Source organism: Hemiscyllium ocellatum, chromosome 9, assembly GCF_020745735.1.
Source record: "Hemiscyllium ocellatum isolate sHemOce1 chromosome 9, sHemOce1.pat.X.cur, whole genome shotgun sequence".
In the NCBI taxonomy this organism is placed as follows: domain Eukaryota; kingdom Metazoa; phylum Chordata; class Chondrichthyes; order Orectolobiformes; family Hemiscylliidae; genus Hemiscyllium; species Hemiscyllium ocellatum.
Window position 1 is genome coordinate 115,298,894 of NC_083409.1, and position 123,964 is coordinate 115,422,857.

Here is a 123,964-nt window from a genome sequence, read left to right on the forward strand (position 1 = left end):
GTTTCAGGGTGGGTTAGTAAGTTTGCTGATGACACGAAGGTTGGTGGAGTTGTGATAGTGTGGAGGGCTGTTGTAGATCACAATGGGACATTGACAGGATGCAGAGCTGGGCTGAGAGGTGGCAAATTGAGTTCAATCTGGAAAAGGGTGAAGTGATTCACTTTGGAAAATCGAATTTGAATGCAGAATACAAGTTTAAAGGCAGGATTCTTGGCAGTGTGGAGGAACAGAGGGATCCATGTACATAGATTACTCCAAGTTGCCACCCAAGTTGTTAGGGTTGTTAAGAAAGCATATGGTGTGTTGGTTTTCATTAACAGAGGAATTGAGTTTAAGAGCAGTGAGGTTATGCTGCAGCTCTGTAGAGTTCTGGTTAGAATCACACTTGGAATATTGTGTTCAGTTCTGGTCGCCTCATTATAGGAAGGATGTGGAAGCTTCAGAAAGAGTGCAGAGGAGATTTCCCAGGATGCTGCCTGGACTGGAGGGTGTGTCTTATGAAGAAAGGTTGAGGGAGCTGAGGCTTTTCTCATTGGAGCGAAGGAGGATGAGAGGTGACCTGATAGAGGGGGACAAGGTGATGAGAGACATAGATAGAGTGGATAGCCAGGGACTTTTTCCCAGGGTAGAATTGGCTATCAGAAGGGGAGATAATTTTAAGGTGATTGGAGGTGGTTTAGGGGAGATGTCAGGGGTAGGCTCTTTACACAGAGTGGGGGGGTGTGTGGAATACACTGCCAGCAGACGGAGTAGAGTCAGGGACATTTGGGATATGTAAGTGACTCCTGGAATAGACACATGGAAGATAGTACAATGAAGGGTATTTAGGTTAGTCTGATTTTAGAGTAGGATAAAACATCAAGGGCCGAAGGGCCTGTTCCATGCTGTACTGCTCCATGCTAACAGTAAAGACAGCAAATCTTTAATATCCAATAAGCTAGACAGTGATCACTGTTTTGTAAGTTCAGGTGTAGCATATCACAGTCTCTGGCTTCTATTTATCAATGAAATGAGGAGGTGACGGCCTAGAGCTACTGTCATTGGACAGTTTGTGCAGACAGCTGGATAATGTTCTGGGGATCAGGGATGGAAACCCACTATTACAGAAGGTGGCATTTGAATTCAACTTCTGGCATTAAAAGTTGAATGATGATTGGGAATCGATTGTTGATTGCTGGAAACAGCCCATTGAGGTCACGAATGTCTTTTAGGGAAGGAACCTGCCATCCTTACCTGGTCTGGCCTACATGTAACTCCAGACCCACAGCAATGGGATTGACTCTTAACTGCCCTCTGGGCAATTAGGGATGTGCAATAAACGCTGGTCTAGCTAGAGCTACCCGCATCCTGTAAATGAATTTAAAAGACAGTGTTTGTGAAGGCAGTTTCTTCTCCAGGTACAAGAATAAATTGTACGTTTGGAGAATTAAGCTCTATCAATCAAATCCTTCTTCTGAAATGTTTCTAAGAATAGCAAAAGACCATGGTCCATATAAGTAGCAGCTTCTGCCAAGTTATTTCTAATGTTTATTTCATCCTGATGCAGAGCCAGCTCAAGACTCAATGTCTCTTTTTCAACCATTGAATATTTTTGTTGAAATGCAGTCAGTTTTCTTAAAAAAAACTCAAAAAAACTATTCAATCCCCCATTCCTCTCACCCCCTTCCCCCACCCCCAGCCAGTTTGCATGGTTTGTTTAATTCAGATAAAATTGGTGTTGGTGTCAATGCAGATTTGTATTTCTTAAAGGCAAGTTGACACATTTTGAGTACATTGAAATGTTCAGGCTTTTTGCAATGAGTTTGTTGAAGGTGTGATGACGGTGCGGAACTTTGGAGTCAACCTGTGAAAGAATTCACTCACACTGGCATAATGTAAAACTTTGTGTTTAGTTTTGGACATAGAAAACAATGAAATAGCTGCTTCTCTCTCTGTAATTTGGTCTTGTTTATCCCACAGCCTGGCCCAAGTAAGTCACCTTCTCCTTGGCAAGTCCACGCTGAGCCAACTTGTAACCAAATTGCATTGTTGAAGACAATCATGTGGAGGTGCTGGTGATGGACTGGGACGGGCAAAGTCAGAGGTCACACAACACCAGGTTATAGTCCAACAGGTTTATTTGAAATCGCAAGCTGTCCCTTCATCAGGTGAAGTGGAGGGAAGCACACAGGCACAGAATTTATAGGCAGAGTGATAATGGCAAGGTACTTCCAGGTAATTCAGAGTGTCAAAAGGTCATACAAATGGTGTGAGTGGAGTGTTCACAGGCTGAATAATCAGTGAGGCCAACACAATGCTGGGAACCAGATTCTGGATCAGTGGTGCTGGAAGAGCACAGCAGTTCAGGCAGCATCTGAGGAGCAGTAAAATCGACGTTTCGGGCAAAAGCCCTTCATCAGGAATTATTCCAGCACTACTAATAATAATAGGTCTCTGCAGGTGAGCAAAAGTGTCAGACTGTGAGAGTAAAGTTTCAACAGCTGAATAGTAAGTGAAGGGATGATCTATGAACTGATTAATTAAGGCAGCGAGATAATTACAGAGGGATAATTACAATTAAAAACAAGATGGTACCAGAGACAAACCAAATGGTTGAAATAATGTGCGTAGGTATCAGAGTCGCATGATGAGGGTCTAACCAAGGTAACAAGTAATCAAAAACTGTATAAACTAATTAAGGTAGAGAGATTATAATAAGTTATCCAGGTTGTTATGAAGATGTGGGTGTTCCTTTAAAAGAATTATAAGCAGCAGAACTACCGGACACAGCACCAAGTGTTCTCGATAAGGCAACGACGTAACACTGAGTCAAACCCAATTAGCTCGTTGCTGGGAGAAAAAAACAAATGCGAATTCATCCAATCAGTTTAAACTATACCCTGAAAAATATCAAACTCCAATCCTGATTGTATTGAGGATATTGACAATTTTAAAAGCAATGATACAATCCATTGCTTTGAGGGGTATATGACTGGGGAAAGTTGAACAGTTGAAAGGAAATATGTCAAGTCCAGCGTGTAAGCAGACTGTCTGAAAAAATAGCTCTCTTAAAAGTACCTTTTCAATCAACAAGCTGTGCCTCAGAAATTCCTAAAAAAAAGAAAAGAAGACACAGGAAAATCCAAACAGAAGCACTAAAGTCACCTGGAGATAAGAAGTCTTGTTTTGGAAATCTTTATTGGACTAGTATCGTACAAAGGAAGGTAACTTTAAATATGCCTTGGCCAGTTGAATTTTTACAGATTACTGCATGGAATAAATCTTTTCTGTGTTGCTGATTTGAAAATAAGCAGGAGGTTTGATGGTGTCAAAACAGGACAGCGAGGCAGAGGTCACACAGGACAGAATGTTGGGGTTACATCTAGAACATAGAACATAGAACATTACAGCGCAGTACAGGCCCTTCGGCCCTCGATGTTGTGCCAATCCAAGCCCACCTAACCTACACTAGCCCACTATCCTCCATATGCCTATCCAATGCCCGTTTAAATGCCCATAAAGAGGGAGAGCCCACCACTGCTACTGGCAGGGCATTCCATGAACTCACGACTCGCTGAGTAAAGAATCTACCCCTAACATCTGTCCTATACCTACCACGCCTTAATTTAAAGCTGTGTCCCCTCGTAATATCTGACTCCATATGTTGAAAAAGGTTCTCATGGTCAACCCTATCTAATTCCTGATGAAGGGCTCTGGCCTGAAACGTCGAATTTCCTGTTCCTTGGATGCTGCCTAACCTGCTGTGCTTTAACCAGCAACACATTTTCAGCTGTGATCTCCAGCATCTGCAGACCTTACTTTTTAACCCTATCTAAACCCCTAATCATCTTGTACCCCTCTATCAAGTCACCCCTAAACCTTCTTTTCTCCAATGAAAACAGCCCCAAGTGCCTCAGCCTTTCCTCATACGATCTTCCTACCATACCAGGCAACATTCTGGTAAACCACCTCTGCACCCGTTCCAGTGCCTCCACATCCTTCCTATAGTATGGCGACCAAAACTGCACACAATACTCCAGATACGGCCACACCAGAGTCTTATACAACTGCAACATGACCTCAGGACTCCGGAACTCAATTCCTCTACCAATAAAATGCCATATGCCTTCCTCACAGCACTATTTACCTGGGTGGCAACTTTCAGAGATCTGTGTACATGGACACCAAGATCCCTCTGCTCATCCACACTACCAAGTATCCGACCATTAGCTCAGTACCCCATCTTCTTGTTACTCTTACCAAAGTGAATCACTTCACACTTAGCTACATTGAACTCCATTTCCCACCTTTCTGCCCAGCTCTGCAGCTTATCTATATCCTGCTGTAACCTGCCACATCCTTCCTCACTGTCAACAACTCCACCGACTTTCGTATCATCCACAAACTTGCTCACCCAACCTTCCAGCCCCTCCTCCAGGTCATTTATAAAAACGACAAACAGCAATGGTCCCAAAACAGGTCCTTGCGGAACACCGCTAGTAACTGCAGTGTGCAGTGCACTGATGTTAATGTGGCATGAACCCAAGATCACGATTGAGTCCATCCTCATGGGTATGGAACTTGATATCAGTTTCTGCTCAGCGATTCGGTGTTGTGTATCTGGAAGACCACCCCAGAGAGCGTGTACCCAATGATCGCAGGCTGAATGTCCCTGACCGCTGATGTGTTCTCTGACTGGGAGGGAACACCCCTGTCTGGTGATTGTTGTGAGGCGTCCATTCATCCGTTGCCTCGGGGCATCTTTGCCTGCGGCAAGTATGAGGTAGACAATGTTGGCAAAGTCATAGGAGTACCTGCCGTGTACATGGTGGGTGGTGTCCCCACGTGTAATGGTGGTATCCATGCCAACACGCTGACACGTCTTGCAGTGGTTGCCATGACCGGGTTATGTGGTGTTGTGGTTGATGTTGTCCTGAGGACTGGGCAGTTTGCTGTGGACCAAGGTCTGTTTAAGGATGACCATTTATTTGAAAGTGAGAGGTGAAGGCATAGGGATGATCTTGGCCAGAAGCTCATCGTCATCGATGACATGGTGAAGGCTGTGAGGAACAAAGCATAATCTCGCCATTCTGGGGAAGTATTGGACAACGAAGGGTATCCTATTGGCCATGTCCTGTGTCTGTCTCCTGAAGAGGAAATTGCAGGTTTTCGCTGTTGTCTTGGATGTGTTCAGTGTCATATCCCGCTCTTCTGAGGGTAGCTTCCAGTATCTTTAGGTGTCTGTTGCCTTCCCCCTCACCTGAACCTGTGTATGTGCAGGGGTCGGCTCTTTAACGTGTTTCAGGTGGAAGCTAGAGAAGTGCAGCATCGTGAGGTTATCTGTGCGCTTGCTGTAGACTGAGCTACTGAGGTGTCCATCCTTGATGGAGAGGTGTGTGTCTAAGAATGAGACTGATATCTATATCTTTCCCCTCTCACCCTAAACCTATGCCCACTAGTTCTGGACTCCTCGACCCCAGGGAAAAGACTTTGCCTATTTACCCTATCCATGCCCCTCATAATTTTGTAAACCTCTATAAGGTCACCCCTCAGCCTCCGACGCTCCAGGGAAAACAGCCCCAGCCTGTTCAGCCTCTCCCTGTAGCTCAAACCCTCCAACCCTGGCAACATCCTTGTAAATCTTTTCTGAACCCTTTCAAGTCTCACAAACTTGTTGATATTATTGTGCAATTTGTTTCAATGGTTCCTTATCATGAGTCCAAACAAAGAAAATGTCATTGATGTACTGGGGAAGGTGGGACCTGTACAAACAGAACCGTCTTCACTTGAACCAAAGGGGTACCAACATCCTGGGTGGGAAATTTGTTGGTGCTATTCGGGTGGGTTTAAACTAGCTCAGCAGGGGGATGGGAACCAGAGGTGTAGCTGCAGTGCACAGGAGGATGAGAGTAGGGAGGACAGGGACAGGATTTCAGGGTCACAGGAATGTGCTGGCAGACAGCGAAGTGGTTTGAAGTGTGTCTACTTCAATGCCAGAAGTATCTGAAATAAGGTGGGTGAGCTTGCAGCATGGATAGGTACCTGGGACTTCGATGTTGTGGTTATTTCAGAGACATGGACAGAGCAGGGTGAGGAATGGATGTTGCAGGTTCCAGGGTTGAGATCTTTCATTAAAAACGGGTAAGGTGGTAAAAGAGGGGGAGGTGTGGCCTTGTTAGTCAAGGATAGTATAACAGTGGCTGACAGAACTTTTGATGAGGACTCGTCTACTGAGGTAGTGTGGGCTGAGATTAGAAACAGGAGAGGAGAGGTCACACTGCTGGGAGTTTTTTTATAGGCCTCCGCAAAGTTCCAGGGAGGTGGAAGAGAGGATTGGCAAAATTATTCTGGGTAGGAGTGAAAGGAACAGGGTGATCACTATGGGGGACTTTAACTTCCCCAACACTGACTGGAAATGCTATAACTCCAGTACGTCGGATGGATCGGCTTTTGTCCAATGTGTACAGGAGGGTTTCCTGACACAGTATGTCGAAGGACCGACAAGATGGGAGGCCACACTGGGTCTGGTGCTTGGTAATGAACCAGGCCAGGTGTTTGATTTAGTTGTAGGTGAGCACTTTGGAGAGAGTGACCATAATTCAGTTACGTTTACTTTAGCAATGGGAGGGGATAGGTACATGCCACAGGTCAAGAGTTATCGATGGGGGAAGGGCAATTATAATGTGATTAGGCAAGAATTAGGATGCATAGAATGGGGGAGCAAAATGCAAGGAATGCAGACAATGGAAATGTGGAGCTGGTTTAAGGTACAGATATTGCGTGTCCTTGATAGGTATGTCCCTGTCAGGCAGGGAGGAACTGATAAGGTACGGGAACCGTGGTTTACAACAGAAATTGCATCTCTTGTTACGCAGAAGAAGGGGGCTTATTGTTGATGAGGTAAGATGGTTCAGATGGGGAGATGGAGAGTTACAGATCAGCTAAGAAGGATTTAAAGAGAGAGTTAAGAAGAGCAAAGAGGAGACACGAGCAGTCTTTAGCAAATAGAATAAAGGAGAACCCTAAAGCTTTCTATAGGTATGTGAGGAATAAAAAGATGATTAGGGTAGAAATAGGGCCAAGTAAAAAATGAGGTCTGCAGATGCTGGAGATCACAGCTGCAAATGTGTTGCTGGTCAAAGCACAGCAGGTTAGGCAGCATCTCAGGAATAGAGAATTCGACGTTTCGAGCATAAGCCCTTCATCAGGAATAAGAGAGAGAGCCAAGCAGGCTGAGATAAAAGGTAGGGAGGAGGGACTAGGGGGAGGGGCGATGGAGGTGGGATAGGTGGAAGGAGGTAGAACGTGGCTGAAGAGCTTCTGTGCAGAGGAGATGACCTGGGGGGTGCAGTGAGAGAGAGACTCACTGAAATCCTTGTAGAGGGAGGAAGAGAGGCTGAAGAGCTTCTGTGCAGAGGAGATGACCTGGGGGGTGCAGTGAGAGAGAGACTCACTGAAATCCTTGTAGAGGGAGGGAAGCTCTCTTCCTCCCTCTACAAGGATTTCAGTGAGTCTCTCTCTCACTGCACCCCCCAGGTCATCTCCTCTGCACAGAAGCTCTTCAGCCACGTTCTACCTCCTTCCACCTATCCCACCTCCATCGCCCCTCCCCTAGTCCCTCCTCCCTACCTTTTATCTCAGCCTGCTTGGCTCTCTCTCTTATTCCTGATGAAGGGCTTATGCTCGAAACGTCGAATTCTCTATTCCTGAGATGCTGCCTAACCTGCTGTGCTTTGACCAGCAACACATTTGCAGCTGTGATCTCCAGCATCTGCAGACCTCATTTTTTACTCGAAGATTTTAACCTACTGCGAATCCTCTTACAAGGATGCCTTCCTTGAAGAAGCTCTCTTCCTCCCTCTACAAGGATTTCAGTGAGTCTCTCTCTCACTGCACCCCCCAGGTCATCTCCTCTGCACAGAAGCTCTTCAGCCACGTTCTACCTCCTTCCACCTATCCCACCTCCATCGCCCCTCCCCCTAGTCCCTCCTCCCTACCTTTTATCTCAGCCTGCTTGGCTCTCTCTCTTATTCCTGATGAAGGGCTTATGCTCGAAACGTCGAATTCTCTATTCCTGAGATGCTGCCTAACCTGCTGTGCTTTGACCAGCAACACATTTGCAGCTAGGAATAGGGCCAATCAAAGACAGAAGTGGGAAGTTGAGTGTGGACCCTGTGGAGATCGGAGAGGTGCTAACTGAACATTTCTCACCTGTTTTCACTCAGGAAAAGGAGAATATTGTAGAGGAGAAGAATGAGGTACGAGATATTAGACTAGAAAGGATCGAGGTTAGTTATGAACAGGTGTTATCAATTCTAGAAGGAGTGAAAGTAGACAAGTCCCCTGGGCCAGATGGGATTTATCTGAGGATTCTCTGGGAAGCTAGGGAGGAGATAGCAGAGCCTTTGGCCTTGATCTTTGAGTCGTCATTGTCTACAGGTTTAGTACCAGAGGACTGGAGGATTGCAAATACTGTGCCTTTGTTCAAGAAGGGCAGTAGAGATGGCCCAGGTAATTATAGACCAGTGAGCCTTACTTCTGTTGTAGGAAAGGTTTTAGAAAGGATTGTAAGAGATAAGATTTATAATTATCTAGCAAGCAACAATTTGATTTCAGTTAGTCAACATGGTTTCATCAAGGGCAGGTCATGTCTCACAAACCTCATTGAGTTTTTTGAGAAGGTAACCAAGCATGTAGATGAGGGTAGGGCAGTTGACGTGGTAAACATGAACTTCAGTAAAGCCTTTGATAAGGTTCCACATGGTAGGCTGTTGGAGAAAATGCAGAGACATGGGATTGAGGGTGATTTAGCAGTTTGGATTAGAAACTGGCTTTCTGAAAGAAGGCAGCGAGTGGTGGTTGATAGAAAATATTCAGCCTGGAGTCCGGTTACTAGTGGTGTGTCACAAGGGTCTGTTTTGGGACCACTGCTGTTTGTCATTTTTATAAATGACTTAGACGCAGGCATAGGTTGATGGATTAGTAAATTTGCAGATGACACTAAAGTCGGTAGAGTGGTGGACAGTTTAGAAGAATGTTACAGGTTGCAGGGGGACTTGGATAAACTGCAGAATTGGGCTGAGAGGTGGCAAATGGAGTTCAATGCAGCTAAATGTGAGGTGATGCACTTTGGGAAGAATAACAGGAAGGCAGAATACTGGGTTAATGGTAAGATTCTTGGTAGTGTGGATGTGCAGAGGGGTCTTGGAGTCCATGTACATAGATCAGTGGGCGGCACGGTGGCACAGTGGTTAGCACTGCTGCCTCACAGCGCCTGAGACCCGGGTTCAATTCCCGACTCAGGCGACTGACTGTGTGGAGTTTGCACGTTCTCCCCGTGTCTGCGTGGGTTTCCTCCGGGTGCTCCGGTTTCCTCCCACAGTCCAAAGATGTGCGGGTCAGGTGAATTGGCCATGCTAAATTGTCCGTAGCGTTAGGTAAAGGGTAATATGTAGGGGTATGGGTGGGTTGCGCTTCGGCGGGTCGGTGTGGACTTGTTGGGCCGAAGGGCCTGTTTCCACACTGTAAGTAATCTAATCTAATCCCTGAAAGTTGCCACCCAGGTGGGTAGTGCTGTTAAGAAGGCATACAGTGTGTTAGGTTTCATTGGTGGAGGGATTGAGTTCTGGAGCCGCAATATCATGCTGCAAGTATACAAAACGCTGGTGCGGCCACACTTGGAATATTGTGAACAGTTCTGGTCGCCATATTCCAGGAAGGATGTGGAAGCATTGGAAAAGGTGCAGAGGAGATTTACCAGGAAGTTGCCTGGTCTGGAGGGAAGGTCTTATGAGGAAAGGCTGAGAGACTTGAACCTGTTCTCATTGGAGAGAAGAAGGCTAAGGGGGGATTTGATAGAGACATACAAGACGATTAGAGGATTAGATAGGGTAGACTGGGAAAGTCTTTTTCCTAGGATGATGATGTCAGTGTGTACGAGGGGCATAACTACAAATTGAGGGGTGATAGATGTAAGACAGATGTCAGAGGCAGGTTCTTTACTCAGAGGGTGGTAAGGGTGTGGAATGCCCTACCTGCTAATGTAGTTATCTCAGCCACATTAGGGAGATTTAAACAATCCTTGGAAAAGTTCCTGGATGATGATGGGATAGTGTAGGGGAATGGGCTTAGATTAGTTCACAGGTCGGCGCAACATCGAGGGCCGAAGGGCCTGTTCTGTGCTGGATTGTTCTCTGTTCTGTGTCTCTAGTGGATGGTGCTGGTTGGGGATTCTGCACAGCAAAGAATTCTTATTTCACATTCTGCATGAAAATGTCGGCACATTGGGGTGTAAATAAGGTCTCCATGTCTGGATGAAGAGCTGGTTGTCGAAGGTGAAGACGTTGTGATCGAGGATGAAGCTGATGAGTTGTAGGACAGTGCTCAGAGATTAGCAGTTGTTGGTATTGAGTACTGCGGCTGTGCAGTGATGCTGTTATCAGGGGGGATGCTGGTGTAGAGCTGACACATCCATTGTGATGAGGAACGTTCCTGGTTCGACTACTCTGTGGGTGCTGTGTTTCTGTAAGAAATCTGTAGTGTCGCGACAGAAGCTGGGGGTTCCGTATGCAATGGGTTCGAAGCATACACACAGCATATAGGTCACAGCTCCAAACCAAAATTAATACTAGAGTAAAATAAAATTAGTTTATCAGTCCAAAGATGTGCAGGTTAGAGTAGATTGACCATGCGAAATTGACCATCGTGTCCAGGAATGTGCAGGCTAGGTGGGTTAACCATGGGAAATGCAGAGTTACAGGGAGAGGATAGGAAGATGGGTCTGGGAGGTATGCACTACAGAGGGTAAGTACAGACCTGAAGGGCTTGCCGTCAAGCTGTAGCAATTCCATTCTATGATTAATGAACAATCAGCCTGGGCTTTAACAGTGTCAATATTTTGTAATTTATAATTACTGAGCATCAATACTGGAGTCATGTATAATTACTCCATATTAATACTGATGAGCATTAATATTTGAGTAATAAATAATGACTGAGTACTAATTCTTGTACAACGTATACTTACGAGCATCAATACTGCAGTGATTTCTAATCATTGAGGATTAATAACGAGGAGAAAGTGAGGATTGCAGATGCTGGAGATCAGAGCCCAGAGTGTGATGCTGGAAAAGCGCAGCAGGTCAGGCAGCATCCGAGGAGCAGGAGAATCAACGTTTCGGGCAAAAGCCCTTTATCAAGAATCATAATGGGATATAATCATAATAAGGGAAGGTTTAAATTATGGAGCATTAATAGTGGGATAGAGTATAAGTACTGAGGATTAATACTGATCTAATGTATAATGACAGACTGTCACTGCTGGGATAATGTATAATTACTGAGGATTCATATTGTGACAAGATCTAATTTCAGGTTATCGTTACTAGGGTAACTGTAGACTCACTGAACATTAATATTAGGGTAAGATGCAATTACTGAGCATTAAGACTGGGGAAAGGTATAATTCATAAGTATTAATAAATATGTCCTTTATTTTTGGGACATATCTGAGCGATTTTCCACATGGTCAGGTTGATGCCAGTGTCACTGTACTGGAACAGCTTGGAGGGTGTGGGGGGTGTGGGGGAGCAGCAAGTTCTGGAGCACAAGTCTTCAGTACTATTGCTAGAATGTTGTCAGAGCCCATAGCCTTTGTAGTATCCAATGTCTCCAACCATTTCTTGACATCACATGGAGGGAATCAAATTGGCCGAACGTTGGTATCTGTGATGTTGGGGACCACTGGTGGAGGCTGAGATGGACCATCCACTCGGCACGTCTGACTGAAGATTGCTGTGAAAGCTTCAGCCTTATCTTTTGCCCTTTTTGCTGGACTCCTCCATCATTGAGGATGGGTTTCTTATCCAGGGATGGTGATGGTGGGGTCTGGGACATTGTCTGTAAGGTATGATTCCGTGAGTATGACCATGTTCGGCTGTTGCCTGACTAGTCTATGAGACAGCTCTCCCAGTGTCGGTGCTAGCCCCCAGATGTGAGTGAGGGGGACTGTGCAGGGGCAACAGGGCTGTTTCTGCCGTTGTCTTGCTGCTGCCTTGGATGATGCTGGGTGATCCATCCAGTTTCATTTCTTTAAGACTTTGTAGCATTTGGCACAACCCAATGTCCTGCTGGGCAATTTCAGAGGGCAGTTGGGAGTCAGCCACATCACTGTGGATCTGGAGTCACATGGAGACCGGGCTGGGTAAGGAGAACAATAGTGAAACAGATGGGGTTTCCCCAAAAACCAACAGTGGATGCTGTAAACCAGAAACAAAACATACATTGCCAGAAAGGCTCAGCATGACTGGTAGCATCTATGGAGAGAAATCAGAATGAACGTTTCGGGTTTGGTGACCTTGCCAATGTGACATTAGTTGCTCCAACCCCACACAATCTGTGATGATGCTGCTCCTTTAACAAGGTTATGGTGTCCTTGATTATTTTCAGAGATATTGTAAAAGACACTGACTCCAAAAAGTCTGGGTTTCGGTAGGTAGAGCCAGTTTGATTATAGCTAACAGATACTGCCTCAGGTAAAAGGCTTTCAATTTTTAAAAACCAGCCCTTGTACAGTGAAAGGGGAGTGGCCAGTTCTCCCAGCTCAACCTCTCCCCGGTTTGGTCTGAAAGCAGTCAGGCAGTGTTTGAGGCTGCTCATGTCAAGGAACAGCGACATGGACAGGGTGTTCCATGCTCGCATCTCTCTCTCTCTCTCTCTCTTTCTCTTTCTCTCTCTCTTTCTTTCTCTCTCTCTCAAGACCCTGGGTTTGATTTTACCTTTTGCGCCAAGGGTTTTTATGGGGATTGTTTCAATTATTTGGAACAGCGACATTAAGTTGGAATAAACTGTTGGTTTCTCAGATAGAATAGAGTCTCTCCAGTGTGGAAACAGGCCCTTTGGCCCAACAAGTCCAAATTGACCCTCCGAAGAGTAATCCACCCAGACCCATTTCCCCACCGTATTACTCTACATTTACCTCTGACTAATGCAGCTAACCTACACATCCCTGAACACTATGGGCAATTTAGCTTAGCCAATTCACCTAACCTGCCCATCTTTGGATTGTGGGAGAATACCCACGCAGACACAGGGAGAATGTGCAAACTCCACTCAGACGGTCACCCGAGGCTGGAGTTGAAGCTGCGTCTCTGGCGCTGTGAGGTAGCAGTGCTAACCATTGAGCCGCCCTAGATTAAATTATTCGGTATTCTGTTCTATTTTCATTGTGTTTCATCCGGTAATCTTGTAAATAAATTCTGTCTTGTTTAAAACTAAAAAAAACTAACAAAAGAAATGAAGGACAACATAACGTTGTTAAAGGAGCAGCAGCATCAGGAGATCGCTTCTACCTTCTTCTCAAAATCCATAAATACAACTGCACCCCAGTTCCTCCACCCTCCCCCAACGCCAGCCCCGCGACCTTCGGGCCAACCCATTTGTCACATTCCCATCCCTCGCCATTCAGAGTCATTGACATGGCCAGCTCTTGTTATTCAGCGATAATTTACATTTGCATCATCATCCTACTCAAAATCAATAAGAACATTGCAGTTGGAATTTTGACTACTCCCTGTAGTTTAAAAAAAAGAGATTCACAACAGATTTGACCCTCAAGGGATGATGTATATTTTACTGTTTCTGGAAATGATGTGGTCACTGCATTGTATCTTGATATGCAGGTTACTGTGAGGGAGTGACTGGTGGTAGTTGTGTAGGCGTTACTGACTGTGATGTAAAGATTTGGTATAAAGGAAGGACTATTCCTTTGTTCAGAGAGCTTCTCTGGGCATGCTCCACAAGCATTGCGAAGAGTGTTCTGGGTTTCTCCAGAAAGTTTGTACTTGCTTAATAACGTTTTGGCTGCCAGTTGGCGTATTGTAGATGCATCAAGTGTGTAAGAACCTTAAGACAAGAACATAATATTTGATGGCAGCAGCGGGATTCCAACATACAACTAGATGGACTGAATAAATGATTGTCTGAGTGCCAGTTGTGTTGAGATGGATGAGCCCATGAGGTGAGACTTACCTTGATCTCTCTCCTTAATGTACCACTCAGTCGACCCCTCATCCCCTGGGACTCCATGATGGCAGAGTCTCTGAGGTAACTTACACACTTGCACGCTAACGAGTTCATTTTCAGAATCATGAACTACTGGGAAAAGGGGGTTAATGTCCCTTGGAAAAAGGAGATTGGAGTATTCTAGCGGTGACGTTTAAGGCTCAGGAGCATAAAAAAAAGTTAGAATTTGGTACTTCCTAAAGTTATCGCCTTTATCCCCCACGCTTCCCCGAGGGGTGCTTTTAGAACAAAATAGTGTCACCAGAAAAAGGGGGGATAAACGGACTCAGTCTGCTTGGATCCCAACAGTGAACATTGACTACCAGGAAAGTTTTGTCTGGATTTTTGTTGTGGGAGTCTCAGTTTCTGGGCTGTGGACTTGACTCGGTAAGTCTTTCTTCTGGGGAAGTGGTGTGGCTTGGACTGCAGCGCCCTGTGGCCTGTTGTGAGGAATTTCTCTTTTTGTGGGTGTGATTTTGTCAGGAGGGTACGGCTGGTCTGTCTTTCCTTCACAGCCTTGTCTGGTAGTGGGGTGACATTCCTTGGTCTGGGTTCCACGGACGTGAGGATGTTTTAGTGAACTTTTTGTGTTTGCGCACTAAACGCTGTGGGTTTGCAGAGCTTTGGGAATCTCGGACCAATGCTTGTGTTTTTTTTCTGTGTGGTGGTGGTGGTTGATTCAGAGTCTGTGGATGTGATTTTATTTTTGTCCAACTCTGGTGTGGATCTTTTGGAGCCACCTCCTCCATCTTTTTGACTCCCCTGTTTTAAATTTCATGGATCATCACTGGGTGAACTGAGGGGGGGGGTCTCACATGTGCCACGATTTCCCCCCGTATTAAAGTGAGAATTCTGTCCTCAAAAAAAGAGAAATGTTGAAATTAAGGTTGTATTAATACTTGGTTCAAAAAAAGGCAGTTTCAATGCAAATTATGCCACACTGGAAGTATTTGATATTTAAATATTTTGGTTTGTTAAAATCCTGGTTCAGAAAATCCTTTTAAGAGAATGTTTTGCCTTGTTTGAATCAGGATCTCAATCCAATGTGTTTTCTGGGCTGTGTAATGGGGCAGATTTTGTTTTTACATTAAAAATTATGACTTTTTAAAATGATCAAACTTGTAACCTTAAAACAAATTGATTTGAGGGAGTTGAGCCCCTGAGTTGTTTGAAATTCTACAATGCCTCTTTCAATAAACAACTGTCAGTGGCCAGGCTTTAGCCAGCTGAGAGGACTGTATGCTAATGTCGGGGCTGCTGTGGGTTTACTGCAGACTGTTCACAAAAAGAAGAGTGCTCTTCCAGTGTGATGTTTAGTTAAAATTTTAGAGAATATTCGAACTTGAGGCCAAGAAACATTTTGTTGCTTTCTTGCTGTTCCAGACTTTAAATTTGTCAAAGAAAAATAATTTTTGACTAACCTGAATGAGTTCCCCCCAAGGGTTTGATTTTAGGACCATTGATAAATGACTAAATTGTTTGGGCAGTACAATTTATGGATTGTGTAAAACAGGATAATGTCATAAATAGTGAACAGGGTATTAGACTTCAGTACGACTGACAATGTTGAAACAGGCAGACACAGCTGAATGGAGTTAAATGTGTGACTGTCTCCGTACTGATACCCACCTTGGCAAGGAGGGAATGAGAGAGGAAATACAAAGATATTTTCAGCAGCTAACATCGTCTCTCTAGAGTTTCTCCATTCACGGGTAAAGCACACCTTCAGACCACCGCCCACCCCTCCACAACCTGACCCAAAGGATTCCATCAGCTCCTCAGTCATGAGCATGAAAAGTGAAGAAGCCAACACCAGTGAAGAGGAGCTCGGTATGTTTTTTGTCAGTGGCCTTCCTATGGACATTAAACCACATGAGCTTTACCTTGTCTTTCAATCATTTAAGGGATATGATGGTTCACTGATCAAGCGAACATCACAGCAGCCATTTGGTTTTGTTACATTTAACAGCAGCGTGGGAGCAGAAGCAGCAAAGAATACTGCATTCATCTAGCCTCCAGCTGCAGCTGCTGCACTGCACTCTCGGATGCGCTGGGATCCTCCATCTGAAGCATCTCCACAAAGATGGAAGTCTCGGCAACTTCATGAAGTATTTAATCACCCTTATTCAAGAATTCAGATTTCTCTGTGGAGTGGTGTGCAAGGACAGACTGAATATTGTTTTCAGGTTTACGAAAGGAGATTTTAGTGAGGTGACTCCTGTCCACTCACCTTGGTGGGGATGGAGTGGTCACTCAGGACTGGGGATTGAAGAACGTTACTGGTGAAATGGTTTTTCCAGGTGGGAGGATCCTGGGAATCTTATCTACTGCATGGACTAGTAATGTTTGCTGTTATAATAATTACATATTGTGTGTCAATAATGTGCTTTAGTACTGACAATAAGATTCTTATGAAGAAGGTGGTTTATCATGGAAAGACAAAAGGGGGGAATGTGATAGTAAAGAGTTAATTTGCTCTGCTGACCTGACCTGGAAATTGGATATTCTGAGGCTAGGGTGGGATGGCAACTGTAACATTCAAGATCGGAGATGGTTACAGAGAGTGGGGAACTCAGCCCAGACAATCACAAAGGCCACCCTCCCATCTACAGAATCCATCTCCCAGGCCCACTGTCAAGGAAAGGCCGCCAGCATTCTCAAAGACCCATCCCACCCTGGCAATGTTTTTCTACAACCTCTACCATCGGGGAGAAGGTACAGAAGTCTGAACACACACACACACACACACACACACACACACACACACCAGCTTTTATAAGTTTCTAACACTGAATGGACTCACAAACTCTTAACATTTGCCTATACCTGTGTTTTTGTTTTTGCTGCTGTTTACCTATTATTTACTATCTGTGCTACTTAACTCTGGGATCTGCCTGTATTGCTCACGAGACAAAGCTTTTCACTGTGCCTCAGTACATGTGACAATAAATTCAATTTATTAAATTCAATTTGATTACTCTCACTTACAGGCAGATTGTAAGGAATTTACATTCCCATCCCTTGCCAGTCAGAGCCATTTACATGGCCAGCTCCTATTAATCAGCGATTTGCATCATCATCCTATTCAAAATCAATAAGAACATTGCAATTGGAATTTTGACTACTCCTTGTCAGTAAATAAAATGATTCACAACAAATTTGGTCATTAAGAGATGAATTATTTTATATTGTTTCTGGAAATGATGTAGTCAGTGCATTGTGTCTTGAATGACATGTGACTGTGGGGGAGAGACTGGGGGTTGTCTGGGCCACATTCCTGATGAAGAGCTGATGCTCGAAATGTCAACTCTACCGCGCCTTGGATTCTGCCTGACCAGCTGTGCTTTTCCAGCATCACACTTTTTGATAGAGATTTCCATAGATTCACTACTCTCTGGGAAAAGCAGTTCCTCCTCATCTCTGTCCCAAATCTGCTCCCGCTAATCTTTAAGATATGTCCCCTAGTCCTAGTCTCATCCACCAGTGGAAACAACTTGCCTGCCTCTGACCGATCCATCCCTTTCATAAATTTACATGTTTCTTTAAGATATCCTCTCATTCTTCTGATTTCTAGGGATGACCGTCGCAGGCAACTCAACCTCTCCTCATCGGATAATCTCCTCATCTCTAGAATCAACCCGGTCAACTTCCTCTGCACCACCTCCAAAGCCAGTATAGAACAAAGAAAATTTACAGCCCAGGAACAGGCCCTTCAGCCCTCCAAGCCTGAGCCGATCCAAATGTACTGTCTAAACCTGTCGGTCAATTCCTCAGCATCTGTATCCCTCTGCTCCCCACCTACTCGTGCATTTATCCAGACGCATCTTAAATGAATCTACTGTGCCTGTCTCTCCCACCTCTGCTGGCAACGTGTTCCAGACACCCACCACCCTCTGTGTGAAGTACTTACCACGTGTATCCCCCTTAAACTATCCACCTATCACTTTGGAAGCATGGCCTCTCGTTATTGAATCCTTCATCCTGGGAAAAAGCTTGTCTCTGTCCACCCTGTCTATACCCTTCATGATTTTGTAAACCTCAATCAGGTACCTCCTCAATCTCCTTTGTTCAAGTGAAAATAAACCTAACCTACTCAACCTCTCTTCATAGATAGCACCTTCCATACCAGGCAACATCCTCACAAACCTTCTCTGCACCCTCTCCAAAGCATCCACATCCTTTCGGTAATGTGGTGCCCAGAACTGTACACAGTATTCTAAATGTGACCGAACCAAAGTCTTGTACAATTTTAACATGACCTGTCAGCTCTTATACTCAACACTCCATCCAATGAAGGCAAGTATACCATATAACTTCTTGACCACTCTATCCACCTGTGCAGCAACCTTCAGGGTACAATGGACCTGAACTCCCAGATCTCTCTGTCCATCAAGTTTTCCCAAGGCTCTTCCATTCATTGTATAATTCACTCTAGAATTAGACTTGCCTAAATGCATCACCTCACATTTGTCTGGATTGAACTCCATCTTCCACTTCTCCACCCAACTCTCCAGTCTATCTATACCCTCCTGTATTCTTTGACAGTCCCCTATGCATTCTGCTACTCCACCAATCTTCGTGTCATCTGCAAACTTGCCACAAAGATATCTGTCAGGGCCCCAGCTATTTCCTCTCTCACCTCCCTCAGCAACCTGGGATAGATCCCATTCAGTCCTGGGGATTTGTCCACCCTACTATCCTGTTGCCTGCCCAACACATCTTCCCTACTTATGCCAACGTGATCCAGAGTAATTAAACTTCTATCTAATCTCAACGTTCATCATGTTCCTCTCCTCAGTGAACACTGATGCAAATTAATCCTTCAGAATCTCACCCATTCTCTCAGGTTCAGCACACAGCCTTCCTTCATTATCCTTTAGTGGGCCAATCCTTTCTCTAGTTACCCACTTGCTTCTTATATAAGAATCAAATGCTTTGGGATTCTGTTTAATTCTACTCACTAAAGCTACTTCCTGACCCCTTTTAACCCGCTTGATTCCTAATTTAAGATTGGTCCTACTCTTCCGATATTCCTCCAGGGCCTGTTCTGTTCTTGGCTGCCTGGACCTTATGTACACTTCCCTGTTCCTCTTGGCTAGTTGTACAATTTCTCCTTTCATCCACAGTTCACAAATCTTGCCTTACCTATCCTGCACTACCATTTATCTATCTTTGAAAGTCTCCCACATCTCAAATGTGGACTTCCCTTCAAATAGCTGTGTCCAATCCACATTTCCCAGCTCCTGCCTAATTTTGATATAATTGGCCTTGGCCCATTTTATTATTCTTCCCTTAGGATCACTCTCTTCTTTGTCTCCGAGTTTCTAAAACTTACAGAATTGTGGTCATTGTTCCCAAAGAAATCCCCCACCGCAACTTTTACCACCTGTCCTGGCCCGTTCCCCAGTACCAGGTCCAATATGGCCCCTTCCCTCGTCGGATCATTGACATCTTGCTCTAGAAAACTCTCCTGGACACTTTGTACAAATTCTACCCCATCCAGACTCTGATACTAAGTGTATCCCTGTCAATGTTGGGAAAATTAAAATCTCCCATCACCACCACCCTGTTGCCTCTACATCTTTCCATAATCTGTTTACCTATTTGTTCTTCTACCTCACCCTCACTGTTGGGAGGCCAGTAATACAGCCCCAACAATGTAACTGCACCCTTCTTATTTCTCAGCTCCACCCATAATGCCTCACTACTCAAGACCTCCATATTGTCCTCCTTTCACACAGCGGTGATATCGTCCCTAACCAGCAATGCAACTCCTCCCCCTCTTGTACTTCCCTCCCTGTCCTGTCTGAAACGACTGTATCCTGGAACATTTAGTTGCCAATCATCATGCCCTTCCTTCAACCAAGTCTCTGTGATTGCAATAACGTCATACTCCCAGGCACCAATCCAAGCCCTAAGATCATCTGCCTTACACACTATACTCCTTGTATTAAAGTAGATGCATTTCAGGCCACCAGTTCTTTTACACTCACCTGCTGTCTGCCTACTCTTCCCCTTATTAATGCTATCTTCATGATTCTTACAGTCTCCACATCACTGCCTACTTGCTTTCTCTTCTAGTTCCCAGTCTCCTGCCACATTAGTTTAAATGTATAGTTTACGTTAGTATATTAGTATATTCTTCCTGAAATAAGGAGACCAGAATTACTCACAATACTCCAGGTGTGGCCTCACCAACATCTTGGACATAGAACAAAGAAAAATACAGCACAGCACAGGCCCTTTGGACAGTGATGTTGTCCTGAGGATTGTTCCCGATATAAAATAAAATAACCTCACCAAGCCCCCCCTCAACTCACTGCTATCCATGTGCATGTCCAGCAGTCGCTTAACTGTCCCCAATGACTCTGCTTCCCCCACTGGCAACGCATTCCATGCATTCACAACTCTCTGCGTAAAGAACCTACCTCTGACGGCTCCTCTATCCCTTCCTCCTAATACCTAAAAACTATCACTCCTAGTGCCAGTCAATCCTCCCTGGGGAAAGGTCTCTGGCTATTGACTCTATCCATGCCTCACATTACCTTGTACACCTCGATCAGGTCTCCTCTCTTCCTCCTCCTCTCCAGAGAGAAAGGTCTGAGCTCAGTCAACCTCTTTTCATAAGGCAAGCCCTCCAGTCCAGGCAGTATCCTGGTAAACTTTCTTCACACCCTCTCCAAAGCCTCTGTATCTTTCCGATAATAGGGCAACCAGAACTGGACACAATATTCCAAGTGTGCTCTCGCCAGGGACTTGTAGAGCTGCAGCAAAACCTCGCGGCTCTTAAACTCAATCCCCCTGTTAATGAAAGCCAAAACACCATATGCTTTCTTAACAACGCTATCCACTTGGGTGGCAATTTTGAGGGATGTATGGACTTGTACACCCAGATCCCTCTGTTCCTCCACACTGCCAAGAATCCTGTTTTTAATCCTATATTCAGCATTCAAGATCAACCTTCCAAAATGCATTTATCCAGGTTGAACTCCATCTGCCATTTCTCAGCCCAGCTCTGCATCCTGAAAAATGTGTTGCTGGAAAAGCGCAGCAGGTCAGGCAACATCCAAGGAGCAGGAGAATCGATGTTTCGGGCATAAGTCCTGTCTATGTCACACTGCAGCCTGCAATAGCCCTCGATATTATCGATGACACCTCCAACCTTTGTGTCATCTGCAAATTTACTAACCCACCCTCAACCTCCTCATCCAAGTAATTTATAAAAACTACAAAGAGCAGAGGCCCAAGAACAGAGCCCGGTGGGACCTCACTCAACACTTTTCTCCAGGCAGAATACTTTCCACCTACAACCACTCTCTGCCTTCTGTCAGCCAACCAATTCCGAATCCAAACAGCCAAATCTCCCTGTATCCCATCCCATAGAAGGGCAGCATGGTGGCTCAGTGGTTAGCACTGTAGCCTCACAGCACCAGGGTCCCAGGTTCGATTCCAGCCTCGGGTGACTGCCTGTGTGGAGTTTGCACATTCTCCCTGTGTCTACGTGGGTTTCCTCCCATAGTCCAATGATGTGCAGGGCAAGTGAATTGGCCGTGCTAAATTGCCCGTAGCATTAGGTGCATTAGTCAAAGGGGAATGGGTCTGGGTGGGTTACTCTTCGGAGGGTCGGTGTGGACTGGTTGGGCCGAAGGGCCTGTTTCCATACTGTAGGGAATCAAATCTAATCCTGACTTTATGAATGAGCCTACCATGGGGGAACCTTATCAAATGCCTTGGTAAGCCCATACACACCACATCCGCTGCTCAACCTTCGTTGACCTGTCTTGACACCTCCTCAAAGAACTCAATCAGATTTGTGAGGCATGACCTGCCCCTCACAAAGCCATGCTGACTGCCTTTAATCACACTATGCTTTACCAAATAGTCATAAATCCTATCCCTCAGAATTCTTTCCAAAACCTTGCTGACCATAGCTGTGAGACTGACTGGTCTGTAATTGCCAGGGATTTCCCTATTACCCTTCTTGAAAAGTGGAACAACATTTTCCTCCCTCCAATCCTCTGGTACGTCCCCCGTGGAGAGTGAGGAAGCAAAGATTTTCGCCAGCGGCTTAGCAACTTCCTTTCTCACTTCCCCGAGCAGCCTAGGATAAATCTGGTCTGGCCCTGGGAACTTATCAATCTTAATGTTTGTGAACACTTCCAGCACATCAACTTCATCAATCTTGATCTGGTCAAGTCTGTATCCCAGCTCCTCAAGTTCGCATTCACAACAAGGTCCCTTTCCTTAGTGAAAATTGAAGCAAAAAACTCATTTAGGGCTTTCCCTATCTGCTCAAACTCCACGCACAAGTTCCCTCCGCTATCCCTGATCGGCCCTACCTTCTCCCTGATCATTCTCTTATTCCTCACTTATGAGTAAAATGCCTTTGGGTTCTCCCCAATCCTTCCTGCCAAGCCTTTCACGTGCCCCCTCCTGGCTCTCCTCAGTCCATTTCTGAGCTCCTTTCTCACAAGCCTGTAATCCTCTAAAGCTGTGCTAGATCCTTGCTTCCTCCACCTTACATAAGCTGCCTTCTTCCTTTTGATGAGAAGCTCCTCCATTCTAGTCATCCAAGGTTCCTTAATCTTACCCCTTCTTACCTGTCTCAGAGGAACAAATTTGTGCATCACTCGCAACAACTGCTCCTTAAACAGTCTCCACATGTCTGCTGTGCCCTTTCTGTGGAACAATTGCTCCCAGTCTGTACTTCCCAACTCCTGTCTGATAGCATCATAATTTCCTTTTCCCCAATTAAATATCTTCCCTTGGTAACTGCTCCTTTCCCTCTCCAAGGCTGTGCTAAATGTGAGGCAGTGATGGTCACTGTCACCAAAGTGCTCTCCCACCGCGAGATCTGACACCTGTCCTGGCTCGTTGCCGAGCACCAAATCCAAAATGGCCTCTCCCCTCGTCGGCCTGTCTACATACTGAGTAAGGAAACCCTCCTGAACACACCTGACAAAAACGGCTCCATCCAAACTATCTGCACTGAGGAGGTTCCAGTCGGTATTGGGAAAGTTGAAGTCACCCATAACAACAACCCTGCTACTTCGGCATTTTTCCAAAATTTGCCTGCCTATGAGTTATTCAATCCCCCTACTGCTATTAGGGGGGGTCTGTAGAAAACCCCCAATGGTTGGCTGTTCCTTTGCTGTTCCTAACTTCCACCCATTCTGACTCAGAAGGCAAACCTTACTCAACAACCTTCGTTTCTGTAGCTGTGATGCACTCTCTGATTAACAATGCTAAACCCCCTCCTCTTTTTCCACCCTCCCTGTTCTTTTTAAACATTCTAAATCCTAGGAGATCAAGCAACCATTCCTGCCCCTGTGAAACCCACATCTCTGTTATGGCCACAACATCGTAGCCCTGAGTACTGATCCACGCTCTAAGTTCGTCACTCTTATTTCGAACACTCCTTGCATTAAAGCAGACACACCTTTAACCGATCCCTGTTTCACTACATGAGAAACCTTCTCGATAGATTAATTACATCTTGTCACTGCCCCATATATAACTACCACCCTCTCAGATATGTGGCTCTGATTCCCACCCCCTGCCAACTAGTTTAAACCCTCCCGAATCGCACAAGCAAATCTCCCACCCAGGACATTTGTTCCCCTCCAGTTCAGGTGCAACCCCTCCTTCATGTACAGGTCCCACCTTCCCCAGAAGGTATCCCAATGGTCTAGGTATCTGAAGCCCTCCCTCCTGCACCAGCCTCACAGCCACGTGTTAAGCTGCATTCGCTGCCTGTTCCTCATCTCACTATCTCGTGGCACCGGTAACAAACCTGAGATCACTACTCTACCCGTCCTACTCTTCAGCTTCCAACCTAACTCTCTGTAGTCACTTTTCAGATCCTCAATCCCTTTCCTGGCTACATCATTGGTGCCAATATGTACCACGACTTCTGGCTGCTCACCCTCCCCCTGCTATTAAATTCAGTCCCTGTAGCAATAAAAGCCAATATTCTGTTTGTCTTCCTGATTATCTGTTACACCTGCAAATCAAGTTTCAGCAATTCCTATATGAACACTCCTAAATCCCTCTGGCCAACAGCATGCTGCAATATTGCACCATGTAAATGATACTCTGACCTACTAGTTTTACATCCTAAGTGGATAACTTCACATTTAGCATCATTGTACTCCATCTGCCAGACCCTTGCCCCCTCCCCTAACCTTTAGATCATGGCTGATCTGTCATTGTCTCAGCTCCTCCTACCTGCATTATCCCCAGAGTTTGATTAGAGATAGTCATCATGGCTTTGTGAGGGGCAGGTCATGCCTCACAAATCTTATTGAACTATTTGAGGATGTGACAAAACACATTGATGAAGTTAGAGCAGTAGATGTGGTGTACATGGATTTTAGCAAGGCCTTTGATAAATTTCCCCATGGTAGACTCATTCAGAAAGTAAGGAGGCATGGGATACATGGAGACCTGTCTGTGGATACAGAATTGGTTGGCTCATAGAAGAAAGAGGGAGATGGACAGTATTCAGCCTGGAGCTCGGTGACCAGTGATGTTCTGCAGGGTTCAGTTCTGGGACCTCTGCTGTTTGTGATTTTTATAAATGACTTGGATGAGGAAGTGAAGGTGGGTTAGTAAGTTTGCCGATAACACGAAGGTTGGTGGAGTTGTGGATAGTGTGGAGGCTGTTGTAGGTTGCAACTGGACATTGACAGGATGCAGAGCTGGGCTGAGAAGTGGCAGATGGAGTTCAACCTGGAAAAGGGTGAAGTGATTCACTTTGGAAAGTCAAATTTGAATGCAGAATACAGGAGTAAACGCAGAATTCTTGGCAGTGTGGAGGAACAGAGGGATCTTAGGGTCCATGTCCATAGATCCCTCCAAGTTGCCATGCAACTTGATAGTGTTGTTAAGAAGGTGTGGGGTGTTGGCTTTCATTAGCAGGGAGATTGAGTTTAAGAGCCACGAGGTTATGAGGCAGCTCTATAGAGCCCTGGTTAGACCACACTTGGCAAGATTGTGTTCCGTTCTGGTTGACTCATTATAGGAAGGATGTAGAATCTTTAGAGAGGGTGCAGAGGAGATTTCCCAGGATGCTGCCTGGACTGGAGGGTGTGTCTTATGAAGAAAGGTTGAGGGAGCTGAGGCTTTTCTTATTGGAGTGAAGAAGGATGAGAGATAAGACCATAAGACCATAAGACATAGGCATGGAAGTAAGGCCATTCGGCCCATCGAGTCCACTCCGCCATTCAATCATGGCTGATGGGCATTTCAACTCCACTTACCAGCGTTCTCCCCGTAGCCCGTAATTACTTGAGACACCAAGAATTTATCAATCTCGACCTTGAAGACATTTAGAGTCCCGGCCTCCACTGCACTCTGCGGCAATGAATTCCACAGGCCCACCACCCTCTGGCTGAAGAAATGTTTCCGCATTTCTGTTCTGAATTGACCCCCTCTAATGCTAAGGCTGTGTCCACGGGTCCTAGTCTCCTCGCCTAATGGAAACAATTTCCTAGCATCCACCCTTTCCAAGCCCTGTATTATCTTGTACGTCTCTATTAGTCTCCCCTTATTCTTCTAAACTCCAATGAATACAATCCCAGGATCCTCAGCCATTCCTCATATGTTAGACCTACCATTCCAGGGATCATCCGTGTGAATCTCCGCTGGACACATTCCAGTGCCAGTATGTCCTTGATGGAGGTGTACAAGATGAAAGGCATAGATAGAGTGAATAGCCAGAGACTTTTTCCCAGGGTAGAATTGGCTGTCAAGAGTGGGCATAATTTTAAGGTGATTGGAGGTAAGTTTTGGGCAGATGTCAGAGGTAGTTTCTTTACCCAGAGAGTGGGGGAGGGGAGGGTGGTGGAATGCACTGCCAGCGGATGGGAGTAGGGTCAGGGACATTAGGGACGTTTAAGAGACTCTTGGATAGGCCCATGGGAGATAGTGAAATGAAGGGTATGTAGGTTAGTCTGATCTTAGAGTAGGATAAAAGGTCAGCACAACATCGAGGGCTGAAAGGCCCGTACTGTGCTGTACTGTTCGATGTTCTATGTTATATCTAAATCTCTCTACAGAACCTCCACATCCTCTGCACATGATTTGGAGATGCCAGTGCTGGACTGGGGTGTACAAAGTTAAAAATCACACAACACCAGGTTATAGTCCAAGCAATCCTCTGCACAGTTTGCCTTTCCACTCAATTTAGTGTCATCAGCAAACTTGGATATTACCTTTTTACCTAAACTTGGATATGTTAGACTAGGTCTCCTCATCCAAATCATTTATATATATCATGAATATTTGTGGGCCCAACACCGTCTCCAGCAGCACCCCGCTCACCACTGATCTCCAACCAGAGAAACACCTATTTATCCCAACCATCTGCTTTCTATCGATTAGCCAGTCCTCTGTCCATGCAAGTATACTCCCCACAACTCCATGCATTCTTGTCTTTTATGTGGCGCCTTATCATATGCCTTCTGGAAAATCAAGTAGACAACACCCACCTGTTCCCTCCATCCACTGCGCTTGTGACATCCTCAAAGAACTCCAGTAAGATTGTCAAACATGACCCTTCCTGAATCCATGCTGTGTCTGCCTGATGGAACACTTTCCATCCAGATATCTTACTAATTCTTCTTTAATGATAGCTTTCAGCATCTTCCCAACCACAGATGTTAAGCTAACTGGCTTATCGTTACCACACTGAGTGTTATTACTGGGGGATATTATACACACACTGGGATATTATATGCACTGAGTATTATAACTGGGGGATATATGCACACAAAGTATTATTATTGGGGTAATAATCAATCACAGGATTTTGCCAGGTTGATTCAGAGTGAATCACATTGAGAACATTACCTCTCTTAAAACATTGGACCTTCGAGTTTCAGGTAAAATCCTGGTCGGTTTGATCATGTCACACTCTAACATGAGGCTGCAGTGTGGAGGTACAGAGCAGGAGATTATTGACTCATTGACACTGCAACATCATTGCTTGAGCCATGAAAGACTTACACATCTTACATCGGGTTTAGCTGGGTATCAAAGTAGGGCAAAATGTGATAAACAATTAGAATGTTATATCCAAATGGCTCCATTAAAAGATTGAAAAAAAAGATTTTATTGCTAAATGTTAACATTAATTTTTGTGTATATAAATATTTTAGAATATTTTAATTCCAAAGGTTTGCTGTTAATCTTCAATTAGCTCCATGTGGAAAGTTCCATGAGTGAAGTTCCCTCAGTTCCTGTTTGTCCATCACTCTCGGTCAATCAAGTCAATCTCCAGCAGCGAGTGTTGTAGTTAGCTCTACTGCCACAGCATGGCGACAGAGGACAGGCGCAGTCAGAAACACCACGGCATCTCCCGGGGACCAACAGCACTGGGCAAGAGGTGTGTCCATTCACTGCTGCTAACTGCAAACCCAACTCAGTTCCTATCAGGCAGCAGTGTGCAATTATGTTAATCAAGGGACTATGTAAATCTATATTCAGACCACAACAGGACACAATTATATAAACATTGTACAGATGCAATTTGAATTAAATATTGGAATTATGTGTAATTACATTAAGACATTAAGGATGTAAGAGCTGAATTAGGCCATTCAATAAGACCACGGCTGATCTAATAATCCTGAACTTTGCTGATCTTTCCCCATGACCCTCGCTTCTCTTACTAATTAAAGTTCTGTCTGTCTCAGCCTTGAAGAAACTTAATGACCCAGCCTCTGTCTGCTGTGGTAAAGAACTCCACAGATTCACTCCCCTCCGAGACGGAATTCCTCCACATCTCGGTCATTATCTGATGCTATGGGAACAAGTGGAGGCCATTCATCCCCTTCAGCCTGTTCCACCGGTCAGTGAGATCATGGCTGATCTGTGACCTAACTCCATGAACCTGCCCTTGGTCCCGTGTCCCGTATTGTGATGAAGGAGAGGTGAAGGCCACGTGATGTTATTACTACACTATTAATCTAGAGACACAGGTAACACTGTTGGGACTCTGATTCATATCCTGCTACAGCAGATAGTGGAATTTGAATTCAATAGAAATTTGGAATTAAGAGTCTAATGATGATCATTAATCCATTATCGATTGTTTGTAAAAACCTATTGGGTTCAGTAATGTCCTTTAAGGAAAGAATCTGCCATCCTTATCTGGTCTGGCCTACATGTGACTCCAGACCCACAGCAATGTGGTCAACTCTTCACTGCCCTCTGGGCAATTAGGGATGGGTAATAAATACTAGACACATCCTGCAAATGAATTTAAAAAGCCTTTGCTTTATCTATCCCATATTTACATTACACTCAGAAACAAAAACAGAAATTGCTGGAAAAGCTCAGTAGATCTGGCAGCATCTGTGAAGAGAAATCAGAGTTAGTGTTTTGAGTCTAGCGACCTTTCCTTAGATGGTAGCTGGGAAATTGTTAGTTTATATCAGAAGATAAGGTTGGGGGGAGGGGGAAAGGAGTAAACGATAAGGGGTTATAGAGCCCAAAGAGAGAAGCTTAGTTAGACAGACAAAGGAATGGATCACCAAGTGAATTTTCTTCATAGCCTCTCTTTATAGCTCATACCCTCTAATCCAGGCAGCATCTTGGAAACCTCTTCTTCACCCTTTCAAAAACCTTCACATCCTTCCTCTAACCTGGTGACCAGGATTAAACACAATACTCTACCTGTGGCCTAAACAAAGTCTCAAGCTCCTCACCCTCCACCTGTTCCGAAACCTCCAATTCCCTAGCCCCCAGCACCTCATCTTTACCATGGCCATACAGGCTCTTTACACCTGTATCTCTTACATGGGCCTAAACGCCCTCCACCTCTCCTGTGCCTGTACACTCTGTTATAACACGAGGTAAACCCCTCTGCTAATTTAAACCCGACACACAGAGAAGCTCACCTCACACCGTAACCTGATACATTCTGAGAGGCAAAGAACTATCCCAGAGGTCACTATTTAAAGTTAAAATTAACAAATTATTCTTTAAGTCCAACAGAGCACATTAGAACCACTATTTCCAATTCTTTTCTCTTAAATCTATCTTTTACCTCCCACACTACAATACTGTCCGATTTTTTAAAAACCCAATTAATATTTACAAAACAAATCACATTTCAAGACCAGTCAACTTTGTCGTTTGTCCTCTCTAGCATTTCCTCTGCAGATGTTTTCTCTAGGTCAGCTTCGGCGTTCTGCTACACAAATATCTTGCGAACAGGTACCTTTCAGAGAGTTATTCAGCCAGCAGTCTGTACCCCTAACTGTACAAAATGTCTGGTTGTATATCCCAAAGCACTGGATCATTTCATTGGTTTGATGTCATTGAAACATAAATTCAAATTCAATTGGAATTTGGTATCTGGGGCATACTTTAAACAGATTGGCCAAATTTGAATTTGTTTTTGTTCCATGGTAACACAACTCCAGCTATTGTTTCAACCAAGTGTTTCATTATGACCTTATTCAGCACTCTCTGTGCTTCCAGTCAGTCCTTGTTCGCTTCATCTCTCTCTTAAAGGTACAGTACACTTCTGCACCTTCATTACAGCCCCCTCCACTGACACTCTCATTTGCCTGGCAGAAATGGTCCTCAGTGGTTAGCACTGCTGCCTCACAGTGCCAGGGACCCGGGTTTAATTCCCGCCTCAGGCGACTGTCTGTGTGGAGTTTGCACACTCTCCCTGTGTCTGCGTGGGTTTGCTCCGGTTTCTTTCCACAGCCCCAAGATGTGCAGGTCAGGTGAATTGGCCATGCTAAATTGCCCATAGTGTTAGGTGCATCAGTCAGAGGGTAAATATACAGGAGGGGAATGGGTCTGGGTGGGTTACTCTTTGGAGGGTCAGTGTGGACTTGTTGGGCCGAAGGGCCTGTTTCCACACTGTAGGGAATCTAATCTAACCTCACCAAATTTTCATTTGATTCCTACTAACCAAAAGGGTAGCCATGGGCACTTGCATGGGCCTGAGCTATGCCTGCCTCTGTGTAGGATTCACAGAACAGTCCCTCTTCTACATCTACACAGGCACCATCCTTTACTTCTTCCTCCACTATATTGATGTGTGCATTGGTGCTGCATTGTGCTTCCGCAAGTTCATCAACTTCACCAATACCTTCCACCCCGCCCTCAAATTCGTTTGGACCACTTCTGACACTACCCTCCCCTTCCTGGACCTCCCCGTCTTGGTCTCTGGAAACCAACTCGCCACTGATATCTATTTCAAACACACTGACTCCCACAACTACCTCGACTACACCTCCACACACCCACCCTCCTGCAGAAGTCTCATGCCCCCAATTCCTCCCCTTCCACTGCATCTACTCCTAGGATGAAGCATTCCACTCCAGGACATCCCAGATATCCTCCTACTTCAGTGACTATTTTTCCTCTCCTCAATAATTAAGGATGCACTTAACCGCATTTCCTCCATCTCCCACACTTCTGTCCTCAAACCCCGGCCCCCAACAACAATAAGGATAGAGTTCCCTTAGTCTAACATACCAACTCATCAACCTCCAAATCCAATGCATCATCTTCTGACATTTCTGCCACCTACAATCAGACCCCATCACCAAAAAGATACTTCTTTCCTTCCCCTTGTCCACTTTCCACAGGGACCATTCACTCCGCAACTCCCTCATCAACTTCACCCACCACATCCGGTACCTTTCCCTGCAACCGCAAGAGGTGTAACACCTGCCCCCGCACCTCCCCTCTCACCTCCGTCCAAGGCCCTAAACAATCCTTCCAGATCTGACAGATACTCACCTGCACTTCATCTATTGCATCCGTTGTTCCTGATGAGATCTCCTCTATATTGGGGGCAGCAAACACAGACACGGGGATTGGTTCATGGAGCATCTGCGCACTGCACGCATCAACCAACCCGACCTTACAGTTGCCATCCATTTTAATTACCCCTCCCACTCCCCTGACAGCATGTCCATCCTCAGCAGTCTCCACTGTCAGAGTGAGGCCAAATGTAAACTGGAGGAACAACGACTGATCTTTCACGTGGAAAGCGTACAGATCAATGGCCTCAATAATGGCTTCACCAGTTTCAAAATCCCTCCTCATTCCCTGCTTAATGCCACCCTTCCTCCTCGCCTCCCTGTTCATCTTCCTACTCACCTCTCCACTCCACCCTTCCCACTGACCAATCTCAATAACTCTCCACGTGCATCTACCTATCGCCATCCCACCTACCCTTCCCCCAGCCCCACCCCCTCCCTCTATTTACATCTGGGCCCCCTTCCCCTCCCCAGTCCTTACAAAGGAGTTCAGTCTGAAACATTGACGTTACTGCCCCTCTAAGGCTTGTCAGTGCTTCTCCAGCTTCACATCTACTGACTCTGGCTTCCAGCATCTGCAGGACTTACAGTCTCCTCCTCTCTCACAGTGTGGGCTCATCATATAGCAGAGTGAATGTCATATAGTGTCCCAGACACTAGGATACTGTACATCTCAGTGTCTGTTCTGTAAGTGGACCCCATCTCCCCCACGAACTGGGGGATCTCAGCAATGGGAAACCCTGGTGTCAGTCAAAATAACCCCCTTCCCGGCTTTGCTTCCACACCACCAGAGTACGAGCCAGGGAGAAAAGCACCAGGCTACCTGGGAACAACCACTTCCAGGGTTTGGGATAGAAAATTACAGTCAGGTTAGTTAAATCTCACCAAATTTACAATGTTTGTACAATTAAAATATTGAAATGCTGAGTTCAGTTCTGGTCTCTCTGCTACAGGAAAGATGTTGTGAAACTTGAGAGGGTACAGAAAAGCTTTACAAGGATGTTGCCAGGGTTGGAGGATTTGAGCTACAGGGAGAGACTGAACAGGCTGGGGCTGTTTTCCCTGGAGCTTCGGAGGTTGAGGGGTGACCTTATAGAGGTTTATAAAATCATGACGGGCATGGGTAGGGTAAATAGACAAGGTCTCTTCCACAGGAGAACCGATATTTTGAGCAGAAGCTCTTCATCAGGAATTCTGGATGATAAAGGCCTTATGCTCGAAACGTCGACACTCCTGCTCCCCAGATGCTGCCTGACCGGTTGTGTTTTTCCAGCACCACTCTCTGAACTCTGGTGTCCAGCATCTGCAGTCCTCACTTTCTCCCAAGATCTTTTTCACAGGGTAGGGGAGTCCAGAACTAGAGGGGATAGGTTTAAAGTGAGAGGAGAAAGATTTAAAAGGGACCTGATGCGTAACTGTTTCACACAGAGGGTGGTACTTGTATAGAATAAGCTGCCAGAGGAAGTGGTGGAGGCTGGTACAATTACAGCATTTAAAAGGCATCTGGATGGGGATATGAATAGGAAGGGTTTGGAGGGATAGGGGCAAAGTGCTGACAGGTGGGACTAGATTAGGTTAGGATATCTGGTCAGCATGGACGGGTTGGACCGAAGGGTCTGTTTCTGTGCTGTTTTTGTCTTGTGATGATGCTGCTGCTCCTTGAACAAGTGATTTTGTCCTTGGTTTTTATCTAGAGGGCTGTAAAATGAGTTCTGAGAAGATTTCCAGCTCAGGTTGAGGTTCTGGATTTAGGCTTGCTCGCTGAGCTGGAAGGTTCAATTTCAGATGTTTCATCACCAGCGTGGGTAACATCTTCAGTGGGCCTCCGGACGAAGTACTGTTGGTGATTCCTGCTTTCTATTTGTATGTTCAGGTTTCCTTGGGTTGGTGATGTCATTTCCTGTTCCTTTTCTCAGGGGGTGGTAGATGGGGTCTAACTTGATGTGTTTGTTGACTGAGTTCTGGTTGGAATGCCATGCTTCTAGGAATTCTCATCCATGTTTCTGTTTGTCTTGTCCTCGGATGGACGTGTTGTCCCAGTCGAAGTGGTGTCCTTCCTCATCTGTATGTGAGGATACTAGTGAGAGAGGGTCATGTTGTTTTGTGGCTAGTTGGTGTTTACGTATCCTGGTGGCTAGTTTTTTCTGCCTGTTTGTCTAATGTAGTGTTTGTTACAGTCCTTGCTCAGTATTTTTGTAAATGACATTAGTTTTGCTTGTTGTCTGTTTAGGGTCTTTCAAGTTCATTAGCTGCTGTTTTAGTGGGTTGGTGGGTTTGTGGGCTACCATGATGCCAAGGGGTCTGAGTAATCTGGCTGTCATTTTCACATCACCATGACATCACCACAGGAAATGACATCACTAACCCAAGGAAACCCAAACATATAAAGAGAAAGCAGAAAACACCAGCAGTGCTTTGTCCGTGACACCCCACTAGACATCCCCCCATTTATCTCTCCACCCTGGAGGCTTCCTGCCTCTATTCCTGATGAAGGCCTTTTGCCCAAAACATCGATTCTCCTGCTCCTCGGATGCTGCCTGACCTGCTGTGCTTTTCCAGCACCACTCTGATCTAAACTCTAGCCACAAAACAACATGACGCTCTCTCACTAGTATCCTTACATACAGATAAGGAAGGACATCATTTCAACTGGGACAATACATTCATCTGAAAACAAGACAAACAGAGACACGCACGAGAATTCCTGGAAGCATGGCATTCCAACTGGAACTCTATCAAAAGGTACATTGACTTGGATCCCATTTACCATCACCTGAGAAAAAGAACAGGAAATGGCATCACCAAACAAGGAAACCTTAACATATAAATAGAAAGCAGGAAACACCAACAGTATTTCGTCTGGAGGCCCACTGAAGATGTTACCTAGTATGGTGACGAAATGTCTGAAAATGAACCTTCCAGCTCAGTGAGCAAACCTACATCCAGAGGGGTTGTAAGAGGCAGAGGTTCCAGTTTGTCTGGGGTAGGGGACTTTGCCAATGTCTAACAGATACTGCCCAAGGCAACAATCAAGGGAAAGGCTTTTAGGTTTTTTTTCAACACTTGTACAATGAAAGGGGATTGGCCAGTTCAGAGGTTTTTTTCTGGTCTGGTTTGATTTTAGCAAGCACACTGTTCAAAACTGCTGGAAAAAAATTCTCTGATTCAACAAATATTTCTGGCTGACTCCCTCTCTCTCTCTCTCTCTCTCTCTGTGACACCTCTCCTCTCAGAACCTGTGAATTTGATTTGCCAAGGGATGTGGTTATGAGGATATTGCAGGAAATCGGAACAGCTCCTTTGTTAAGTTATGGGGATATCGTGTCGGTTGACTTTTCAAGTCAGTGTTATTCTAAAGAGGTCTGCAGATGCTGGAGATCAGAGCTGAAAATGTGTTGCTGGTTAAAGCGCAGCAGGTCAGGCAGCATCCAAGGAGCAGGAAATTCGACGTTTCGAGCGTAAGCCCTTCATATGTATGTTCAGGTTTTTGCCCGAAACATTGAATTTCCAGTTCCCTGGATGCTGCCTGACCTGCTGCGCTTTAACCAGCAACACATTTTCAGCAGTGTTATTCTAAATGCTGTTTTCTTTTGCTTGTGTTTCATTGGGTGCTGTGTAAATAAATTTTGGTTGACCCGAAGCCAGGCAGTTTGATCAGCTGCATCCCTCCTGGGATATCCATCTTAACGTCTGCCTCAAACAACTGAAACATTAGGATCTGGATTACCTTCTTATAATGTTTAGGTTGGGAGGGGGGTGTGGGAGGTCTGTCCTGGTCCTTAACACTCTACAAGTCTATGACCAGACTAACTCCCCATCAAATATATCAAGGAATAGCCTAAACCCTAACATTTGGACAACTGCAAGAGGTTGTGTCCTAGATATACTTCGATTGGTTACATAGAACAGTACAGCACGGTACAGTACAGGCCCTTCAGCCCATGAAGTGGTGCCAAGTATTTTTCTTAATCTAAGATCAATCTAACCTACACACCCCTCGATTTATTGCTGTCCGTGTGCTTGTCCAGCAGTCACTTAAATGTCCCTAATGTACATTCCACACACCCACCACTGTGTGTGTAAAGAATCTACTTCTGACATCTCCACTAACCCTTCTTCCAATCACCTTAAACTTATGTCCCATTCTGACAGCCATTTCAGCCCTGGGGGAAAGTCTCTGGCTATCTACTCTATCGATGCCTCTCATTGTTTTGTACACCTCGATCAAGTCACCACTCTTCCTCCTCCTCTCCAGTGTGAAAGTCCAAGCTCACAACCTCTCTTCATAAGACAAGCTCTCCAATCCAGGCAGCATCCTGGGAAATCTCCTCTGTATCCTCTCTAAAGCATCTACATGCTTCCTATGATTAGGTGACCAGACTGGACACAATATTCCAAGTGTGGTCTCACCAGGGACTTGTAGAGCTGCAGCAAAACCTCCCAGCTCTTAGACACAATACCCCTTTTAATGAAAGCCAAAGCACCATATGCTTTCTTAACAACCCTATCAACTTGGGTGGCAACTTTGTGGGATCTATGTACTTTGACCCCAAGATCCCGCTGTTCCTCCACACTGCCAAGAATCCTGTATTTAATCCTATATTCTGCATTCAAATTGAAGCTTCCAAAATGAATCACTTCGCATTTATCCAGGTTGAACTCCATCTGCCACTTCTCAGCCCAGCTTTGCACCCTGTCAATGTCATGTTGTAGTCTGCAACAGCCCTCAACACAATCCAGAACATCACTGATCTTTGTGTCGTCGGCAAATTTACTAACTCACCCTTTCACTTCTTCATCCAAATCATTTAGAAAAACTCCAAAGAACAGAGGCCCAAGAACAGATCTCTGCAGGATACCACTACATGGCCTTACACAAAATACACTTTATTTTTACCCTATGGTTAAAATAAAGAATTGGTATAACTTTAACTCTCTTGGAAAAATTAACAGAATAATAGATTATTTAACTACTAAAAAGTAACTGCTCCAATACAGTAACATCCCATAAACACACCCTAGGCAAAGGCAAAGTCAGTAAAACTGATGATCTCACCTGCGATTCTGGCAGCAGACAGTGAACCCAGGCTTTCAGACGGAACAGAGAGAGAGAGAGGGAGAGAGAGAGAGATGTAACAGCTTCCAACCCAGCTTCAAATTCCCAGCCATTAATGAAAGCTAAAGCCCTGGCTCTGTGGGGGGCTGACTCCACCATTCAGGCTGCTTCAGGAGGCAAACCAGGGGGGCCTCATAAGCTGTTTACTTTATTGGCTTTGAATAGACAGCTCTCTACCTCTGTCTTTAAATCTCTTCAAAATAGAGGGCCAAAAAACACCTCTTAAAGCCGTGGTATTGTCACACTTTGCTATGAGTCTCCCATGTCGGAATTTATCTAAAGCCTTCTGAAGTTCCAACAGGGAGACTCTGAATTGTAGAGTTATACACCATGGAAATGGACCCTTCAGACCAACTCCATCTGCTCCGATGACAGCCCAATGTGGCCTCATCCCAATTGCCAGCATCTGCTCATATCCCTGTAAACCCTTCCCATTGACGTACCTTTCCAAATATCTTTTACATGTTGTAATTGTACTCATCTCCACCATATTCTCTGGCAGCTTTAAACATGTTAAAAACACAACACTCATCTATTCACATTGCTTTGAAAACATTTCATCAAGTTGTTTGGACGTGATTTCTATGGATGTGAAAGAGCAGAGAATCCTCTCTGGTATGAGTTCTGTAGAGAAATGTTGTGGGTATTTTAAAGGTTGCCATATGTATCAAAATCTTTACAATTGTGTGGTTTGTCAGCAGGTTGGTTTATTCTGCTTTATTTTAATTTGAATAATAAACTTCTGTTTTATTGTTAAATCTGAACCTGCAGCATTGTGTGTTCATATTTCAGTGAAAACCCACCTCCTTTTATTTAAAAAAATCTGTCAAGCCAGGATTCAGTCTAGGATCGGAGTTTCCCAGAAACAGCATCAGCTGGAATCGCAACGTGAGTAATTATGTCGAACTAGCTAATGCTATTGTACTTTGCATCTGTTGCTATCATTCAATAAAGTGCAGCTTGTTGTTAAAACAAAGTTGCACATCTTGGAAAGATTCACAACGTCCATCATTTATCCTCATCCTCTGTCAATCAGCACTCTTGGAGCTGGTGCAGAAAGTGGAATTGATGATAGAACTCAATCACAAAACTTCGGTGTCAATGTGGTTTGATACAACACGGTGATGAGCGGTGGGATTATTGTTTAAACAAAGGTAAAAATGGTGGAAGAAATCCACTTGATCTGGAAGGAACAAAACAAAATGAGAAGATGCATGAGTGGATCAATTCCATGGCTGCTTTAAGAAAAACCTTAAGGTCAATGGTACAACGGAGCAGGGTGAGGAGGGTCCCTTCCATTTCATACTGAGCATTGTGGCATAGTGAGTGGTCATCATGAGGCAAGACTACAGCACTAAATCAAAGGAGTTTAAATTCATTAAACTGAGAGCACTGCACTGGGGGAGTGGGGAACAGAATTAACAAAAAGATGCAATTTTAAAGATTTAGAAGAAATCATGATAAAAGAAGATAGTAAGAAGAATTTAGTTACTAATAAGGTTGGGAGATACAGAATGTGAACAGTAGGTTTGAAGGGAATATTCATTCAGTTCATATCAGTTCATATGGGGAAAGGGACATACATTGTGCATGGAGCTGTGAAAGGTGGGAAAATATCTATTTTGCTGGGAAAGAAACAAAACAATCCTCCCAAATTTTAGCATGGTACTCCCGACAATGGGACACCGAGAACTGAAGGGACTTTGAATGTTTCATATAGGGAGCTGATTCTAATGAATGCAGTTGTGCACAGAGACAGAGATTGGATGTGCTAGGTGTTTACTCTAACCCTGGTCCCCATCCCAAATTCCCATATCACCCAAACAAAGAGAATATTGAAGATAAGAACATGATGGTGAATACAGACTGTTCAAAATAGAGGGAATCAGCTGTTTCCTTGTGAAGCCTTCAAGACCTTGAAGGGTCTTTGTGAATTATAGCGCACAGTGTTTCACAGAGTTGACTATCGTCAATTGGTAATGCTCGTGACCAGCATTTGTATCCCACACACAAACGTACACACAAGGTGTTTCACATGACGATTGCTATCATTACAAATGTCTTCGCCCAGTATTGTGAAGCTGCCTCATTAATACAAGTGCCCCTTGAAAGGCTTCACATCAGTCAATGGTAGAGTTTGTGTGTTCAGACCTTTGTGTCTCTGTGATTCAGAGAAGATGACACAAAGGAAGGTTGAACTTTGCAGAGTTAGTCACAGGCTCAGCTTGGGAATGTAGAGTGGTCCCAACAATCATGACCCTTTCTCACTTCCTCTTCATTGAGCCCACCAGTACTGAGCTTTCCACACCCTCCCACCCAACTCGTTCTTTTATGCCTTCATCTCCCAACATTAGCTAGCAGCTATGGTCCTACAATACAATCATTATACAGACCTCCTGTCAGAATGGCTACTCTTGGGGAAGTATCAATTCACACACTCTCAGAAATCTCATGACATTTGTGGCAACGCAGTCGATAAGATGGCGGGGGGGGGGGGGGTGGGGGGGGGTGGGGGGGTGGTGGGGGTGGGGGTAGGGTGGGGGCGGAGTGGGGGGGGGGGGGGGGAGGTGGTCAAGAAGGCTCAGCACATGCTGCCTTCACTGGTCAGGACATAGCGTGTAAACATTGGCAAATCGCATTGTGACTGTTTAGAATTTCAGTTAGGACACATTTGGAACATTGTGTACAGTTCTGGCTGCCGCATTACCAGAAGGATTGGAGGCTTTGGAAAGGGGGCAGACCCAGTTTCCCAGGATGTTGCCTGGTTTGGAGGGTATCAGCTACAAGGAGAGACTGTCAAACTTGGTTTGTTTTCACTTGAATGTTGAGACAGAGGGGTGACCTGGTAGAAGTTTACAAAATTATGAGAGGCACGGATAGGATGGATAGTCAGACTCTTTTCCTAGAACAGAAATGTTAATTACTAAGGGACAAAGGTTTAAGGTAAAAGGGGATAAGTTTGAAGGAGTTGTGAGAGGCAGGAGTTTTGCACAGACGATGGTAAGTGACTGGAATGTGCTGCTCGAAGGGGTGGTGGAGTGGAATACAATAGCAATGTTTAAGAATCATCTTGAGAGACACATGGATACAGACCATGTAGAGGAAAAAAGTTTGTAGTTTAGAAAAAGACCATGTACCGGTGCAGTCTTGGTGGGTGACGGGCCTGTTCCTGTGCTGTACTGTTCTGTGAAATTATATTAATGTAGATAGTGTTACAATTGCAGTCAAACTGAGATAGTCTATAATTATATTAACACTTGGATAGAGTCCAAATACATTCATGGTGAATCACTGTGAATGGTGATATAGTGTTCAAATACATTAATACAAAGATAAAATAAAATAATATTTATGTTGAGATAATATACAATTAGAATAAAACAGGGATAGTGTGAAATTACTTTAATACATAGATATTATAAAACCATATTAAGACTGGACCATTAGACAATGGCATTGATACTGCAATTCTGTGTATATACGTTAATATTGAAACAGATTAAAGTACGTTAATAATGGGTATTCTACAACAAAAAGAGGACAATACACAATTAGATTCAAAATAAAAGTAAAATATTGTAGATGCTGGAAATCTGAAACAAATACAGAATGCTGGAGAAGCTTCGCAAGACTGGCGGCGTCTGTGTAAAGGGAAACAGAGTTAATGTTTTGAGTCCAGTAATCCTTTTTCAGAACTGAAAGGCACTGGTAGGCACTGGAAAATGTCTTTTAATGTTGTTGACATTGCTGATGATTATTGCAGATGAAAGTGCAGCTGAAGAGTCGGTGCAGGAGGGAGGGGTTTAGATTCCTGGGTCATTGGGACTGTTTCTGGGGAAGATGGGATCTGAACAAGGGGGCAGGTTGCACTTGAACCAGAACGTCACTAAAATCCTTACGGTGGGGTTTGCCAATCGGGGGAGGGGGTACAGAGTGTTAGGGCAATGGGGTCACAGCTTACTTTAGTAAAGGAACCACAGCAGAGGGAGTTCAGTCACATTGAGATTCAAGGCAGTAAGGTGAGGCTGGATGGCCTGTATTTCAATGTGAGGAGTATTATTGGTCAGACAGATGGGTTAGGGGCATGGATTGACAGATGGAGTTGTGATGTTGTTGCCATCACAGGGACACGGCTGAGGGAGGGGCAGGACTAATAACCCAACATTCCAGGGTACAGGATTCTCAGGCAGGACAGGGGAGGGTGTAAAAGATGAGGAGGAGTTACATTATTAATTAAGGAGTTAGTGACTGCAGTAAGGAGGAGAGGTCCATTGGAAGGGTCATTAGATTAGATGCTCTACAGTGTGGAAACAGGCCCTTCGGCCCAACAAGTCCACACCGACCCGCCGAAGAGTAACCCACCCAGACCCATTCCCCTACATTTACCCCTTACCTAACACTATGGGCAATTTAGCATGGCCAATTCACCTGACCTGCACATCTTTGGACTGTGGGAGGAAACTGCAGCACCCAGAGGAAACCCACGCAGACACGGGGAGAACGTGCAAACCCCATACAGACAGTCACCCGAGGCTGGAATCAAACCTGAGACCCTGGTGCTGTGAGGCAGCAGTGCTAACCACTGAGCCACCGTGCCGTCCTCATGCTAGTTCTGGAATATCCCATTATTAACATACTTTAATCTGTTTCAATATTAACGTACATACACAGTATCGCATTAGTTGAGGCTTTGTGGATAGAATTTAGGAATAAACAGAGGCAGACACACTGAGGAGTGTATTATAGATTCCACCTCCCCCCCCCCCAAACAGTCAAAGGCAATACAGGAGCAAATATACAGACAATTCACTGAGGGGTGTTCAAACAATAACAAGATGATTGTATTAGAAGCTTTAAACTTCCCAGTATTAATTTGTCATAGTGTACAGGATCTAGAGGGACAGATTTCTTGAATTGTGTTCAGGAGAGCTTTTTTATATCAGCATGAAGCTAGCCCACAATGTGGGCGGCACGGTGGCACAGTGGTTAGCACTGCTGCCTCACAGCGCCTGAGACCTGGGTTCAATTCCTGCCTCAGGCGACTGACTGTGTGGAGTTTGCACGTTCTCCGGGTGCTCCGGTTTCCTCCCACAGTCACAAAGATGTGCGGGTCAGGTGAATTGGCCATGCTAAATTGCCCGTTGTGTTAGGTAAGGGGTAAATGTAGGGGTATGGGTGGGTGCACTTCAGCGGGTCGGTGTGGACTTGTTGGGCCGAAGGGCCTGTTTCCACACTGTAAGTAATCTAATCTAAGAGAAGGGGCAGTGCAGTGCTGACTACCATTCTGCGGAGTGAAGCCGGAGAGGTGCTCCAGGGGGCAGTGTGGAGCATTTCATTGGTAGTGACCACACACCAAATGCTTAAGGAGAAAGTTATTGCAGATGCTGGAATCGATATGGAATCCCCATTCGCTTCAAGTTTATTATGGAAAAGAAAAATAGGTAGCCTACAAGAAAGGGATTTGCGTTGGGGTAAGGGAAATTTTATTAAGATAGGGTAGAAATAGATTGGTAACAGCTACTTAATGGTAAAACCTACAGGAGAACAGTGTGAGACATTCAAACGTTACTCAGGGGAGTCATGTCCGTATTCTTGGAACAACAAGCCCAGAGAACCCTGGATGTGGAGGAATATTCATGAGGAAAAGAGAGGCTTCTAGCAGGTACAAAAGGAACAAATCTTGATAAGCATTTCAATGCTTCAACACTATGAGCCAAGTGTTGGAAAGTGGGACTAGTGTAGATTGGTCCATGCAGGCTCGATGGGCTGAAAGGCCTCTTCTATACTGTATGACTTTATGAAAAGGGAGAGGAGGATCGAGTGTATCATCTTGTGAACCTGTCCAAGAGTAGAAATTATGGTAAAGGAGACATTGATATAGAATGGATGCAAATGAGAAAACGCTGAGAGGAAAGAAGCAAAATCAGCAAAGACACAAGTGAGAGTACCGCCAACAACAACTGAGAAGCTCAACACCATCCCAGACAACGTAGCCCAGCCAGAACCATCCCCTCCCTCCGCCCCCCCCCGACGCTCAGTAGCAGCAGTGTGTACTATTCACAAGACGCTCTGCAGGAATTCACCAAAAAAATCCTCAGACATCCCCTTCCAAATGCATGACCACTTCCATCTAGAAGGACAAGGGCAGCAGATACATCGGAACCCCACCCCTTACAAGTTAAAAATCCTCAGACATCCCCTTCCAAATGCATGACCACTTCCATCTAGAAGGACAAGGGCAGCAGATACATCGGAACCCCACCCCTTACAAGTTACCCTCCAAGCCCCTCACCATCCTGAGTTGGAAATATATTGCCATTCCTTCACTGGGTCAAAATCCTGGAATTCTCTCTCTAAGGGCATTGTGGGTCTACCCACAGCACATGGACTACAGCGGTTCAAGAAGGCAGCTCACCCCCACCTTCTCAAGGGGCAACTAGGGACAGGTAAGAAATATAGGGCCAGCCAGTGACACCCAGATCCCATGAATGAATAAAAAATGAGTAATGTGATGGGGCCGTTTTGATACCAGGGAAATGTGGAATGGTATTCGCATTAAATTGCTATCCAAGCTGTGACTGTTTCGAGTGTGCAGTGATGTTGAAACTGGAACTAAAGTCGGTCACATTAAACCTGGGATCTGACACCATTGTGTGAGCAGGGGCTGAGCCTGTGACTGTGTTGGTGGGACTTGCAGCTAGTTGGTTAGAGCAGGGTTTATTGTCCATGCCCAGGGCAGCTAGAGCCCGGTAATACCCTGCACTCTCAGGCTGAGGGCAATTCTCCCCATTGCACACTCACCACCAAGTTCCTGTCCGCGAGCACCCGGACACAGTGCGCGCTCTCGCCTCACCCGTACGCGTTCCCGCCGCCATCCCTGCGCGCACTCGTACACTCCAGTTACAGACGGAAGCGGCAGAAGCTCGAAAAAAATTTAACGGGTCACCCAGAACTGGGACAGGAGATAGGGATAGGGAGAGGGAGAGGGACAGAGAGGGAGGGAGAGAGAGAGAGACAGAGAGGGAGGGAGAGAGAGAGAGAGAGAGGGAGAGAGGGAGGGGGAGAGACAGACACAGGGACAGAGAGGGAGAGAGAGACAGACACAGGGACAGAGAGGGAGAGAGAGAGAGATACAGACACAGGGACAGAGAGGGGGAGAGACAGACACAGGGACAGAGAGGGAGAGAGAGAGAGGGAGAGAGAGGGAGGGGGAGAGAGAGGGAGGGGGAGAGAGACAGAGAGGGAGAGGGAGGGGGAGAGAGAGAGGGGGAGAGAGAGGGAGGGGGAGAGAGAGGGAGGGGGAGAGAGAGGGAGGGGGAGAGAGAGGGAGAGGGAGAGAGACAGAGAGGGAGGGAGAGAGAGAGGGAGGGGGAGAGAGAGAGGGAGGGGGAGAGACAGACACAGGGACAGAGAGGGAGAGAGAGACAGACACAGGGACAGAGAGGGAGAGAGAGAGAGAGAGATACAGACACAGGGACAGAGAGGGAGGGAGAGACAGACACAGGGAGAGAGAGAGAGAGAGAGAGACACAGGGACAGAGAGGGAGAGAGAGACAGACACAGGGACAGAGAGGGAGAGAGAGAGAGATAGATACAGACACAGGGACAGAGAGAGAGGGAGAGACAGACACAGGGAGAGAGAGAGAGAGAGAGAGACACAGGGACAGAGACAGAGAGAGGGGGAGAGACAGACACAGGGAGAGAGAGAGAGAGAGATAGATAGATACAGACACAGGGAGAGAGAGGGAGAGGGACAGAGACAGAGACAGAGACCGGGACAGGGAGAGAGACAGACAGACAGACAGAGAGGGAGAGACATAGAGAGAGGGACAGGGACAGACAGAGGGAGAGGGACAGAGAGACAAACAGAGAGGGAGAGAGGGGGGGGAGAGACATAGAGAGAGAGGGAGAGGGAGAGGGGTAGAGAGAGACACGGGGTGGGGGGGGGGGGTGTAGAGGGAGAGGGGGAAAAGGGAAGTGAGAGTGCGGGAGGGAGTCGGAGGGGAGAATGATTCCGAGAGACAGAGCTCCCAGAACCTGGGACAGAGACAGAGACTGAGGGACACAGAGGGTGGGGGGAGAGGGACGGGAGGGAGTGAGGAACACGGAACTAGAGATAGAATGATAGAGAGAGTGAGAGAATAACTGCAGCAGAGAGAGAGAGAGAGGGGACAGTGCTCAGAGGCGCCTGGGGCAGTGCGGGCTGATGGAGCCCTGGCGGCAGTGTTGTGTTTGGTTGATAAATTGTGGGGTTTTGCCCCCCGACCACAGGGTGAGCTGGCCAGGGGCTCAGGTCTTTGACCTGGCACAGTCTCTCCGGGATGGGGTGATCCTCTGCCGCTTACTCAACACACTCCGGCCCCGCTGCATCCTGCTCAAAGACATCAACCAACGGCCACACATGTCCCAGGTAAGGAGCAGAGCACCCCCACCCCCCATCTCCCCCATCTCCCCAACCCCCCCCCCCCCCCAACCCCCCCCATCTCCCCAACCCCCCCCATCTCCCCAACCCCCCCCATCTCCCCCACCCCCCATCTCCCCAACCCCCCCATCTCCCCAACCCCCCCATCTCCCCAATCCCCCCATCTCCCCAACCCCCCCATCTCCCCAATCTGGATAATTAGGAAAAATCAGTGCAGTTTTAATAAGAGTAATCCATGTTTGGGCAGTTTATTGGAGTTCTTTGAAGACTTGAGACTGGTCTGAAGGAGCAACATGTAGTAAAGATGGAGGGAAGCCTGGTGATGTACTGTACTTGTATTTCCAGAAGGCCTTTGACAAAATGCTACACCATGTCAAACATGATAGCAACCAATAAACGATGCAGGGGGTCACATGCGAACATGGTTGGAAGTCTAGCTAGCTGATAGAAAACAGAGACGATGAAGAAATGGGTCTTTGTTGCTTGTCAGGATGTGGTGAGTGCAGTCCCCTGGGGGGTCTGTGCTGGGACCTAACCCTTTTGCAACTTACATCAATGATGTAGATGAGGGGAGTGAATGCACGGTGACTAAATCCACAGACAGCACCGAGATCGGTTGGAAAGGGGTCTGCAGATGGACAGAGCTCGGTTGAGAGAGTGGGTAAAGATCTGGAAGATGAAGTATAATGTGGGAAATTGTGAAGTTCTTCACTTTGGAAGGAAGATTAAAAAACCTGAATGTTACTTAACTGGAGAGTGACTGTGGAATTCTGAGGTGCAGATGGATCAGGGTGTTCGAATGCATGAGGCACAGAGCATTCATCCGCACGTACAGCAAGTGATGATGAAGACGAATGGAACGCTGACATTTAATGGGATGAGGCATTGAATATAAAAGTGCTTCATTTATACGCGGCATTGGTGAGATCACATCCCAAATACTGTGGACTGTTTTGGGCTCTTTATTCAAGATGGGGAGATGCTGCTGTTGGACTGGGGTGGACAAAGTCAGAAGTCACACCTCACCAGGTTATAGTCCGACAGGTTTATTTAACATCACAAGCTTTTGTCAGGTCTCTGAGGAAGGGTCATTCCACCCAAAACGTTAACTCTGATTTCTCTCCACAGATACTGCCAGACCTGCTGAGCTTTTACAACCATTTCTGTTTTTGTCTCTGATTTCCAACATCCACAGTTCTTTTGATTTGTTTATTTTTGTTTTGTCGAGTGAATTGGGTTAAAATTAAGATTAGGGGTCACCCCCCTCAGGGCAGAGGTGAGATGGTTTTCCCCTCTCAGAGGGCTGTGAGATTTTGGAACTCTCTGCCTCAGAAGGTAGTGGAGGTTGGGTGAGTGAATATTTCCCAGACAGAGGGGGATAGACTCTTGTGATGCAGGGAGTGGCAGACTATCAGGGGTACATGGGATTGTGGGATTGGAAACACAAACAGATCAGCCTCGATCTTGTATAATAATGGAACAGGCCCGAGGGGCTGAATGGTCTCCTCCAGCTCATATTTTGCTATTCACGTGTTTACATAATCCATCCAGAAGAAATTGGTCAGGCTGAATCTGTTCTGGATAACGTAACTGGGAAAAATAACTCGATAAATCTGCCAAGCTGAGAAGCCTTAGCTGTGTGGAACAGTTCTTAATGGCCCCTGAAGCTGAGAGAGAATATTTCCTGAAAGCCAGGATACGTCAGACAGAGTCAAACAACCATTAAGCATGGCCGAGGCCTTTCGGCCTATCAAATCTGCACTCTCCTATTTACACTAATCCCACTTTCCTGCACTAGTCCCACACCCTGGAAGGTTAAAACGTTTCAGTTGCTCATCCAAGAACATTTAAAAGGTTGTGAGCTTTCCCACCTTAACTCCCCCCCCCCCCCCAGGCAACGCATTCCAGAGCCCCATCACCCACTCGGTGAAAATGATATTCTGAAATCCCCTTTAACCTCCTGCCTTTTCTCTGAAATTTACTCCTCCCTTGTTATTGTCCCCTTAATAAGCTAGGTTGGACATTTAGTTTGAGCTGAAAATGTGTTGCTGGAAAAGCGCAGCAGGTCAGGCAGCATCCAAGGAACAGGAAATTCGACGTTTCGGGCATAAGCCCTTCATCAGTTTGAAGTGTTAACCTGGAGAAGGCATGTGTCAAAGGTAGATGTATTTCTGTGACATACAATCAAGCAGAAACTGACAGAAATGCTCAGCATTTGGAGATTCTCGGAATCTGAGGACAAGAATAGAGCAGTACCATCTCCCGATAGAATCAGGTCAGAGTCAGGGCACAAATCACTGGAAGCCAGCCCAACTGGGCTGGAGGTGTCTTTCATTTGTCTGACTCCAGATTCCTGAACCAACTTCTCTCCCTGGGGACTCAGTCAAAGCAGGAGACTCCCAGAAGGACTCTGAACATCCTCTGAATATTCCAGGACAGTCAAACATCCACCATCTGATATAGGAGCCCCTCTAGTTGTGAGTCACTCCCTCAGCACTGACCCTCTGACAGTGTGGCTCTCCCTCAGTACTGACCCTGTGGCAGTGCGGCACTCCCTCAGCACTGACCCTGTGGCAGTGCGGCACTCCCTCAGCACTGACCCTGTGGCAGTGCGGCACTCCCTCAGTACTGACCCTGTGGCAGTGCGGCACTCCCTCAGCACTGACCCTCTGACAGTGCAGCACTCCCTCAGCACTGACCCTCTGACAGTGCGGCACTCCCTCAGCACTGACCTTCTGACAGTGCGGCACTCCCTCAGCACTGACCCTCTGACAGTGCGGCACTCCCTCAGCACTGACCCTCTGACAGTGCGGCACTCCCTCAGTACTGACCCTGTGGTAGTGCGGCACTCCCTCAGTACTGACCCTCTGGCAGTGTGGCTCCCCCTCAGTACTGACCCTCTGGCAGTGTGGCTCCCCCTCAGTACTGACCCTCTGGCAGTGTGGCTCCCCCTCAGTACTGACCCTGTGGCAGTGCGGCTCTCCCTCAGTACTGACCCTCTGGCAGTGAGTCTCCCCCTCAGTACTGACCCTCTGGCAGTGTGGCTCCCCCTCAGTGTGGCTGTGGGCCTTTGCTGGGATGTATCTGGGTTGGGAACAGACCCCATGTTCTGACAGAGAGTGAACTGGGCTGACAAATATGTTCCAAGTGAATCTCGTGGCCATGTGACAGTCATGTTTCAGACGGTGATGAGTCAAAAGCTGCTGCTGAAGCTGAGGAAAGGGAAGTGCAGGAGCTTCCTGTTGTTTCGATCCATCTGTCTCAGCAACAAAGATAATTTCACATTTCCATAACCTTTCCTCGGAGCTGAGGAACATCCTGGGGTGGGGGGGAGCAGAAACCTCCTGCTCTGCAAGCAGCCCAAGAATATTCAATTGGCAAAATAAAGATAATGGTGTCAGGAAAAAGGATTGTAGTATGACATTAACAAAGGAAATGCTGGATTTTGATGAACTATTAGAAAATGAGGATTGCAGATGCTGGAGATCAGCGGCGGGAGGGTGGTGCTGGAAAAGCGCAGCAGGTCAGGCAGCATCCGAGGAGCGGGAGATTCGATGTTTCGGGCATAAGCCTGAAGAAGGGCTCACACCCAACATGTCGATTCCCCTGCTCCTCGGATGCTGCCTGACCCGCTGCCCTTCACATTCTGAAGCGGCGAGGGCTGAGTAGGCAGAGGATATGCTCCACATTGGAACCAACAGCCTGGGCAGGAAGAGAGGGGATGGTCCTGCAAAGGGATTTCAAGGGGTTAGGGAAGAAATTGGAAAGCAGGAGCTCTGGGGTTGTAACCTCAGGATTACTTCCTGGGCTAAGTGCCAGTGAGGTCAGGAAGATAGTATAGTTAAATACGTGGCAAAAGAGCTGGTGTAGGAGGGAGGCTTTCCAGGATCACTGGAATGTTTTCTGGGGCAGATGGAACCTGACCAGGAAGGATGGGCTGCACCTAAACTGGAGGGCACTATCCTGGCAGGGAGGTTTACCAGTGCCATTCAGGAGGGTTTACACTAGTGTGGCAGGGGGATGGGATCCAGTGAGGTAGGTCAGCAAGTGAAATGACCCAGAAAGAGCCTGAGGTTCAGGCCAGTACGATTAAGAGGGAGTACAGACAGGGGAGGGTCCTGAACACAGCACACCAGCAGTCTGAAGTGTGTGTGTCTTGGTCAAGTCACATAACTGGAAAGTGGGACACTAGCGCTTCACCAGAGGCTCACTCATGACGTTACCTAGCATGGTGACGAGACATCTGAAAACCAACCTTCCAGTTCAGTGAGGAGAAAGTGAGGACTGCAGATGCTGGAGATCAGAGCTGAAAATGTGTTGCTGGAGAAACGCAGCAGGTCAGGCAGCATCCAAGGAACAGGAGAGTCGACGTTTCAGGCATAAGCCCTTCTTCAGGAATGTAGCAAACTTACAACCGGAGGATTTAGATGTTTCATGCGCGGTAGAGGGGGCTGTAAAGGAGGTGGGGGAGTGGGAGAATATCCCAGCTGTACTGAAGGAGGGCACCTTGGAGGGCTCTCTCAGCAAGGCCATATGGGTGCAGCAGGGGAGGAGGAGGGGTGCGATCACTTTGATGGGATTGTACTACAGGCCTCCCAACAGCCAGTGGGTGAGACAGGAACGGATATACAGACAGATGATGGAAAAATGTGGGAACAACAGGGTTGTTATGGTGAGTGATTTTAATTTCCCTGATATTGCCTGGGACTCCCTTTTCACCAGGAACTTGGATGGAGGAGAATATGTTCGGTATGTTTCAGGATGGTGTTTTGTAACAATATGTAAATTATCCAACCCGGAGATCTGGTATTGGGGAATGAGCCCGGCCAGGTGATCGAAGTTTCAATGGAGGAGATTTTCGGGAACAGTGACCATAATTCTATAAATTTTAAGTTGCTTCTGGGTAAAGATATGAGTAGTCTCGGGTTGAAAGTCCTAAGCTGGGGGAAGGTTAACTACGATAATATTCAGCTGGACCTGGGGAATCTCCAGCTGCTTGAGGGTATGTCCATATTGGAGAGGATGAGGACTGCAGGTGCTGGAGAGTCAGAGTCGAGGGTGTGGTGATGGCAAAGCACAGCAGGTCAGGCAGCATCTGAGGAGCAAGGGAGTCAATGTTATGGGGATAAATCTTTCATCAAGAAGCCCTTTGACACCACATTATGCCCGAAACACCAACCCTCCTGCTGCCTGGATACTCCCTGCCCTGCTGTGCTTTTCCAGCATCTCAGTTTTTGGTTGTAAATCCATATCTGTTGTGATGGAATAGTTTGAAGGCTGGTTGATTGGAGTTCAGGACCTGCATCCTTCTATGAAAATGAAGGATAAGGGTCGTAAGATTTGGGAATCTTGATGACAAGAGAAATTGAGAGTTTAGTCAAAAAGAAAAAGGAGGTGTATGTAAGGTTCAGGAAACTGAAGACAGACGAGCCCATGGAGAACTCGATGATAGCAGGGAAGAACTCGATGATAGCAGGGAAGAACTCAAACAAGGAATTAGGGCTAAAATTTGCTGTGAAATGTCTTTGAGAACAGGATTTCGGAAAGCCCCAACGTATTTTATACACATATGAAAGAACAAGAGGGTGGCTAGGCAAAGTATAGGTTCACTCGAGGACAAAGGAGGGAATGTATGCACATAACAGGAGGAAGTGGATGAGGTCCTTAATGAGTAATTTACATCAGGGTATGTTGATATAAAAAGGAGCTGGGGTTGGGTGTTTTGAAAAGCATTAAGGTAGTGATGGGATCTATCCCAGAATGCTGAGGGAGACAGGGGAGAAAATTGCTGAGGCGTTGATTAAATATTGTGTCCCTTTTGGTCACAGGAGAGGTCCCAGAAGGCTGGAAAATCGCAGACATTGTTCCTTTGTTTAAAAAGGGCAGCATGGATAATCCAGGAAATTCCAGGCCAGTGAGCCTTGTGTCATTGGTTGGGAAATTATTGGAAAAGATTTATAGGCAGACAATTTCCTTGCATTTGGAAAAAATATGGACCGGTCAGCAACAGGCAGCATGGCTTTAGAACATCGAGTATAGTACAGCACAGGAATAGGTCCTTCGGGCCACAATGTTGTGTCAAATATGACACCAATTAAACTAATCCCTTCTGCCTGCCGTTGGTCCATTTTCCCTCCATTCCTTGCATATTCATGTGTTTATATCAAAACCCCTTAAACACCATTATCGTATCTGTCTCTACCACTACCCCAGGAATCTACCCCTCTGTGTTTAAAAAAGACTTGCCCCTCATATCTGCTTTGAACGTCCCCCTCTGAGTTGCCTGCCTGCCCTCTAGTATTAGACATTTCAACTCTGGGGGAAAACGATTCTGACTGTCAACCCTATCTATGTCTCTCATAATTTTATAGACTTCTATCAGTCGCCCCTCAGCATCCTCCGTTCCAGTTTGTCCAGCCTCCCCTTATAGTTTTCTCCAGGGAAGGTCATGTGTCTCACAAACTGGATTGAATTTTTGGGGAAGTAACAAAGATGATTGATGAGGGCAGGGCAGTAGATGGTGTCTGTATGGACTTCAGCAAGGCCTTTGACAAGGTCCTTCATGGCAAACTGATACAAAAGGTAAAGTCAGATGGGATCCACAGTGAGGTGGTAAGATGGAGACAGAGCTGGCTTCGTCACAGACGGCAGAGAAAGTGATGGAAGGGTGTGTCTCCCAATTGGAAGTGGTGTTCCACAGGGATCAGTACTGGAGCCCTTGTTGTTTGTAATGTATTTAAATGATTTGGAGGACAATATATGTGGCCTGATTAGAACATAGAACATTCCAGCGCAGTACAGACCCTTCGGCCCCTCGATGTTGTGCTGACCTGTGGAACCAATCCGAAGCCCGTCTATCCTACACTATTCCATGTACATCCATATGTCAATCCAATGACAACTTTAATGCTGTTAAAGTTCGTGAGTCTACAACTCCACACCCCTACTACTCCTTATAAGACTCCTATTAGTAGGTTTACAGGTGACACAAAGATTGGGGGAAGCTGCTGATCGTGAGGAGGATTGACAGAGGACACAGCAGGATAAAGAAGAGCTGTAAACTTGGGCAGAGAAATGGCAGATGGAGTTTAATCGGGACAAATGTGAGGTGATGCATTTTGAAAGATCTATTGCAGAAGGCAAGTATACAATAAATGGCAGAACCCTTAGAAGCACCAATAGACAGAATGATCTGGGGAAAAGGTTCATAGTTCCCTGATAGCGTCAACACAAGTGAATAAGGTGGTCAATAAAGCATATGACATGCTTGCCTTCATTGGTCAGGGCACAGGTGAAGGGGAGGGTGGGGTGGAGTGGGGTTGTCAGTAATGTTTTTCAGAGAGATGAGGATGGAGTTTTGTTGGGCACAGGGTCGAGAATTATTGGGAGTGGATAATTGATCATGATCAGATTGAATGGTGGAGTAGGTTTGAAGGCCTTGAGGGTCTCTTGCTCCTTTTTGTATTTTTGTGTGTTCTGACATCACCTGAATGGTCTGGCTTCAATATTTTTGGTTCCCTTCTTTTGGAATGCTGGATCCCTGAGGAATACTGCTTGGAGCTGGGGTCAAATCCAAGCATTTTGTGGATATTTCCTTCACTCAAGGATCCCAATGCACAGTGAGAGTTCAGGGCTCTGGAATAATGTGGAAATCCAGCTCTTTAGTTATTTTGCCTCTTGTCTTTGTTGGAGTTGGTTTCCTCCTGAGACTGTCTTTAGATGGGTTTTGGTTTTGGTGGGAATCTGGAAACATGGACAACCCTCAGTGATCCTGGAGCACTCAGCTTGGGGCCATCACTGACACTAAACCTCAATTCAGCCACAAATCCCATTCCTCCATCTGCAAATACCTCCAGCCCTCCCTATCTCTGTAACCACCTCCAACCTGTACACCCTACCCTATCTCTGTAACCTCCTCCAGCCCCTACACCCCTCCCTATCTCTGTAACCCCCTCCAGCCCCTACACCCCTCCCTATCTCTGTAACTCCCTCCAGCCTCCAAACCCCTCCCTATCTCTGTAACCCCCTCCAGCCCCTACACCCCCTCCCTATCTCTGTAACCCCCTCCAGCCCCCAAACCCCTCCCTATCTCTGTAACCCCCTCCAGCCCCTACACCCCTCTCTATCTCTGTAACCTCCTCCAGCCCCTACATCCCCTCCCTATCTCTGTAACCCCCTCCAGCCTCTATACCCCCTCCCTATCTCTGTAACCCCCTCCAGCCCCTACACCCCTCCCTATCTCTGTCACCTCCTCTAGTTCCCTACACCCCCCCCAACTCTGTCACTTCCTCCAGCCCCATACCCCTCACTATCTGTCACCTCCTCTAACCCGTACACCCTGCCCTATCTATGTCACCTCTTCATTCCCTGCACCCTGCCCTATCTCTGTAACCTCCTCTAGCCCCCTACACCCCCTCCCTATCCCTGTAACTATCCAGACACTACATCTCTCATTATTTCTGTCCCCTCGTCTAGCTCCATAATCTTCTGATGTCTCTGTCCTGCTCTATTCTGGCCTCTTGTATGTGTCTTGTTCCTATCTCCCCGAAAAAGGTAGCAGTGCATTCAACCAAACTCCCTCCTGAAACCTCTCTGTGTCTCTCTGTCTCTTCCTTTAAGATGTTTCATAAACCCTCCCTCTTTCACTGAGCATTTTGTCTCTGTTCTGGTGTTACCTTCTCCCATTGCTGTCTGGTTACTGGCTGGGAAGGATCACTGTGTACGTGTTGTTGATGGGAGTTGGTGTTCAGCTGCTGTTTCTTTCTTTTTCCCCAGTTCCTTTGTCTGAAGAACATTCGAACCTTTCTCACCACATGCTGTGATACCTTCGGGATGCGGAAAAGTGAACTGTTTGATGCCTTTGACCTTTTTGATGTTCGAGATTTTGCAAAGGTAAGGTTGGGTTGTTTGCTGTGGCTGCTGATGGGACGTTGCTGCCACATTATTGTTTGATCAGTTATGGCTAGCAATTGTGATTGTTGGAGCATTGCTGCTGTCTAATCAGGGATTTATAGAGTTTTTACGATTCTGTGAAAGGTGGCTGTGTTCCACTCCTGTCAATGTTAATGTGCTGGCAAAGTATAACATACTCGTTCCCTCTGCAATCTTTGTTGGATGTTGGTATCAGTTAGTATCAGGAATTGTTCCTGTGTCAGTGTGCACACAGCAAGAGTTCAGCTACTCAACATGAACAGTGATCACTCACACTCGCAGATGTTGCCTCCTCAGTAGTTAGTACAGAGGGATCAGGAGTTCTCACTTTCACCTGCGGACTGATTCCGGATTCTCAGATACAATGGGCGAGGAGATTCTCAGAAACAATTATGTTAATGATCTTTGACACCATTGGTTGTTGAGGGAGTTGGAGAGAGATTACTGTTGAAGAAATTAAGTTGTTTCAGATATTTATAGGGAATGAGCACACAGGAGAGTGAGCTTGTTCGGAAAGATGAGGAAAGTGGAGCACAATCCTACATTTAGTAAACCCCTGGGAGGATTGCAGTTATATCCATTAACAGGCATCCTCCTCATTCTTCTCAACCCTGTGGTTCTTCACCTTTCCTCCCGTGAAAGTTCACCAGTCCTGAGCCTGCCCATGTCCTGAGCATTGTTCCCATATTCTGACTCCGCAGGATATTCCTGAGTTCTGTATGAGCATTGAAAGTGTATCTGCTGTTTACCCAAGGACAGATCATGAATGTACAGCAACAGCAGGGTCCCTGATCTTAACTCCAGCACTGGAAACATCCCCCTCGGTGGGGACGACAGTGGTACTGGTTTTGGTTTTATGAACCAGAAGCTAGTTCTGTGTTGGTGGAACTTTTCATTTCTGGCCACATGGACTTGAATATGAGAGAATCATTAGAATATGAAACTCATCAAAGCCTTGATGGAGATTGATTGATCTCACAGACAGGTGAGCAACTGCATTTCTCTTACCGGAGCTACCTTAGGAGATGATGGAAGACGAAGGAAATGGTCCCTCGAATTGAGTGAAGCAACTGACAAGAGCCCCCAGCTTCAACATGAGTGTTCCTGTCGGGATTGAGACCTTTCTGTTCTGCTGTCCAAAACACACTATCAATTCTCAAATCATGAGAGTCTGCATTATCAGTTCAAATACAACAAGATATTCAAAAAAAAACACTAAAGAAAACTTCAGTTTGAGAGATTGCTAATTATAGTGCAGTGCCCTTCTGAATTTCCTGTATAATAACATTTCCTGTAGCACTTTGCATTTCTGTAGTGCCTTGCATTACCTCAGGGCTTCTCAAGTGATTCACAGCTAATTGCTCAGCACATTTCGGTGTGGTCACTCTGGTACAGCAGGAAAAACAGCAGCACATTTCTGCACAGCAAGATCCAAAAAGCATCACCATGGTGACAACACAATCAGTTCAACATTATAAGTTGACAGCACGAGGCAGAATTACCCCAGTCCTCAATTAACTGGGGACATGGGGTCTTTATATTTGTCTAAGACAACAGAGGGAACCTTGATTTAATGTTTCAACAGATAGGCAGCAACAACAAAAAAAAGCACAGTCCCTCGGCACTGACCCTCCAATAGTGCTGCACTCCCTCAGTGCTGCACACCCTCAGTAATGACCCTCCAATAGTGCTGCAACCCCTCAGTGTGGCACTCCCTCAGCACTGACCCTCTGACAGTGCGGCACTCCCTCAGCACTGACCCTCTGACAGTGCGGCACTCCCTCAGCACTGACCCTCTGACAGTGCGGCACTCCCTCAGCACTGACCCTCTGACAGTGCGGCACTCCCTCAGCACTGACCCTCTGACAGTGCGGCACTCCTTTAGCACTGACTCTCTGACAGTGCGGCACTCCCTCAGCACTGACCCTCTGACAGTGCGGCACTCCCTCAGCACTGACCCTCTGACAGTGCGGCACTCTCTGTGTGGTGTTTCTGCTGAGACCTTGAGTGTAGCATGTGAAGCCTTAATCTCCTGAGTCGGAGATGAGATTAGCATGAGAAATTATCGCTGGCATTTCACTAAGTTTTCTCTCAGTTTCTGATGTACAGCTTGTTAGCTGCACAATAAAGAAGAAAAGGTTTGTGGACCACTTCCTGATTCATTGGTATTGTGTTTGTGGTGTGACCCTCAGAGAATGTTTCACTGTTTAACAACGGAAATTACCAACAGATGGAAGCGTCTTAATTATTAAACCACACTTCAGGTGCCCCGAGACCTCCACGTTGTCTCAGTGTGCTGCTGGCCACTCTATATCAGGAGGAGATCACAGGGTCAGTGCTGAGGGAGTGCTGCCCTGTCAGAGGGTCAGTGCTGAGGGGATGGGCACTGTCAGAGGGTCAGTGCTGAGGGGATGGGCACTGTCAGAGGGTCAGTGCTGAGGGAGTGCTGCCCTGTCAGAGGGTCAGTGCTGAGGGAGTGCTGCCCTGTCACAGGGTCAGTGCTGAGTTAATGGGTATTGTCAGAGGGTCAGTGCTGAGGGGGGGGGCACTGTCAGAGGGTCAGTGCTGAGGGGGTGGGCACTGTCGAAGGGTCAGTGCTGAGGGGGTGGGCACTGTCAGAGGGTCAGTGCTGAGGGGGTGGGCACTGTCAGAGGGTCAGTGCTGAGGGAGTGCCGCACTGTCAGAGGGTCAGTGCTGAGGGAGTGCCGCACTGTCAGAGGGTCAGTGCTGAGGGGGTGGGCACTGTCAGAGGGTCAGTGCTGAGGGGGTGCTGCACTGTCAGAGGGTCAGTGCTGAGGGGGTGGGCACTGTCAGAGGGTCAGTGCTGAGGGGGTGGGCACTGTCGAAGGGTCAGTGCTGAGTGAATGGGTATTGTTAGAGGGTCAGTTTTGAGGGGGTGGGCACTGCCGAAGGGTCAGTGCTGAGGGGATGGGCACTGTCAGAGGGTCAGTGCTGAGTGAATGGGTATTGTCAGAGGGTCAGTGCTGAGGGGGTGGGCACTGTCAGAGGGTCAGTGCTGAGGGAGTGCTGCCCTGTCAGAGGGTCAGTGCTGAGGGAGTGCTGCCCTGTCACAGGGTCAGTGCTGAGTTAATGGGTATTGTCAGAGGGTCAGTGCTGAGGGGGTGCCGCACTGTCAGAGGGTCAGTGCTGAGGGAGTGCCGCACTGTCAGAGAGTCAGTGCTGAGGGGGTGGGCACTGTCAGAGGGTCAGTGCTGAGGGGGTGGGCACTGTCAGAGAGCCAGTGCTGAGTTAATGGGTATTGTCAGAGGGTCAGTGCTGAGGGAGTGCTGCACTGTCAGAGGGTCAGTGCTGAAAGAGGGCATCAGTTTAAGGTTAGAGGGGAAAGAACAAAGGGAACCAGAGGGGCAATGTTTTTACACAGAGGGTGGTACGCATATGGAATGAGCTGCCAGTGGGAGTGGTTGAGGCGGGTACAGTAACAATATTTAAAAGGCATTTGGTTAAATACATGGACAGGAAAGGATTGGATGGATATGGGCCAAGTGCAGGGACATGGGGTTAGTGTGGACGGACATTTTGGCAGGCAGGACCAGTTTGTAACAAAGGGCCTGTCTCTGAACTGGAGGACTCGATAACTCTTATTTCATTAAATATATAAAGAGCATCAATATAACTAATTCTGGACTCAGAATGAGTCTTGGCGGACATGGGCACAGTCCTCATTGAGTCAGTCTTCACAATGCAAAAGTACAGTTCAGGTATAAACATCACGGTGGGAGACTGTGAAATAGGAGGAGAAGCTAACAGAGAGAGCAATGTGCCAGAGGGTTTCTCTCGAGAGCAAGAGGGCAGGTAACAGGGGCTCTGTCAGTGATCCTCTCTGCTCACAGGGGAGGTGTGAGAGGACTGAAGGACTGTCATCATTGTCCCAATATCACCAGAGAATGACAGGCCAGTCAGCCCCATCTCATTGATGGGGAATTTACTGGAAAGAATTCTGAGGAACAGAATACATTTGCAATTGGAGAGATCTGGATTTATCAGAGTTTGTGTGGATTTGTTCAGGGAAGGTTGTGTTTGAACAATTTGATCAAACATTTTGAGGTGGTAATCAGGAGAAACACGTTTGATGTTTACTACGCATTAGTAAGGCTTTTTATTAGGATCCCTCATGGCAGGCATTTTGTATTCATTCACTCATGGGAGGTGGGTGTCACTGACTGGGCCCCCCCTCGAGAAGGTGGGGGTGAGCTGCCTGCTTGAACCGCTGCAGTCCATGTGCTGTGGGTTAACCCACAATGCCCTTCGGGAGGGAATTCCAGGATTCTGACCCGGTGACAGTGAAGGAACGGTGATATATTTCCATGTCAAGATGGGGAGTGGCTTGGTGGGGAACTTGCAGAGGGTGGTGTTCCCATGTATCTGCTGCCCTTGTCCTTCTAGACGGAAGGAGATGGGTTTGGAAGGTGCTGTCTGAGGAACTTTGGTGAATTCGTGCAGTGCATCTTGTAGATAGTAGACACTGCTGCTACTGAGGGAATTTAAAATGGTGCTGTGGTCACTTAGTAAAATGCTGTCGCTTTGCCCCCTCAAACAGCTGTCCGGCTTCATTTCCTCAACTTGATGAATTGCTCCTTCAGAGACAGTACTGCAGAGATGGGCTGAACAGCCTCCTTCTATCATCATTGAGCAATACTTGTAATGTCACTGAGTGACTCCCTCCACCAGATGCTGCCCTGGGCCTCTGTTACTGAGTGACTCCCCACTGCCCTCCGTCTTTGGGGTCTGTGTTAGTGAAGGACACTCCCCTCTGGGGGTGTCTTACTGACCGACTGCCCTGCCCCTGCTCCTGATTAATTGAATTTTCCCAGCCCATTTTCAGTCACTGTGCTGTGCACTTTCAGCTCTGGCCCAGGATGGTGATCAGTGACAGACGCTGCTGGAACTCCTGCTGTTGACTTTCTCTTCTCACTGTGTTATTTATAGCTCCCAGGTAAAGCCTCTGTCCAGTATGTGACATACTGTACACTTCCTAGATGGACAGAAGATTGACTGCTGCTCGAAGCGCAGAATAAAGGATAACTCTGTTTCTCAGCCTTGCTCTGTCACTTCAGCAATACGACATTTCAGTCTCTCAAAGCTCACATTTCAGTGAGTCACGGTGTCGCGATCTGAGCTGTCACAGAGTGGGAGCAAGAAGCCTTTCTCAATTGAATGACCTTGACACATTTTCGGTCGAGATATTGGACACAGTAACCATGCAGATACTGTACAGTACTGAGGAAGTGTTGCACTGTTGGAGGGTCAGTGCTGAGGGAGTGCTGCACTGTCAGAGGGTCAGTACTGAGGGAGTGCCACTCTGTCAGAGGGTCAGTGCTGAGGGAATGCCACACTTCCTCAAGAATGCCACTCTCTTCCCTGCATCTACCTTGTTCAGCCTTGTTAGGGTTTTAAATATTTTGATCAGAACCCCACCTCATCGTCGACCCCAGCACCTGCAGGTCCCAATGAGCTAATCTCTCCTCATGGACAGTCCTGCTATTCCGGTGTTAGCCGAGGGAACTTTGCTGTTCTGTCTGGCAATTTTATATGTTTCCTCTTTGGCCCTAGTGCCATCACTAACTCCTGTTCTAAGCCGCGGTTGAGTCACCTCTCCACATTTAATATTCTGAAAGATGAATAATTGTTGCATTTCATGTCCCCTTCAGTGTGAACCTTTGTGTGTTAACCCCTTCAGCGTATTCCCCAATCCACTGTCACCAATTTGTGCCTCTTCCCCCCCCCCCCCCCCCCCCCCCCCCACCCGTTCCCTCTATTTTGTTTCTCAATTCCAGTTTTGGAATTAATGACTTTACTCGCCACCTTAATGATGAATTCTATGATTACTTTATTGTAACAAATAAGTGAAGAGTAACATGGGTGGATGAGAATCTGCCTCACTTCCTATAGACTTGACTCACTCGGACCTGGAGAAGTTACTTGACAAGTTGCCACATCAAGGTTTACTCATCAGTCAGAGAGGGTGCTGGGGAAGTTGGTGGGGGGGGGGGGGGGGGTAGATTCACGGAACACACTGGATTGATTAGCCCACAGCAAAGGGAGAGTCAGCACAAAATGGTCAAGATGCAGTGAATTGTGTTCCAGAAATCTCAGTGCTGGGGCCTTGGTGATGTATCGTACAATCAAAGACCCTGATGAATGGGCCAAAGTGTGGGGGCTGGGCACACATTTGGTACATTTATGCCAGGGCAAGTGAAGGATTGAGGGAGTCAGGAGGTGAGCTGCTCACCTCAATTCACAGCCTATGAAACTCTGCCATTTCCGTCCAGCTGATGTTATGTAGCAGCTTCCAGCCCCAACACCCATTTCAGGGAATCTGGTCTGACAGCAGGACAGAATGAAGCTGCTCAGGAACAGTGGGGGCACGGATGGGCTACAGACTGTCAGCACGTGGGAACTTGTTAAACAGCAGCTGCTCCGGTGTTCAAAGGGTTCAGGCTCCTCCGATTCCACACCTGTTCATCATTAAAAGAAAGTTCTCTGGTTAATTGGCTGATGTTTTACTGTGGAAGCCTGGTTTGGATTACAATGACTGAAGGCTGCACCAACAGTTAGTGACTTGAACCAGATGTAGGATATCCATGAGGCGCTGTGGGCCATCAACAGCAGCAGAACTGTACTCCAGCACAATCAGTAATCTCATGGCCCGGCATATCCCCCACTCACCCATTACCATCGGGCCAGGGGGTCAGCCCGGGTTCAATGGAGAGTGCAGGCGGGTATACCAGGAGCAGCAACAGGCAGACCTGAGGATGAGGTGTGTGATGAAAGTGTGATTGTATTTTAATTTTTTTTACTGTAAGTTTTGTATTTGTCAGTATTTGAAATTACCAACTAGCGTTGAAAGACGACAATTCCCATGATTCCAAATCGTACAGATGTACAGCATGGAAACAGACCCTTCGGTCCAACCCATCCATGCCAACCAGATATCCCCACCCAAATTAGTCCCACCTGCCAGCACCTGGCCCATATCCCTCCAAACCCTTCCTATTCATATCCCCATCCAAATGCCTTTTTAATGTTGCAGTTGTACCAGCCTCCACCACTTCCTCTGGCGGCTCGTTCCATACACGTACTGGCCTGTGTGTGAAAAAGTTGCCCCTAGGTCCCTTTTAATTAGCAGGTTTTGAGGAGATTTGTAGCTCAGGTTGAGGTTCTGGATGTAGGTTTGCTCAGTGAGCTGGAGGGTTCATTTCTAGATGTTTCGTCACCATACTCGGTAACATCTTCAGTGGGCCTCCAGGTGAAGCACTGCTGATAATTCCTGCTTTCTATTTATATGTTTCTGTTTCTATGGGTGGGTGATGTCATTTCCTGTTCCTTTTTTCAGGGGGTGGTAGATGGGGTCTAACTCGATGTGTTTGTTGATTAAGTTCTGGTTGGAATGCCATGCTTCTAGGAATTCTCATGCGTGTTTCTGTTTAACTTGTCCTCGGATGGACGTGTTGTCCCAGTCGAAGTGGTGTCCTTCCTCATCTGTATGTGAGGATACTAGTGAGAGAGGGTTATGTCGTTTCGTGGCTAGTTGGTGTTCATGTATCCTGGTGACTAGTTTTCTGCCTGTTTGTCCAATGTAGTGTTTGTTACAGTCCTTTCATGGTATTTTGTAAATGACATGAGTTTTGCCCATTGTCTGTATAGGGTCTTTCAGGTTCATTAGCTGCTGTTTTAGTGGGTTGGTGGGTTTGTGGGCTACCATGATGCCAACAGGTCTGAGTTGTCTAGTAGTCATTTCCGAGATACATTTTGGAAGGTCGATCTGCGTGTGCAAGTACATAGCTCCCTCAAAGTTGCCCCCCACTGGATAGGGTTGTTAAGAAAGCATATGCTGTTTTGGCTTTCATTAACAGGGTGACTGAGTTTAAGAGCCGTGAGGTTTTGCTGCAGCTCTACAAGTCCCTGGTGAGACCACACTTGGAATATTGTGTCCAGTTCTGGTCGCCCTACTATAGGAAAGATACAGAGGCTTTGGAGAGGGTGCAAAGAAGGTTTACCATGATTCTGCCTGGACTGGAGGGCTTGTCTTATGAAGAAAGGTTGAATAAGCTCAGACTTTTCTCTCTGGACAGAAGGAGGAAGAGAGGAGACCTGATCGAGGTATACAAGATAATGAGAGGCTTAGATAGAGTCCATAGCCAGAGACTTTTCCCCAGGGCAGGATTCACTGATAAGAGGGGTCATAGTTTGAAGATATTAGGGGAAAGGTATAGAGGAGATGTCAGAGGTGGGTTCTTTATGCAGAGAGTTGTGAATGTATGGAATGTGTTGCCAGTGGTGATGGTGGAAGCAGAGTCATTGGGGACACTTAAGTGACTGCTGGACAGGCACATGGACAGAGTAAATTGAAAGGTGTGTAGGTTAGGTTATTTTATTTTAGATTAGGATTAATCCTTGACACAACATCGTGGGCTGAAGAGCCTGTACTGTGCTTAACTTTTCTATGTTCTATCCTCAATACTCTGACCAATAAATGAAAGCATACCAAACACTGCCTTCACTATCCTATCTACCTGTGACTCCACTTTCAAGGCGCTATGAACCTGCACTCCAAGGTCTCTCTGTTCAGCAACACTCCCTAGGACCTTACCATTAAATGTATAAGTCCTGCTAAGATTTGCTTTCCTTAAATGCAGCACCTCACATTTATCTGAATTAAACTCCATCTGCCACTTCTCAGCCCATTGGCCCATCTGGTCCAGATCCTGTTGTAATCTGAAATAACCCTCTTCACTATCCACTACACCTCCAATTTGATGTCATCTGCAAACTTACTAACTGTACCTCTTATGCTCACATCCAAATGATTTATATAAATGGCAAAAAGTAGAGGACCCAGCACCGATCCTTGTGGCACTCCACTGGTCACAGGCTCCCAGTCTGAAAAACAACCTTCAATTGGCAGTAACCCAGAGCTCCTAGAGGACTACCGAGAGAGTTTAGGGAGAGAACGTTCCTGACTCGGACATGCATTTTTGTTCCATGTTGGAAAGTTGTTTGAGAGAGAATCATGCCCGAAACGTCGATTCTCCTGCTCCTTAGATGCTGCCTGACCTGCTGCGCTTTTCCAGCAACACCTTTTCAGCTCTGATCTCTAGCATCTGCAGTCCTCATTTTCTCCTGGAGTTAGTTCAGGCCTGGAAGGAAGCTAACTCAGGAGCATTGTGAGCATTTCAAAAATGATCTGTCATTTCAGCAGATGAGATGAAATTGTAATTATTTCAAACTCAAAGTGTTTAAGTGTCTCTGGGTCAAAATCCTGGAATTCATTCCTTAATAGCACTTTGGGTCAATCTCAAGTACATAGATTGTCCACATCCCAGGTGTGGGTCAAAACCAAGTGTTAAAAAGAAAAAAAAAGCTCTCTCCCTTGGAAATGAGCTGGACTGGGTCTTGCTAGAGGAACAGCAACATGGAATTACAATAATGTTGACAAATTGTACCATTTCTCAAACAAAGCTCTTGTATCTGTTCAGTCTGTACCATGTGATTCAAAATGTTTGAATCTGTGTTATAAAGAAATAGCATGAGGGGTGAAAGGTCATTGGGGAAGGTGGGAATGTGGATTTGAGATTACAGTTCATTCAAAACGTAACAAAAGAACTGGAGAAGGCCATTCAGCCCCTTCAACCTGCTCCCCATTTAATACAATCGTGCCTGATTTCATCTTGGCCTCAACTCCACTTTCCTGCCCGCTTTCCAGAACACTTCAACCCATGACTAATGAGAAGCACAGACATAGAAGGTGGGTCACCAGCACCAGTGCTTCATCCGGAGACTCACTGATGATGTTACCCAGTATGGTGACAAAACGTAATTATGTAAACCTCAATAACAAAGAGACCTTGGAGTGCAGGTTCATAGCTCCTTGAAAGTGGAGTCGCAGGTAGATAGGATAGTGAAGGAGGAGTTTGGTTTGCTTTCCTTTATTGGTCAGAGTGTTGAGTACAGGAGTTGGGAGGTCATGTTGCGGCTGTACAGGACATTGGTTAGGCCACTGTTGGAATATTGCATGCAATTTTGGTCTCCTTCCTATAAGACGTTGTGAAACTTGAAAGGGTTCAGAAAAGATTTACAAGGATGTTGCCAGGGTTGGAGGATCTGAGCTACAGGGAGAGGCTGAACAGGCTGGGGCTGTTTTCCCTGGAGCGTCGGAGGCTGAGGGGTGACCTTATAGAGGTTTACAAAATTATGAGGGGCATGGATAGGGTAAATAGGCAAAGTCTTTTCCCTGGGGTTGGGGAGTCCAGAACTAGAGGGCATAGGTTTAGGGTGAGAGGGGCAAGATATAAAAGACACCTAAGGGGCAACTTTTTCACGCAGAGGGTGATACGTGCGTGGAATAAACTGCTAGAGGAAGTGGTGGAGGCTGGTACAATTGCAGCATTTAAGAGGTATCTGGATGGGTATATGAATAGGAAGGGTTTGGAGGGATATGGGCCGGGTGCTGGCAGGTGGGACTAGATTGGGTTGGGATATCTGGTCGGCGTGGACGGGTTGGACCGAAGGATCTGTTTCCATGCTGTACATCTCTATGACTCTAAGATTACGCCTCAGCCTCCGACGCTCCAGGGAAAACAGCCCCAGCCTATTCAGCCTCTCCCTACAGCTCAAATCCTCCAACCCTGGCAATATCCTTGTAAATCTTTTCTGAACCCTTTCAAGTTTCACAACATCTTTCCGATAGGAAGGAGACCAGAATTGCATGCAATATTCCAACAGTGGTCTAACCAACGTCCTGTACAGCCACAACATGACCTCCCAACTCCTGTACTCAATACTCTGACCAATAAAGGAAAGCATACCAAACTCCTCCTTCACTATCCTATCTACCTGCGACTCCACTTTCAAGGAGCTATGAACCTGCACTCCAAGGTCTCTTTGTTCAGCAATACTCCCCAGGACCTTACCATTAAGTGTATAAGTCCTGCTCAGATTTGCTTTCCCAAAATGCAGCACCTCGCATTTATCTGAATTAAACTCCATCTGCTACTTCTCAGCCCATTGGCCCATCTGGTCCAGATCCTGTTGTAATCAGAGGTAACCCTCTTCGCTGTTCACTACACCTCCAATTTTGGTGTCATCTGCAAACTTACTAACTGTACCTCTTATACTCACATCCAAATCATTTGTATAAATGATGAAATGTCGAGGACCCAGCACCGATCCTTGTGGCACTCCACTGGTCACAGGCTCCCAGTCTGAAAACCAACCCTCCACCCCCACCCTCTGTCTTCTAGATGAATATCTTCTCTCTGAGGGGAGTGAATGTGTGGGTTTATTTAGCACGGACGGTCATTGTGGCTGAATCATTAATAATATTCAAGGTTGAGAGAGATTTTTATTCAGTTATGGAATCAAGGGTTATGGGACGAAGACAGGAAAGTGGGGTTCAGGTTTATCAGCCATGATCTCATTGAATGGGAGAGTAGACTCGATGGGCTGAATGAGCTACTTTGGCTCCTATGCTATTTTTGGTTAAATATTGCCTTGTGACCTGACCAATCCTCGTCATTCACTCTGTTGCTAAAAATGGGCTGCCTGGTGATCATCACGTTACTGTTTGTGGGATCTTGCTGTGCAGACATTGGATGCCGTTCCCTACATTTTTAGGCATGACATCAGTGGCTACACTTTATCATCTACAGTAAAAGTTGTGAAATGTTTTGGGTTTATGCAAGTTAGTAGAAGGTGCTATAGAAATGCACGGCTTCTCCCTTGTTTCTCTGTAATCATTCCGGTGAGCTGCTCTCAGTGGGAAGCTGGGTTCTGTGTGAGCAGTCCCCTCGGGTGGACACCAAAGGGACATCTCTATTGGAGCAGGATCCAAGCCAGGCCTGGAGGACTGCAGCCTGGGCCAGAGCCCTGTCCACGGGCAGTGTTCCTCATGACTGTACTGACAGCGCTGACTTCATTTCACCTGCTCTCTGGACGAGGAACACTCTTGGTGCATTTATGTTCCATGTGTGGTTTCTCAAGTCTCTTGTCTCTTTCTGTTGTGTATTTTTAAGAGAATCTTCCTGACCATGTTCGTGTTGAACCTGATATCTGATGGGAAACAGATGTGAAACTCTCTGACTATCTGTGTGCAGCAGTGACGGTTTCACTGACCACAGGAACTGAGACATTCCCAGCCTCTGCACATCCACAGCACTCACCATTTACCAGTGAATATGAATCATCCACAATCACTCCAGCCTGTCACAAAATATGACACACACATGACCGTGCTAAAGCCAGCTGCAATATTCATAGGAACAGAGCATCAGGCAGGACAGCAGACGCCTTTTGGCCCACCTAATCTATCCTGCCAAAATTACACTAAATTACACTAGACCCACTTTCTTGCACTATCACCTTGAATGTTCTTACATTTCAAGTGCTCGTTCAAGTACCTTTTTAAAGGTTGTGAGGTTTTCCCTCCTTAACAGCCTTCCCAGACCCCCACCACCCTCTGAAAATGTTTTTCCTGAAATTGCCTTTAAACCTCCTGCCTTTCACTTTAGAATGATGCCCCCTTGTTATTGACCCTTGGACTCAGGGGAAAAACTGCTTTCTATCCACCGTGTCCATGCCCCTCATAACCTCAGACACCTCCATCAGCTCCCCCCCCTCCCCCAGTCTTCTATGGTCCAAAGCAAACCCCCCGAGCTTATCCAGCCTCTCCTCATCGCTGAAATACTCCGTCCCAGGGAGCATCCTGGTGAATCTCCACTGCCCCCCCTCCCTCAGGTACAATCCCATCCTTCCTATCGTGTGGGGACCAGAACTGCACACCGTACTCCAGCTGTGGCCTGTACAGTTCCAGCGTGACCTTCCTGCTCTTATCATCTACGGCTCCAATGGTAAAGTGTCCCATGTGCTTTCTTAACTATTTAACATGTCTTGCCACCTTCAATGATTTGTAGATGAAAACCCCGAGATCCCTGTGTTTCTCTGAGCATCCTGTGTCCAGCCGTACATCGAGTATTCCCTTTTGTCTCCAAAATACATCCCTCACATTTATCCGAGTTAAACTCCATCTGACCAATCAGTTTATATGCTCCTGTAAACAGAACACCTTCCTCCTCACTGCCAACCACCCGGACAATCTCTGTGGCATCCTCAAACTTAATTACCATCTTCTCCACAGTCCCATTTCCAATGTTTATGAATATCACAAATAATAAGGGACCCAGCAGTGATCCCTGTGGGACACCACTGCACACCGGGCGCCAATTACACAAACAGCCTCCCACCATCACCCTTTGTCTCCTGTCACTAAGACAATTTTGGATCCATTTTAACCAAGTTACCCTGGATCCCATGAGCTTTTACCTCTGTGTTAGTCTTCCATATGGATCTTGTCAAAGGCCTTGCTGAAATCCAGATAAACTACATCAACTGCCCTACCCTCTCCAAACGCTTGGTCACTTCTTCAAAAACTTCCAGACCTCCCTCTGACCAAGCCATGCTGAATATACCTGACCAAATCTGCTGTAGATTTACATGGAAGCGTTTTCCTAGTCTGTTTTAGCTAGATTCAACTTTATTTTAACAAATCCAAAACTCCGTTTTGCAGATTAACTCTTTCCTTCTGATTCTGAAATGTAACCTGGATGGGGTGGGGTTGTTGCTAAATTGCTTTCCCACTGCCACCTTGAACCTCTGTCCAGTTTCCTCATTCAGTATGGTCATGGCTGACCACTGAGCTTAATATCCTAATCTCACCCTCCCCCATACCCTCACCCCCATATCCCTTGATCTCTTTAGCCGCTAGGTAGCTGAGAATGTGATAGGTCAAGGAAGGTGGGGAAGAAGATGATAGGTCGGAGAGGAGGGTGGAGCGGAGAGATGGGAAGGAAGATGGACAGGTCGGACAGGTCATGAGGGCAGTGCTGAGTTGGAAGGTTGGAACTGGGATAAAGTGGGGGTAAGAGAAATGTGGAAACTGGTGCCACCTACATTGATGTAGTTGGAGAGTCCCAAGATAAAAGATGAGGCATTGGATGGCTAGAGTTTGGCAACTCCACCCTCTTGACCTGTCCACCTACTTTCCCATCTATCCACTCCACCCCTCTCTCCAACCTATCACCTTCATCCACCTATCGCATTCACAGCTACCTTCCTCCCCAACCCCACCTCCCTCCCATTTATCCCTCAGCCCCCGGCCCACAAGTCTCATTCTTGATGAAGGGCTAATGCCCGAAACATTGACTCTCCTCCTCCTCCTCGATGCTGCCTGACCGGCTGTGCTTTTCTAGCACTACACTGTTGATCCCAGGAATCAGTCGGGTGACCCTCCACTTTAGTCCTTCTGCAGCAACAACCTCCTCCGATAAGGAGACTAAAACTCTCCACAATATTCCAGGTGTGGCCCTGGATCATTGCAGCAAGACATCCTTGATCCTCTCACTATGAAGGACAACATACAGTTTACCTGCTCCACTGCCTGCTGCACCTGGACATTTACTTACAGTGACCGGTGAATAAGGACACCCGGATGTTGGTGAATATTCCCCTCCCTCGATTTTACAGACATTCTAACAATAATTTACCTTCCCATTTTTGCACAAATTCTGACATTTATCCACATTACACAACATCTAGCTGCATCTGCCCACTCCCTCAGCCTCTGCAACATCTTTACATCCTCCTCACAGCTCACCCTCCCACCATGCTTTGTGTCATCTGCAAAGTTTGTGTCATTTGCTACATGTTCATATAAAAGGCTCTCTTGAATACGTTTCAAGAAATCTGTCCCTCTAAACCACTTATGCGATGTCTACTCCAATTGGAGATGTTGAAATCTCCTAATATAATCATCCTGTTAGTGTTTTCACACACCTCAGTGAATTGTCTGTTTATCTGCTTCTGTATTGCCGGGGTGGGGGTGTGTGGGGGGGGGGGGGGAAGATCTATAGTACACTCTTCAGTGTGTCTGCCTCTGCTTATTCCTAAATTCTATCCACAAAGCCTCAATAAATGACCCTTCCAATGGCTCTCTCCTCCTTACTGCAGTCACTAACTCCTTAATTAATAATGTAACTCCTCCTCATCTTTTACACCCTCCCCTGTCCTGCCTGAGAATCCCGTACCCTGGAATGTTGGGTTATTAGTCCTGCCCCTCCCTCAGCCGTGTCCCTGTGATGGCAACAACATCACAACTCCATCTGTCAATCCATGCCCCTAACCCATCTGTCTGACCAATAATACGCCTCACATTAAAGTACAGGCCATCCAGCCTCACCTTACTGCCTTGAATCTCAATGTGACTGAACTCCCTCTGCTGTGGTTCCTTTACTAAAGTAAGCTGTGACCCCATTGCCCTAACACTCTGTATCCCCTCCCCCGATTGGCAAACCCCACCGTGAGGATTTTGGTGACGTTCTGGTTCAAGTGCAGACTGCCCCCTTGTTCAGATCCCATCTTCCCCAGAAACAGTCCCAGTGACCCAGGAATCTAAACCCCTCCCCCCTGCACCGACTCTTCAGCTGCTCTACTCTCCTGTTTCCATTTTGTTGGGAATAATACCAAGATCACCCAGAGATTACAGGTTCAAGGTCCCATTTTTTAATCTACTCCCATGAGTGCTGTAACTCTTGGAATTCCTCCAACTGCAGAGATAAATCCAGGATGGCATGATGTCTTTCCCGGTGTCAAGGAGTGACGGCAGAACATTCTGATTATTATCCATGGGGGTATGAACTACAACAAGGATTGGTGTATGCGGTATGAGGGTGTCATGGTCTGAAAGTGTTAATACTGAGTGCATTAAGCACCACTCAGTATCATGAGGCTACGTAGTCCAGTGGGAGATCTTCAAGGAGTAAGACCCAACATCCAGGCCCCGCTTATCATCTCGGTAACAATACCTGTCACATACATCTAACTTGTAGCTGTTTGCAAACCTTGCGAGAAACTCTATCTGGTTGAAGACAGGAGCCCCTTCTCATTAGAGAATCCCCCACTCATGGCTTCCCTCAGTCACACTCAGTCCAGTGAGTTCTGTAGAGTCCCGGCAGGGTATGGAATGGCGCCAACAAATTGCCCCAATAGGAGCTCTCGGGCAGGCCTGGCCCAATAGGAGCTCTCGGGCAGGCCTGGCCCAATGGGGAGCCCTCGGGTAGACTCACTTGGATGTCCCTGCTGACTCTTTGGGCCAGGCCTGCCCGAGAGCTCCCCATTGGGCCAGGCCTGTCCGAGGGCTCCCCATTGGGGCTATTTGTTGGCACCATTCCATACTCTACAGAACTCACTGGACTGAGTGTAATTGAGGGAAGCCATGAATGTTCTGCCGTCACTCCTTGACACCGGGAAAGACATCATGCCATCCTGGATTTATCTCTGCAGTTGGAGGAATTCCAAGAGTTACAGCACTCATGGAAGTAGATTAAAAAATGGGACCTTGAACCTGTAATCTCTGGGTGATCTTGGTATTATTCCCAACAAAATGGAAACAGGAGAGTAGAGCAGCTGAAGAGTCGGTGCAGGGGGGAGGGGTTTAGATTCCTGGGTCACTGGGACTGTTTCTGGGGAAGATGGGATCTGAACAAGGGGGCAGTCTGCACTTGAACCAGAACGTCACTAAAATCCTCACGGTGGGGTTTGCCAATCGGGGGAGGGGATACAGAGTGTTAGGGCAATGGGGTCACAGCTTACTTTAGTAAAGGAACCACAGCAGAGGGAGTTCAGTCACATTGAGATTCAAGACAGTAAGGTGAGGCTGGATGGCCTGTACTTTAATGTGAGGCGTATTATTGGTCAGACAGATGGGTTAGGGGCATGGATTGACAGATGGAGTTGTGATGTTGTTGCCATCACAGGGACACGGCTGAGGGAGGGGCAGGACTAATAACCCAACATTCCAGGGTACGGGATTCTCAGGCAGGACAGGGGAGGGTGTAAAAGATGAGGAGGAGTTACATTATTAATTAAGGAGTTAGTGACTGCAGTAAGGACGAGAGGTCCATTGGAAGGGTCATAGATGGTAGTAAAATGAAGGATATGGAGGTTAGTTTGATCTTAAATTAGGAGAAAAGGTCAGCACAACATTGAAGGCTGAATGGCCTATACTGTGCTGTACTGTTCCATGTTCTATTTTCTAGAACAAACTGGAGACAGAGGGAGACAAGGGTAGAAAGTGAGAGTGCAGGATAGAATGGGGAAAAGAGAAAGGAGGAGAGGAACAGAAGGGAAGAGAGGGGAGAGGGATAGAGAAGCCGAGAGGTTTGGAAGCAAGGTTTTCCGTGTTAATGTGGTGAGGAACAGTGTGGTGATGGACAACCAGTGGGCTTAGGGGATAGGGGAGGTGATGGGGCAGAGTTTGAGAGACTGTGGAGTTTTATTTAATTCATTCATGGGATGTGGATGTCATTGGCTGGGCTGGCATTTATTGCCTATTCCTAATTGCCCAGAGGGCAGTTACAAGTCAACTACATTGCTATGGGTCTGGAGTCACTTGTAGTCCGGACCAGGTAAGGATGGCAGTTTCCTTCCCTAAAGGACAGTAATGAACAAGATGGGTTTTATCTAACAATCGACAATGTTTCACAGTCATCATTAAACTCCAGTTCCTGGTTTTAATTAGGATTGAAATCCCACCATCTCACATGGCAGGGTTGGAGCTAAGGTCTCCAGAACAATAGCTGTGTCTCTGGGTGAACAGTCCAGCCCCACCCCCACCTTCCCTTTACAGCAAAGGGGGAGATGGGGAAGGGAGATATTAACAATGATGAAGGGGGTGATGGGGTCTGTCTAGGACCCTGGTGAGGGTTTCAGGAGAGGAGCAGTTGGAGTCAGACAGTGAGCCAGAGAGCACATAAACTGAATAACAGGAAGTCCCAGAGGAATTCAATGCACTTCCTATCCTTGCTTGAAACAGTTGGTGTTTGGAATGTTCTCAAAATGGAACAGGAAGAATATTACTGTAATACACTGATCAGTGAAAGGCCAGCCCTACACCGCTCCCTGACTCAACAATGTGTGAATAAAACAGACTTGCCTGCAACATTCTCTGCTCAACTTTACCATTCAAACCGACTGCAACCTTTCCACCCAAAACCCAATGTCTTTCATTATTACAGAGTATTGCCAGCACGTTAACAGGCCATTCAGCCCATCAGCTTATCCAGTTTGCCCTTCAATTGATCATCACTATTCACTTCAACCAGTCAACTGGGGAGCAAGATCCGCGTTGGGTTGGTTTGTTCCTGGGTTGAGGTGTTACTGGCTTGGCCAATATTTGTTCTTCAGCCTTAATATGATAAAAATGTCGAATCATAATGCTGCACACACTCTGGGTGAAGGCAGTTGTCCTGAATCCTGATTGGATTTGTTTGTGATAATTGTTTTTAGTTATTCTAGGTTTTAGATTCCCAGAGAGGTGGGCATGATGGCCCTAATGGTATTATCATTGGAATATTAATCCAGAAAGACACCCTGGTAATGTTCTGGGAATCCAGGTTTCAATCCCACAGCAATAGATGGTGGGATTTGAATTCAGTAAAGAATCTCGAATTAAGAGTTTAATGATGACCATGACACCATTGTCGAGTGTTGGAAAACCTACCTGGTCCCTTAACGTTGTAAAGGGAAGGACATTACCTGCTCTGGCTGGTCTGTAAGTTCAAACCGGCAGCGATGTGATTGTCACTCCTCTGGGCAATTAGGGACGGGCAATAAATGCTGGCCCAACTAATGATGGCCACATCCCAAAAGCGAACAAAAAGGGTGGGAACATTATTCTGTACATTTCCATACTGAGCTCTGATAGAATTTTACCATCTCTGTTGGCTCAGTCGCCAGTTCCGAGCAGTTCCAGCCAGTTCACTTTCCCTAACGATTACACATTCCCAGCCCAGGTATTCCTTTGAGATTCCTACCATAGCAGCCAGCAGGAAACATTACAGAGCATGTGCTCACAATCCAGAGCTCAGAAACTCTGCTTGATCCCTTTGCAAGAGGGACTTAAAAGCTTCCCATCAAAGTGAATCCATTTCTATTTTGGTGGGTGTTGATGGCAAGAGATTGATGTGACAAGGACATGCATTCATATAGAGCCTGTGATCACAGAATCCTCCCATGTTTCACATTCACTGAGGAACTGTATGCATTAGTGACTAATATGAGAGAGTTGAACAGTCAGGAATAGCAGACGTAGAGCATAGAACATTCCAGCGCAGTACAGGCCCTTCAGCCCTCGGTGTTGCACCGACCTGTGAAATCAATCTGAAGCCCGTCTGTCCTACACTGTTCCATTTACATCCATATGTTGATCCAGTGACCATTTAAATGCCCTTAAAGTTGGTGAGTCTACTCCTGTTGTAGGCAGGTTGTTTGATATCTGTCCTATATCTATCACCCCTCAATTTAAATCTATGTCCCCTCATGCTAGCCATCACCATCCAAGGAAAAAGGCTCTCCCTATCCACCCTATCTAACCCTCTGATTATCTTATATGTCTCAACTAAGTCACCTCGCAAACTTCTCTCTAACAAAAACAGCATCAAGTCTCTCAGTCTTTCTTCATAAAACCTTCCCTGCAGGCCAGGCAACATCCTGGTAAATCTCCTCTGAACTCTTTCCAAAGCTTCCACATTCTTCCTATAATGCGGTGACCAGAACTGTACACAATACTCCAAGTGCGGCCGCACCAGAGTTTTGTACAGCTGCAGCATGGCCTCATTGTTCCGAAACTCAGTTCCTCTACCAATAAAAGCTAACCCATCATTCTATGCCCTCCTCCAGGCCATTTATAAAAATGACAAACAGCAGTGGCCCCAAAACAGATCCTTGCAGTCCATCACTACTAACTGAACTCCAGGATAAACATTTCCCATCAACCACCACCCTCTGTCTTCTTTCAGCTGGCCAATTTCTGATCCAAACCACTAAATCCCCCTCAATCCCATGTCTCTGCATTTTGTGCAATAGCCTAACGTGGGGAACCTTATCAAATGTCTGACTGAAATCCATATACACCACATCAACTGCTTTACCCTCATCCACCTGTTGGTCACCATCTCAAAGAACTCAATCGGGTTTGTGAGGCATGGAGTACGTTTCACAAAACGGTGTTGACTTTTCACAATCAAATTATTCCTTTCTTGAGGATTATTAGTCCTATCCCTTATCACCGTAGCATCCAGCCCATGACTAATTCGGGCACTAACCAGTTATTATACCAACCAGTTAAAGATCAGAGGAGCTGCACCACCTGCTGCCTGTACTGGGTTCCCCAACCCTGGGCACATACACACAGCCTGGGCACAAGGCAGCCCATTCCCGCTGACCTGATAAACACTGAGGAGGAAAGCCTTACACAGCACAGCAATATCGACTGGGCTGAGCAACAGCAAACGGGATCTTATTCTGAACACACTCACATCCCAGGTGCCTGGGCCATCCTTAAAAGCCCTGGTACCCCCTTGGACAGGGTCTGTTGGTCTGGAGCATGGTTCCTGAGATTGACCCCAGGCATGGCAGACAGGGGGAGATTGGTGTCCCTTTGCAGGCAGGGTCCTGGGCTCCTGCTGGATGTGGGGGTGGGGAATGGGGGGGGCGCACTTGTGGGACTTCCCCTCCCCCAGAGCCAGCAGGTGAGACCCGGACACCAGACCCTGCCCAGTCTGGTCTGAGGTTACCCCCTCCCCAGGTCAGTGCAGTCTCAGCATTTGGAAGAATGCCCAGAGCTGTAGGAACAAGGTCAATAACCTTCTCCACTCCTCCAGGGTAAGTGCCACCATCTTCTCTCGGACACTGCACCCACCTCCCACCAATGCTCATCCTCCCCCACTCTCACTATTTACCCATAACACTGAGTGACAACAGTCTTGTTGACTGTCGTGATCATCATTTAGATGTGTAGCAGTATGGGTGACTCCTCAAGACATCTACGGTTCTCGAGAGTTTCACTGGCTAAGCCAGCTGTATTACACATCCCTAATTGGTCGTGTTCAGGGATGGTCGATAAATGCTGGCCTAGCCAGAGATACCCCATCCCATCAACAAATACAAATGAAATCCTGTTATGTCTACATCCAATTTCCATATATTTCATTTGGGATCTTTGATTAATGATCAGAATTGGCAACTGTTACCTGGTGAGGGCTACAAGTGTCTCCAGACCTACAGCAATGGTGTTCGCTCTTCACTGCCCTCTGGGCAATTAGGGTTGGGTAATAAATGTTGGTCCAGTCAGCGATGCCCTCATCCAGTGAATGGACCAGAGAAAAATAATTGTAGGAGGAAAACCACAGAAGAGTCATGTTGGGTGATAGGCTTCCCTCCATTCAGCCCCCTCATCACTGAGCAGGAGAGTATCCTGACTCGGAACACCTCAGGCACCTGCCTGGCAACATCTAAGCCTCTGGACTGCTTTCAGATGCTGCCCTGGGCTGAACATGTTGGGACGCAGTGAGCAAGGACTCACTCCCGTACCTTGACTGAGGAGAGCTGACAATCAGGAAAGGTTCCCTGGTGTTGTGTCTGTGTGAAACAGCACAGCCAGGCCGCAGCAGTTTTGAGATTGGTATCACTTGCTGAGGGGCAAGGTGCCAAAAGGCAATGAAATGTAGGTGGAGAAAGTGAGGACTGCAGATGCTGGAGATCAGAGCTAAAAATGTGTTGCTGGAAAAGCGCAGCAGGTCAAGCAGCATCCCTGAAGAAGGGCTTATGCCCGAAACGTCGAATCTCCTGTTCCTTGGATGCTGCCTGATCTGCTGCGCTTTTCCAGCAACACATTTTCAGCTATGAAATGTAGGTGTCAAGTGTGGGAGAGTGAAGTCAGCGAGGAGAGAGCCTGCAGATAGAGCCACTTGGACCATAATCCTCCAAACATTTCTTATTCATGTACTTAACAATGTCTTTTAAACATGACTGAACCCACATCCAGCACATATTGGAAGCCCATTCCACACACGAGCCAGAGGTGTTAAATAAAGTTGTCTCTCGTGTCCTTTTTAAATCTTTCTCCTCTCACCTTAAAAATATGCCCCTAATCCTGAATTTCCCCACCCTGGGGAAAAGACACCTGCCATTCACCTTATCTATACCCCTCATGATTTTATAAACCTCTATAAGGGGGCTCACCCCGTGACCTCTCCTCTCCAGTGAAACATGTCCCAGCCTACCTAGCCTCTCCTTCCAACTCCGACCATCCATTCCCAACAACATCCTGAGCGATCTCTTCTGAGCCCTGTCCAGCTCAATATCTTTCCTATAACAGGATGACCAGAGCTGGACACAGTATTCCAGAAGAGGCCTGTACAATCTCTACATGACGTCCCAACTCCTTTACTCAAAGGTCTGAGCAATGAAGGCAAGCGTGCTAAATGCCTCCTTAATCATTCCTGTGTACTTGTGACCCAGACCTCAAAGACTTATGGCCTTGAACACCCAGTGCGCTCTGTTGTACAACGCTCCCGACTGTATAAGTCCTGTCCCTTGTCTGTTTTAGCAAAATGCAATACATCACATTTAGCCCCAAATTAAACTCCATCTGCCACTCTTCAGCCCATTAACCCAATTGTTCCAGATCCTTTCCTAATGTTAGATAAGCTGCTTCACTGCTACACCATAAATTGTGGTGTCATTCACAAACTTACTAAACATGCCTCCTATATTCTCATCTAAATCATTTCTATAAATGACAAATAAAAGTCGGCACTGATCCCTGTGGAACACCCACTGGGTCATAGCCGCCAGTGTCCAGATGAGGAACTGTGCAGAATACACAGAGCTGGGCGGGAGGCTGAGCTGTGAGGAGGATGCAGAGATGGTGCACAGACGGAGAGACTGGGCAGATGCATGGCAGCAACAATTCCATATGGATCGATGTAAGGTTATCCACTCTGGGGGCAACTACAGAAAGACCGATTATTGTTTAACTGTAAATTGAGAGAGGGAAATGTTCAGTGAGACCTCCTCAGAGTAGTGAAAAAATTTGAATACAGGAACAAGGAATTATACAGGGAACTGGTGAAGACCCACCTTAAATACTGCGTGCAGTTTTGGTTTCCGTATTTGAACAAGGATGCTATTACTCTCCAGGGAATGCTGCAAAGGTTTACGAGACTGATGCCTGGAGCGGTAGGACTGATGGACTGAAATGATTAAGTTGGTTAGATCATAAAACTGCTACAGTGTGGAAGCAGGCCATTCAGCCCATCGGGTTCGCAATGACCCTCTGAAGAACATCCCACCCAGACCCAGTCCCCTGTCCTACCCCGTAACCCTGCATTTTCTATGGCCAATCCACCCTAAACTGCACATCTTTGGACTGTGGGAGGAAACCGGAGCACCCGGAGGAAACCCACGCAGACACGGGGAGAATGTGCAAACTCCATACAGTCAGTCGCCTGAGGCGGGAATTGAACCCGGGTCTCTGGTGCTGTGAGGCAGCAGTGCTAACCACTGAGCCACCGTGCCGCCCCCATTTGGATTAGAGTCCATGGAGTTTAGGAGAATCAGGGGAATCTCATAGAATGTAGAACATAGAAAAATACAGCGCAGTACAGGCCCTTCGGCCCTCGATGTTGCGCCGATCCAAGCCCACCTAACCTACACTAGCCCACTATCCTCCATATGCCCGTTTAAATGCCCATAAAGAGGGAGAGTCCACCACTGCTACTGGCAGGGCATTCCATGAACTCTCAACCTGCTGAGTAAAGAATCTACCCCTAACATCTGTCCTATACCTACCTCCCCTTAATTTAAAGCTATGCCTGCTCGTAATAGCTGACTCCATACGTGGAAAAAGGTTCTCATGGTCAACCCTATCTAAACCCCTAATCATCTTGTACACCTCTATCAAGTCACCCCTAAACCTTCTTTTCTCCAATGAAAACAGCCCCAAGTGCCTCAGCCTTTCCTCATACGATCTTCCTACCATACCAGGCAACATCCTGGTAAACCTCCTCTGCACTCGTTCCAATGCCTCCACATCCTTCCTATAGTATGGCGACCAAAACTGCACACAATACTCCAGATAAGGCCGTACCAGAGTCTTATACAACTGCAACATGACCTCAGGACTCCGGAACTCAATTCCTCTTCCATAGAAATCTCTGAAACATGAACAGGAGCAGACAGATTAAATGCAGGAAGGATGTTCCCAATCCAGAACCAGGGACTGGGATGGGGAGAAATGTCTTCACCCAGGGTGGGGGAGGGGGAGGTGGGGGGAGGAGGAGGAGAGCCGGGGTGGGAGGGGGTGGGGGGTGGCGGAGGAGATCCGGGGGGGGGGGGGGGTGGTGTGGGGAGGAGGAGATTGGGGGGAGGAGGAGGAGAGCCAGGGGGTGGGAGGAGGAGGAGGAGGAGGAGGAGGAGGAAGAGGAGGAGAGCCAGGGGGTGGGGGAGGAGGAGGAGGAGAGCCGGGGGTGGGGTGGGAGGAGGAGAGCCAGGGGGTGGGGGGGGAGGAGGAGGAGAGCCGGGGGAATTCTCTGCCACAGAAGGTCATTTGGCCAAAATACTCAGTTTTCAAGAAAGAGGCAGATCCAGCTGTGGAGGATCACGGGAGATGGGGGAAGGGCAGGATCAGGGTGTTGAGTTCGACGATCAGCTGTGATCATATTGGATAGCGGAACAGGCCCGAGGGGCTGAATGGTCTTCTCCTCTTTGATGTCTCTATGCCCTTGCATGTTACAGTGAGAGTTACCCAGACAGCGTGAGGGGCAGCATTGAACTGACTGAGCTTCCTGTAAGTGGTTGGAGATGTGCCAAGAGGGTTCGTACAAGCTGGTACATGTTTGATGCCAATGCCCCTTTACATGGTGTGTGTGTGTGTGTGTGTGTGTGTGTGTGTGTGTGTGTGTGTGTGTGTCAGACACAGTCACAGCATTGTATACACAGGATATGCAGCATGCTGTGCTTTGCAAATGGAAGTTTAACTGTTGACAGCAACAAGTCAGTCTGTGACTCTGTAACGTGGAAATTTAGTTGACACATTCAGATCTCATTCGGTGAATTTTGCTGAACATGGTGTTCATTCCCAGAGTCAGCAGGGATGCTGTCTGGTGTTCCTCTTTGTCAAGGGCCTGCTACGTGGTGCCACACACATAATTCAGTCTTGTTCCCCTTCACATTAGCCACGAACTGGCCTGTTTCCTCAAACTGTTTCTGGTGTAAATCCTCTTTCATTAACTGTTTTCTTTAAGAGCTTTCAGACCACTTTAAAGTTCAGAATCGCAAAAGTATCACCGTGCAGCAAGAGGCCATTCAGCCTATTGTCTCTGCACTGCCTCTTTAGATGAGCATTACCATATTGTGCCAATCTTCTGCTTCTTTCTTCGATCACCGACATTTATTCTCTTTAAATAATCATCCAATTCCCTCTTGAATGACTCAGTTGAAGCTGCCTCCATTACATTTCCAGACCCTTGTTGGGTGAAAATAGTTTTCCTCATACACCCTTGCTGCTTTTGCACATTGAAATCAGTACCCTCCCATTCTCATTCTGTTTCTGAGTGGATTCTCCCTATCTACTCAGGCCAAGCCCCTCATGGTTTTGCAAACCTCTTTCAAATTCTTCTTAGATTTGTCTTCCATGTGGGCGGCACAGTGGTTCAAGGACCCAGGTTTGATTCCAGCCTCGGGCGACTGTCTGTGTGGAGTTTGCACATTCTCCCCGTGTCTGTGTGGGTTTTCTCCGGGTGCTCCAGTTTCCTCCCACAGTCCAAAGATCTGCAGGTTAGGTGAATTGGCCATGCTAAATTGCCCGTAGTGTTCAAGGATGTGTAGGTTAGGTGCATTAGTCAGGGATAAATATACGATAATAGAGTAGGGAAATGGGTTTGGGTGAGTTACCCTTCACAGGGTCAGTGTGGACTTGTTGGGCCAAAGGGCCTGTTTCCACGCTGTAGGGTTTAGGAATTCTAACTTCTTCCCCCAAAGAGACAGACCCGACTTAAATTTATCCTCATGATTTAAGCTTCTTTGTCAAGAGGAAGAAGGCAGCTTATGTTAGGATGAGATGTGAAGGCTCAGTTTGGGCGCTTGAGAGTTATAGGTTAGTCAGGAAAGACCTAAAGAGAGAGCTGGAAGAGCTAGGAGGGGACATGAGAAGGAGATTGGCAAATAGGATCAAGAAAAATCCCAAGGCTTTCTATGGGTATATCAGAAATGAAAGAATGACGAGAGTAAACTTAGGCCCAATCAAGGATAATAGTGGGAAGTTGTGTGTGGAGTCAGAGGAGATGGGGGAAGCACTAAATGAATATTTTTCTTCAGTATTCACAGTGGAAAAAGGCATTGTTGCCGAAGAGAATACTGAGACACAGGCTACTAGACTAGACAGGATTGAGGTTCACAATGAGGAGGTATTAGCAATTCTGGAAAGTGTGAAAATAGATAAGTCCCCTGGGCCAGATGGGATTTATCCTATGATTCTCTGGGAAGCCAGGCTGGAGATTGCAGAGACTTTGGCTTTGATCTTTCTGTTGTGATTGTCTACAGGGATAATGCCAGAAGACTGGAGGATAGCAAATGCTGTTCCCTTGTTCAAGAAGGGGATTATAGAGACAATCCTAATTATAGACCAGTGAACCTGACTTCAGTTGTGGGCAAAGTATTGGAAAGAATTTTAAGGGATTGTGTTTATAATCATCTAGAAAGGAATAGTTTGATTAGGGATAGTTAACACAGTTTTGTGAAGGGTAGGTCGTGCCTCACAAACATTAATGAGTTCTTTGAGAAGGTGACCAAACAGGTGGATGAAGGTAAAGTGGTTGATGTGATATATATACATTTGATAAGGTTCCCCATGGTAGGCTATTGCACAAAATACAGAGGCATGGGATTGAGGGGGATTTAGTGGTTTGGATCAGAAATTGGCTAGCTGAAAGAAGACAGAGGGTGGTGGTTGATGGGAAATATTCATCCTGGAGTTCAGTTACTAGCGGGGTACCACAAGGATCTGTTTTGAGACCACTGCTGTTTGTCATTTTTATAAATGACATAAATGTAGGCTTAAAAGGGTGGGTTAGTAAATTTGCGGATGACACCTAGTCTTACTTCTGTGGTAGGCAAAGTAATGGAAAGGGTACTGAGGGATAGGATTTATGAGTATCTGGAAAGACACTGCTTGATTAGGGACAGCCAGCACGGATTTGTGAAGGGTAGGTCTTGCCTTACGAGTCTTATTGTATTCTTTGAGGAGGTGACCAAGCATGTGGATGAGGGTAGAGCAGTGGATGTAGTGTACACGGATTTTAGTAAGGCATTTGATAAGGTTCCCCATGGTAGGCTTATGCGGAAAGTCAGGAGGCATGGGATAGAGGGAAATTTGGCCAATTGGATAGAAAACTGGCTAACCGGTCGAAGTCAGAGAGTGGTGGTAGATGGTAAATATTCAGCCTGGAGCCCAGTTACAAGTGGAGTTCCGCAGGGATCAGTTCTGGGTCCTCTGCTGTTTGTAATTTTTATTAATGACTTGGATGAGGGAGTCGAAGGGTGGGTCAGTAAATTTGCAGATGATACGAAGATTGGTAGAGTTGTGGACAGTGAGGAGGGCTGTTGTCGGCTACAAAGGGACTTAGATATGATGCAGAGCTGGGCTGAGGAGTGGCAGATGGAGTTCAACCCTGCCAAGTGTGAGGTTGTCCATTTTGGAAGAACAAATAAGAATGCAGAATACAGGGTTAACGGTAGGGTTCTCAGTAAGGTGGAGGAACAGAGGGATCTTGGGGTCTATGTACATAGATCTTTGAAAGTTGCCACTCAGGTGGATAGAGCTTGTAAGAAGGCCTATGGTGTATTAGCGTTCATTAGCAGAGGAATTGAATTCAAGAGTCGTGAAGTGATGTTGCAGCTATACAGGACTTTGGTTAGGCCACATTTGGAGTACTGTGTGCAGTTTTGGTCGCCTCACTTTAGGGAAGATGTGGAAGCTTTGGAGAGGGTGCAGAGGAGATTTACCAGGATGTTGCCTGGAATGGAGAATAGGTCGTACGAGGATAGGTTGAGAGTTCTCGGCCTTTTCTCATTGGAACGGCGAAGGATGAGGGGTGACTTGATAGAGGTTTATAAGATGATCAGAGGAATAGATAGAGTAGACAGTCAGAAACTTTTTCCCCGGGTACAACAGAGTGTTACAAGGGGACATAAATTTAAGGTGAAGGGTGGAAGGTATAGGGGAGATGTCAGGGGTGGGTTCTTTACCCAGAGAGTGGTGGGGGCATGGAATGCGCTGCCCGTGGGAGTGGTAGAGTCAGAATCATTGGCAACCTTTAAGCGGCAATTGGATAGGTACATGGATGGGTGCTTAATCTGGGATAGATGTTCGGCACAACATCGTGGGCCGAAGGGCCTGTTCTGTGCTGTATTGTTCTATGTTCTATGTTCAAGGTAGATAAAGTTGTGGACAGTGCTGAGGGATGTTGTGGGTTACAGAGAAACATAGATAAGCTGCAAAGCTGGGCTGAGAGGTGGCAAATGGAGGTTAATGTGGAAAAGTTTGAGATGATTCACTTTGGAAGGAGTAACAGGAATACAGAATACTGAGCTAATGGTGAGATTCTTGGTAGTGTAGATGAACAGAGAGATCTCTGTGTCCAAGTACATAGATCCCAGAAATGTGCCACTCAGGTTGATGGGGTTGTTAAGAAGGTATAGAGCATATTAGCTTTTATTGATAAAAGGATTGAGTTTTGGAACCATGAGGTTATGCTGCAGCTGTACAAAACACTGGTGCGACCGCACTTGGAATATTGCATACAGTTCTGGTCACTGCATTATAAGAAGGATGTGAAAGCTTTGGAAAGTGTTTAATAGTCAATAGGTGCAGGAGTAGGCCATTTGACCCTTCGAGCCAGCACCACCATTCATTATGATCATGGCTGATCATCCTCAATCAGTATCCTGTTCCTGCCTTTTCCCCATAACCTTTGATTCCACTATCCTTAAGAGCTCTATCCATCTCTTTCTTGAAAGTATCCAGAGACTGGGCCTCCACTGCCCTCTGGAGCAGAGCATTCTATACACCCGCCACTCTCTGGGAGATTCAGAGGAGATTTACCAGGATGTTTACTCAGTGAGTCGTGAGTTCATGGAATGCCCTGCCAGTAACAGTGGTGGACTCTCCCTCTTTATGGGCATTTAAACGGGCATTGGATAGGCATATGGAGGGTAGTGGGCTAGTGTAGGTTAGGTGGGCTTGGGTCGGCGCAACATCGAGGGCCGAAGGGCCTGTACTGCGCTGTATTTTTCTATGTTCTATGTTGTTGGGTATAGTGGGAAGAGGAAAGGCTGAGGGACTTGAGGCTGTTTTCGTTAGAGAGATAAAGTTTGAGAGGTGACTTAATTGAGACAATTAAGGTTAGATCAGGTGGACAGCAAGAGCCCTTTTCCTCAGATTGTGATGGCTAGCACAAGGGGACATAGATTTAAACTGAGGGGTGATAGATATAGGACTGATGTCAGAGGTAATTTCTTTACCCAGAGAGTAGTAGGGGTATGGAATGCACCACCTGTAACAGTAGTGGACTCACCAACTTTAAGGGCATTTAAATGGTCTTTGGATAAACATCTGGATGAGAATGGAATAGTGTAGGTGAGATGGGCTTCAGATTGGTTCCACAGGTCAGCACAACATTGAGGGTCGAAGGGCCTGGACTGAGCTGTAATATTCTACGTTCTATTTGTGAAATCTTTTTTGCAAGACAAAAATAGAAATGATTGGAAAAATCTCAGCAAGTCTGGCAGCATCTGTGGGAGAAATCAGAATCAACATTTCAGGTCAGGTGACCCTTCCTCAGAATTGATGATTATTTGGAAAAGTTGGTTTATATGCAGAAGGTGTGGTGGGGTAAGGAGTAATGATAAATAGGGACAGAGTGTAAAGAGAGAGGAGAACAGTTAGATACCGATCTGGCTGGGAGGGTGAAGAGCTGTTAATGGAGACTGTTAGTGGCTAACAATCGGTTGTGTTTAATAGCAGACTATGTGATAACAAGGCCTGGTGTGTGGGATTGGGGTGAGGGCACCGGGGAATTCAAGCCCTCAAGTTTTTTAGCTTGATATTGACTCCAGAAGCCTTTATATTCCCCAAGTGGAAAATGAGATGCTGTTGTTCCAACTTGCTCTGAACTTTGTTGGAGCACTACAACAAGCCTGAGACAGAGATGTTGGCCAGGGAGCAGGGTGGGGGCTTAAAGTGGCAGGCAACTGGGAGCTCAGGGTCATTTTTGCAAACAAAACACAAGTGTAACACTGGTTTGGAGATGTCGGTGTTGGGCTGGGATGTATAAAGTTAAAAATCACACAACACCAGGTTATAGTTCAACAGGTTTAATTGGAAGCACTAGCTTTCAGAGCGTCGCTCTTTCATCCACTACCACCTGATGAAGGAGCGTCGCTCCGAAAGCTAGTGTGCTTCCAATTAAAACCTGTTGGACTATAACCTGGTGTTGTGTGATTTTTAACTAAGTGTAACACAACCTTGTTCCCTGTCTAAAGGGTAACAGTTATTCACCCTCCCAGCCAGATCTGTATCCAATCCTTAGTCTGTCCAACTGTTCTCTCTCTTTGGGCTCTATCCCGACCTATCATTTACTCCTTATCCTCTCCCCTCCCCCTATTGTCTGCATATAAACCAACATTTTTCTCGCTACCATCACTCCACACTCTCCAATATTGTTGACAGCTTACCTGTAATGTGGTGCCCTGAACTGTACACGGTTCTCCAGCTGAGATCAGACAAGTGTCTTGTATGGGTTCAACCTCACCTACCAAACAGCTTGGGACTCTACTCACTGAGGTTTAGAAGATTGAGAGGTGATCTGATTGAAACATTGAGGATTCTAACGGGACTTAACAGGGTCAATGCTGAGAGAATGTTTCTCCTCATGGGAGAGTCTAGAACGAGAGGGCACAGTCTCAGAATAAAGACTGAGATGAAGAGGAATTTCTTCTGTTTGAGGTGAGTCTTCAGAACTCCTTGTCAAAGGGATCTGTTAGGGGCAGAGTGCTTGTGTATATTTAAGGCCGAGAGAGAGAGAGAGAGAGAGATTTGATCAGTCAGGGAATCAGTATCATGGGGAAAGGACAGGAAAGTGGATGTGAAGAATATTGGATCAGCTAGGCCGGCACAGCGGCTCAGCGGCTCAGTGGCACAGCGGCTCAGCGGCTCAGTGGCACAGCGGCTCAGCACTGCTGCCTCACAGCGCCAGGGATCCAGGTTCAATTCCAGCCTCAGGTGACTGTCTGTGTGGAGTTTGCACATTCTCTCCGTGGGCTAAATTGCCCATAGTGTTAGGGGCATTAGTCAGGGGTAAGTATAAGGAAATGAGCCTGAGTGGGTTAGTCTTCGGACTTGTTGGCCGAAGGGCCTGTTTCTCACTGTTGGGAATCTGATCATATTGAAAGGTGGAGCAGGCTTGAGGGGCTGATTGGCCTCCCCATGCTCCTGTTTCTTATGGTCTCCTTGTTCTTGTACTCTGTGACCGTATTAATAACGCTGAGGACACTGCGTGCTTTATTCCTGCTGTCTACACCTGTCCTGCCACCTTCGATGATTTGTGTACAAATGCACCCAGTTCCCTCTGCTGCTGCCCTTTTACAATCACACCCCTTGTTTAATTCTGTCTTTTAATGTTCTTCCAACCAAAGTGCATCACCTCACACTTCATAGCGTTAATCTCATTCTCCCCCACCCCAACCCACCCCACCCCCGCACTGACCAGTCCACTGCCCTTCTCACAGCTTACAATCTGATCAAGGTTTGTACCATCCACGGTATTTGAAGGTGCCCCTTGGACACGGTCTGTTCTGGTCAGTGCCTGCCTATTTGTGGTTGCACCAGCCTCTCTGACAATGGCCTTTTCTGGCCAATGCTGAACAGAACTGATTGAAAGCTGAGCAGTGGCCACCTGCTAGTGGGGGCTACACTGTCCTCACGTCTGTTATGTTTGCGTGTTCCAGTGACTGAATGTAGGAGCTGTAAGCTTTGTCACTCTGCAAGGCTCACTTAACACTTCATGTCCATCCTTCAGAGGTTCTCTGCTCTGAGGCAACTTCCCGGCAAATATTTGCAGAAGCTTCCATGTGTGTACAGCTGCTCTCCAGCAATTCCCTTTGTTAGCTGCCCATCTGAAAAAAAATCTCAACTATCCTGTTCCCTGTATCTGCTCACAGAATGGTCTCTGGATTTGATTGGCTTCGTCAAAGGGAAAATGGTAGCCCAGTGCTAATGCTGTGGGGAAGTTGTTTCAAAACCCACCATCACCTGGGAGCATTTAAGTGCAGTTAATAAAATCTGCGATATCAAACCTTTCCTTGATTATTGTTTAAAACCCATCTGGGTCACTAATGTCCTTCAAGGAAGGAAACTGTCCTCTGGTCTGGCCGAGATGTGACCTCCAGTCCACAGCGATGAGGTTAACCCTTAACTGCCCTCTGAAGCAGCCGAGCAAACACTTGATTCAAACGCAATTAATTCTGACCCTGCCAGTGAGACTCACGTCCCAGGAAAGAATAAAGAGGAAAATAAACATGAATTCTCGCTGATTAACACAGAACTTTAATCTGACTCCAATGTGGTCCATATCTTTCAGATAGGCTGTGTGGGTGTCATTCCCATTTCTAAGCAAATATTATTGTTTTTTTTCTGTGTCAGACATTCCAAAATCTATAAACCATAATACCAAACACCATTTGAGCATTTTAAACCCTGTTAGGAGGTCTGCTGTGTCCCAATTAAATCTGGTGAAATTTAGAGTCACAGCATCATACTTTTTACAACATAGAATAAGGCCCTTCGGCCCATTGAGTCTGCACCAATCACAAGCCAGCTAACAATTGTAATCCTGTTTTTCAAACATTTAGCCCGTAGCTTTGTACCCCTTGGCATTGCAAGTGCACATCTAGATATTTCCTAAATGTAACAAGGGTTTATGCCTGAAATAGGGGAGAAAGTGAGGACTGCAGATGCTGGAGAACAGAGCTGAAAATGTGTTGCTGGAAAAGCGCAGCAGATCAGGCAGCATCCAAGGAACAGGAAATTCGACGTTTCGGGCATAAGCCTGATGAAGGGCTTATGCCCGAAACATCAAATTTCCTGCTCCTTGGATGCTGCCTGACCTGCTGCGCTTTTCCAGCAACACATTTTCAGCTTTATGCCTGAAATACCCTAACAAACAGTGAGCTCCTGATCCCTACTTCTCACTGAGTAAAAAGACTTTTTCCTCACATCTTCTCTAAACATCCTGCCCCCTTACCTTAAATCTGTGCATCCTTGTTATTGTCCCCTCTACTAAAGGGAAGGTTTTCTCCCTAGCTGTCTATCCGTGTCCCTCAGAACTTTGTACACCTCAATTAGGTTCACCGTTTGCTGTAAAGAAAACCCCTGAGCTTATCCGGCCTCTCTCCATCACTGAAATGCTCCAGCCCAGACAACATCCTGGTGAATTTCCTCTGCACCCCCTTCAGTGTAATCACATCCTTCCTATAGAGTGGGGCCCAGAACTGCACACACTACTCCAACTGTGGCCTAACTAATGTTCTGCACACTTCCAACATAACTTCCTGCTCTTAAAATCAACCAGATCAGAGACATTATTACACACTTCTGGAGCAGCCTTGACATTGTAAAGGTAAATGCCCTGTATACTTTCCTAACTCTCTTATTAACCTGGCCTCCAGGGACCAAGCACTCCAAGGTCCCCTCTTACCTTGTTAGTCTTCCCAAATTGTATCACCTCTCATTTTCAGGACTCAATTCTATTTGTCTTTGTTAGCCTATTTCACTGTATCATCCTGAGGTCAAAGACTTTCCTCCTCCTTATTTAGTAGACAATGAATTTTCTTATCACCTTTAAACTTACTGATGTAGCCTCCTACATTCATGTCCAACTCACTCATTTTAATTTTATTAATTTGTGGGGTGAGGGTGTCACTGGCTGGGCCAGCATTTATTACCCATCCCTAATTGCCCAGAGGGCAGTTAAGAGGCAATCCCATTGCTGTGGGTCTGGAGTCACGTGTAGGCTGGACCAGGTAAGGATGGCAGGTTCCTTCCTTAAAGGACATTAGTGACCCAGATGGGGTTTTCCAACAATCAGCAATGGATTTTTAATTCCAGATATTTATTGAACTCAAATTCCATCATCTGCAGTGGTGGGATTTAGACCCAGGGCCCCTGAACATTACCTGGGTCTCTGGATTGACAGTCTAATGAAAAAGTCAAGAGACCTTTGCCTCCTCAAATGTGGCCTAATTAAAGTTGAAACAAACTGCGACATGAGTTGACAATGTTTATACTCAGTGTCCCAACCGATGAAAGCAAGTATGGGCAGCATGGTGACACAGTGGTTAGCACTGCTGCCTCACAGCGCCAGAGACCCGGGTTCAATTCCCGCCTCAGGCGACTGACTGTGTGGAGTTTGCACGTTCTCCCCGTGTCTGTGTGGGTTTCCTCCGGGTGCTCTGGTTTCCTCCCACAGTCCAAAGATGTGCAGGTCAGGTGTATTGGCCATGCTAAATTGCCCGTATGTTAGGTAAGGGGTAAATGTAGGGGAATGGGTCTGGGTGAGTGCACTGCGGCGGGTCGGTGTGGACTTGTTGGGCCGAAGGGTCTGTTTCCACACTGTAAGTAATCTAATCTAATCTCATCTATGGTTTCTTTACACAGAGAGAGGTAAGGGCGTGGAATACCCTACCTGCCAATGTAGTCAACTCAGCCACATTAGGGAGATTTAAACAATCCTTAGATAAGCTCATGGATGATGATGGGATAGTGTAGGGGGATGGGCTTAGATTGGTTCACAGGTCGGTGCAACATTGAGGGGCGAAGGGCCTGTTCTATGTTCTACACTGTGCATCAGCTTTACCATTTATCCACTTATGTTGCTACTTTCAGGGAGCTATGGACTTGGACCCCAGGATCAAGGGTCCTGTCGTTTACTGTAAACTTTCCTTTGCATTTGACCTGACACTTCTCCAGGTTAAACTCCATCTGCTATTTCTGTGCCCAACTTTCCAACTCATTTACCTAAGACCATGAGATAAAGGAGAAGAATCTGCTCCACCATTTGATCATGGCTGATATATTTCTCAACCACATGTGGCTGCTTTCTCCCCATAACCTTTGACCTTCCTTACTACTGTAATCCAGAACCTATCTATCACTGACTTAAATACCCTCAGTGACTTGGCCTCCCCAGCCCTCTGAGGCAATGAGTTCCACAGATTCCCCACCCTCTGGCTGAAGAAATTCATCCTTAGCTCAGTTTTAAAGGGTCATCCCCCTCACCCTGAGGCTGTGCCCTCGGGTCCTAGTCTCTCCTCCTGGGGGAAATATCTTCCCTATGTCTACTCGATCCAGGTCTCTCAGTATTCTCTAAGTTTCAGTCAGATTCCCCACCCCCTCATCCTTCTGAACTACATTGAGTACAGACACAGAGTCCTCAACCTCTCCTCATACGACAAGCCCTTCATCCTCGGGATCATTCCTGTAAACGCCCTCTGGATCCGTTCTAAAACCAGCACATCCTTCCACAGATACAGGGTATAAGACTGCTCACAATATTCTAGGAGAAAGTGAGGTCTGCAGATGCTGGAGATCAGAGCTGAAAATGTGTTGCTGGAAAAGCGCAGCAGGTCAGGCAGCATCCAAACAGCAGGAGAATCGACAGTTCGGGCATAAGCCCTTCTTCAGGAATTTGCAGGATGCTGCAGGACCTGCTGCGCTTTTCCAGCAACACATTTTCAGCGCTGCTCACAATATTCCAAAACCAGTCTGACTAGAGCCTCATACAGCCCCAGCAGTCCATTCCTGCTCTTGTATTCTAGCCCCCTGAAAGTGAATGCTGACATTGCATTTGTCTTCCTAATTGCCACCTGAACCTGCTGACTCAACCCTGCTGTATCATTTGACATCCTTCCTCACTATCCACAACTCCTCCAGTGTTCGTGTTTTTTTGTAAACTTATTAATTGGACGAATCATTTACTTATATTCTAAGCAGAGGTTCTCGTATGAATCTTTGTGGAACACCTCTGGTCACCAACCTCCAATCAGAAAAGCACTGCTCCACAGCCACCATCTGTCTATGACAATCTCACCATGGGTCCCACCTGACTTAATCTTGACTGATTTGATTGATTTGATTTATAGCCCGGTGTACCTCAGTACAGTGAAAAGCTTTCTTTACGAGCAGTACGGGCCGATCACAGTAAGCAAGGACACACTCATCATAGAAAAAACATTTGGAGAGAGTAAGGCAGACAGGTTACACAGCACGGGATGTGTGTGAGACAAGATCAACATTTACATGATCAGTGTTAGTGAGGCTGGAGAGACCATTCATCAGTTTAATAATAGCCAAAAAGAAGCTGTTCCTGACCGTGTTTGTTTGTGTGTGTGTGTGTGTGGGGGGGGGGGGGAGGGGGGATGTGGGGGGGGGGAAGGATTTGGTGGGGGGGGGGGGTGGGGGGGGGGGGTGTGTGTGTGTGGGGGGGGGGATAAGAGTGTGGGTGTGTGTGTGGGGGGGGATAAGACTCTGTGTGTGTGTGTGTGTGTGTGTGTGTGTGTGTGTGTGTGTGGGAGGGATAAGAGTGTTGGGTGTGTGTGTGGTGTGGGGGGGTGTATGTTGTGAGAGGGGTGTGTGTGGTGTGAGGGGGGTGTGTTTGGGGTGGGGAGTGTGTGGTGTGGGGGGGTGTGTGTGGTGTGAGGGGGGTGTGTGTGGTGTGAGGGGGGTGTGTGTGGTGTGTGTGGGGTGGGGTTGTGTGGGGTGGGGGTGTCTGTGGTGTGTGTGTGTGGTGGGTGGGTGTGTGTGGGGTGGGTGTGTGTGGGGTGGGGGTGTGTGGGGTGGGGGTGGGTGTGTGGGGGGTGTGTGTGGGGTGTGTGTGGGGTGGGGGTGGGTGTGTGTGGGGTGTGTGTGGGGTGGGGGTGGGTGTGTGTGGGGTGGGGGTGGGGTGGGTGTGGGTGTGTGTGGGGTGGGGTGGGTGTGGGTGTGTGTGGGTGTGTGTGGGGTGGGGGTGGGTGTGTGGGGGTGTGTGGGGTGGAGTGTGGGGGTGTGTGTGTGGTATGTGTGGGGGTGTGTGTGTGGGGGTGTGTGTGGTATGTGTGTGTGGGGGTGGGGGTGTGTTTGTGTGTGTTTGTGTGGGGGTGTGTGTTTGTGAGTGGGGATGTGTGTGTTTTCAAGCTTCTGTACCTTCTGACTGGAGCTGGAGTCACTGAGCAAGAGTCTGACGGAGATGTCTTGTTGTCCAAACGTTCCAGCGATGAGTGCAGGACGAGGGAAATGGCGTCCACTGTGGACCTGTTACATTAGTTCGCAAATTGGAAAGGAACAAACGCCAGCCTAACATGAGGGACCTTGACCAATGCTCTAACTCACTGCCCTAACCCTCATCACTCACTGCCCTGACCCTCATCACTCACCGACACTCACTGCCCTGACCCTCATCACTCACTGACACTCACTGCCCTCACCCTCATCACTCACTGACACTCACTGCCCTGACCCTCATCACTCACCGACACTCACTGCCCTGACCCTCATCACTCACCGACACTCTCTGCCCTGACCCTCATCAATCATCTTCAGCACTTCCTCAAAAACTCCCATCAAATTTGGGAAATCAGAACCCCTCCCCCCACATAAAGCCACACTGACTGTCAATAATAAGTCCATTCTTCAAATGTGGGTAAATCCTGTCCCTGCAATCCTTCTCCAATAATTTCCGTACCACTGATGTAAAACCCACTGACCTACAATTTCCTGCATGATCCTCATTGCCCTTCTTTTAAAAAAAAGGAACAACTTTGGGTATTCTCCAATCTTCTGAGACCTCACCTCTGGTTAAAGATGATACATAGATCTCAGTCAAGGCCTGAGCAATCTCCTGCCTTGCCTCCCTCCATATCCTGGGATAAATCCCATCCTGCTGGAAATGTGTTGCTGGAAAAGTGCAGCAGGTCAGGCAGCATCCAAGGAACAGGAGATTCGATGGTTCGGGCATAAGCCCTTCTTCAGGAATGAGGAAAGTGTGTCCAGCAGGCTAAGATAAAAAATAGGGAGGAGGGAATTGGGGGAGGGGCGATGGAGATGTGATAGGTGGAAGGAGGTCAAGGTGAGGGTGATAGGCCGGAGTGGGGTGGGGGCGGAGAGGTCAGGAAGAAGATTGCAGGTTAGGAGGGCGGTGCTGAGTTCAAGGGATTTGACTGAGACAAGGTGGGGGGAGGGGAAATGAGGAAACTGGAGAAATCTGAGTTCATCCCTTGTGGTTGGAGGGTTCCCAGGCGGAAGATGAGGCGCTCCTCCTCCAGCCGTCGTGTTGCCATGGTCTGGCAATGGAGGAGTCCAAGGACCTGCATGTCCTCGGTGGAGTGGGAGGGGGAGTTGAAGTGTTGAGCCACGGGGTGGTTGGGTTGGTTGGTGCGGGTATCCCAGAGGTGTTCTCTGAAACGTTCCGCAAGTAGGCTGCCCGTCTCCCCACTGTAGAGGAGGCCACATCGGGTGCAGCGGATGCAATAGATGATGTGTGTGGAGGTACAGGTGAACTTGTGGCGGATATGGAAGGATCCCTTGGGGCCTTGGAGGGAAGTGAGGGGGGAGGTGTGGGCGCAAGTTTTACATTTCTTGCGGTTGCAGGGGAAGGTGCCGGGAGTGGAGGTTGGGTTGGTGGGGGGTGTGGACCTGACGAGGAAGTCACGGAGGGAGTGGTCTTTTCCCATCCAGCCTGTGGGATATATCTCCCTGTCACAATACCCAACGTCTCTTCTTTCTTAATATCAACATGTCCCAGCATGGCACGATACCCCTCCCTAATCTCACCATCATACATGTTGGAATCGCTCTTCAGAAGCTCCCACCCCCACGAGCTTCTCAACTGGGATTTGTCAGCTTACTGGCAACCCTCTCTGACCTGACAACTTACAAAGTTGTCTTGTGTATTAATGCATTTTAAAACTGATGACCTTATGGTTGATTGTTGATGGAAATGCTCACTGCCTGAGCATGATAGGACTTTGCAAAAGCATTTGACAAGGACCCTCAGCATCAGCTTCCTGGCATTGCTCACCATGTCATATTAACGATAATGGTCCAATAAAATTCATTGTTCATCAGGCATTGAATAGCATCCTGGGTGGGTTATTGAAAACAGTAAAACACATCATAAGTTATGAAGTTGACATTGCGCAAACCAATTTCTCCCTGATCTCAGTCTGCAGCTCTCAGACTGACTGGAGACTAATTGCCAGACAGAGTCGCAGCATTGTGTACACAAAGCACTTAACTTTCTTCAAGGTAATGTACACAACAGAAACTCAGCCGGTCTTGCAGCATTCATCGAGATAAAGCCGAGTCACCAATACACCACGAGCGGCCACACCAGAGTTTTGTTCAACTGCAGCAGGACCTCATGGTTCCAAAACTCAGTCCCTCTACTAATAAAAGCTAACACACCGTATGCCTTCTTAACAACACTATCAACTTTCAGGGATCTATGAACATGGACACCGAGACCTCCCTGCTCATCTACACTACCAAGAATCTTATCATTAGCCCGGTGCTCTGCATTCCTATTACTCCTTCCAAAGTGAATTACCTCACACTTTTCAGCATTAACCTCCATTTGCCATCTCTCAGCCCAGTTCTGCAGCTTACCCATGTCCCTCTGTAACCGACAACTTCCTTCGGCACTAGCTCCACCGACCTTAGTGTCATCCGCTCTCGTTCATTTGAATACCTGCCATCAGCAGTGGCCCCCAAAACAGATCCTTGTGCTACCCACTGGTAACTGAACTTCAGGATGAATATTTCCCTCAAACCACCACCCTCTGTCTTCTTTCAGCTCGCCAATTTCTGATCCAAACTGCTAATGTATCCTCAATCCCATGTCTCTGTATTTTGTGCAGCAGGTGACTGAGGTGTCAGTGGGGGAGCACTTTGGGGCGAGCGACCATAATTCTATTGGATTTAAAATAGTGATGGAAAAGGATAGACCAGATCTAAAAGTTGAAGTTCTATATTGGAGAAGGCCAATTTTGATGGTATTAGGCAAGAACTTTCAAAAGCTGATTGGAGGCAGATGTTCGCAGGTAAATGGACGGCTGGAAAATGGGAAGCCTTCAGAAATGAGATAACGAGAATCCAGAGAAAGTATATTCCTGTCAGGGTGAAAGGGAAGGCTGGGAGGTATAGGGAATGCTGGATGACTAAAGAAATTGAGGGTTTGGTTAAGAAAAAGAAGGAAGCATATGTCAGGTATAGACAGGATAGATCGAGTGAATCCTTAGAAGAGTATAAAGAAAGTAGGAGTATACTTATGAGGGAAATCAGGAGGGCAAAAAGGGGACATGAGATAGCTTTGGCAAATAGAATTAAGGAGAATCCAAAGGGTTTTTACAAATATATTAAGGACAAAAGGTTAACTAGCAAGGCGGCCTTTGTGTGGAGCCACAGAAAATGGGGGAGATACTAAATGAATATTTTGCATCAGTATTTACTGTGGAAAAGGTTATGGAAGATATAGACAGTAAGGAAATAGATGGTGACATCTTGCAAAATGTCCAGATTACAGAGGAGGAAGTGCTGGATGTCATGAAATAGTTAAAGGTGGATAAATCCCCGGGACCTGATCAGATGTACCCGAGAACTCTGTGGGAAGCTAGAGAAGTGATTGCTGGGCCTCTTGCTGAGATATTTGCATCATCGATAGTCACAGGTGAGGTGCTGGAAGACTGGAGGTTGGCAAACATGGTGCCACTGTTTAAGAAGGGTGGTAAAGACAAGCCAGGGAACTATAGACCAGTGAGCCTGACCTCGGTGGTGGGCAAGATGTTGGAGGGAATCCTGAGGGACAGGATGTACATGTATTTGGAAAGGCAAGGACTGATTCAGGATAGTCAACATGGCTTTGTGTGTGGGAAATTGTGTCTCACAAACTTAATTGAGCTTTTTGAAGAAGTAACAAAGAAGATTGATGAGGGCAGTGAGGTAGATGTGATCTACATGGACTTCAGTAAGGCGTTTGACAGGTTCCCCATGGGAGACTGATTAGCAAGGTTAGATCTCATGGAATACAGGGAGAATTAGCCATTTGGATACAGAACTGGCTCAAAGGTAGAAGACAGAGGGTGGTGGTGGAAGGTTGTTTTTCAGACTGGAGGCCTGTGACCAGTGGAGTGCCACAAGGATCGGTGCTGGGTCCTCTACTTTTTGTCATTTATATGAATGATTTGGATGTAAGCATAAGAGGGACAGTTAGTAAGTTTGCAGATGACACCAAAATTGGAGGTGTAGTGGACAGCGAAGAGGGTTACCTCAGATTACAACAGGATCTTGACCAGATGGGCCAATGGGCTGAGAAGTGGCAGATGGAGTTTAATTCAGATAAATGCAAGGTGCTGCATTTTGGGAAAGCAAATCTTAGCAGGACTTATACACTTAATGGTAAGGTCCTAGGGAGTGTTGCTGAACAAAGAGACCTTGGAGTGCAGGCTCATAGCTCCTTGAAACTGGAGTCACAGGTAGATAGGATAGTGAAGAAGGCATTTGGTATACTTTCCTTTATTGGTCAGAGTATTGAGTACAGGAGTTGGGAGGTCATGTTGCAGCTGTACAGGACATTGGTTAGACCACTGTTGGAATATTGTGTGCAATTCTGGTCGCCTTCCTATCGGAAAGATGTTGTGAAATTTGAAAGGGTTCAGAAAAGATTTACAAGGATGTTGCCAGGGTTGGAGGATCTGAGCTACAGGGAGAGGCTGAACAGGCTGGGGCTGTTTTCCCTGGAGTGTCGGAGGCTGAGGGGTGACCTTATAGAAGTTTACAAAATTAGGAGGGGTATGGATAGGACAAATAGACAAAGTCTTTTCCCTGGGATCGGGGAGTCCAGAACTAGAGGGCATAGGTTTAAGGTGAGAGGGGAAAGATATAAAAGACACCTAAGGGGCAACTTTTTCACGCAGAGGGTGGTACGTGTATGGAATGAGCTGCCAGAGGAAGTGGTGGAGGCTGGTACAATTGCAACATTTAAGAGGCATCTGGATGGGGATATGAATAGGAAGGGTTTGGAGGGATATGGGCCGGGTGCTGGCAGGTGGGACTAGATTGGGTTGGGATATCTGGTCGGCATGGACAGGTTGGACCGAAGGGTCTGTTTCCATGCTGTACATCTCTATGACTCTATGACCATGACTCTCTAGTCTATCATGGGGAACCTTATCAAACGCCTTACTGAAATCCATGTACACCACATCAACCACTTTACCCTCATCCACCTGTTTGGTCACCTTCTCAAAGAACTCAGTAAGGTTTGTTAGGCACCACCTACCCTTCACAAAACTGTGTTGACTATCGCTAACCAAACTATTCCTCTCGAGATGATTATAAACCCTATCTCTTATAACCTTTTCCAACACCTTACCCATAACCGAAGTAAGGCTCACTGGTCTGTAATTACCAGGGTTGTCTCTACTCTCCTTATTGAACAAGGGGACAACATTTGCTATCCTCCAGCCTTCTGGCACTATTCCTGTAAACAATGACAACATAAAGATTAAAGCCAAAAGCTCTACAATCTCCTCCCTGGCTTCCCAGAGAATCCTTGGGTAAATCCAATCCGGCCCGGGGGACTTATCTATTTTCACACTTTTCAGAATTGCTAACACCTCCTCCTTGTGAACCTCAATCCCGTCTAGTCTAGTAGCCTGGATCTCAGTATTCTCCTTGATAACATTGTCTTTTTCCAGTGTGAATACTGACGAAAAATATTTATTTAGCGCTTCCCCCATCTCCTCAGACTCCACGCACAACTTCCCAGTACTGTCCTTGATTGACCCTAATGTTACTCTCATCATTCTTTTATTCCTGATATCCCTGTAGAAAACCTTGGGGTTTTCCTTGATCCTACCCGTCAACCATTTCCCATGTCCCCTCCTGCCTCTTCTGCGCTCTCTCTTTAGATCCTTCCTGGCTAACTTGTAACTCTCAAACACCCTAACAAAGCCATCAGAATTGTATGTGTTTATGCTTCATGTCATAGTTGAGACTAACCTCTGCCCTTTTCCATGAGAACCCTTTCTGTTAAAACTGATTATTAAATGAATTATATCGAATCCTGTGTTTCATTCCACAGCCACAGTAGTCTGGATCTGTTTACTTCCCATGGAGATTTCCGCTGGTGAACAATTCCCAGATATAATTCGGCAAAATGTCACAGCAATCCAGCTCCTCAATGAGCAGGACTATCCCACACAACACACAACCCCCTCCAGCCAAACAGCCGCTCAGGCCAGTCTCTCTATCACGTGGGAGTTGGCAAAAAGGAGGAGATTCCAAGGAGTGGACTCAGACTCAGTGGAGTATTAAAAGATTCGAGTGTGATGGAATTGAAATGTTTCAGATTATTATCGGATTTGATTGGGTCAATAGGGAGAATCTATTTCCTTAGGCTGGGAGTGGCTGGATCAGGGTCAGATCAGAAACTAAATGAATGAGAACGTTCCCCCTGGACTGCAATTTCCTCCTGATCCTGTTTTCCAATGGTTCCCTGGGCGGGAGCACCAGGGGAGGGCCCAGTTACACAGGGATGGTAGGGGTAGGGGTGGGAAGGACTCAGTGTCAGAGGGACCCCAGGGTGCAGAGGGAGGCTCCGTTACAGAGGGACCCCAGGGGGGGCAGTATTGTGGGTGAGGAAGCGAGGGCTCCGCCTGGCCAGGCACCAGGGTGAGGGGGTTAGTTTTGGAAGGTATCCGGGGCTTTTTTCTTTGAGCTGAGCTGAGGGTGGGATTGCAAGGTCAGTGAACATGGGTGAAGTATTTCTGAGAGCTGGGCTCTCCGGAGAGTGAATGGCTGATGTAATAATAACGGTTTGGAAAGTGGAAGTCAGTGGGACAGTCAGAGGAGATTGTATCAACATTCTCCATCTCACACTGAGTATGGTGTCAGACCAGAAATAGGAAAGGGTGGGGGTTCCGTTCAGTCTCCAGGCTTCTGAAAAAAACTTATTCCATGAGGTTTGGGAAATGTTGCTGAATGTTTCAGGCTCTGCATTTCCATAACACCAGGCAGGGCCTCGAAAATCCCAACATTTTCACAGACTATCAAGCATTTGAAAGTGTACAAATGGTGCAGTAGAGCAAAAACAGTACTGACCCTCCGACAGTGCGGCACTCCCTCAGTACTGACCCTCCGACAGTGCGGCACTCCCTCAGCACTGACCCTCCGACAGTGCGGCACTCCCTCAGCACTGACCCTCTGACAGTGCGGCACTCCCTCAGCACTGACCCTCTGACAGTGCGGCACTCCCTCAGCACTGACCCTCTGACAGTGTGGCACTCCCTCAGCACTGACCCTCTGACAGTGCGGCACTCCCTCAACACTGACCCTCTGACAGTGCGGCACTCCCTCAACACTGACCCTCTGACAGTGCGGCACTCCCTCAGTACTGACCCTCTGACAGTGTAGCACTCCCTCAGTACTGACCCTCTGACAGTGCAGCACTCCCTCAGCACTGACCCTCTGACAGTGTAGCACTCCCTCAGTACTGACCCTCTGACAGTGTAGCACTCCCTCAGTACTGACCCTCCGACAGTGCAGCACTCCCTCAGTAATCTGACCCTCCGACAGAGCTGACCCTCTCATAATGCAGTATTCTCATTCTCTCATCTCCTCACTTTTTTTTGCTTCGTTCACGGGAGAGTACAATGCTGGCTAGGCCAGTATTTATTGCCCATCCCTAATTGCCCAGAGAGCAGTTAGGAGTCAACCACATGGCTATGGGTCTGGAGTCACATGTAGGACAGACCCAGGTAAGGGTGGCAGTTTCATTCCCTGAAGGACACTAGTGAACTGGATGGGTTTTCCTGACAATTGACAGGGCCTTGCGCTCGCTCTCTCTCAGCAGCAATAACCCGCACAGAAACACCTCCTTTACTAACAATAAACATTCCAAACGGATTTGAAGGGAAATGTCTGAATGAACTTGGCAGTCCTCCACTTTGGGAAATATTGTGAAAATGGCAGTTTTGTTTTGAAGTGTAAATATTCACCTGAATCTTAAAGGAGCCGAGGATTTATTTGTTAAGACATTGGATATGGGGCATCACTGTCTGGGCCCTGCAGTTATCGCCCCGTCCCTAACTAGCCCCTTAAGAAGGTGGGAGTGAGCTGCCTTCTTGAACCACTGCAGTCCATGACTGTAGACCCACAATGACCTGAGGGGGATCCCAAATACCAGAATGTAGACCCAGCGACAGTGAAGGCACAGCAGTATATTTCCAAGTCAAGAATGAGAGGAGCTTGGAGGGCAACTTGCAGTGGAGTGGTGTTCCCATGTATCTGCTGCCCTTGTCCTTCTAGATGGAAGTGATCCTGGGTTTGGAAGGTGCTGTCTGAGGATATTTGTTGCAGAGCACCTTGTGGATAGTACACACTGCTGCTACTGAGTGTGGGTGATGGAGGGAGGGGATGTTGGGGGATATGGTATTAATTCAGCAGGATGGTTTATCCTTGATGTGTCAAATGTAGAAACTAGGAAAAGGGTTAGGCCATCTGTCTCTTTGATCCCGTTCTGTCATTAAGTCTGATCATGGCCGATGCGACACCTCAGTGCTATATTTGTGCTCTCTACCTTCATCTCTCTAAAATCAAAGAAATTGCTCAATATTTTTCTTGGCTTCCACAGCCTTGGTGGTAGAAAACTCCAAAAACTCACTAACCTCTGAGGTGAAACTGGTGGATGGCATGACCTTCCCTTAGCAAAGCCATATTGACTAAGTGCAGAGAAGGTTTACGAGGATGTTTCCTGGAATGGAAGGTGCTAGCTATGAAGGGAGGTTGAGTAGGTTAGGATTGTTTTCATTAGAATAAAGGAGATTGAGGGGGGACCTGATTGAGGTTTACAAAATCATAAGGGTATAGACAGGGTGGATAGAGATAAGCTGTTTCCCCAGGGTGAAGGATTCCATAACGAGAGGTCATGCTTTCAAGGTGAGAGGTGGAAAGTTTAAGGGGGATACACGCGGCAGGTACTTCACACAGAGGGTGGTGGGTGTCTGGAAAGCGTTGCCAGCAGAGGTGGTAGAGGCAGGCATGGTAGATTCACTTAAGATGCGTCTGGACAGATGCATGAGTAGGTGAGGAGCAGAGGGATACAGATGCTTAGGAATTGACCAACAGGTTTAGACAGTACATTTGGATCGGCTCAGGCTTGGAGGGCCGAAGGGCCTGTTCCTGGGCTGTAAATTTTCTTTGTTCTTTGTTCTATCCCTGAGTAGTCCAATGACTGTCTAAGTAACAGTTTATCTGATCTCTCAGCATTGACTCTAACAATTTATAAATATGGTGAACCCTGGAGGATCTAGCTCTGATCTCTGCCGTCTCTACTCGTCACTGCCTGCCACCTGTTTCCTGTCTGTCAATTAGTTCTGGATCTATGCTAACATGTTATCCCCATTGCATGTGTTGTGTTTTTGTTGTCTAACCCCTTCTGAGGGACATTTTATCAAAATCCAAATATATCACATCCATTGGCTTTCTCTTGTCTATTCTACTCCTTATGGCTTCAAAATTCTCCAGTCAATTTGTTCAGTATGATTTACCTTTCGTTTAGAAGAATGAGTCGGGGAGATGTCATAGAAACCTATAAAATTCTAGCTGGACTAGACAGGTGAACGCAGGACTAGGAGTCCAGAACTAGCGGGTCAGTCTGAGGATAGGGACAGGTAATTTCGGACTGAGATGAGGAAAAAGTGGTGAGCCTGTGGGAGTCACTATCACTGAAAGTAGCAACGGACAAAATATTGAATGTTTTCAAGAAGGGGTTAGGTGTAGTTTTTGGGGCTAAAGTGATCAAAGGGTATAGGGAGAAAACAGGGTCAGGGCATTGAGTCGAATGGTCAGCCCTGTTCATGTTGCATGATGGAACAGGCTTGAGGGGGCTGAATGGCCTATGCCTGGTCTCTATTGTCTATGTATCACAAATCCATTCTGGCTTTATTCAGTTCGATCCTGCTTTCCAAATATTCTGCTCTTGTGGGGCTAACTGGTCTATAATTCTCTGTGTTTTTGTCTCCCTCCCTTTTTGAAAAGTGGGATTATGTTCACAATTGTGGGAACTGCTCCAGTCTACAGAATTTTGGAAGGCAACTTCCAATGCTTCCAATCTTTCCAAGGCCATTTCCTTTGGTACTCTGGGATGTAGATTATCAGACTCTGGAGGATTTGTCAGCTTTTAGAACATAGAACAGTACAGCACAGACCAGGCCCTTCAGCCCACGATGTTGTGCTGACCACTGATCCTCATGTGAGGTCAACTTAATGTACGAACCCTCAAGTTTCTGTGACCATATGCATGTCCAGCAGTCTCTTAAATATCCCCAATGACCTCACTTCCATGCTGTCACAACTCTCTGTGTAAAGAACCCGCCTCTGACATCCCCTCTATACTTTCCTCCAACCAGCTTAAAACTATGACCCCTCGTGTTAGTCATTTCTGCCCTGGGAAATAGTCTCTGGCTATCGACTCTATCTATGCCTCTCATTATCTTGTATCCCTCAATTAGGTCCCCTCTCCTCCTCCTTTTCTCCAATGAAAAAAGTCCGAGCTCAGTCAACCTCTCCCCATAAGATAAGCCCTCCAGTCCAGGCAGCATCCTGGTAAACCTCCTCTGATCCCTCTCCAAAGCATCCAAATCTTTCCTATAATAGGGCGACCAGAACTGGACACAGTATTCCAAGTGCGGTCTAACCAAAGTTTTATAGAGCTGCAACAAGATCTCACGGCTCTCAAACTGAATCTCCCTGTTAATGAAAGCCAAAACACCATATGCTTTCTTAACAACCCTGTCCACTTGTGTGGCCATTTTAATGGATCTATTGTACCTGCACACCAAGATCCCTCTGTTCCTCCACACTGCCAAGAATCTTATCCTTAATCCTGTACTCAGCTTTCAAATTCGACCTTCCAACATGCATCACCTCGCATTTATCCAGGTTGAACTCCATCTGCCACCTCTCAGCCCATCTCTGCATCCTGTCAATGTCCTGCTGCAGCCTACAACAGCCCTCTATACTGTCAACGATACCTCCAACCTTTGTGTCGTCTGCAAACTTGCTGACCCATCCTTCAACCCCCTCATCCAAGTCATTAATAAAAATTACAAACAGTAGAGGCCCAAGGACAGAGCCCTCTGGAACACCACTCACCACAGACTTCCAGGCAGAATATTTTCCTTCTACTACCACTCGCTGTCTTCTGTTGGCCAGCCAATTCTGTATCCAGACAGCTAAGTTCCCCTGTACCCCATTCCTCATGACCTTCTGAATGAGCCTTCCATGGGGAACCTTATCAAATGCCTTGCTGAAGTCCATATACACCACATCCACAGCTCGACCCTCATCAACTTGTCTAGTAACATCTGTTAATTTCTCCAGCACCATTTTCTGACAAAACTAATCTCCTTTGATTCCTCCCTCTCGGTAAGCCCTGAGCTCTCTGATGTTCTGCTCTGTGGTGACTGACCCAAAGTCTAGGTTCAATTCTTCTACCAGTTTTTTATTCTTCATTTTAATTCCCCTGGTCCCTGAATCCAGGGGACCTACATATATCTTTACTGATTTTTTCTCTTCCCAAATATTTACAGAAGCTTTTATGGTCAGTTTCCAAGTTTGTTGCTATTTCACTGTCATGCTCTATTTTGCCAGCCTGATAAAACATTTGTCCCGTTTTGCTGTATTCAGAAAATGATGCCCTTCTTCAGGCCACCTTTCCACTTCTGTCTGTCGAGTTTCCTGAGTGTTGTTGGAGCTGCCCCCATCCGGGACAAGTGGGGAATTTTCCATCACACTCCTGACTTGTGCTGCTGTAGATGGCGGAGAGGCTTTGGGGAGTCAGAAGGTGAATTACCTCCCATAGTGTTCCTAACCTCTGACCTGCTCTTGTAGCCACTGTGTTTATGTGCTGAGTCCAGTTGAGTTTCTGGTCAATGGTAACTCCTAGGATGTTGATAGTGGGGGGATTTGGTCATAGTAATACCAATGAATGTCAAGAGGTGGTGATTAATTCTATCTTTAATGGCACTTTTGTGGCATGAATGTTAATTGCCACTTTTTAGTCCAAGCATATATATATATATATAGTCCAGATCTTGCTCCATATACATATGGACTCTTTCAGTATCTGAAAAGTTGCAAATGATGCTGAGCATTGTGCAATCATTGACAAACATCCCCACTCCTGACCTTCTGATAGAGGGAAGGTCATTGATGAAGCAACTGAAGATAGAATCGGAATCAGAGCATTTAGAAAGCAAGGACTTTATAGCATGGATTCGTGAAGGGGAAATCATGCTTGACAAATCTGTTGGAATTTTATGAAGATGTAACTAATAGAGTTGACAAGGGGGAACCCAGTTGATGCCGTGTATTTGGACTTTCAGAAAGCATTTGACAAAGTCCCACATAAGAGTTTATTGTGCACGATTAACGTACATGTGATTAGGGGAAGTATACTGAGATGGATAGAAAACTGGTTGTCAGAGAGGAAACAAAGAGTAGGAATTAATGGGTCCTTTTCAAATTTACAGGCAGTAACTAGTGGGGGTGCCACAGGGATGGGTGCAGGGACCCGAGCTATTCACAAAATATATTCATGGTTTGGATGAGGGAACGAAATGTAATATCTCAAAGTTTACAGTAGATACCAAGTTGGGTGGGAGTGTGAACTATGATGAGGATGCAGAGATCCTTCAGCATGATCTGGACAGGTTGGGGGAGTGGGTCAATTTTAACAGAACTGGACAGGATAGATGCAGGGAGGATGTTTCTGATGGTGGGTGTGTCCAGAACCAGGGATCACAGTCTGAGGATTTGGGGTGGACTATTTGGGATGGGGATGAGGAGACATTTCTTCACCCACAGAGTGGTGATCCTGTGGAAAGCATTACCACAGGAAGTAGCTGATGCCAAAACATTGAGTGTATTCAAGAGGCAGCTACATATAGCACTTGGGGCGAATGGGGTCAGAGGTTATGGGAAGGAAACAGGATTAGGCTATTGAGTCGGATGATCAGCCATAATGGTGATGAATGGTGGGGCAGGCTCGAAGGGCCGAATGGTCTCCTCCTGCTCCTATCTTCTACGTTTCTAATCCCTACCATGTGGAAGCAGGCCATTCAGTCCATCAAGTCCCACCAACCCTTTGAACAACATCCTGCCCAGACCCAACCCACAACCGTATCTCTGTAACCCTGAATTCTCAATGGCTAACCCATCCTGCAGATCCCTGGACACTATGGGGCAATTTAGCATGGCTAATCCACCCCAACCTGTGCATCTTTAGACACTGGGAGAATATGCAAGCTCCACACAGACAGTTGTCCAAGGCTAGAATTGAACCCAGGTCCCTGGTGTTATGAGCCACTGTCCTGCCCTAAAGATGGTTGAGCCTAGGGCATTACCTTGAGGAACTCTTGCAGAGATGTCCTGGAGCTGTGATGACTGACCTCCAACAACCACAACCTTTTTCCTGAGTCTGACCAGGGGGAAAGTCAGAGATGGTTAAGGAGAAAATTCCAAATCCAAGGGGCCATAGGGAGCTGCAGGCAAGATCTCCCAGAGCATTGGGCCACTTTAATGGGAGCCAATGGAGATGGAATCAACTGATGTTATTGATGGTAAAAATGAGATGAGAAGTTCATCTCAGGATTAAATGTTACATTCACGTTTCTGTAAAGACTGCATAGATTTCTTCGGAATATTACCTGGGAAAATGCTAATTTGGAGAGAATGAGGTAACACAAAGGCCAAAAGGATCTGTGTGATGTTTTGTGATTTGATTGCACAACTTTAACACAAATGTCTACAAATGGTACCGTTACACAGAGTTAGGTAACATGTGGAAATGTTGCTTTTGGTTCTTTTGTGAAATACACTGGTACCAGGTGACTTTCAGTTGCCCTGTAATAAACCTTTGAATTTTTAAGTTACAGTTTTATAGCAGATCAGAGAGAGGGCAGTTAATGTCAGAACTGTACAAAGACTGAAAAGGAAACCAAGTTTCATTTGCTTACCCCCATCTATTGTGTAAAATAAGATATCTCAAACACGCTAAAAATCAAAATATCTAACTCAAGCAAAGACCTAGGTCCAACTGACCAGTTATGGAATTGAGGATCTTGTATTGCTCATCCCGTTGCCGGAGAAAAGGATAGTGCCCGTTGCTCAGGAGCAGAGTTTGGAATGGGGACCGAAAGTGGCTTCAGTCTTCCCAATATTTAATTGGAGGATATTTCTGTTCGTTCAGTTATGGATGTCAGATAATCTAATATTTTAGATGAGAAGTTGCTGATGTTGGACTGGGGTGGATAAATTTAAAATGCCAGGTTACAGTCCAACAGGTTTATTTGGAAGCACCAGCTTTCAGAATGCTCTGGAAGCAGATACTATCAAATATATGGACTGTAGCCTGGTGTTGTGTGATTTTTAATATTTTAGAGATGGCGGAACACCCGGGAGAAGAGGGGAGTGGGGCATGGTGATGGGGTCGACTGGGGTCCTGGGGGGAGGGGGAGGGTGGGGGGAGCGAGGGGGGGCAGTTGGGGTGTGGGGGGGGTTGTGGGGAGGGGGGGTGGTGGGGGAGGGGAGTGGTGGGGGTGGGGAGGGGGGGGTGGTGGGGGAGGGGGGTGGTGGGGGTGGGGGGGCGGGTGGTGGAGGGGGCGGGGTGGTGGGGAAGGGGAGTGGTGGGGGTGGGGGCAGGGGGGCGGTGGCTGGGGGGGGTGGTGGTGGGGGTGGGGGGGTGGGCGGGCGGCGGCGGAGGGGTGGGATGGGGGGGCGGCGACGGGGGGGGCGGCGACTGGGGGCGTGGGGGTGGGGACGGGGCGGCGGCTGGGGGGAGGTGGCGGGGGGCATGGGGGGTGGGGTGGGGCCGGGGGCGTCGGCGGGGTGGGGTGGGTGTAGGGGGGCCGTGGCGTGGGGGTGGGGGCGGCTGCGGCAGGGGAGGGGGTGGGGTGCGGCGAGTGGCAGGGGAGCGTAACAGAGGCCAGAGCTAACAGCTTCAACATCCTGCCTAGCTAACACCATTGTTAACAGCTAACCTGAGAATACAACTTTTTAAAAAAAGGATTGGTGATTTATGGTATTCAAACAAATGAAAGGCTTAATAGACAATTAAGGTATTTTTCAATGTATAACTTCAGTTACATCACACTGTAAACTTTTGCTATAAATTCTGTGTGTTAGGATTGAGCCCGACGCTATCACCTGATGAAGGAGCGTCGCTCCGAAAGCTACTGCTTTCAATTGAACCTGTTGGACTATAACCTGGTGTTGTGTGATTTTTAACTTTGTATGGTTCTGGTCGCCATATTTTGGGAAGGATGTGGAAGCATTGGAAAAGGTGCAGAGGAGATTTACCAGGATGTTGCCTGGTCTGGAGGGAGGGTCTTATGCGGAAAGGCTGAGAGACTTGAACCTGTTCTCATTGGAGAGAAGAAGGCTAAGAGGGGATTTGATGGAGACATACAAGACAATCAGAGGATTAGATAGGGTAGACTGGGAAAGTCTTTTTCCTAGGATGATGATGTCAGCGTGTACGAGGGGCATAACTACAAATTGAGGGGTGATAGATTTAAGACAGATGTCAGAGGCAGGTTCTTTACTCAGAGAGTGGTAAGGGTGTGGAATGCCCTACCTGCTAATGTAGTTAACTCAGCCACATTAGGGAGATTTAAACAATCCTTGGATAAGCACATGGATCATGATGGGATCGTGTAGGGGGATGGGCTTAGATTAGTTCACAGGTCAGTGCAACATCGAGGGCCGAAGGGCCTGTTCTGCGCTATATTGCTCTATGTTCTATAGGAAGTAATGTAGTAGCAATGGATTAATGATTGGCCAACAGACAGCAAGTAGACAGTAGGGAGGAATAATGGGTGTTTCTCACGTTGGTGGGCTGTGACCAATGGGGTACAACTTGGCCATGAATTGTTCACAATAAATATCCAGGTTTTGGAGGTGGGGTCCAAATTTGTAAATAATTAAAAAACTAAGTTGGGATTTATGTTGAGAAGATGTAAAGCTGCTTTAGGAGGATTAGGAGAGGCTTAGTGATTGGGCAAGAACATGGCAGGTGGAATAGAATGTGGGAAAATGTGAGGTGATCCACTTTGATTGGAGAAACAGATGTGCTGAGTCTTCCTTAAACGGTAAGAGGTTGGAAAGTGTAGTTGTATAGAACAACCGAGGTATCCTTGACAATAAGTCACTGAAGGCTAACATGCAGTTATAACAGGTTCTGAGGAAGCTTAATGGAATGTTAGCCTTTATCATGAGGATTTGAGGATAGGAGCAGTGAAGTCTTACTTCAATTAAATAGGAGCTTAGTTAGATCACACATGGAGTACTGTGGATTCCAGCATGGTCCCTGTGGCAGATTTAAGGCTGATTGGTCAATTCCACATGGACAAAGGTCAATCACTTGCTCACTCCCCTCTGTGTGCCAGACCGGATTCCTTGACTGATGATAATATCTCTTTGTTACAGGTGATCGACACACTGTCAAGTCTTTCCCACACTGCAATAGCACAGAGTACAGGTATAAGGTAAGTTTGGAAATCTCACATTGTCATTGGATTTAGGAATTTATGTTAAAACATGTCACTGAAGTCAATAAAAGCAAATTACTGCAGATGCTGGAATCTGAAATCCAAAGAGAAAATGCTGGAAAATCTCAGCAGTATCTGTAAGGAGAGAAAAGAGCTGACGTTTTGAGTCTAACTGACGCTTTGTCACTGAAGTCAATGTTCAGGATGCTGCCTGCTCTGTTCCAAGGAGTGCAAAATCTGTCCAAAGCTCAGAATCCAAGTCCTGACCGGCTCTCCAGCCTCACTAGCCCCTTTGTTCACTGACCAATGACATTAGATTTTAGAACACACATCGTCATCTTCAAAACCCCCCTCACCTCCCCCACCCTGGAGCATTACCCCTTCCCTTTGATCCGTGCCCCTTTGTACACCACGCTTCTGCCCTGAAAGCATTGTCTCCTGATTTAGCTTGTGGACAACAACAACTGGCATTTATATAACACCTTCAACATCAATGTGTGAAGGTGCTAGAGAGAAACGCTGAACATGATTTGTTACTGAGTTGCTGCAATGTATCTGGGAGCACATCCATTAGGTTGAGATAGTTGGAAGAGATAACTGAAGGGGGAGGAGGGGGTTCGGAAGGAAATTCCTGAGTTCAGAATCCAAGCAGCTGAGGGCCGTCTCCTGGCGATGGAGGGATGGGAATGAGGGGATAGCAAGAGGTTGGAAAGTGCCTTCAGTGCAGTGACAGGAGGTGGAGCATCACCACCAAAGTGTATTCTCAGTCTGTCACTAGGGAGAGGAATGGAGCTGGTTACTAGGAAACAGCGATTGGAGAAGCAAATTAAAGCCAGTTTCTGAGTGAGTACATCCTTCATGTTACATAAGCAATCTGCTATTTTAACAGTCATTATGTAAGAGACATTTCACCTTGTGGTGTCTTTGGTGTTTGTGTTGTTCAGTTTGTTATTGTCTCCCTGAATCTCAATCCTTCACCATTACGAATATTGTCTCCTCCTTGACTCTGTTCAGACTCCTCTCCTACTTATACAGCCCTTATTCCTAGAAAGCAGGGACATGTATGGGGCAAATTGAGGCCATTTGGCCAATCGGATCCATTCCAGCCCTTTCTGGAGGATCCCCTGTAACCTTTCCAACTTACTTTGTTCAAATGCCCATCCAATTTAGAATACCATAGATTCCCTACAATGGGGAAACAGGCCATTTGGCCCAACAAGTCCACACTGACCCTCCAAAGAGTATCCCACCCAGACCCATTCCTCATTCTCTATCGACCTGTATTTCCCAAGACTAATGCACTTAACCAACATATCCCTGGACACTATGGGCAACGTAGCATGGCCAATCCACCTGACCTGCACATTTTTGGACTGTGGGAGGAAACCGGAGCACCCGGAGGAAACCCACGCAGACACAGGGAGAATGTGCAAACTCCACACAGTCAGTCACCTGAGGGTGGAATCGAACCTGCGTCCCTGGCGCTGTGAGGCAGCAGTGCTAACCACTGAGCCACCATGCTGCTATTATTCAAAGTTGCCATTTCCAACATCAGCACAGACATGTCGGGCTGTATGGTTCCTCCTATGCTGTACCCAGTCTGTGATTCGATGTTTCACAGGCAGCAAGTTTCCCCCGCATCTCATCTGAAATCTTAAACCTCTCCCTCCTCACTGGGACCCCCCACCCACCCGCGACCGTGCAGTTCCATAGTGAGAAACAGTCCCTGCCTGGATCCAATCATCTCGAGAATGCTGAGCTTATTCACACACACTCTGTTCCCAAACATACCCCACATTGTCCATTGCTGCCTGAGATTCTCACCAGGCTCAGTCCCTGCCATACCCGCAGTGATGGTCACTCTGTCTGTGTTCTCTTTCAGGCCGTTTCCCACTGAGCAAGCTGTGGACGATGAGGACATTTACAAGAGCCTGGCAGACCTGATCGAGTAAGTAGAAAGATTCCTGAGGCTGCACTTTTGAACCGGTGACTAACCAGTGACTAGCTAAATTATACCCATTCGGTCAACAACGTGAAAACCTTGGACATGAGGATTGTTGTGTGGAATTGGTGATTTTTCCAAAGATGACCAAGATACCCCTCCCATCGTTACACGGGTAAACTGTGGGACTGAGAGCAGGTTGGACCCTTCACCTAAGGAAGGTTCTACTGAGCAGGAAAAGGAGTGCAGTGGAGGGTCATTGGGCTAACACCGGGGCTGGGAGGACATCCTGAGCAGAGACTGGTTTGACTGGAGTTCAGAAGACCGAGGGCTATCTGAATACAACATGTGCCGTTCTAACAGGGTGGTCTGACTGGATAGAGAGACAGGGAATGTCCGTGATAGGGGAGGTCAGATCAAGGAACACATTCCCAGGATATAGGATAGGACGTTACAGGCTGAGAGGAGGAGAAATATCATTTGGGAAGGGGTGGGGAGGGGAGCCCTGTAGAATTCTGGGACAGGAACCTGTGGAGGCAGTACTGAGGGAGTGCCACACTGTCAGAGGGTCAGTACTGAGGGAGTGCCACACTGTCAGAGGGTCAGTGCTGAGGGAGTGCCGCACTGTCAGAAGGTCAGTACTGAGGGAGTGCCCCACTGTCAGAGGGTCAATGCTGAGGGAGTGCCCCACTGTCAGAGGGTCAATGCTGAGGGAGTGCCGCACTGTCAGAGGGTCAATGCTGAGGGAGTGCCGCACTGTCAGAGGGTCAATGCTGAGGCAGTGCCGCACTGTCAGAGGGTCAGTGCTGAGGCAGTGCCGCACTGTCAGAGGGTCAGTGCTGAGGGAGTGCCGCACTGTTAGAGGGTCAGTGCTGAGGGAGTGCCGCACTGTCAGAGGGTCAGTGCTGAGGGAGTGCCCCACTGTCAGAGGGTCAATGCTGAGGGAGTGCCGCACTGTCAGAGGGTCAATGCTGAGGCAGTGCCGCACTGTCAGAGGGTCAGTGCTGAGGCAGTGCCGCACTGTCAGAGGGTCAGTGCTGAGGGAGTGCCGCACTGTCAGAGGGTCAGTGCTGAGGGAGTGCCGCACTGTCAGAGGGTCAGTGCTGAGGGAGTGCCGCACTGTCAGAGGGTCAGTGCTGAGGGAGTGCCGCACTGTCAGAGGGTCAGTACTGAGGGAGTGCCGCACTGTCAGAGGGTCAGTGCTGAGGGAGTGCCGCACTTTCGGAAGGTCAGTGCTGAGGGAGTGCTGCACTGTCAGAGAATTTTTAAAAATTCACTAATGGGATGAGAGCATCACTGGCTAGTTCAGCAATTATTGCCCGTCTCTAATTGCCCAGAGGGCAGTTACAACTCAACTACATTGCTGTGGGTCTGGAGTCACTTGTAGGCCAGACCAGGTAAGGATAGCAATGTATTTCCCTGAAGGAGATGAGTGCTGACATTTCAGATTGATATTACCCTTATCATAGAACATAGAACATAGAAGGATACAGCGCAGTACAGGCCCTTCGGCCCTCGATGTTGCGCCGACCGAATCCTACCTAACCTATACTAGCCCAATAACTTCCAAATGCCTATCCAATGCCCGCTTAAATGACCATAAAGAAGGAGAGTTCACCACTGATACGGGCAGGGCATTCCATGAACTCACAACCCGCTGTGTGAAGAATCTACCCCTAACATCTGTCCTATACCTACCACCCCTTAATTTAAAGCTATGTCCCCTAGTAACCCCTGACTCCATTAGCGGTAAAAGGTTCTTAGTATCTACCCTATCTAAACCCCTAATCATCTTATACACTTCTATCAGATCTCCCCTAAACCTTCTCTTCTCCAATGAGAACAGCCCCAAGTGCCTCAGCCTTTCCTCATAAGATTTTCCTACCATTCCAGGCAACATCCTGGTAAACCTCCTCTGCACTCGTTCTAAAGCTTCCACATCCTTCCTATAGTATGGCGACCAAAACTGCACACAATACTCCAGATGAGGCCGCACCAGAGTCTTATACAACTGCAACATGACCTCAGGACTCCGGAACTCAATTCCTCTGCCAATAAAGCCCAGTACACCATATGCCTTCCTCACAGATATCCTCTCCGGTTAATTGTGATGATCACAAGGCAATGTTTGATGGATATGAGAGATACTTAATAGTGTCCAAATAAAGACTTAACCTTGAAGGTGGGCTTTTAATTTGCTTTGTGATGATCCTGTGGACATGTTAATTCCTCCCAGGCATTTCTTGGCTGGGCAGGGTTTTGGGATTTTGAGTGTTTGATCTGACACTGTATTGGGTTCAATGATGCAGTCTCCCCTCACCCCTGTTGCTCCCCGTGACTCTCCCTTACACCCCGTCACACCCCCCGCCTCACTCCGTCTCTCACTCCCCCTCACTCCCTGACTCTTTGTTTCCTCAGTGAGGCCAGCGTTGACGATGATGAGGATCTTTATGACTGTGTTTATGGCGATGATGAAGGTGACGAGGTTTATGAAGATCTGATGAAAATTGAAGCAGTCCAGGCCCCAGTAAGAACCCTGTCTCAATCTTCCTCTTCACTCTTCGAGAAACTGGGATTGTTCTCCTTAGAGCAGAGAAGGTTCCGGGGGGTTTAACCGAGGTGTTCAAAACCATGGAGAGAGTTTGATGGAGTAAATCAGGAGAGAGTGTTTCCAGGGGCAGGAGGGTGAGGGAGCAGAGGGAGGGGGATGGAAGGGAATCGGGGAGAAGCTGCGGGAGGAGGGGAGGGGGATTGTTTTACACAGTGAGGTGTTGGGATCTGGAAGGTGCTGCCTGAATCTGCTCCCACCTCCCGTTCAATCAGAACTTTCACATGGGAACGGGAGGTGGGAGTAATGGACGGAATAGGACATCACGGGGTACAGGGCTGTGGGGAAGGAAGGCAGTGCTTTCCAATGCAGAGGTCTTTGGAAGAACAAGCCCAGTACCAATGACCAAAATGGCCTCCTGCCATGCTGTGGGTTTCTGGGACTGTCTCCTGCTGTTCAATTAACAGACTGAGGCTCCTCCTTCCTCATTGTCTGTGACCCTGAGGAACGGCAATATATTTCCAAGTCAGGATGGTGAGTGACTTGGAGGGGAACTTGAAGGTGGTAGGGTTCCTTGTGCTTCTGGATGGAAGTGATCCCTCCCTATCTTTATAAACCCCCTCCAGCCACTACACCCCCTCCCTATCTCTGTAACCCCATCCAGCCCCTACACCCCCTCCCTATCTCTGTCACCCCCTCCAGCCCCTACACCTCTCCCTATCTCTGTCACCCCATTCCAGCCCCTACACCCCCTCCCTATCACTGTCACCTTCTCCAGCCCCTACACCCCCTCCCTATCACTGTCACCTTCTCCAGCCCCTACACCCCCTCCCTATCTCTGTCACCTCCTGCAATTCTGTTGTTCTGAGCTTTCTCAATTTATTTCTTCAGACGCAGTCTCACTGTCTATCCTGCACACACATACACATTCTCTCTCTCTCTCTCTATTTTTCTGTCTGTCTGTCTCTCTCTCTCTCTCTCTCTGTGTGTCTCTCCCCCCCCCTCACCCCACACACCCCACCCCGTCACATACACATCCTCTCTTTCTCTGTCTATCTACCTATCTCTCTCTCTCCTCCTCTCTCTCACACACTCTGTCCCTCTCCCCCGTTGAGTGTTCAGTCAGACCTCTCTCTGGCACCTTGTGTCTGTCTTTTTGAGCTCAGTGTTTTCTTGTTTCTGATAATGCTACAGCAAAGTACATGTTTTGCCGTTTTAATGGTACTATATGAATGCAGGTTTTTATTGTGTGAATGAGGCTCTCTGTTTGTGCAGAAACAGGTTGAGACAGATGTCCGGAGCTGCTGTCTCCTGGAGATCAGACAGACGGAGGAGAAATACACAGCAACGCTCGAGTCGATTGAGAAGGTATTTACTGGGAAGGAAATGGCAGTGTGGTTCCCTGCAGCTGCTGCCCCCGTGCTCTTCCCTAACACCGGAGTTACCGGCAAATTCATCTTCAACTAAATCACAACCTGGAAACTGACGTTTCAATTGAAATTCATCTGCCTTCACCCCAAACAGTGAGCACACACATATACACACGCACAGACACCCACCCACCAGGTTATACACACAGCTCCTTAGGCTGGGCCTGAGTTAGGCAAAAAGGTGAAGAAATAAGCAACATCACTGCAGGTCCATGGTGCGAATTCAGACAACAGCAAATGCTAGCCCTTCCCACACACCGGCAAAAACCTGCAGCCGCTGGAAATATGAAACAAACACAGGGAATGCTGGAGGAACTCAGCAGGTCTGGCAGCATCTGTGGGGGAGAAACAGAGTTAATGTTTTGCATCGGATACAGGCCAAGAGAAATCTGATGGAGAATCTCAGGGGACTGGGAATGTTCCTCTCTACACACACACATTGCCAGCACAGACAGATGGACCCTTCCTCAAACCCAGGCCTGGTGGTACAGTGGCTCAGTGGTTAGCACTGCTGCCTCACAGTGCCAGGGGCCCAGGTTCAATTCCAGCCTGGGGTGACTGTCTGTGTGGAGTTTGCACGTTCTCCCCGTGTCTGCGTGGGTTTCCTCTGGGTGCTCCGGTTTCCTCCCACTGTCCAAAGATGTGCAGGTCAGGGTGGATTGGCTGTAGGAAGTGCAGCGATGCAGGGACGGGGTAGGTCTGGGTCGGCTGCCCTTCAGAGGGTCAGTGTGAACTTGATAGGCCACACTACAGGGATTAAAAAGTGAGGTCTGCAGATGCTGGAGATCAGAGCTGAAAATGTGTTGCTGGTTAAAGCACAGCAGGTCAGGCAGCATCCAAGGAACAGGAAATTCGACGTTTCAGGCTCTGGCCCGAAACGTCGAATTTCCTGTTCCTTGGATGCTGCCTAACCTGCTGTGCTTTAACCAGCAACACATTTTCAGCACACTACAGGGATTGTATGATTCTATGATTTCTTGCTCCTCAGATGCTGCCAGACCTGCTGAGTTTCTCCCACACTCTCTCCACTTTGACCCCTCACAGTCCTGTGTTTGGGATACTGTCAGTGAGCTGTGATCACTGCCCCTCACTGAATATTGGGGAATCTTGTGATTAGATTTCAGGTTCAGCTGACAAGTGGTTTAGAGTGAGGATGTTTGAAACGTTATCAGGCCAGCTCCAAGCTCTGACTCTCGCAGACTGAAGGTGGGGGGGGGGGGACTGTTGGTGTTTGTGAGCCTCTCCAGTAGCTGTGTCCTAAAGACACACCCCGTACGTCAGCCCAGAGGCTGCTGCCAATGAAGAGCAGCATGATAGATCCATGAGGGATTTTCCAGGTCTGTTTGCTCATTAATCAAAGGGGTAAAGCGCTGCCCTTACCCCCCTCTCCCTCTCGATAAAGCAGCTGGACACAGCTTTTCAGGCGCAGGGTATGTTTTTGCAAAAGGACAGTGACCACCTTCAATCTTCAGAATTTCCAACTCTGCGTGATCAATCCTTTATAATCCAGTAATGTCCAAACATTCCAGATTCCAGTTCTCACAATCCGGGAATAGATGTGATCCCAATCGAGTGCTGACTTCACACTTCACTCCGGGAGCACTGAGGGATTCAGGAAATTGACCCTGGCATTAAATCCGAACTGTCCCCTTTATGTTTCAGCATTTTATCTGCCCATTGAGACGGGTTTTAACGGCTGGAGAAATGGCAGTCATTTTTATTAACATTGAGGTGAGTGAATGACCGAGGAGGGTGGGAAGGAGAAGGAGTGGACTGAGATTGGGAGAGGGGAGGACATGAGGGGGAGAGGGGTGGAAGGAGGGCAAAGTGAATGGCTTACACTGCTGGGATGTGAGTGAGAGAGGGAGAGAGAGGGGGACAGTGTACATCAGAGAGAGTGTATGAGTGAGAGGGACAGAGTGTCTCTGTAAACAGTCTGTCAATGCTTTAATGTGATTGGAATGAGGGCAACATCTTATTTTTGTCATCATCTTCAAGTGGTATAGTTGGAATTTTTATGTCCATCTGAGGAATATGTAGAAGTATATGATTGACTATATAGGAACATATAGCAGGTGTACAAAAAGTATGTGATTGCTATGTATTCAATGTATAGGGAGTGTATGGAAAGTATATGATTAAATATATGACAACATATAGAGACTGTACAGAAAGCATATAGAAAATAGAACATTTTTGGAGCGAGAGCAGTGGGAGAGCTGGGAAGGTAAGTAAATCCAATTAAAAACTGAGCTGGTGTTTAGGTGGAGCACACGCTGAGCAGGAGCAGGCATGGGACGGCTGAGTAAATGACGGGATTTGTTTGGATGGTTGCTTTACCTGAAACACTACTTACTTAGTGTCTCCCACCCATCCTCCTCCTCTCACCAAAACAAAAGGTTCTGTGCGCCGATTTGGTAAGGTTACTAGTGTTTTTTCAATATTCTCATTGGGAGTTTAAAATTTGTGGGAATGGAGGTTAGGCCAGTTGAATGTTCCTCCTGCAGGATGTGGGAGGTAAGGGTCACCACAAGGTTCCTGCTGACTGTATCTGTGGGAAGTGCACCCAACTCCAGCTCCGTGGGAACCGCATTAGGGAACTGGAGCTGGAGCTGGGTGAACTTCAGATCATTCGGGAGGTGGAGGGGGTTATTAAGAGGAGTTACAGGGGGGTAGTCACTCCTAAGGTACAAGAAAAAGGTAAATGGGTTACAGTCAGGGGACAGAAAGGGAACCGGCAGGCAGTGCAGGGATCCCCTGTGGATGGTCCCCTCAACAGTAAGTATGCCATTTTGAATACTGTTGGTGGGGATGACTTACTGGGGGAAAGCAGTGGGGTACAGGGCTCTGGCACAGAGTCTGTCCCTGTTGTTCAGTAGGGAAGGGGGAAGAGGAGCAGAGCATTAGTCATTGGGGACTCCATAGTTAGGGGGACAGATAGGAGGTTCTGTGGGGACAAGAGAGACTCAAGGTTGGTGTGTTGCCTCTCAGGTGCCAGGGTTCATGATGTCTCTGATCGTGTTTTCGGGACTCGTGAGGGGGAGGGGGAGCAGCCCCAAGTTCTGGTCCACATCGGGACCAGCGACATAGGAAGGAAGAGAGATGGGTTGAAGGCAAAAATTCAGGGAGCTAGGATGGAAGCTTAGAGCTAGAATTGTTATCTCTGTAGCTCTGTTATCCCTGGTTTGTTGCCTGTGCCATGTGCTAGCGAGATGAGGAATAGGGAGAGAGAGGAGTTGAACACGTGGCTACAGGGATGGTGCAGGAGGGAGGGTTTTGGATTCCTGGATAATTGGGGCTGTCTCTGGGGATGGTGGGACCTCTACAAAAAGGATGGTCTACACCTGAACCAGAGGGTACCAATATCCTGGGGGGGGGGGGTTGGGGTTGGGGGGGAAGGGAGGGGGGAAGGAAAGTTTGCGAATGCTCTTCAGGAGGGTTTAAACTAATTCAGCAGGGGGATGGGAACCAGAATTGTAGCTCCAGTGTACAGGGGGTCGAGAGTAGTGGGGTCAGAAATAAGGCTTCAAGGTCACAAGAGTTCACCAGCAAGCAGGAGTGTGGTGTGAAGTGTGTCTACTTCAACACCAGGAGCATCCGGAATAAGGTGGGTGAACCTGCAGCGTGGGTTGGTACCTGGGACTTCAATGTTGTGGCCATTTCGGAGACATGGAGAGAGCAGGGACAGGAATGGCTGTTGCAGGTTCCGGGGTTTAGATGTTTCAGTAAGAACAGAGAAGATGGCAAAGGAGAGTGAGGTGTAGCATTGTTAGTCAAGGACAGTATTATGGTGGTAGAAAGGACATTTGAGGACTTGCCTAGTGAGGTAGTATGGGCTGAGGTTAGAAACAGGAAAGGGGAGGTCACCCTGTTGGGAGTTTTCTATAGGCCTCTGAATAGTTCCAGAGATGGAGAGGAAAGGATAGCAAAGATAATTCTGGATAGGAGTGAGAGAGACAGGGTAGTTGTTATGGGGGGTTAACTTTCCTAATATTGATTGAAAAAAAACTATAGTTCGAGTACTTTAGAGGGGTGTGTTTTTGTCCAGTGTGACACAGTATGTAGACAGGCCAACAAGGAGCGAGGTCACATTAGATTTGGATTTGGTACCGGGTAATGAACCCGGCCAGGTGTTAGATTTGGAGGTAGGTGAGCACTTTGGTGATAGTGACCACAATTTGGTTATGTTTACTTTAGTGATGGGAAAGGGATAGGTATATACCACAGGGCAAGAGTTATAGCTGAGGGAAAGGCAATTATGATGCGATTAACCAAGATTTAGGATGCATAGGACGGGGAAGGAAACTGCAGGGGATGGACACAGTTGAAATATAGAGCTTATTCAAGGACCAGCTACTGCGTGTCCTGGATAAGTATGTATCTGTCAGGCAGCAAGGAGGTGGTTGAATGAGGGAGCCGTGGTTTATTAAAGAAGTTGAATCTCTTCTCAAGAGGAAGAAGGAGGTTTATGTTAGGATGAGATGTGAAGACTCAGGGCACTTGAGGGTTACAGGTTAGTCAGGAAAGACCTAAAGAGAGAGCTGAGAAGGACCAGGAGGGGACATGGAAAGTCATTGGGAGGTAGATTCAAGGAAACCCTTAAAGCTTTCTATAGGTATATCAGGGATAAAAGATTGACGAGAGTAAGATTAAAGCCAATCAAGGACAGTGGTGGGAAGTTGTGCGTGGAGTCCGAAGAGATAGGAGAGGCACAAATGAATATTTTTCATCATAATTCACACAGGAAAAAGACAATGTTGTCAAGGAGAATACTGAGATAGAGGCTACGAGACTGGATAGGATTGAGCCAGGAAAGAGCTAAAGAGAGAGCTAAGAAGAGCCAGGAGGGGACATGAGAAGTCTTTGGTAGTTAGGATCATGGAAAAGCTAGATGATTATAAATCCTATCACTTACAATCCCTTCAAACACTTTACCCACAACCAAAGTAAGGCTCACTGGTCTATAATTATCAGGGTTGTCTTTACTCCCCTTCTTGAACAAGGGAACCACATTTGCTATCCTCCAGCCTTCTAACACTATTCCTGTAGACAATGATGACATAGAGGTCAAAGCCAAAAGCTCTGAAATCTCCTCCCTGGCTTCCTAGAGAATCCCAGGAAAAATCCCATCCGGCTCAGGGGACTTATCTATTTTCACACTTTCCAGAATTGCTAACACCTCCTCCTTGTGAACCTCAATCCTGTCCAGTCTCGTAGCCTCTATCTCAGTATTCTCCTCAACAACATTGTCTTTTTCTAGTGTGAATCCTGATGAAAAATATTCATGCGTGCCTCTCCTACCTCTTCGGACTCCACGCACAACTTCCCACTACTGTCCTTGATTGGCCTTAATCTTACTCTCGTCAATCTTTTATTCCTGATATACCTATAGAAAGCTTTAAGGGTTTCCTTGATCCTACCTGCCAACGACTTCCCATGTCCCTTCCTGGTCCTTCTCAGCTCTCTCTTTAGGTCTTTCCTGACTAACCTGTAACTCTCAAGTGCCCTGAGTCTTCACGTCTCATCTTAACATAAACCTCCTTCTTCCTCTTGACAAGAGATTCAACTTCTTTAGTAAACCACGGCTCCCTCGCTCGACCACTCCCTCCCTGCCTGACAGGTACATACTTAGCCAGGACACGCAGTAGCTGGTCCTTGAATAAGCTCCACATTTCAATTGTGCCCATCCCCTGTAGTTTCCTTCCCCATCCTATACATCCTAAATCTTGCCTAGTTGCATCATAATTGCCTTTCCCTCAGCTATAAGTCTTGCCTTGTAGTGTAGATGAGCAGAGAAACTTCGGTGCCCATTTGCATAGATCCCTGAAAGTTGCCACCCAGGTTGATAGGGTTGTGAAGAAGGTATACAGTGTGCTAGCTTTTATTGGTAGAGGGATTGAGTTTTGGAACCATGAGGTTATGCTACAGCTGTATAAAACTCTGGTGCGGCTGCACTCGGAGTATTGTGTACGGTTCTGGTTACCGCATTATAAGAAGGATGTGGAAACTTTGGAAAGAGAGCAGAGGAGATTTACTGGGATGTAGTCTGGGCCGTTTTCGTTTGAGAGAAGAAGGTTGAGAGGTGACTTAATAGAGACATATAAGATAGGGTTAGATAGGGTGGACAGTGAGAGCCCTTTTCCTTAGATGGTATGGCTAGCACAAGGGGACAAAGCTTTAAATTGAAGGATGATAGATATAGGACAATGTCAGAGGTAGTTTCTTTACTCAGAGAGTAGTAGGGGCATGGAATGCCCTGCCTGCAACAATAGTAGACTTGCAGGTTAGATGGGCTTCAGATTGGTTCCACAGGTCGGTGCAACATCGAGGGCCGAAGGGCCTGTGCTGAGCTGCATTATTCTATGTTCTATAGAACAGTTGAGCACAGTGCAGACCCTGTTGTGCTAGCTGTTATCCTGTCAGACTAACCTACACACCCTTCATTGTCCTATCTCCCATGTGTCTATCCAACAGTCGCCTAATGTCTCTGACCCTACTCCCACCGCTGGCAGTGCATTCCACACACCCCCCACTCTCTGTGTAACGAACCTACCTCTGACATCTCGGCGGCACGGTGGCACAATGGTTAGCACTGCTGCCTCACAGCGCCAGGGACCTGGGTTCAATTCCCGCCTCAGGCGACTGACTGTGTGGAGTTTGCACATTCTCCCCGTGTCTGCGTGGGTTTCCTCTGGGTGCTCCGGTTTCCTCCCACAGTCACAAAGATGTGCGGGTCAGGTGAATTGGCCATGCTAAATTGCCCGTAGTGTTAGGTAAGGGGTAAATGTAGGGGTATGGGTGGGTTGCGCTTCGGCGGGTCGGTGTGGACTTGTTGGGCCGAAGGCCTGTTTCCATACTGTAAGTAATCTAATCTAATCTAAAAAACCTACCTCCAATCACCTTAAAATTACCTCCCCTCCTGATAGCCCTTTCCACCCTGGGAAAAAGTCTCTGTCTATCCACTCTATCTATGCCTCTCAACATCTTGTACACCTCTATCAAATCACCTCATCCTTCTTCACTCAGATGAGAAAAGCCTCACTCCCTCATCTTTTCTTCATAAGACACACCCTCCATTCCAGGCAATGTCCCAGTAAACCTCCTCTGCACCTTCTCTAAAGCATCTACATCCTTCCTATAATGAGGTGATCAGAACTGAACACAATATTCCCAGTGTGGTCTCACCAGGGATCCATAGAGCTGCCGCATAACCTCAGGGCTCTTAAACTCAATCCTCCTGCTAATGAATGCCAACGCACTTACTTACTTAGCAAGGAGCAGTGGGTCCTGCAGATGCTGGAGATTAGAGTGGTGCTGGAAAAGCACAGCAGGTCAGACAGCATCAGAGGGGCAGGAAAATCGACATTTTGGGCAAAAGCCCTTCATCAGGAATGAGGCCATCGATGTTTCAGGCATGCGTTGGCCTCATGCCCGATGAAGGGCTCTGCCCGAAATGTCAATTTTCCTGTTTCTTGGATGCTGCCTGTCCTGCTGTGTTTTTCCAGCACCATTCTAATCTTGATTACATACTTAACAACCCTGTCAACTTGGGTGGCAACTTTAAGAGATCTATGGACATAGACCACAAGATCCCTCTGTTCCTCCACACTGCCAAGAATCTTGCCTTTATTCTTCAGTCAAAATCGACCTTCCAAAGTGAATCACTTCACCCTTTTCCAGGTTGAACTCCATCTGCCACCTCTCAGCCCAGCTCTGCATCCTGTCAATGTCCCATTACAACCTACAACAGCCTCCACACTATCCACAACTCCACCAACCTTCGTGTCATTGGCAAACTTACTAACTCACCTTACCACTTCCTCATCCAAGTCATGTATAAAAATCACAAACAGCAGAGGTCCCAGAAACGATCCCTGTGGAACACCAATGGTCACCGAGCTCCAGGCTGAATACTTCCCATCTACTTCACCCTCTGTCTTCTATGGGCCAGCCAATTCTGTATCCAGGCAACCAGATTCCCCTGTATCCCATGCCTCCTTACATTCTGAATGAGCCTACCATGGGGAACCTTATCAAACATCTTGCTAAAATCCATATACACCACACCCACTGCTCTACTTTCATCAGTGTGTTTTGTCACATCCTCAAAGAATTCAATAAGGTTTGTGAGGCATGACCTGCCCCTCACAAAGCCATGCTGACTATCTCTAATCAAACTATGGTTTTCCAAGTTATCAGAAATCCTGTCTCTCAGAATTCTCTACAATACCTCGCCCACCACTGACATGAGACTGACTGGTCTGTAATTCCCAGGATTATCCATATTTCCTTTCTTGAACAAGGAAATAACAGTTGCCACCCTCCAATCGTCTAGCAATGAGGACACAAAGGTCATTGCCAAAGGCGCGGCAATCTCTTCCCTCTTAATATGATTAAGTATTCAGAAATTATAAAGGGGTTATAAAAGGATATGATTTGAGCATGCAGAAACATATATAAAGTGTGCAGAAAGTAAGTGCTTGAATTTTTCATTGAAGTTGCTGATTGCCGCCCACTCTCTTCCCAATTGTGTCCCAGGCTTTAGTTAAAGTTCACAGAGACTTGAACGAAGATCTAAAAAATGTCATCATGTCGAAGAATGATCAGAATCTTTATCAAATCTTCATCAACTACAAAGAAAGGTAACTGAGTTCTCCAAGTCTGTCTTCTCCTGAGGATTTGGAGATGCCGGTGTTGGACTGGGGTGTACAAAGTTAAAAATCACACAACACCAGGTTATAGTCCAACAGGTTTAATTGGAAGTAGACTAGCTTTCGGAGCGACGCTCCTTCATCAGGTGATAGTGGAGGGCTCGATCGTAACACAGAATTTATAGTAAAAATTTGCAGTGTGATGTAACTGAAATTATACATTGAAACATTGATTGTCTGTTAAGCCTTTCACCTGTTAGAATACAGTGATAGTTTCACTTCTTTCATGTGTAAATCACAAAGCCTTTTTTTTTAAAAAAAGTTGCATTCTCGGGTTAGCTGTTAACAACGGTGATAGCTAGACAATATGTTGAAGGTGTTGGCCCCCTGTGTGCTCTGTCTATGACCTGATGTTTAGATTGATTCTAATCTAAAAAGTGAGATAACAGAGTTTTACATAAATTCATGCAGTTTTTGAGCAAAGTACAATGTAACTCTGCAAGTACAAATTCACCCACACAATATATGTGTGTGTGGGGGTCTTTGTCTGTGTGTGTGTGTGTGTGTGTGTGTGTGTGTGTAGTGCAATGGTGATCACCTGTAATGTGACATGAACCCAAAGTCCCGGTTGAGGCCCTCCCTGTGGGTACCGAACTTAGCTATCAGCCTCTGCTCGGCCACTTTCCTCTGCTGCCTGTCCCGAAGTCCACCTTGGAGGATGGTCCCCTGAAGATCTGAGGCTGAATGTCCTGGACCACTGAAGTGTTCCCCAACTGGGAGGGAACCCTCCTGTCTGTTGATTGTTGTGTGGTGCCCATTCATCTGTTGTCGTATCCTTTGCTCAGTTTCCCCAATGTACCATGCCTCCGGGCATCCTTGCCTGCAACGCAATGCCTGGTATTCTAACAGATGAAAGGCTTAACAGACAATCAATTTTTCAATGTATAATTTCAGTTACATCACAATGTAAATTTTTGCTGTAAATTCTGTGTTACGATCGAGCCCTCCACTATCACCTGATGAAGGAGCGTCGCTCCAAAAGCTAGTGTGCTTCCAATTAAACCTGTTGGACTATAACCTGGTGTTGTGTGATTTGTAACTTTCTCCTGAGAAGTTTGTGTTAACCCCGCCCTGTTTGACCCCCGCCCTGTTTGACCCCCGCCCTGTTTGACCCCCGCCCTGTTTGACCCCCGCCCTGTTTGACCGCTGCCCTGTTTGACCCCAGCCCTGTTTGACCCCCGCCCTGTGGTAATTGATAATGACAGATTTGGGAGCTCCTCCTTGTTTTCTTCTTTCCCTCTTGACTAATCCGACCCTTTGGTCCAGGTTTTCCTGAAGCCAGAGTGACTGTGGGAATGGTGGCTAGGACTTGGCTCCCAGATTCCTGATCCCATTCCCGGGCTTTTTGAATGTTGCGAGGGCTGGTTAAAGGTATGAATTTTCCAGGACATTCCGAACCCCTGGCCATGGCTGACCCCCCCCACCACGCCCCAAGATTATAAATCTGGGGGGGAATGAACCTCCTGAATGTTGAAGTTGCAAAGGTGAACTTCATGCTCCCTGTGCCCAGATCTGACCCTGACCCTCCAGAGTTGGCTCGAGTCCATCCTTGCCTACATTCCCATACACACCGTACACAGGGTCTCTCATTTACCAATGCCCAACTTACAAACATGATCACCTGGAGGGGTGTAACTTTACCGACCTGACCCTATGAATGTTTTCTGTCATTATGAATAGCCCCTTCACCTTATCCTGCCTTGTGTAGTTCCAATTTCTCTACAAAGAAACTTGCAAACAGAATCCAGACTGGAGCGGATTTAAAAATAAAACAACCAAATCTTCACACAAACTTTGAACCATTTCTTTATTATTTTCCACTTGCTTAAACCTCATTTTATTATAAACCAATAAAAACCTTAATCATGCAGATCTTTGAAGTCTTAACGGCTGAAACTGCAAGCACTCGCCATCTCTGTAAATAAACATTGTGGAATTGAGAGAGCCAGGGCTGCCAAATCTGGGGCTCAGCTGTTTCAGCACTCTCACTGATGTCTGATCCACCTGAGCCGGCAGTCCCAGTATCTCAAACTCATTTGGGCAGTTGGCATTTTCCTGACAGCTTGAGATGGATCTCCAGATGGAAAGGAAGCTGAGTGCTAAATGGAGACTCTCTTTCTCTCTCTCTCACTCACATTCACTTTCTGTCTCTCACTCTGTCTCCCATCATCTCTAATTTTTGTACCGTCTCACGTTTTGACACTTTCTTACTTGCTCTCTCTCTCACACACACACTCACTCTATCTCTCTCTCTTGCATCCTCTCTCTCACTGTCCCTCTGTCTCGCTCTCTCACACCCTCACTGTTTTATTCTCACACTTGTTCTCTCCCTCTTTACACTCTCACCCCCACTCCATCACTCTCACTGTACCTCTCTCTCTTCCAACCCCCAAACTCACTCTCTCTCTCACACTCGTGCTCTCTCACTCACTCTCTCTCTCCCCCTCTATCTCCCTTTCTCTCTTCTCTCTCACACTCCCTC

The 123,964-nt window shown here is 46.9% G+C and overlaps 1 protein-coding gene across 1 annotated transcript; it reads left to right on the forward strand.

The window, feature by feature from the left end:
- The first annotated feature begins 43,920 nt into the window (after window positions 1-43,920).
- LOC132818877 (guanine nucleotide exchange factor VAV3-like) lies at window positions 43,921-121,417 on the forward strand. The gene is made up of 8 exons (XM_060830032.1): window positions 43,921-44,358; window positions 53,146-53,262; window positions 106,790-106,848; window positions 108,734-108,799; window positions 111,212-111,320; window positions 112,617-112,709; window positions 114,434-114,502; window positions 121,310-121,417. Exons 1-8 carry the CDS (start codon window positions 44,155-44,157, stop codon window positions 121,415-121,417), a joined length of 825 nt encoding a protein of 274 aa, XP_060686015.1. The 5' UTR covers window positions 43,921-44,154.
- Window positions 121,418-123,964: the final 2,547 nt, after the last annotated feature.

Excerpts from the sequence above, each read along its gene's own strand:
- LOC132818877 (XM_060830032.1), top strand. The coding sequence starts at position 44,155 with ATGGAGCCCTGGCGGCAGTGTTGTGTTTGGTTGATAAATTGTGGGGTT. Across the intron at positions 53,263-106,789 it reads ATGTTCGAGATTTTGCAAAG|GTGATCGACACACTGTCAAG; the intron begins GTAAGGTTGGGT and ends TCTTTGTTACAG. Across the intron at positions 112,710-114,433 it reads CGCTCGAGTCGATTGAGAAG|CATTTTATCTGCCCATTGAG; the intron begins GTATTTACTGGG and ends TTTATGTTTCAG.